The sequence below is a fragment of the Ailuropoda melanoleuca genome, chromosome 15 (genome assembly GCF_002007445.2).
Source record: "Ailuropoda melanoleuca isolate Jingjing chromosome 15, ASM200744v2, whole genome shotgun sequence".
NCBI lineage: Eukaryota > Metazoa > Chordata > Mammalia > Carnivora > Ursidae > Ailuropoda > Ailuropoda melanoleuca.
The window spans coordinates 67,284,197-67,421,599 of record NC_048232.1 but is presented as its reverse complement, the minus strand read 5'-3'; the positions used below and the strand labels follow the sequence as shown (position 1 = coordinate 67,421,599).

Below are 137,403 nucleotides of genomic sequence, written 5' to 3'. Positions count from 1 at the left end.
AAGTGATTTCTTCTCATTGGATTTCTTACATCTGTGGTCTGAAACCTGCTGAACATAGAACCATCCAGGGTGTACTTAAAAAATAACCAGATGCCAAATCAGTCAATTGAATCAAAGTTTCTAGGGGGAGGGCCTGGCATCAGTATTTTATAAAAACCACATTGAGGACCACTGACCTATAGCAACAGATCATACATGTGGCACTTAGTAGGTTCTCCCATTCAGTACAATAACTTGTCTACTTGTTATTTTATCTCCTTCACTGGACTTACGGTTGTAGATCTTTGCATCAAGGCTTTATACATCACAGATCTTCAATAAGTGTTATTAAATAGCTACTGAAAAGTCGAAAGGATTTCTGTAAGAGGAGTCATTGCATTTATATGTAATGAGTTCTGTGTGTCAATTACTGAGTCTGGTACTCAATACTTCCTGCATTCCTCACCGTGATCCTATGATGTGGATACGACTGTTATCCTCGTTTTCCTCGTGAGAAAATGGGTCCACTAATCAGTGACAGACTCAGGATTTAAATACATACTGAATTAATTGCAAAGCACCATGGTTATCACTATTATTCTGGAAACACAGCAGACGTTATTACTCACTATATTGGGTATTACCACAGTGCAGCCTGACCAGACGGGTCAGAGATTGATAAAACAAGACAGGAGAAAAACTTGCCCCTCTGTGACGAGAGTTTGGTGGTGGCAGAGTGGAGAGGGAAGTTGAGCTCAGACTGAATGTAGGAGCACACCAAGGCATAATCAGGAAGTATTGGGGTGTCACCATTTGCACACTACTCACCTGTGGGCTGCTCTCCAGAGGCAGGCTTCTCAAACCGGACCATGCACCCAGATCTCCTGGGGCCCTTATTACAACACAGATTATGACTCAATAAATGTGTGTGTTGTGTGCGTGGTGGTGGGGGGGTGGCGCTGAGATCCTGTATTTCTAACAAGCTCCCACATAATGCCAAAGTTCTTGGTCCTCAGACTACCTGAGTAGAAAGGCTGGTCTCCACAACCTGTCTGCACAGAACTTACACTCCCAGATTTGCTCACATTAGAGTAAAAATCTTTGAAGAGGAGCCAACTAGATCATATGTTGGGCTGAATTCAACTCCTTAAGCGTTCACTGAAGGTCTCCTATGTGCCAGGCGCTCTGCAAGGTCCTGACCATCCAGTGAATCGGTGCCTGACACAGAGGAGATACTCGGAATGCCGGGCACACTGTGGAGTTCCCGAATGTCTGAGTAGCCATTCATAAGACACGGTCCCCGCTCAAAAGGTTCTCACAGTCTAGTAAGGAAGAGAGTTAAGTAAAGAGACAATTGCAGCACAGTCTGCTATGAGTTATAAAAGAGAGAAGCCCACAGAGGAGGGTAGCATGAGAACATAAAAGGCCACCTAACAGAAGACTCCCTGTGGTGGAAAAGGCCACAGTCTGAAACCTCTTGCATAGAGAGGGAAGTTTCCAGCTAAGGAATACTCTGGATCACTTCTGCTTAAAATTTCCAGAATCCAGGTGCGTGTCCAGCTATTTTTAATTAGCACTACCAATAGGAAGCATGTGTTATCTCACGGAATGTAATGCCGTCCATGCAGGAGCCCAAGAAAGCTTTAAGCACTGTCCTCAACTCCGTTCCTCCTTCCCTGCCTGTGTTCAGTGGTTGCAAACTCCTGCCTAATACTCCTTCTAAGTAGCTTTCTCATCTGTCCCCTGTTGTCTCCTCCTCCATTGCTACCACACACTTTAGGTCCTGATAAACTCCCTACCGCTTCAGCCTCTTAATGGGTTTCCCTGCCTTTCCCTGCCCCTCATCTTATCTTTTCCTCCCACCGTTGCCTGAGAAGCAAAGCTGATCATAGTGTTTCCTGTCTCTGAATCTTAAGTGCCTCTCGATTGCATACAAAGATTACACAGAGTTCCATTTCCCACACACCCTTCACGTCTCTACTTGAACCACCTCTTCTATAGCTTGGGACATTCTGAGTTGGAATTGATGGTCGATCTTGAATCTTGTCATAGTGGAGGATGTTTCCACATTTAACATAGGTTGCTGCTTCATTCTGAATGCTGTACATTTCCCCCCACACCCCTCTTCATAGGCTTCCTCCTACTTATTCCTCAAATCTCGGCTGAGTTGTTACTTCCTTGACAAGTCTTCCCTGCTTGCCAAGTCTAGGTAGGGGATGGTTAAACCCTCCAATATAGCAGTCATTACACTGCATCAGAATTGCTTTGCCCACTTGAGTCTGAGTATGTTGTGCTAAAGGCAAGTCAGTGTCTGTTTCTAACACTACTGCAGCTCCTATCACTTAATAGGAACTCGGCGAATGCTTGTTTGGGGTAGCCTTTCTAGGCCATCAGCCCCATAACAAATATGCTCTCTCCTGGAAAAAGCACGACAGTCTAATTAAAGAGACTACCCTGGGGATCCTTACACAAGTCAGAAGCTGGAGGTAGGTTGTAAAGGAAGGTCTGTGGGTGTCCCAGTGAATAAGGGACGATAATGCAATATTTTTATAATCAGTACCAACTGAATAGACCAGAAAAAAATGAACTTGGAACAAAAAAGCCCTTCTCTGGCCAGTCTAGTCAATGTAAACACTGTCCAAACCATCATTTAACTGGCCACCTGGAAATACCTAGCTTCCCAAAGGATGCACTGGCAGCCAAAACCGAAGAAATTTTCCATCATCAGTGGGTTTTTTTTTAATTCCTCTGTACAATGAGAAGAATATAAAAGTCTGAATGTGATATGAAGTTCATATCTCATTATGCATTACATTTTAATTACAGAGAATGCTATCTAAGTTAATGATGTGAAATTTTTGTGTAGGAATTGCTACTATTATCAGTAAAACTACAACACTGAAATAAAATTATAGAAAAGGAAATATCACACCATTGTTTCTAAAGAATTTGCATTAAGCTCAGAGAGAGCAAATAATGAAGAATGAAAGGAGTCTTTGTTATTCAGCAATTTCTATGATCTGCCAAAATGTCAAATAATCCATTTAATCAATCAGAAAATTAAAGAATGTGGCAAACCTCAAGGTAGTTTGAGATTACAGCTGTGCAAAGTATTTCAACTATAGCATAAATCTATGTCACAATAGCAATTACTTAATGACTCGTTTTTCTATAACTTTGTTGATGTAAAAATGCAATTTAGGTTTCAAATTAATTGCAGCTGCGATCCTATTTGAATTCTGTATACTTGATTTGAGGATGTTTACACAAATTCTTTCAACTTCTGCTTTAATGAATCTCACAATTATAGGAAAACCACATCTATTAAAAAGGAACTCTCACTATGTTTTAGCCAAAAATTCACTTATAATCTTCAGGTCTTTTTTGGAATGTGGTTAGATCAAGCTCTGGAGAGGATTTGGGAGTTTTGAAAAGAAACATGAAATATTCTGATAATTTAAGCCAGGATGGGAAAATCATGCAATCTGCTATTCAACAAATGCTGAGTTCCTTCTATGTAACAGGACCTTCTATGTAAGTGCTGGGGAAAAACAGGGGCAAGACCAGAAATAGTCCATTCTATCATAGAGCCTAAATTATCTTTAGGAATAGGAGCATTAATTAATCATCTAATAAATAATTATAAACTGAGTCTAATCTTCTGAAAAAAAAAAAAAAGAAACACACTTAGATGGGAATATGTAACAGATGAAACTGACCTGGACTGGGAAGCTGGAAGAGTGGCATATGGGAGGAGAAGAATCTAAAGGCTGAATAGAAGTCCCTCCCTGGAAATGGGGAGGTGGAGTGGCAAGCTTGAAGAACCTTCCAGATGGAGATAGCTGCGACTGTAGAGGTGGGAGAGGACTAACATGTTTGAAGGACTGAGGGACACAAAAGTGAACAGAGTGCACAGAGCAATGGAGATAGAGAGGTGGGAGGGGTAGACAAGGTCCAGATGCCACAGTACCTTGGAAGGCATGGTGATTACTTTGGTCTTTATTCTAACAGCAAGGGGAAAACCCTTAAAAGGTTTTAAGCAGGAGAGCAAGTTGACACATCAGACTTTGATTTTGAAGAGCTACGTTTGGCCACAGTCTGAGGCTGGAGGCCCAGAGAGAGTACAGAACAGACTAAAAATGCTAAGCCGTAGGCTACTGCAGTCCTTCTGTCTATTGACCTTGAGTCTTGGCAGTAGGGACAAAGACAAGTGGAGGGATTCAAGAAATACATGTGAGATATAACTCGAAATTAGATTAAAAATGGGGTAAGAACTGAATCAAGGACTATTCCTGGATTTCTACTTCATGCAGTGGATGTAATTTGCTGAGATAGGAAATTAGAAGAGTCCCAGGTTTAGGGCAGAAGATAACTGATTTGTTTTGAACATATTGCAAGGGACATACCTTTGAAACATCCTAGCGGAGATGTCTAGAAGGTAGTTACATGTCTGAATTGGAACTCAGAAAAGAGAACTGGGAAGAAATTATTGAAGCCATGGCCTTGAAAAGACTTACTTAGGAGGAGAGGAGGCAAAGGGCCAGGGCTAGATCTTGAGTAACTTTATATTAAGTGTGTGGGCAGAGACGGAAAACCCAACAAAGGAAATGGAGCCATAGCCAGAGACATACGAGGAAAAGTAGGAAATTGTTGTCTCATAATGTCAACAGAAGAGAATATATGTTTTTAAAAGGCACTGATCAACAGGGCGGATTGCTATGGAGAACCCAGTAAATGAGCACTGAAATAGTTCTTCAGATCCAGCTACATAGAAGCTATTGGTGACCTTAACAAGAGCTGTTTATGGCTATGAGTCATGAAGTTTAAGCAAATTGGAGTAAACTGGGAGTAAGTAGGAGGCGAGGTAAAAGAAACGGTGATTGTAGTTGTAATAACATTAGCATCCACTCATAACATTTCCTGTGTTTCAGGCACTATTTTAAATCATAACCCATTTAGCCCTTACAACGACCCTATAAGAAACACCCGGTGGCTCTACTCTTCCTTCATGGAGAGGCTCAATACCTTGTCCAACATCACACACAAAGACACTTTTCTGAAAAAGTTTTGTGCACAGAGAGGAGAGATTTATCTAGGAAAGTAGCTGGAGGGGTTGACTTGTTTTTAACCCTCAGAGGGAACCCTTGATTTGTTTATGCAGTGATAGGAAAATGTGCTTTATCCCCTCAGAGAAGTGGGGATATGGCTCCCCTTTATACCTATCAGGAGAAATGGAGGTCATCTCCCAATCGTGGTTCAGGAGACACTGAGCCCTGTTCCACTCACCAAGGAGGTTCAGAATGGGAAATGCTTTGTGTAAAGTTATCTGTCGCCTAAGACTTTATTTTAATTTTATTTGTGTGTCTGTGTAAGAGTAAAAAGAATGACTGAATCTTTAGTTAAGGAGCAGAACTCAGGGTGGGCAACTATCAGCTTTGTGCACTCTAGTTTTATGATACTCGGGAAGTTGTGGCCTCCTACCTCTGAAACCAGGATTAAATGTTGCTTCTCTAAGAGGCCTTCTCGGATCCTCCCAAGGACATCTCCATGTACCCCCTGAACCCTGGGCAGCCCTTCTCATAACACTCATCCTACTGACTACCTGTTCAGTCTGTGTCTCCCACCCCCGTCCCTGCCAATAGGCCCCACAGAGGACTGTGCCTGCCTTGTTCTTGGCACTATCCCCAGCCCCTGGCGCGGGGCTTGGCACGTGAACCAGTGAGTGACCTTAAAACCTCCACATTAAGTTCAAGTGAAACTCTGTTTTTGCCATTTTGTGTTAATTTCCAACTTAACGACCCTGCAGATGTTACATTTCCAAAGTATGTAGTTACAAAGTATGAGCATTTCTGCTCATGCATAGCTTGAGCTGAGCTTCAAACCAACTTGAAATGAGAGAGCTGGAAATTATACCCAGGTTACAGATGAGGAATTTCAGCTTCAAGAGAGGAAGTGAATGTCTCGTGGGCACGCATCTAGCCAGGGTCTCGGCACTGGGCACTCTGCTACTGTCATGTTCACCAAATGTCATTGGACAGCGTGCTCTGTATTCTATTATTGAAAGCTCGAGTGGATTGCAAAGCGATGGCTGAGTCACTTTGAAATACCAACTCCTTCCTTCTCCTTTATTCTTGGTGTCACCTGCCCTAGTAGAATTAGGATACAGACCTCCCACGACCACACCGTTTGTGCAAGGAAGTGGGGAAGGTCTAGAAGTGTCCCTACAGGGGCCCAGTGACCCTCAACACTTTGTCTCCCTCATGGGAGGCAGGAAGCTTACCGCTCAGGTTTTGCCCTGATACGGCCATCCCTGTTTTTTCTAGCATCATTCTGACCTTTAGCAAGAATTATAGGAAAATGTTGGCAACAGAAGACAGAAAAAAATCAGCTATGGGGGCAGGGATTGGGGGTCCCAAGTTCCTCTCTTTCCTGGGCGGGTTAGCCATCAGAGGAAACAAGGGAAGGGGTGTGTGTGTGTAGAGGAGGCATGGTGGTGGTGTTGGGCACTCACTCCGATGTCAAACCTCTGAGAAGTAGGCGTGAAAGAATCATATTGTATCACTACATACAAAACACAGAAGGTGGGTTTGGAGCGGAGAGACAATATCTTAATAACTGGCACACCTAGGATGAGTCATGCCCTGGGTCTGAGGACTGACATTGGGGGGATAAAGAGAATTCTGTGAAAAGCAGCCTGGTGAATCACAGTTTCTCGGTCCCTCAGTTTCCAAACCTGAAAAATAAAAATGAGGATAAAAATCTTCCTGGTGAGGTGGTTGAGAGGATTAATCAAGATGATATATGTAAAAGACATGGTCCAGAGACAGGCTGTTGGTAGATTATTGTTTTCCAGCTCCTATGTACCTCGAAGGGGGGGAGAGTGCGGAAATGAAGTAAGAGGGGAAGAGGCTGTCAATATCTTAAGGGAAGGTTATTTCTAGACTTGAGAGGGTATAGGTGCTGACAGATGTTGGGGGTGTAGCTGGCTTTAAGGATTTGGATTTGATAAAACTGAGAAAAATATTTATTGGAATTATTTTCTACATCTCATAAGAAAGGGCCGCAACCAAGAAATACATATTTAAATTTAAAGAAAAAAATTGGAAAATCATGTTGTTTGTGCACAGCCTGGTTTCTTTCGGGTGAGCCTCACTATTTTTTGCCCTTTAACATTTTTGTTCTCCTGAAACAAACGGACTCATCCCATGTACACATCTACCCCGTACAACTATGGCGAACGACTACTAAATTCAGTCATTCTAGTTCCCTTGGGAGGTCTCCTGTCAATTGAGTTATTTATTTCACCTGGGCTCTTACATTTTCTTTAGAGTCATTAATGCCTATCAGTAAATAATAATGTATTCTCCATAAGTCGTTTGGAATTTCAGACTTCCTGAATTTAGAGTAGGCACCCAGGGTAAGGCATATATTTGCGTACTAATGCTTTTTATCAGGTCACAGTGTCCTATTTAAGCTATCAATTGATTCATCCCTCAAGAGCTGTCTGGAAATAAAGAGGGCTCTGTTAATTGTTCTTGTTTACCGTGGAGGTTAACCACTGTTTGATCTTTCGCGATGGCATTCTCATAACAATTCAATTTACGAATGAGGTATGAACACCTTATCTGAAAAGAAATCTTATGAAGGCCTATACACGTGAAGAAAAAATACATGGGGCCAGTTTTGAGGATTTCAAAGGAAAGGCAATATATAATTCCAAATTTTTCATTAGTGTACATTTCTCTACAGAGAAATGGGAGCTTATATGTGTTTATTCACGAAGATAGATGTCTTCAAAGGTGGATAGCATGTTACAAATGTATATGCTGATTTGAATCGTCATGCCCACAGAGTCTCCCAACGACAGTTCTGTGTTAGCTCTAGAGAGGCACAGGATCTTATTCTTTGGTGAAAAGACCAGCAATCTAATTGTTTAACTTGTATTCAAAGAAATGCAATGGATCCTACTAGTTTCTTTGTTGGCTTGTAATTCTATGAAATTCAGAAAGAAGACAAATGTGAAAGAGTCAGATTGTGCAAGAGAGACTAAAATAAACAAAAGGTTCTAGAACAAGTTAATACAGCAAGTGGAACAGGTAGTTCAACTTGGAAGTTACATCCTACGCACCATAAATATGGCTAATCTCTCAACATCAAGAGATACTCTTGCGGACATTCTGACATTCATTTTAATGAGGAACAGGTAGGCTCCGATAGGTAAGAGCATGGTGTACTCTGATTCCTATTAGTTGACTCATAGTTTTTAAATATTTTCAGGTGCTGACTTGAGAGCAGTGCTGAGACCCTTACTCCTAGCCTTGCTTGCAACCAGTAGAATGATCTTGGAACTTCATTTCCTATGTAGAACAGGGGAATAAAAGTATATGATTTTAGACTTCCATTTCTAAAATAATTTATTGCATCCTAGAATTCTAGAATCAACGTTGAAAAAGTAAATAAAGACAGTACAATTTGACACTCTCGGAAGAATAAGGCAAAAGAACCAAGAGAGCAAGGGAATCTGGTTAGCTTGGCAGAAATAGCATAATTCTGATTTTTAAAAGTCTAGCAATAAGTTTCTGACATCTCCTATCTGCTAGGAGTGTGGACTGGTACATCACACTCGGAAAGCAATTTGGGAATATATGCCCATAAACTTCTTATACAGCATTTCACAATAAAGAAATTTATCTTAAGCAAGAACTGGCATAAAAGTGATAGGCAAAAATGCACGTCGCAGTACTTTAGGAGGGGAAACTGGAAAAACCAAGCCGTATGTCTTACAAGAATATGATGCTTAAAGCATGGTTCACTCACATGGTGAGACACAGAAGTGATTCTTTGTTGTTATCTATATAACGCCAGGGTCTTGACATGTAGACACCAGGAAGCGCCAGGTAAGTATTACTGCACTCAACAAATATCTGGGTGTCTACTCTGCGCAGATACAATTCTAGGCTCTGGCGATAAAGCGGTCCTGGCCTCCTGGAGCTCATTTCCAACGAGGAAAGATCATCATCAATCATTACTTTAAAACCAGGTATACATTCAGCACATCAGATGACGGAAAGTGTCAGCTGTGGATAAAGATGAATAAGGATAAGGTGGTGGATGTCTGGAGGAGGAGGGGACTTATTATTTTATAGAGGATATAGAGTGGCAGGTCTCACTGACAAGGAGACTTTTGCGCAGAGACCTGAGGCGGTGAGAAGTAAGATATGTGAGTATCCCAGAAGAGTGTTCCGGGGAGAGGGAAGAGCAATTCCAAAGGCTCTGCAGTAGAAGCACGTTTGGTACATTCGCGGAATACCACAGTCAGTGGGACTGGACTGGATGAGCGACAGGCGACGAGGTTGGAGAGTGGGGGTGAACACAGGCCATGGGGGGCCTTGTGGGTGATTACAAAGACTTTGAACTTAATTAACCAAGCAATTAAGTCATGATAAGGACTGAAGGTAGAAAGAAAGGTAAGGGGGCCTGGCATCAGGGGCCTGTGTCTCTGGTTGGTCATATGTCTTGGATCCTGCTTCCAGTAAAATCATGAGAGATTTTCTTAAAGCTCATTCCACTCCACCCCTTGACCATCAGCATTTCAAAGCCAAGGGCAGTCTAATCTAGAAGAACAGGGTCTGGGCAGCCCCTTCTGGCATAGTTACCCTTGGGAGATCTGAGTCCCAGAATGGAGATGAGAAACCTGAAGCTCTTGACCAAGAGGGTCACATTATGTGGTGCTCATGGAGGTTCGGGGCTCTGTTCTCTTTTGTGGACCCCACTGTGACCCAGAGCTGATGGTGGGACCTCCCCCTTAGTCTCACCTTACATGCACATGAGAGTGACTCTGGTGATAAAGGCAGGCAAGTGAGTGTGTGGGCCCACCTGAGCCCATCCCACTCGGGTAAAGACACCAGGGGACATGCCTCCTTGGTGAGGTCCAAATTGTGACTAAAAAGATAAGGCTTTGATATTTGAACCATGGATTCAGAGTAGCTGGGACCATCCAAGAAATGAGAGAGGAATTCAGAACTCTTTATTTCACCTTCTCAGGGGGCCTCACAGTTCCAACAACTGCAACATTTTGGGATTGGGATGTGTAGGACAATTTGGCTTTTCTTAAACTGCCCAGTCCCAGATCCCACGAACGTTATCCTCTATCGATTAAGGTGATGTTGTTGGTGAAAGCTTGGGTCTCCTGCTTCTGCAGTGACCACAGGCAAGATGGAGATGGATTCACTCACTTGTGGGGTGAGATCCCTTTTTACCAGCAGCATTCTGTTCCACTGGCCAACATATTTATAGCACTTTACACTGGCTGGAAAGGCCAGTGGCAGACTCACTATCCAGAGCTGTTGGGGGATGCTGAGCCCTTCTCAAAAGCAACCACTATTGCACAAGTGGCCTCATAGTTCCAGCAAGTACTGGAGTTTCATTACAGTCACACAAAAATAAAGGAGGGGAAAAACTGAGCGAATACATGCCCATCCTTGAAATCACGGGCATGCCGGCAACTTAGACTCATCCTGTCCCACTTGGGTGATAGCTAATTGCAGCCCACTGAGACTCAGCAGTGATTAATTAATGTAAGCAAGTGTGTCCATTAAAATCTACTGTCTGCTTTTAATGGTACTTGGGAAGATATTTAGAAGTAAATATGTTCTCCCGGGTAGAATACTTTGTAGGATGGAGAATTTTCCAAGAACCACTCACTTGAGCTTTTCATAAATTCCTTGATAAATTAATATTTAAATCCTTGGCCCTTGCCTATGGAAATCTGGCTGCTGTTTTTAAATCCTCACACAGCTCTTATCCTGATTCTAGGGAACTTTCTCTGCTCTGGATCCCTATAGTAATTTCGTATACACCATTCATTACATGTTATTTTGACTGAGTAATGTTTAGCCACTACAGAATTAAACTCTCCTTGCAGTTCACCTTTAACTGTGTATGTGTGTTGGCTATTTTCTATTTCCCTAGCCATACAATATATTTCTTAAGGTGATATGGCCTTCTACTTCTCTATTTCCTTCCATCTACCTCCTTCTTCCCTTTCCCACTCATTTCTTCACAACTATCTGAATACCTACCTCACGTCCCTAAGCATCAGGGACATTACTAGATTCTGGGATATACAGAGGTAAGCATGGGGTTTAAAGAACAAATTTGGGGCACCTGGATGGCTCAGTCGGTTAAGCATGCAACCCTTGATTTCGCCTCAGGTCATGATCTCAGGGTCGTGAGATCAAGCTCTGAGTCGGGGCTTGTGCTGGGCATGGAGCCTGCTTAAGATTTTCTCTCTCCCTTTGCCCCTCCCTGCCTTTCTAAAAATAAATAAATAAATAGGAGCACCCAGGTGGCTCAGTGTGTTAAGCTGCTCACTCTTGGTTTCAGCTCAGGTTATGATCTCACGGGTCCTGAAACTGAGCCCCATGTAGGGCTCCCTGCTCAGCAGGGAGTCTGCTTGAGATTCTCTCCCTTTGCCCCTCCCCCCACTTGTACACTCACTCCCTCTCAAATAAATTGTAATAAATAGATTAATTCAATTATAATAAAATAATTCCAGATATAGATATGATGTCTTGGTTTTCATTATCTTCCATATTTTACAGCAATACACTGACACCATTCTGTAATTTTTTTAAAGTTTCAGCATTTGTGTACTTGTCAAGTCCTTTTCTTTATTCACATGTATTCTATAGACATTAGTGATAAAGTCAAATGATAACTTCTCCCTGTTTAGAAGTTAAACCAGCGTCAAAGTTATGACTGAACTGACAAATTTCCCCAAGCACATTGATATGCAAATGCATGGGGGCTGCAGCTCAGGCTTGCCCGTGGGCAGTTTCTGAGGAAAAGGCAGCATTTATCTTACTGGGGCAGCCCAGACATTTTCAGAGCACAAGCTAAAATCCCATTGTGTGGAGGAAATGGAGAGGCAAAAGATAACAAAAATAATCTTTATTAGAATTCTCATTGAAAAAAATACAGAAAACCAGTAAAAAGGAGTATAGGTCAACAGTCAATATTAAAACAGTTCAAGGAAATATATATATATACAGAAAAAAAGAACAGTGAAATAGATCAATCAACATTAAAACAGTTCATTAAAAAAAAAAAAAAGAAAAGAAAAGAAAAGGAAGCTATGAATCCAACCGAGGCATTTAACCCACATAAGGAAAGGAGGTACAACTACACATTCTAGAAGAACTGTTTTCTCTCTTAAAGGTACTGTTTTTAGACCAATGTCTGAAGGGAAGGGAAGACAGGAAATGGGGAGAGAGGGGAAGGGAAGAGGGAAGAAAGGGAGGCAAATAGAAACACTAATATCTCACAGGCTTTTTTTCCAACACGCTCAATCATTTGCTAGGTACTGTATGCATTACTTCATTTAATCCTTACAACAACCCTGCGAGGTGTATTACAGGAGGCTCACGAGGTTAAATCACTTGTCCCAGGGCTTGAAGTTGAAGTTGTAGAGAGAGGAGAACCCAGCTCCACCCCAAAGCCCTCTTCCTGCCCTCTCACAGCAGATGTTTCTTTCCCGAGCTACACCTGGACTCGGAACCGGAAGGCTTAGTGGATGGATGGGTCTGACGAGGTGTCGATCTAGCCCATGCTACGGATACCTTTTTGGAGCTTGGGAGTAGAGCAATCTGGACCACATTTCCAAGAGGGCAAGTCTGATTTGACTATTTCTTCTTTGTTTCAGAATAGAGACCACCACAGGAGAAAGAAGCCGTAGGAGGACTGACGGCCGCCTACCAGACTGGTGGGCTCCTAACAGTTCCCCTAGAGTGCACTGGTTAACCGAAGACGGAGAAAAATGTATGATAAACGGAAATGTGCAAACTCGAACGTGCATGTAAATCAATGATCACGAAGATGAATCAACTCTCATAACCTAGATTCCTTAGCTGTCAGACATCTAAGGATAAAGGAACTCAAACACCAAGCATGTAGCAGAGCTATCCGCTAAATCATTGCTCCGTCACGTTCACAGCCGCACAGGCAACGTTTTCTATCCTGATGGCCCCTTCTTAGTTGATGATTTTTCACAATGTATTTCATGGCTTCCATCCCTACATGAGACTTTATTACTATCACATAGGAATAAAAAGCCATAAAGCACTAGAGTGAATTTATCTTGGTCGGATGCAAAACTTATTTCTTCACATGACTTCACAACCATTTCAAAGCTAACCAATCATTTCATGCTACATTAAAGAACATTTTAAACTACACATAAGTGACGGGAAGCACACTTAAATTGTGACATCACAAATTAACAAGATGTTATCCTTCAACGACATTCTTAGCTACAAGGACCAAGAAACAAGACCAGAGACACTCAGCAACACTCAACCATTGGATTCACCGAAAACAAAGGACACTGGGAAGAATTCCTAGAGAAAATCTCATCACTTTGACATTGGACTTGGAAACACAGGAGGAAAGACGGAAGACAGACAAATCACTGACGTGAACTGAAACCAGGGGATTTCTTTCAAGCCTCTTGCTTCACCTTCTTCCCCAGGAAGCTTTGCTACATGGCCCACTGCCAGCTTTCAGACTGTTCGTTCTGGAGCAGGTGGACAGGGGGGACCTTAGCACCTGCTTACACTAAGTCAGCACTAAGCCTTCTACACCTAAATAACAAAAAAGAAAAAAGCGAGCGAGCGAGAGAAACCCTACAGCACGCTAAGAGACCACAAGTGCTAACAGCTCATCTGCAGACCCCCTCGGAGGCTGAAGCCATCCCCCCACCCACACCTGTAGAAACCAATATCCATGCCAGAAACAATACAGTGCGCTAAAGCTCTCAGTGATTGAAATGACTCAGGCCCAGAGCCCAAGAATATTCTTCATGCTGCATTAAAGTGACATTGCTCTTGGAATTACTAATGCACTAATAAGTGAGCACACTGAAACCAAGTCTCTGTGACCACTGATAACTCAATGCCATAAGTTCCCATGGGTTTTCTGGCCTTTCAAAAATAAACTTGGAATGCCTATTTACAAACTCCTAAAACGGGGCCCCAGACTAATAAGCACTGCCCTTTGCTTTTTTTTTTTTTTTTAAATACTGTATTATTCAAATTCAAATAAAAGAAACAAGAACTTGAGTTTCACATGAGGATTAAGGTCTAGGCAAGCTATTTCCACCTGGAGGTTACTCTAATGAAATCTTGGTTTATGTGAATCAGGGAGGAGACTGGAAATAGTTAAATGAAAGGAAGTGCATACATAAATTCAATTATCATGCATGAAACATGCAAATGATTTAAGCACTGCATCTGAAACTCTACTTTATATTCATTAATCTCAGGTTGCACTTTTGAAGGAGAAAGACATGCTAATTGGGTCCAGATTAATGCACTCCCAAACCTCTCCAATTTGTTTTTAGGTGAGGGTTAAATGATATGTATTAAAATAAACACAGCTGCTCCCCTGCCTCCACCTCCCACCTCCCCCACTCCACCTCTACCTCTGCCCCCAGCTGCCTCCCCTCCCTGCCAGCAGCCCACCCCAGCTGCCTTCCCTCCCCCCCAGTAGGCCATTCCCAGCAGGCTCTCCTTCCCTGCCACACCTCTCTTCCGGTAGTAGGGAAGGAATTAAAAAGCCCTAACATCTTCCTTTAGAAAAGACACTGGATGAACCAGCCTGTCTCTTAGCCTTTTCTATCTTTCCCTTTCCCGGCTAGCCACCCTACTGCAGAAAGAGCATCGAAAGGACATCGCATCCTGACGATGCCTAACTGTGGCGTTGAGAATGTGCACAGATGGGCAAGCTGCCTAGCGTTTCCATGGACAGTGGGTTCTTTCTACAAGCTTGGGCCTGCGCCCTTGGACCAGTATGTTCTGAAGGGTAGTTTCAGAGTGTCCCAGCATGTCCTTGCTTGAAGCCAAACTTGCTCAGGCTGACATGGCGATTCTGTGACTCAGTTATGTGGGAAACTAGAGTACCGAGAGAAAACCTGTGGTTTTTGGTTGCTGCTCTTGCCCTGTGGCTCACTGGGCTAGCAGAGACCGGCATAGAGCAAAGGGCCCTCAAAAGGTCTTTGGAAAGGATTCCCTGCTTTCCCTTTTCTTCCTCCTCCCTGGCAATATTTTCCTTAAAAGAAGAAACTTACATATTTACTTATTTATTTGTTTATTTTTATTTCTTGGAAACATTCGTTTGGGACACAAAGAAATAACATGTTTTGGGAGGAAATCGTAGCTTGTGAATAATGACGCTTTTAAAATAGCAAAACACCCAATATTTTTTTTCTTGGTTTCTTGGGCCTGATCTTTAGAAAAATAAGACAAAAGAAGAGGAACTACGGCCTCCTGGGAACAGACTTGGGCACAGAGGCGGGATGGAAGGGTCCTCTCTGAAGGAGCAAGGCATCAAGGAGTTAAACCAGGCACTGGGCGGGGAGGGGGGAAGAAGCCTTCAAACTAATTTCACACTGAAAGTGATGTTTAATTTGAATCATGCTCTTCCCAAAGGGAAAAGGTTAGTCTCATCACTGGGCTCGTATCCTCCTCCCCTTTCTCCTTTCATATGAATTGAAAATTCAGATTGACCATTAATCATGATGTGGCACATTCTTTTTTTCCTGTTCCAAAAATCAAATGAAAGCCTGGGACCACATCTGAGAACGCGCTGGCTTGGCCAAACCCCCCCAACCTACGTGCACAACGGAGAGATGACAAGAACAAGGGCACATACGTACACAGAGACAGAAAGTACTGGACAGGCACTCACAGCAAGACACAGAAACACATACGCGATCAACAGCCATCGGCTCAGGGAGCCTCTCTGCCTAAATTGATTTTTGCATATTTGCAAATGTAAAATTAGTCATAGTAAATAACAACAAGGATGAGGCCGATATTAAATCTGTCAACGTCCTGACAAATGCTCTGAGCACTCTTTAGTCAGGAAAGACACTCAGGATCATCAACACTCCTGAAAGAGAAAATGATTACATGCTAACCAAACCCTAAGTACGAGCTAAAGGTATTCACTTCATGAAGCCATTCCTCAACCAGCCCCTTGGCACTTGCTGGAATTATTCGCAGCACGAGCTCTACTTTCTCATTTTCTGCTGACTCCATGTGGGTAATTTCTTTCTCATGATTAAAAGTGAGCTTGGCACATCCTTCAAAGCGTGGCTTTAGGTGTGGTGGGGCCCCAGCGCATCCTTTGTCTAAGGCAGGCTGCTAATAACTCATCAGCGGACGGGCAGGCCAGGGGAATACTCACGCACCTAAAATGATTTTTTTTTAAAGGCAAACTTTATAGGTATCTTTATATAAACATATTTTTATATGGAAACATGCAGCCGACAGATGAAATGAACTGTTTACCTTGGAAAAGAATAGGCAGGCTTTTCTCTTCCAAATCATCACTCCGGCCTTTCTGAATGTCATCCAAAAGCGATTCTGCTTCCTTCGACTTATCCGGCATCTGAGGCTGTGAGATAACCCTCGTCGCACTGGCCTCCTTCCCCAGCCCTTCATTATTAGCCTCCTGGTGGGTGAGATAGAATACAGTGAATGTAATAACCGTACTTCACACAACAGGCTCGCTCTCTCTTTTAAATTGAAAATCCCCTTATTACAAAACAAGGGGTGTTCTTTTTCTTCTACCTTTAAGTAGGACTGCCACATTCATTGCTTTTTACAAAAACGCAGCTGCTTTTTAAGCTACAGATAAATAGAATCTGCTAGGCGGTAATTCGACTCAGTCTGAATGCATTATTTTCTAAGACACTTTGGCGAGGGGCTTTTTATTATAAACTGGAATGAACGAGGAAAATCCTTTTCTCTTCTAATTATGAATGTGTTTGTTCCCTACTATTAACCTACAATGTCAGATTCATCTTCTCCTTCTTCTTCCTCTTCTCCTCTTTCTGCAGCCAGTTCAATAAATCAACATATTTCTTTTTTTTTCTGGAAAATTAGAGGGCTGATGATTAAGTCTTCATGAACTCCAGTGACAAAAATAAAAATAGCACAAGGGACAAGCAAATGCCAAACCACAAATAAAGACAATGAAGGGGCCCTCTGATGTCCAAGGTGACGAATCCTGTTTTGGCACTGAAAGTTAAGATAAAGGGGATTTACTTGTTCATTTCATTTTAATTAATGTAATTTTAATAAAATTAAGCTTTCCAGGCATTTGCATAAAGCTGATCTTATTATACTCATTCACTTAAAAAGGAAGAAGATGTAATAAGAGGGTAACATTTCCACATAGAGTGCCCAAACCTTTTGTGTTTCTTGTTTATTTGTTCATTACGTGTGATAGTTGGTAATTTTATCAGTCATCCCTCGTTTCTGGAAGCAATGCAATGAAGAATTAAACAGAAGAGGAAACACTGTGATAAACCGTATTCAATTTGAATTTCTGCTGACACTGCTTTAACTCCAAAGATAAACACTGAAAAAATGGGGGAGTTCCTAATAATGTTAAAGGCAGTCTAGAAACCCCCTTAGCCTAGGTGTTGGTTTAATTTTGATCCCCATGTTGATATTTCTGACTATAATGTTACCATAGACCACGGTGGCTACGCTCTATGTCTATATGGATATATCGCCCAGCCAACGGGAAGATATCCCACGAGTTATCAGTAGGGTTCCAAATAAGGAAAAATAAATAGTGTTGCAACGTGGACAGTAAGTGGAGATTGCCACTATATCACAGAAGCACAGGCAGATGCCCACAACAGATCGACAGATTTAAAGCCGATGCCATCAGCTCCCTTTCTTCAGCAGTCATGGAAAGCAAAGTGTTGGAGATGAACTGCATATGGTAGATAGTTTTGGAACAATTTCTCCTTGTTTAGATTATTTTGAGTTTATTTCCAGTAAGGATGATAGCGGGAATCCAAGGGGACCTGTGCAAAATAAAGGCTTTCATGGAAGAATTCTGTTCTGGGATCACATGCATATTCGAGAGACTTCAGAGAGAGAGATAGAGAGAGAGAGAGAGATGAGAGGGAGGTACCTTGAAATCATCTTTCCATCTAAAGCCATGCGGCCTCTCCTGTGTAGTTCTGTTTGAAATTTTTAAAGGGGAATACTTATTACAAGTGAGATGCAGTCCAAATTTTGAAAGCACCCACTCTCGGAAGAGATATATTTGCAGTGAACGGTGGTGGTGGAACTTTTGAGAATCTACCACCTGCTGAAGATTTGAGTCTGTTTTCTGTCTTCTGATATGCCTGGGAACAAAGGAGGCCCCATCAGGATGCCAGCCTCTGTCTCAGTGACTACTTGATGCTGTGGCAACAGAAGCAGCCCAGTTTACCTAGAATAAATAACCAAGCCCCTTCACTGAGAGACAAACTGGAGTATATTAGTTATCGCTGTAAGAGTGAAATTGAATCCTCGGGCATTGATGTCTCCATTGAGCCAAAGCCACAATAGTAAGACGGCTCCGGCAATCAGGGATGTTTATTTTTGTAATATTGATATGGGAGGCAAATAGAAGAAGAAAAGAGACCTTAATTGAAGGAGTTCAGTCCTGATTTAGAAACATAATATTTGTAGAAATTGGTTTTGCTGGGTTACTCACAAAAATATCTTTGCGCCTCTGCTCCCCTCAAGCCGTTCCTTCTCCCTGGTAAATCATTAACTCAGCTGAGAGACGGATCAGGCCGGGCTGAATGTGAACTTGTCAGGACGGCATATAATCACCATCTTCTGCCGTCTGTTATGATTATTTTAGGGTAATTAAAATTACCTTGTGTGAAGATAATATAAGCCACTAGAGGCAGAATTCTTGGCCCTTATCGAACTTTGGAAATCATTAAGTAAGTAGCTCTACCAAAAAGCAACTCTATGGCTAAGGAGAGAAGAATGTCTGTCGGCCCTGTTGCCGGAAACAGTGGGAGGGGGCGTTAACAATTTCGCCTCCTTTGATTCTCTCTTTGAGAAAAGAAAAAGGAGGAGAAGCCAAGTGAGAAAGGAGGAGGTGACAGAGGAGGGAGAAAGAGGAAGAGGGAACGTCAAAAGGCCATTGGGTACAAGTGAGTTATTTCCTTCCTTTTCATGTAAAAACAATTCTCTTCACCGTGTCCCTACCACTTGGAAGCAGACTCAGTTTCAACCTTTTTAAGCATAACTTTGTGCCCCAGTAAACTGGTAAATTGAGAATAGCTGGGCCCGTCTTACTGGGCTCCTCGGAAGATAAAGTGTGTGGGGTTTTGAGTTATCTAAGACGCACTCAGTAAATAGCACTTACCCAAAAAGGAACAACCATCATATTCAAAGCACTGCTAATCAGGGTTCTCATTCCCCATGTGCCTCTTCACCTGGAAATTCCTGATTTCATTCTCCAATCATGCCCCAAACTCTCAGAATACCCAGCAAAACAAAATAACCCATGACAAATGGACCCCTGTTCCACCTCATTCCTTTCTTCCACCAAATTCAAATCACTTTACATTTGCAGTAGAAGGGCTGAACACTGATTTTGTTTTACCTCCAGGTCCTGCAGGGTAGGAAAGATCTGAGAAATGGGAAAAAGGAGGTGCTAAATGGGTAAAAATCCAAACCCATTGGCCAAGCCACCCCCTGGCTCTGAGAGGGTTCATGGGTATGGCCAAGTCTGCAATTCACTAAGACAGGAGGTCCCTAGGGACAACTTAGAATCCATTTGGTTTTGGAGTTGTTGTCTCCCAATCCCAAATTCAAGTTAGTGAGCACACCTTGCATGCTCCACCCATGGTTGAGCCCCACCCGTGGTTGAGCACATGTGCACAGGCATACATACACCTGCATGAACAACCTATCAGGATTACCACTTGTCAAGAATAGGAACAGACATGCCCTATTACCTCACCTGGAAGTCTTCATTCTGCCCCAGCTGGGGATAAAAACACTGCACCACATTGCAAATAGTGGGTAAATCTGATTTTGCAAAACTGCCCAAATACCTCGTCTTTACTAAACAAAATACCAGCTAACCACACCCGGGTTGTAGAGGGACATTAGGACAGTGGTCCCTTTCAAGGTCAACACCTATTATCAAGATGGGTTGAATTTCCTAAGACAAAATAGCAACTTCAAAAAATACTCATATCCTTTTTTCTTTCTTTTTTTTTTTCAGTAGGTTCCACACCCAGCGTGGATCCCAACACGGGGTTTGAACTCATGATTCTGAGATCAAGACCTGAGCTGAGACAGAGTCAGACACTTAACCATCTGAGCCACCCAAGCGCCCCAAAGACACTCATATTCTTAAACTTACTTTGCACAATTCCTTTTAACTCTCACCAAGTCCATTATTTTTTTAAATGAAAAAAAAATAGGCTATTACGAAGATGAACTTTTGCATAAGTATACTCACTTTCTTTTAAGAAAAAAATACATTGCTGTGAGTGGAAAAAATGCCTGCTCTTCTTCTCTTCCCTCTAAACCTATTTTCTAAATAGAGTTGTTTGAAATGATCTCATTTCTATAAAGCCAAATATCTTACGATGATCAAACTTGACAATTACTGTGCAAGCAAACACAGACTCTTAGAAGGGCAACTTCAAAAAGATTTCTTCCTGCCGATGGCTATTTGCCCGCGAACAGAGACGCTCCAGAAAGAGGCTCCAAGCTCCACTGACCACAGGAACTTCCAGCCAAGATTCTAATCACCACTGCACAAGGCAGTCTGAAGGCAATGGATGGGAGCAACGAGACACAGTATGTGTTGAATTTGGTGTGTCCTACAAATGAGGAAACACTGATATTGCCCCAGAATCACATTCAGCATGGAGATGCTCTCAATATGAAAAGTAAGACAAGCTTTTTAACTCCTTGTCAAGGCTTCCTGACATCCAACACTTTCATGAGGTCAAGAAAAGTGTCCCCAGCTTCTGTTTTCTGTTCTCCTTCAGGGAACACAGTGAAAAATGGGGCCGCCCAGCTGCCTTTTAGCATGTCACACTTGGATGACTCCCATCCTTACGGGGGTGGGGGTGGGGGGTGTTGGAGGAGAATGTATCCATTGCATTTGAACTCACAGAAGAAAAAAATCAAAATCAATTAACGCAAAAGAAATTCACATATTTTTGCCTCTTTAATATTCTACAGAGTGCTTGTGGTATAGTTAAGTTGAAAAAGTTTTACATAATGAAGATTACTGAGGCATAAATCGCATAGGTAAAAACTGAGATGTAAGACAGAGATGAAATCTACAAACTAATTAAATTCAACAAGGGCTTCTGAAAAGACAACATGCCCACTAACCTTCCCATGCCAATATTTTTTTTTTCAAGGGGCAATAAGTGCTGAGTTGTCACGGTTGTAGATTCCAGAGTGTGATCCTTTAGCAAAACCTGGGGGGGCGGGGGTTGGGAGAAAAGATTAGATGCATGGATTTCTGTGCTGAATGGATGCCAGAGCCAAGATGCAAAGAACAGATAAGTTAGAGATTCAGAGGAACTAAATTTGAAGCCAGCCAGTAAAACGGATTGAACCTTATTACCTCTAGTCACTGAGAAATTCCCGAGACAGTTGGATGCAATTTGAAAAGGTCAGAAAAATATTTCCTGCACAGCATTACTGCTTCATGGTTTAAGGGTGTACATTTGTGAGATGCCAGCTCTGATCATTTTTATTGACTTTGCTTTCCAGAGACAGACGGACAGTCTGGGAAGCAAGACCGCTAGATAAGAGAAAGGCAATCTTATAAATGAAAATCTCTCTTATTTTGCTCTCTCACTTGTGACTGTGAACAATCCCAAATCTTGCCCATTTGAGGAGAAATCACACCAACTTCACAGAAGAATGACAGAATGCAAAGAAAATCTGGAAGGTACTGCTGTAATTTTAGTAAGGCAATCTCTCTCAATTGTTTATTTAGCCTCTACTATACGCTAAGCGTTGAAAGGCAAAGGGTGCTGCACTTTAAGTGTGAAGGATTAAACAGAAACACCATAAAATACACCAGGCTGAGGGTGTTAATTTATTGTCGGCATTTCCTTTGAGGGACGGCTTCATGAAAGAGGGAAAGCCACAGGAAACAGTAATAAGTAATTGAAACATATAAATATATACTCGAGATATTGTTTTAATGAAGGCTCTGTGGGGATTAGAACCGTTCCAAATACAAAGAAAAAAAGATTTGTCATTTTACGTTAAAAGCGGCTTGTAAGCAGGAAGAACCTTTGTTAGCAAATACATTTGCAGGTCTTTTTTGGGGGGCATGCAATTAGAAGTCAAAACTGAGTTTTCAATACGTAATGGCATGATCCATTCTAACCCTGCAAAGGTTTAATTAACATCTGACTTTTCTGTCTGTGAGGAGCCATGTGTTTTGGAGGCAAACACAAGACTATTTACTCTTCTCTTGTTTAGCAGCAAGGCTGAAACTTTTTGATGGCCTACAGACCCAACTGCATGCTTTCTTACGATGTTCTGGCTCCGCGAAGATGGCCTGGCAGCTCACAAGGGCTTTTCAACCAGCAAGACGGCTTTTCTTACAGAAAGCCTTCGTTCTGATCCATGCCACGCCTCACGCGATTCAGGAGTTTCAAACGGGACCCTGTAATCAACAAGCCACCACTACCAGCAACCCATGAAGCCAATCACGAAACAGCTTTTCATAATCTCGAGTACCCCAAAGACAAGGGGAAAAGCCAGCTCATGAGCTGGGCATCTGAATTCTTGGCAGGGGGGATAAAATACCTCGCTTCCAAGTGACTTTTTTTTTTTCTTTTCTATCTTACTTGACTATATCTGGCATTGGTTAGATACAAGCAGTACAATTTGAGGAGACTAAAAAAATTTTTTTTTCACCTTGTGCGACACCGTAGATTGAACCACAGAACGTGTTTATGGATACTTTGTGATGGTTCAGAAGCTTCCAGGGAATCACACTTAAAACGAGTTTTTCCCATCTTCATTTCCTAGGCCCTGTGTTACTAACAGAAAAAGTATCTAATGTGTGCATCTTTTGATTTCCACTACCTAAGTTCTCCCTGAGGGAAAATTTTGAGCATTTCTCCCAACCATTAATATCATTAACCATGATGATAATAACAATCCTAAAAGTACTACCACTAGTAAAAATAATGATAATGGAAGTAGTGCCTATTAGTTGAGCATTTGCTAGGTGTGGGCGCCATGCAAATTTATTGTCTTGTTAATCATCACAGCTAACTTAAATAAAATAAATGTGATTTTTTTCCCTCTCCACGTATTAGCCATGAGGCTCAAGGAGATCAAGAAATTCATCTGGGTCAGAAAACTCAGCTCCAGGCTTATCTGATTGTAGTCCTTATTAGTCAAAGCGGTGTGCTTTGAATATTGTCCCCTGAGCATTACAGGACCCAGGAGGGCCGGTCCTCACAGATCACAGGATTTCTGGAGCTGCGCTGAACGAAATTTCATTGCTAAAATGGATTGAGTCATGCCCACCAAACATTGGCTGATAGTCCACACAATGCAGCCAGCTTCCACAGCTACCGGCTAACAGTTGATAGATATCCTTCCTGTCCTTATGGAAGTTAGTACCTGCAGGGAAGGATACCCTCAGAGCAGCGTCCTTCATCGGATGGCACAGTTCACCTACACCTAATAAATTCTGGAGCCTAATTGCACGCAAGGTGCTTTTCTATTTGAATTGTCTTTGAGTTATGTTCAGAGAAGAGCAAGAAGAGAAAGTTTCTTCTTAGCTGGGGCTGCATTAAGGTTGAATGTGTTAGTTCAACGAATCCTTCTTTGAACACAATTTTAAAAGGGAAGATGAAGATGATTTTGTTATAGTCCCAGGCCAATAAGTAGAATGAGAAGAAAAGAATGATGGGTCACAAAGGCTTAGCACATAAACTATTGCGGGTCTTCTATTGCAACAGAATGTATCAGATTTCAACAAACCGTTAGTGTGCCTTTAACTGACAGTCGTTATTCTAACCAATTTACCAAATGTATCCCCAGCCCTGATTCTACCTACGTGTGGAGAGGTGACGACTGAAGTGTTGAAATGCTGGTTGGCAGTCCCAGCACATGCTGTCCAGGCACCTGTCTACACCTGCCTGTAGTAGGTGCCCTCTGAGCCCCTCTTGTCTGGAGGAGAGCCTCGTTTACTTGTCAGGCTCCCTTTCAGAGGAGACCTTTCTTCCCACCCTGAAAGGAGACTCTCCTACCGACAATGCTGTCTTGGAGCTCGAGAGGCATTACCAGGAGCCAAGAGGAGAAACAGCAGCAGCTGGGCTGCGCCTCTCACAGAATGAAGTCGTTGTTGAGGTCCTCTGAGAGACAGCATTTAGGAACTAGAAATGAAATGAGGTGCGGCTACTGAGAGGCAGAGAGAGGAGCAGGTGACGAGGAGGCTGGTACAAAATGAACTGAAGTCTGAAGGATGAACCCCCCGGTGCTTCTGATTCTTTGCTTTCCATCAGTGCAGAGCGAGGCAGAGAACAATCCAGAGAAGTGTGAAGTGGGGGCCTTTTCTTTGCACCCCTGAAGTGCTCGGGGACAAAAAGCACCTACTTCTTAACCAAGGGAAAAATGTAAAACACCCTCCAAAGTGATCTGAGTTTTAATATCTCATGTCGAGAAGTCACTTTTTAAGCCTTGGTTATCTTCCAAAGAAGATGCCCGAAAAATCGTTTTCGAAACAGGTAAACTGGTTAATTGCTTATGGTTGTTTTGTTTTGTTTTTTTTAATTGCAATCTACTCTCAAAGTACAACAACAACAAAAATCTCTGTAAAGAAAAAGCTGGAAGGAAACATCAAGCTAGCTTATGATATGAAATTCTTCTTTTACCGGATTCTTCCTGTGAGCAGAAACTCAGCTTCAAGCATTCATATCATTAGAATTAACTTTCTAGCAGCGATGCTAAGAAATGATGACAATTAAAATATGGTATTTACAGCAGAAGCAGTTACACCTCAGACACCAGGAGAATGAAAGCAGCCTTTCCTTTCTCATCTCTGGATCAAACATAATAATTTAGCAATTTCTAAAAACCCATTATTAGACTTTTATTTTAATTATTCTTCCAACATTTCAATGTCACAATGTTAAATGCTTTGTGTACCTGACTGTCCTCAAGATGGTTTTGGTAGCATGAGAACCCAAACGTTATCCCAGTCCATTTTCTTTGAATTATAGGAACCTCCGGAGTATATTGTCTCCTACATTGGGAGATAGCACGGCTTAAATTTTTCAATAATTTCCAAAATCAAATTTGAAAGTTTTCATGAGAAATGATCCTCCCCGGTGGGTGATATGAAGCATAACCTAAGGGGAAAACATGAAAATAATTAGCATAAGATGTATTAGCATATAGATGCCTTTGAAATAATAAACAGCAGAAAACCAAAATGCTTATCCTCAAAAGAAAGTTATGAGAAAATATGAAATTAATATACACTTCTCGCATGACAACCTCAGCCTGAAAGCCAAACAGAATATTCTCATTCAGTGAAGGGTGGGATGGCCAGGGAGATGGAGAAGTAACCCCCAAACCACCTTTCCTATGCGCTGTTTTCTTCATCATCACTACGTCAATATTCTCTCTTTACCCTTACTTCATGTTACCCCTTTTGCATTTTAGACAGAAAAACAAACAACAGTAGGAAAACAAGTGTCTTCCTTTTACTTCTTCTAAGAGCAACCACTAAGTAGACAGACCCAATATTTTTTCTCATGTTTTTTTCCCTCCTTTGGCTAATCTTCCATCTTTCCCTAGATGGCATAGGAAATGCAGGCTTGGCAACTCAATTATCAACAGGACTGAGGAGTTTCAGATGAAAGGGGGACAGGACTTAGCGTTTGCTAACCGTGGACCATAAACACCACTGATTATTTTTAAATTTCGAGTTGGTACAGCCTCTCAAGGTAGTAAGCTTGCGTATGTGCTGTGAAAGGAAGAATATGGTCTTTAAAAGCAACCCTCACTTAAAAGTCTGATCTGGGCAATCCCGGAAAAATTCATTAAGCACAATTAGCTTCAGGGGCACCTGGGTGGCTCAGCTGGTTAAGCATCTGACTCTTGGCGTTGGCTCAGGTCATGATCTCAGGGTCCTGACACTGAGCCCCACATCGGGCTCCATGCTCAGCATGGAGTTTGCTTGTCCCTCTCCCTCTCTCTCTCATAAATAAATAAAATTTTACAAAAATTAAAAAAAAAAACCCAACCACAATTAACTTCATGTTTCCTTTCTACAAAATAGCGATAGTGTTGTTTAGTTTCCAGATAGTTGTGACAAGTAGAGGTTATGTAATAAAAACCTGGAATATAGTAGGGGCTTTATAAAGGTAGCCCCATTTCTTCCTCAATGGCTTTAGTGAAAACTCCATAAATTTTAAATACTGGGATTTGGTAAGCCTACTTTCCCACCCTCACTTTGCACGTATGTAGATGAATATATGGGCTAAAGACATTTATTAAGGAGATGCCACAAAATAATGATATTTTGTTCTGGGTCCATGGGATCAAACCACACTTTAAAGTATCTGATACAGGCAAAGTCCCTGAAGAAGCCCCATGTTGGACTGTCAAAATACAGCCAATGTCCCCTTATCTGGACACCATCTACATTATTTCAGTTCTTTTAATATTTAATTATTTTTAATGGCTGTCTATACAGCATTTAGAACACTACAAACGGGTCCTTTGCCAATAACACCATTTGATTTTCTCAATTTGCTTTCAACTTTGAACTTCTGAGTGATGCTAATTACTTAACAAACATTGTATGCGTTGGTCTCTTGGCATATAAAATGGGAGGGAAACCTTTACAAAGTACGGAATTCTGTAGAGATTTGAAACTCCAGCTTGGTTTAAGTCACTTCATTCTCTTTCTGTGGAGCACAGATCTTGAACTCACGCTTTACTATCTAATACCTGCTTCTGTGGCAACAGTACATGTCCAGCAAAAAATACCCATCGATTTCTTGAACGTTTATATTCCATCACCAATCCCTAGTACACCGCTGACACGCAGTAATGAGATTGGGATGGGGAAAACCCTCATGTATGTTGTTTTTGACAAATATGCTGCTGTGTTGAGTTTGTGATAAGCATTTTGCTGAGAATGTTTTGACTGCTTTACATGAGCACAGACTGTCCTCTGTTTACTTTTGCCTGCTTAGACTTACCTGACTGACTATACTTCTGCAGGCAGACACCATTTGCAGGACATTCCTGCTGAATGTCCTTTAATCCTTATCTTTTTTCTCCACTCAGGCCTAAGAGAGACCTAGCTTATTGCCCTTGAGGGGCAGTTTAAAAAAGAAAACGTTTAGAAAGACCCACCCCGGTAAATAAACCAAAAGCTAGTTTTCTTTGGCTTTCGGGATTTGAAAATATTTTGATTGCCTGCATGCTTTCTGAGAATGGCTCCTCTGGCTATGAAGGAAAAGGGCCTGTTTCACAAATCAAATAAATACATATGTATACAGAAGGTATTCTCAACGGTCTACCAGTCATACCCTGGGAAGATAAAACATGTTCTCTTCTGCAATTTGAAAAGGATTTGAGACTACCAATTTGTTCCCGAAGGATATTTTGACTTCTTATGGGCCTCGTTTTAATCTAATGATGTGCAGATATGTTTGTTCTATGTTGTTTTCAGAGTTTAAAACCATTCGAGGTGAGTAGCAGGAAACGGGCAGGCCAGTCTTCCTGCAAACTCTAAAATCTTTTTCCGTTTTGTCAATATTCTCTGATTATTCTTCCCAAAGTTTCTGCTTTCGGAACTCAGAGTTCTGTTAGGCCTTCATAACATAAAAATAAACCTTCCAAGTCAAACTCCACTGGCTATTTTTTAAAGTCAGGTGGTAGACTTTTCATTTGTTTCTTACATGGCCAAAATATTTTTTCCTCACTTCCACCACAGCAAAATAGTCAAAACCGCAAAAATGTACTTTGACACTAATATTTCCTTGACTAAAATCATAGGTGGGAAGATTAAATCTCCCGCCAACACACTGGCATATTCTTCGAATATTCTCAATGACTAGGAATACGAGTTGGCAGAAACAGCACTGTTCATCTACTACGGATATAAGCCCTTCAAGGATGAAGATTTGGTGGGGTATGTGATGGAAAAACAACAATGATTAGCTGATAGTAATAATGACTGAGGCGTTATCTTCTTCAGCTCTCCTTAAATCCTCCTCTTTCATTTCCTACTTTCTCTTGCCCAGCAGTGACTAAGCACTCACATGGCCCCACAGACAGTCCTTCCTGTTAGCTGGAATGTTTTGTCACCTGCTGAACTGGTGTTTCAGTAAGAAACTGGCATATTCCCATTTCTCATCCCATCCGACAACACAAATAATTTATAAAAATCCATGCCTCATTTATCCCTTCTTCAGCTCCTAAAGCTATTAGGCATATTTATGTGGAGTCATGGTAATACCACAGTATTAGACACATTAATGAACGGACCTGTTCATCCCTAGAATTTTTTCCTCATCAAACTCCATGCATCTGAGCAACCAAGATGTCTTTAAGTAGGTAAATGGATAAATAAATGTGGTACATCCAGATAATGGAATATTACTCCGTGCTAAAAAGAAATGTGCTACCTAGCCATGAAAAGACATGGAAGGACCTCCAATGCAGATTATTAAGTGAAAGAAACCAATCTGAAAGGCTATCTACTGTTTGATTCCAACTGTATGGTGTTGTGGAAAAGGCAAAACCACAGACACAGAAGCAAAATCGGTATTTGCCAAAGGTGGGGTGGGGAGGGGAAGAGGTGAGTAGGCAGAGCACAGAGGATTTACAGCACAATACAAATATTCTGTATGATGTTAGAATGATGGATATATGTAATTATATGTTGGTCCAAACCCACAGAATGTACATCACCAAGAGTGACCCCTAAGGTAAAGTATGGACTTAGGGTGATTATGATGTGTCAATGTAGGTTCATTCTTGGTAAAAAACCATGTACAATCCTAGTAAGTGTTGCTGATAATGGGAGACGCTGTGCATGTGTGGAGCAGGGGTATACGGTAAATCTCTGTACCTCCCTCTCAATTTTATTGTAAATCTATAAGTGCTCTAAAAAAATTAAGTCTTAAAAAAAAAGCCATGATCTGCTATATTTCTGGCCTTGTCATATTAGAGTCCTAATAAAAGAGCAAATATTCTTAGCTCTATACCCAGATTACCTGTTTGTTTTTCTGTCTGCTAGAAGGGCTTGGGAGCAACTGGAATCCAATGTCGGAGAACCCTTTCTACAGTCACCAACTGGAAAGATACAGGAGAGAATGTCTACATTCCTTAAGGTCAGGCTAATCATTGATTAGTTCAGAAATATTTTCTCCAAAATTTGTTCTCTGAAGGTGGGACATGCCTGGAGGTGTTATGAAATTCTCTGCAGTACCAATAATTTCACAGATCTCCCATTTATCACTGTGATGTGCAATCTGAGAATTGGGCTCTGAATCTTAGATCTGTCCCACACTAACAACATGATTTGTTTCCTCAGAACTTGCAATGTCAACCACAGAGGTTGTGGGAAAAAGAGAACGTATGAGGAGGTGCCTTATAAACTGGAAAGTACTCTGTAAATACTGTGTTTTTTTGAGATATGGTTATTGTGGTTTTGGCGATGATGATGATAACTGTTACATGAGGACATGATTTCATATTATATGAAAAGGAAGCTATGAGGAAGTACACTAGAGAGACTATGATGATAAAGTTCAAGAGTGTAATTTAATAGAAACACATGATTTTGTCTATCTGACCCAGAATGGGAAAAATCATTAGCTCATTCAAAAGTTCTTGTATAAGATGAATTTCTCCAAGTTTCTTCCAATGTATATGAATAGGTTTACAGGTAATAGATGCCTAATAATAGATGCCATTCATTGGGGTTTGTTATCATATGCTTATTATTGCTGAACATTTTGTGTGAATTATCTCACTCAGTTAGTAGGGGCAGGAACTGATCTTCTGCCATATTAGGTAATACCAAGAATGTATAACATATAAATGCATATTACATAAAAAGAATCAATAGAGTTATGTAAGCCCCAAATAAGGCTATTTCATTTTTGAATGAGATTTCACAGAACTGATAAATTCAAGAGAAGGGAGATTGGAAGACTGATTTGGCATCTGGACTGACTATTAGAAAAATGAAGTGGTAAAAATGATATGACTGTATGGATGGACAGTGGGAAAGGTTTCAGGGAAAGCTATAGGTCATGAACGAAATTTCCAACTTTTGTGAGGATATAGTCCCTCTTGCTATAGAACACTGCTCCCCCATTACACAAATTATCCCTGAAAACTGTGCCATTCTCCTGAAGATTTATTAGTCATTGCATTCTATACACTGTCCACTCCCCAATTACCTATGGGACTGGAGGTGATCTTCACCGATTTGTAGGGGATTTACAATTCTATTTTGGCTTCTCCTTTTCTTCTGGTGCTCACCTGGGACAAAGCCTGCACCACCCCGGGAAGCCTGTGCTGAGTGAGGTACAGAAACTAATCTTCAATATTAATTTAACCAACCCCAATTACGCAGGTACATTTCTTGCTGAAAGTTCTATATTTCAATTTCAGATCTAAATTTGAATATTCTGTCACCATCTGCATCAGTAAGAATGAAACTTGAGTAAGCATAAGTAAGCCAAGGTGCAATCCACAACACCAATTTTTCCATTCAGCTTGACAACATGCTTTGGAGCTTGTTAACACAATATTTTAACAAGCACAGAAACCCAGAGTATTTATTTACAGCATTTATCATCATTTTTCCCTTTCCGCAGAAGAGCGAGTAGGTGGGCAACTCAATGGAGAGAACAATACAAAATAAGAGAAGTGACGGCCTTTCCAGATTTCTACTTCTTAGAGTAAAACGGGAATACTTCTTGCACCACAGGGATGCGCTGAACAGCACACTTACGAATAGCACAGAACTAATAGACTGTGGCTGTGGGATGATTTTTTGCTAATTGAAAGGATGGACAGATTCCTGAGAAGACTTATTTTCAAACCCTGAAAGTAGCCTTGGATGACACAGGAGATCAGCCTGGTGGGTTTGAATCTTGGCTCTGTCTTGTCAGAGTCTTTGTGCTTCAGATTCTCCTTCCAGAAAATAGGGAGGGTAATAGCCTCCACACCAAAGATCTTTGTGAGTGCTCAGACCAGTACCCAGAGCCGAGCAGACACTGTGTGAGTGACAGACGGTGACCGTCAGCACCATTTATCACAATGATCTGTTCTTCATTTTAGAGACAAAAGATAACCTCCATGTCATGCTGGCTTTTAGCACAGGGGGAGATTAAATACCATTTCATTATCTCAGTGATAGCCAATTTATTCATTATCATATACAGAGTGCTTACTATGTGCCAAGCACTACAGTATTAAACAAGGCAGAAAAATTCCCTCTCTTTATGGAGTTTACATTGGGAGGGGGGAGGTAGACAACAAAGAAATTAAGAATATAATATCTATACTGATGAGTACTAAGGAGAAAACTAAAGGAAGGTAGAGAAACGCAGGGTGACCTTTACTCTGTCCCCATGTTCACCGTGTTTGACACAACAGCTCACTGCAGGCCTTGCTCTTCCTCGGAGAGGAATTCTCAGGCTGACATTCTAGGTAACTGCTTCGCTGAAATCTCAACCATTTGGCTGCAACAAAAATAATCCAGCATATGAACGCATCCAGATAGACATATGTACGCTGGTTTTCTGAAATGTAATGTGTATGTAATTTCCCGAATGGCTGGTTGTCACATCCATCTGGTCTTATTTCCATAGCACTTGAATGCACCACGAGGATATAAACCCTAAAAGCTAGAAAACAGAATTTAAATACCCAAACACATACGAGGTGTGTTTTCAGAAGCAGCAGACAAGCGAGCACTGTGGTATCTTCACTAACTTCTCTGCCACAGTTGAGAGTAGCTGAGACTCAGCACAAAGGCCACCGAACATAAAAGACATTCCACCGGCAGACCTCATTAAGTGGGCTTAAGACAAGCCTGATGAGCTAATGACAAAAATCTAATTTGGAATTTCTGGACATAAGAACCCTGAAAAAGTCCAAATACACCAACACTCTACCATGCCTCCTGTCTGAAAAGGCAACAACCCAGCGTCCGTTAGGCCTACATGGCTCATGACTCAAAGCACAGGGATGGATGTTGTCCTCTTCAACAACACTGAATAGGAAATCATGTTCTGTGTGTTTTTAGGTTTGGGCTCTGGTCCTATTTAAACTGCACAGATGTTGCAGGTTCCTAAATTAACAGTGGTCTCCAGGGAGATGCTCATCAGGCTGCACATAGTGAACAAAGGCACGGCTGGAATCTAGACACCACACTGTTCAGAAAACAGTTTTTGCTACCATTTCCCCTTTCTCTAAAAGACCTTTCCTATTTCTACATTCTGTTGGCACCTGCGGTGTCTGGCCCATGTTAGATTGTGGTTCCTTAAATGCCACGTAGAATTCTCCAGTTGCTCTTGGTGTGGGTGTCTGTCCACTCCAACTACTTTTACATCTCTTGGGTGGAGAAGTGCACCCTTTTGTGAAATGACAGCACCTGTGTGTGCCCCACACAGTGGGAAGTGCCTTACAAATACTGTTAACCCCCATAACCATCTTATTATGATCAACTTAATTTTAAAGACAAGCAAACTGAGGATTCAAGTAATTTGCCCCACCTCTAATTGGTGGAGTACCAGTGCTCTACACCCAGGCCATCTGATTTCCAGACCACATCTGTATCCCACCACCAATGCAGAGAGGAATAAATGCTTGTTGAATGACTACATGAATGAATGCATGCATTGCTTAATATCCTTAGAATTAAAGGAGGAAGAATCTGCCACTTAAACCTTATCCTGTTGCAATAGTAGGTATATAATGACAGGATAGTTATTCGAAGTCCTTGAAGGCGCCGTGTCTTATACTTTTTATATTCCGATAGTACCTTTTGGGATACCTCACAAACACAAGGTATCTGTAAAATATTTGTGGAACCAGTGTTTAGACCAACATAACAGATAACACATGAATGAAATGATTTCCTCGGGTCATTTTCCATTTCCTGTTACTAGCTCCTTATATGAAGGAAGAATAGATTTTTCTAAAATCTGGCTCCAGGTGCTAATTTCTTAAGAAATCCCTAGACATGCACCTGTGTTTCCACCTCTGGGCTTTTGGCCAGGCCTGAGGGACCTAAATTCCTGGTCCCAGCTTTTCAAAATACAGCTTACCTCATTTCTACAAATGTCCTAGTAGTAACGGTGGAAATGGTAATCATTAGCTATTGTGAACAAGGCAATGAGTCAGAATATCTTAACACATGTTTATCGAAGGGAAACAAGTTCCACTCTACCTGTCAAAACCTGGATAATGACCTGAATTTCACAATATACGCATCCCTGGGCCCTATACTTAAATGTAGTAATATTTACATAGGATGTTACTCTGTTAATGTTGCATGGAGAAACAGCATTACTAGCTTCCTTTCCCAACAGTCCAGAAAAATTCTCTGAGTGTATTCTCCTACCTTCATATCTTTCCTATCCCTCACTATAGCAAGTGATACTGGGTAAGTCCCTTAACATCTCTGCATATCTCATTTATAAAGAAGACTGTAATGTCACTTGCCCTATTCTCATTACTGTGAAGGTTACATATGATCGTGTGTACAGAATTGTTTTTGAGCCATGAAATGTTACATAGCTGCAAGACGTTATTAGAAAAGAAGGAAGGGATGTTCGTATATAACATGCCTTGAGAAGTCAGGTGTTTAATTTCATTCTTAGGCAAATGATATGTGTATGTGTATAAACACACATGCATATATATACACACCTGGGACAAAATGGGCTTGTATATGTACTGGTGGGAAATTTGAATCACTTTACTGCACAAGACTTTAAGAGTTAATGAATGCCACATTAAGAAAATTTTTCTAATTATCTCTGTTGGTTTTGATGCAGAGCTATTGTGTTTTTTAAAATAATTATGTCTACCATTTATTGTCAACTTGATGATAGGTATTGGGTTAAGGTGTTTATTTATATACATTGTGTGGTTTATTCATTGTAACACTATGTTAGGTAGGTATTATTATCTCTCTGTTGCATATGGGTAAACTAAGACCCAAAAGCATTAAGAAATGTCCCCCAAGGTCACACTGCTGGCAAATGACAGAGGCAAAATCTGCATTCAGGTCTGCCTATTTACAAAGCTTTGCTTATGAAGTCAAACCCTATTCATCTGAAATCTGCATTAATTCAAGTGTAGCATATGCCGTGCTTCTCTGACAGTAAATTCAAATGAATTCTGTCCTTTGTAAAATGTTAGGGTTCCTCTGACCAAACATAAACTGATCAAAAATACACAACTTTCTCAAAATAATCAAGAGCTTAAAAAATATTTTTTATGCACAAAAGTTTTTATTTTATTTTATTTTATTATTTTATTATTTTTAAATTTTTTTTATTATATCATGTTAGTCACCATACAGTACATCCCTGGTTTCTGATGTAAAGTTCGATGATTCATTAGTTGTGTATAACACCCAGTGCAACATGGACCGCACTGGAGGAGATAATGCTAAGTGAAAAGAAATTATTTTTAACATATCTTCAGAGGGTTTGCAACAGCTGGGTCAGGTAATACACAGTATCCTATAATTTAGGTTACTGAGTTATGAATGGGGTTAATGGCCATGATTTTGACTCACTGTACCCACAGCTCACTCAAGGCGCTCCTACTGTGTGCATATCACTTCCCAGTGCTAGAGCTATGTAAGGTACAGGGCGAGGTTTAACAAAGAAGTGAAAGAGATCCCTCAGGGAGTCTACAGTCTACCCTTTTGAAAAGAAACTAGCATACATGAAGCAAAGAGTCAAATTAATCTTAGAATACATTAGCAATACTTAGAAGTAATAAAACTAAATCAAAATTTCTTCAAAGGATTAAGTCTCTCAGCCTCTAACTCAGTCTGACCTGCTTCCCCCACATGCCAATTAGAGTTCAAAGAAAAGATTCATACACTTCATTTACAGATCTATTGACCCTTGGGCACAAGTGATAAATCCTTAATAAGTCAGAAAGATAGCTATATTTATTCTTAAAATTAACTAATTTGCACACTGAGGTTAAGTGATTTGCCTAAAGACAATTCATTGCAACGTCTGATAAAACTCCATAACTCCATTTTACATTTCACATCACTGACCTGGTTTCCCATTTTAAGATTACTGTGTAGAAATACTAACATGTGTCAACAAAGATTACAGAAAAGATTTTGACACAAAACAAGGTCACACCTACACAAAGAGACACAAACAAACAAACACAAACTTTCACTAAAATATCTAGGGAATCTCATGATGAGCAGAGTGCCCCAGACATCACTGAGAATAGAAGAGATGGTTGAACTTTGCAGGGAGAATTTTTCTTCTTTTCTCTTTGCTCTGAAAGTGGACTTAGGTTCATTCAGCAGTCGCTTTACTGAACGTAGCAGCATTAGAGTAAACATACCCAACAATCAAACTGTTGGGCAGACTCTAGTGTCTACATTCAACTCTTCATTGAGGTGATTTTATGAATGTGTACACACACACACACACACACACACATTTTGTTCTTTAACAATGAACTCCTTGAGAATACCCACAGAACATGTGGCAATCTAACTTTAGCCACCGGGAAACAAAATACTCCCAAGTTTTCAAAAATAAAGATATTTCCAGAATAAAGGAATTTTGCACTAGGCATTTTTGAAAAGACAAATGCTAAAATGATAATTGAAAACAAGACAGTTCTGAAGGTGACTTTTCAAAGCTTGCTATTAAATAACCATAATTATAATACACATAAATTTTAGTTTAAAAATACTGGTATGGGCTTCATTGATTAGATAGCAAATGGCAATCCTATGCTACAGTTGGTGTTGATATAGAATATGGAAGACCAATGGTCCAAGCAGGATTTATGTTCTTTTTTCGACTTTGATTTAGGCTATTTTGAGGACTTCATGCTTTCTGGGGCCAGTTCACTGTACTTTAAAATTTTTATAGCCAAAATATAACGAGAGCAGAGTAATTTCCACAAATTCCTTATGTTTAGTATCAGATTCCATTGTAATTTTGCTGGATCTAAACCTATCTTAGAGAACCCAAATGACACAAAACTTTGGGAATAGAAATTAGCATAATTGAAATAATTCAATTTTTGGTAATTATAATTCTCACTTAAACCTAAATTAAATATGCCAAACTATAATTATGTTCAAATTTGCATCATGAAAATTATCCCCATTTTGCTCATGGCATCTTAAAATACATAATAAGGGATCTTAAACTCTTAAGTTTGAGTCAAGAGGCCTTATTTTCACAGCCTTTGGGAAGAAGAGACTTATTATGTATTAAGCACAGTTATTCAGCCTCTTGGGGGAGGGAGGATGGGTCTATTATTCTTCGCAATATGATGTGGAGGATTTGTACTATAATCTTTGGGTACCTCTAAGTTACCTAGCCATTAATGAGCGCCGACTGCCACAGCAGACGGTAAAAGATTAACGCTTTCTTTGGAGAGAAACGTTAAGCAAAGCAGGTCATGCTTTAGGACACAGGTAATGGGAATCAAAGACACAGTGAAAGCTGTAATACTTCAAACCTGGGCACTTCAAAATAAGCATGACTTTATTACCCATTTTTTAAATGATTGAAGATGAGAGACAACATGAAGGCGCTGAGAACTTACCTTCCAGCACTGCAAATTGCTCATTGATTCCTAAGCAGCCTACGATCAAAATATTATTATTATTATTATTAGTTATTTGGGATGCAAAAAGAAAACACCCCTAAAATACTGCTCACTGGAAGCTGTCTGTTTAACTAACCTTTCTACTACTGGATTTCATTAAATTAACCAGTTGATGTGATTAAATTTGCAAGGTGGTTTATTTATCTTCATCTTTGGGACAGTGGGTGGATATAATCTGGCAATATATTGGTCAAGAAATAGATGAGTCTAGATGTGCAGGGCTGGCACACTGTCAAAGCACACGATGAGTTTCTTACAAAAAAACATATGAATATATCGCTGGTTGAGTAAAATATTCACATTAATACGGGAATAAGGCAGAAGAACCCTGGCTGACATCCCATCTGTTCTTATGAATTAAATTTAGAAATCATATGTAATATAGACATTTCTGTCTGAATATCATAAAACCCTGACACATCCAGGCTTTCATTAGAAAGCTCCACGATGTGACTTGAATAACAATCTGTCTTAGCTAATTAGTATTTTCAGTTTAGCATATTCACTTCCAGACATATTGCTGTTTGCACATGGTAATTTAGGTAAACAGATACCATCCACAGCTGCATCAATTAACACTGCTAATCAAAACTGAATTCAGGTAATTAGGCACATTTATGCAAAAAAAATGTGTAATTTTGGAGAAAAGCTAGATTCTTCAGTAATATGTCAATAAGTGAAAAATCTCCTTTTGCTTATGAAGATGAAGAATGAGGGGAGAGAAATCATCATTAATATATACATCATGCAGACAGAGTCAAAATTCCTAAATTAAATCTCAAACTTTAATTGGCCTGTATTTTCAGAAATTGGATCATATTTTTCATAAATGTTTCTCTCAATGTTTCCACATAGTGAGGTTGATTCACATCTGCCTAAGGGTTCAATCATCATCAAGCAGGACTCAAATGGTTAATGAATTCTCAAGTATTTATATACTTAGAAGAGATGTTGGTCAAACTTGCTCTTCCATCTCGCTTAGCATCTCTTAGGGAAGATTGTCTCAGTATGTCTTGTTTTCTTACACACTTTACTGTTCTCTGTGGCAAAGGACTTTCATTTACAGTTAAAATCACAAAAGTAATTTCTAATTATCCAGCAAATTCTCCTACACCCCCTCCCCAATTCTACACAATGTCCTCTAGTTGCCTTTTCATTCATTTTCAAAATGAATATTGTGACTTATTTTTATTTTCCTACAAACATAAACCCATCTGATAATTTTGTTTAGATATTCTAGTCAGTTCAGAAAAACTAGGTTAGCTGTTGGTAAGTTATGAGTAGCCAGTAACTAACAATTCAGAGTGGGAGGAAATTGGCAGGCCTAGACTCAAAGCCAAAGTAAAGGAAAAAATTGGGTCATTTTCAACAGAATTCTATAGTAGATACGGGAATCTATCTGTCATCTGTCTATCATCTATCTCAATTTCTCCTTTCTCTTTTCCGACTTTGAAGCTTAGATTTATTTCTTAGTGCAAACCCCAGGACTTTATAATGAAATACCGAGTTCAGTGTCCTTAACTTTATTTTGATGTTAATAATCACAATCTAGTTTAACAAGCACTTCCTTGGTACCTCCCATATCTTAGACACTCCCCTAGGCCCTTGTGGGCTGATACAGAGACCTATCACTCCTCTGAGCCAAGCTGAGGGTTCACAGACCACAAGAATGAACTTTTAAAAAGCAGACCAAGTCTCCAACTGAAAATTGATCTGTCAATTCCAAACTTTTGGAAACTCCCATGCTAATTTTGCAAAGGTTTACTTTTTGTCTAACCCATGCTAATTTTTTTGTTCTCACAATAAATCAGGAAATGAGGACCAAAATTGTTTTTGCTGCAGTAGCATGATGTCTTTCTCTCATATTACAGTAACCCCATACAACTTATATCTATTTTTATATATATTTATCAACAAGATTTTGTCCACGTATTCCCTTAAACTCATTTGGCATAAGCAACTGGACAATTCCCAATGGAACAGAAATCTAACAGACTCTGTGCTCATATGCAGTTTCAGGAGCAGGGATCATAAAACATGGAGGCACATTTATCAATGTGTTAAACTGCTCAACCAATGAAAGTGCATGAGGCAAGCTGAGGATAACTCTGACTTTGACTCTGCTACACAGAATTATTTACGAATTTCAAATGAAAGATACGTTAAGTACAAACATTTTAAAGACAATTTTTAAAAAGAGCCTAATGGCTGACTTTCCATGAACTAAATGATTAATATTTGGGGAGGACAATTTTTAGTCTCCATGAAATGAGCCAACTAAGTGACAATCATTGCATGGATGTGCCAGTGAATAATCTCTGTCGCCCTAAAGCACCTCGTCTCTTCCTTAGGAGTGAATCAGGGGAGAGTTAATTCTTTCCTTGTAATCCCAGCAATTGAGTGAATTCCTTTCTCTGAGGAGAGAGTTTACATTCACCTAAAACCTCCATGCCCACCATCACCAAGTTTTAGCCAACTGGGATGGTATGGATATGGCAGCACTGGCTCTGGTGAAGAAAGCCTTGAAATATGGCACCAGCTTCCAACCCAGGCAAATCACTCTCCACCCTCAGTCTCAGTTTCTGGTCCAGAAAACATGGCTCATGGACCCACCTGCCTGTGTTGTAGGGAATAGCTGGTACATACGAGGGGCCCAAATAATTCTTGTTGACACCAATATAGCTAAGTCAGTGATGGCTCCAGAAATACTACATTTTAGTCATACTTATTTTATCAAGCAGTTCTCCATATTCCAAAGTAATATGCAGAGGGGCTGCTAACAAGCAGTGTGGAATGCATCAGCAGGCCACACGTCACTACCCTATGTTATATCACCTTCCAATTCACCTGAAAACTAATGCTACGGAGCTTTCACAATTAGCTGGAAAGTCAGCATCAGAGCACTTATGGTGTCCAGAGTATCTTCATTTTTTTGTCAAACAAATTACAAGAAAAAATTCATTTGACCAACATCAACCAAATAATTTTATTCTAGAGGTACTGTCCACTAAGGAGAACAACATCTTGAAAAATTCAGACAACTTCTTAACCATTAGGCATTTTAAAAACCTTGAAAATCCTTGCATTTGCCACTTGTTGTCTCTCTTTGGTCTGGCACCATCAAATTGCTCATAGTAGGTCTACTTTAAATTTCTGTGGCATTAAATTGTTGACTCACAAACCATACAATATGGAATGAATAAAATGACACCACTGGTCAGTCTCTGAACAGTCTGGTTTTTAAACACAAGGACTCCAACTAAAATATGCGGCCCAAGAAAATATCAAATGGATTAATTTTGCTTGTTAATGGTAAAGAATGTTCTTCCACAGCCGTAAGAGAAAATGTCAGGTCTGGGACTGGGTGGATTAGAGGGGAACAGATTGCCAGAAACAAAGGCAACAAAGAAATAAAAATGTCTTCTAAATACACTGAACCAAAACAAATGATTGGATTTGGGATTTAACAAAATATAATCTTATTTGCCTCTGCTCTTTCAGCACGCCTTTTCTCTACGCTAAGACAATATGAATCTCGCCTTCTCACGCCATGATTTTCTTTTACGGGAAAGATTGCTGGTAACTGATGGCAACACACAGGATATATTATCAGTAGACTGGCATATTCGTTTTTTATGCTTAGAGGATGTGTTTACAATAAATTTTAATGCCCCTGATTATTTTCATCCAGTTCTGGTAAGAGGTAAAATGGGAATAATCAAATTAGAGGGGATTATTGAATTATAGCTGAAGAATGAATAGTGCTTACTTTAGAGATTTAGTTTAGAGTGGCATTTGTTTGTTTTTTAGTGAAAAGTGTCTCTAATAAGAAAACCAGTATTATCAGGGAAAAACTGGATTTTTAAAAAGTTGGACAATTTAATGGAGCCAAGCTAAAGCTGATAATCTACACTTTATCAGGCAAGGTACAGAACAACATATGTGTTTACAGTTTATGGTTGAATACTAACCCCATGATTAAGAATTAGGAAATTATCTTTATAGCAAACAGATTTTAGCTACACAGATTATTAATCTATGCTGCAAGGTATCATCCAGCTCTTTGGAGGATGTCAGAGTCACTTTGCCAGCTGCATTCTCTCTCACTCTATCACAGAATTTTCATCTTTGACTTTCTTCATAGGCCTGGAGGAGAAGCCTATCTTTCAGGAAAAAATGTTAAAAAAGGGTACATGAAAAGCTTGCACAAAAATAAACCACAGCACCTCAGGCTTCTTAATTTTTGCACTGTAATACTTGGGACTTTTGTCTCTTGACATGTTCAGAGTGAATGCTTTGATGAAAAGAGAGAGAAGTAAATTACGTATAGAATGAAGAGAACCCGTATTGTCATTTTAATGGTCTCCAGACACATAAAAGGAAGATGTGTTCACTATGTGGTGGGACTTAAAACTTAAACAACTCACTGACTTTGGAATAAAAAAAATTAACATGATATGAAAAACGGAAACAGTTTTTTGAAGTGACGTGAATATGTAACTTTTCACAAAGGTGTCTGAAAAATTTAACAAAGAAAAATAAAACCCAACCATTAAGTGACTTTGTAAGCAACGAGACTTTGCACCTCCTATAACATTTTTGGACTTACTGTAAGATACTGAATATATTTATAGACTCTCAGAGATCACGGGCAACGAAATTCTAGACATTGGAAATAATCAACTTTTACAAACATCTTCATAAGCAACCGTACCACAGAGCCCCCATTTTCAGGAGACACCACACAGATTTAACACAGATATAATATGCAGTTTAGGTGGCTGGCAGTGGATTAGAATAAAGATGTCACTGTTATTTATTCCTAACCTCTTCAGGACATTTCTAGATTGGTTTTTCTATTGAGAGCACGCATTTTTCAGTGTGTGGAGATTGCCTTCAGGCTCCCTGCTTTTTTTGAGGTGGTGGTTTTGATGTTTGGATGGGGGGGGAGTGATGCCTGGGACTCTTCCCACGTGCTCCCAATTATCTATACATTATTCCATATTCCTTGCCATTGGGATGCTCTCACCAGAGCTATGATCCTTCCAAAGCAGCATCCCATTCAGACGTGTAAAAATGAAAATTAAAATAGGAGGGTTTTTTATTATTATTTGAATGACATACGACCTGCTCAATGTTTGCATTTAAATTGGCCAGAATAATTCAGCTCTGGCTTTTAATTTCAGAAGGGTTAATCACCCTAACAAAGGTCAATCAAACTTTAATCTTCAATAAAATTGCTACAGCCCCAATCACCTGCAGGACATTTATTATATTCCTATTTCCATGCGAAAGAACGCACTGCTTTCATTATGCATCACTAATCTTCTAACTCTTTACATTAGCACATTTTACCAAAAATATTAATTCCTTTGAAACTCTGACAAGAGTTCATTTCTACACATCTCAGGAGATAATCCTGTTTAAAAGAACGGGTGCATCAGCTGTGAACCACTTTCCTGGCTTTTTCTAATCCTCATAGACCTTCACTACTCCAACTGAGTTCTTACAATAGGAAATCTCAATGACACAAAATGTTATGGAGGTTTAGGTTAAAACAACATTATATCATTTTAAGAACTTAATCCCCCCCTATTGTCTGTGATTATGCCATTCATCTCCTTGTTTCTATCCATAATGTTTACTGCGTTCAAAAGTTATTGATTTGGAGGAAGCAAATGTTAACCATATTTGAATAGCAGCAGAAAGACTTAAATTCATTAATTTGTTCACTCAATAAATATATATCAAGTGCCTATTACATGCCAGATACTAGAAGGGGAGAGATGCAAAGTCAAAGAAAAAAAAGTCTCTCTCATGAGAATCCGAAAATGACATCCAGAATATAATAAAATAATATCTTAAACCTTCACTTTCAGCTTTGCTTATCAATGTAATTAAATTTTAGTGAAGACTGGAAATGTGTTGAGTCAAATTTTAACCAAAATTTCAACAGACACTTTTTTTCTATTATTTGGACACTTAAAGACTTTAAAATTCACAATTCCATAAGTGGCCCATTTTTTAAATTTTGAGACTATGAAATTTGATTGTCATATTTTAAAATGAATATATTCAGAGTATCTAGTCTCCCATGACTAGGAATAAAGTCATGAGAAAGCTTAAATGGGCTTATTAAAAATATACATTGCTATGCATTCATTTGTTTACAAAATGTTATTTCATTATGTTTAACACACACAACAAATGGCATTGGTAAACAAACAAACACACACAGACACACACACACACACACACAAATTTTTGTTTTATTTTTGCCATGATATAGTGGTCTGGATGACCACAGAGGGAAGTAAAGAACCTCAGTGAAGTCCCAATTACACTGCAAACAGATTGCTTTGGTATTCTAGCGGTGGTGTGACACAGCATAAACAGCCCAAACTTCACCTTCTGCATAGTTTTTGAGAAACCTTCCTCCCTCTTTGTACTCCGAGGAAGCACACGGGCATATACACAGGGACACAGGCTCCTCCTCATCAATATGCAAGTCCATTAATTAGCAATATGTGATGGCTATAATTTGGGGAACTCCCCGGAGCCTGAATATCCAATCAAGCAAAGCAAAGCACAGTAAAAAGAAAATACAGGTATGACAGTCAATGGCCAGACGCATTGAGGAATAGCACGCAATTTTAAGACATGCTGGTCTTTCTAAATGTTGTAAAAAGCCCCAATTACTTTGACAAAAGTCAAGACCCCAGCCTGCCATCCCCCTGCTTTGAGCATTTCTTGAAACTGAAATAGCACCTCTATGTCCTCTATCACTATGCTTGCTTTTTTCACTCCCATAACTAGGTTGACACAACAGAATAAAACAGAGCAAGGGCTTTTATTGTTGAGCAAAATAAACCCAATGCTACGTGATATAAAATGTTCACCTGATATTTGTTAACAAACAGTTATTCTGAAAACTGATGAAGCTTAGACACAACGACAGGCAAAACATTGCTTTATATTCTATTCTCTGTATCAAAACCCATTTCATTATATTTCTGAATTTCCAGATTTGGGAAAAAACCCCAAAGCTTTCAGAGAATATGCTGTACATGATCAGGATGCATATGGATCTTTTTAGGAATCATTTGGGTCACAAAGCAAAAAGGAACCCACGAGCCATCAAACAAAAATCTTAATAAGAAAGCCCAGGTGTGGAATTATGAAAAAACGAACAAACATACCTTTGGTTGAACAAGTTCACGATTTCTCATCTTGCCTATACGGCTTTGCCATTCCACCTTGAGCAAAAGTCAACTCTGTGTCCCTTGTGATCTTTGTGGCAATGCCGTCATATCACTGGCAAATTTTTCGATTAAACTTTGCAGATGTAGTAGCAACTTTGTTAATTATGATATTAGCCAGCTGGCGGGTACAATCAGTCAACCGCTGTAAGAAAGCCAGACAAAGAGACATCTAATCATTGCAACCAGAGCAGATAAATTTTGTTCCTTTCTCACACGTGTCACAGATTCTATCCCTTCTGACCCTCTCCTCAGCCATCGACTGTCAAATTTAGATTCTGCGAGCTCCCAGCTTCCCTTTATCCCTGCCTTAGATCTGAAACTCCTGGCTATCAGGAAGACACGCGTCACCAGCTGTCTCGGAGCAGGAAAGCAATCAGGTGAATACTCCTTATTATCTTGCATTGCTTTCTGAGGAGTGACAAGATTGATTTGGGACCTAGAATACATTCAGATCTCAGACATGTAGTTCCTAGGGTTTTGAGTTCAAACAGTAGGCTATGTGTAAAGTTGCAACAGAGAGTACTTTAATCCCAGTGTTAAAGATATGGGATATTAGAAATTTAAGGAGAATTTTAAAAAATCTACCAGAGTTCCTTTTCTCGGATGTCTTTGTATTTTCTTTTCCACATCTGTGCTACCTTGGTAATGTCTATGGACGGACTGCTACCCAGCAGAGCCAGCTTCAGGGCTAAGTAGCCTTAAGTCTACCCGTGGAAACAGTATTCTGACATTATGAAGTCGTCTCCATCTATCCCCTTTTCATCAACAAGAATATTCTATAAATTCCCATTCCTGGAACTTACCCTCACATAAAAGTTTAAATAATACTTATAGAGAATAATGGGAGACACTAATTTGGGCATCGCAGCTAAGAATAACTTACACAACTTTAGACAAAGAGACAGACATCTTTACATCCTAATACAAATTTTCCCTTAAAAAAAAATCAGTCTACTCAAATCATATAGAAGTGTGATTGATCAATCGACTGGTAGATATACACACACATATATTAATGAAGTTACTGAAATGGAACTGTATATTGGTAACTCACATAATAACATTCCTATAAAATGACATTACAATGTTTTTTAAAGTGAAACATTCAGTTGACCAGTAAAGAGTTTGATCTGCATGGTAAGCCATTAAACCAATGTAATATTTACTAAATGATTATTTTTCCCCATTGAAATGTTTCAACATCAGTGAAGTAAAAACATTTACACTGCAGACTTTTAAAAAGAGAAATATACAATACAATAATAAAATTATATTTATCAACAAATTAGAGGTCTTTCTGGGATGGAAGAATTTGGTGAAAAGTTAAAATGCAATTTTGAATTACATTTTAAATAAGAATTCTATGTATTTCGCTCCCTAAAGGGACCAAAATGGTTCTCTACCTGTGAAAATTGCAGGTAGAAGGCACTGTATTAATAAATCACGGTATCCTAAATTTACATTTTATTTCCACATGAGGATGTTCCTGTAATGGAAGGTCCAAAGTCCCTGCACTTGGTTTATTTAGCATGAAGTGCTGAAAAGATAAATGTATTTAGATGCAATCTAAGCTATATACAACAGGGATAAGATGATGTAGGGATCCCCAAAACTACAGAACAAGATACTTTCATTCTAGGAAGATAAAAGTGTTTCTTAAATCCTACCAGAACAGAGATGGGAGGCAAAAAGCACGGTTTCAGGAATTCTCAGGAATTATATCTATGAATATGTGTTTCTGAAAGTAAAATATTCTTTATCCTTTGAGTCTGTGGCTGCATTTAAGAAATATGTGAGAGTCCGTGAAAGCAAAAGAACAAAGGATTCAGAAATATTAGAGGCTGAGGGTGTGTTGGGCAAAGTCTCAAGGACAAAACAAACAAACAAACAAAAAACCCCTTAGACATGACTTTAAGTAACACTCTGTTAGGAAATGAGCAGGCTGTCACCTTCACCATCACAGGCTTGGTGACCATCATGGGGCCTGGCACGTGGTAGTTTCTCAAGAAACGCATGTTGATGAAGAATGAATACTTTTGTTTGACATACAATCCTCCCCAAAGCCCAATTAATCCATCTTAGAAATTAAGTAATGCCAAAAAATCCTTCTTTAGGCCTTGTGTCAGTTACTATAAATGAATGATCATATATTCATTCAAAATTGTATCTTTAAAAATACCAAAAAACCAGTTCAGACCTACAAAGAGTTTGAGATAGAATTTTTCTTAAGATTCCAAAATAAGTGTTTCAAATGTTGCTCACTATTTACTCCTGTGAAAATAATTCTAACTCAGAAAGTTCACATGAGTCAAAAGCTTTTTTATTCTTTGACTAAAAGACTTTTTCCTAGGAAATCCAAAGAGGATAAAATATACCACTTATACTGAGTCTTTCATTGCAGTAGTATCTGTAAGAGAAAAATGAAAACAATCTAATATTCCCCAAAAAGGAAATTATTAAATAAATTATGGCAATTAGTTGTACACAGTCATTATGTGAGAAAGGGGATGACTGAGAAAATCAACTTCTTATGACTACAGTGAATGAAAAAAGCAGAGTACAGGATTACACATAGACTGATTACTGAGTCCATCTGGACAAAGATGGAAAGGAGAAATGCCCAAAGAGGAGATATGTTCTGTGGGATGAAAAAGTGTTTTCTTCTTGGGCAGGAGTTTGCTTTGACGCCATTATAACTGTTCATCTCAAGAAGTCTGAATAAAAGCCCCCATCTGTAAAATGGGAACAAGAATAATGCCCTCCTGGTAGAGCTCTGGTATTACATCGGATAACATACATAAAACCTTCTGCGTCTTCCCTGACCTGCAGTAAACTCTCGTTACATATCTTAGTTCTTATCTTTACTAAACCCCCCATGTAAAGAATCCTGATAAATTGACTTACACGGCATCTTTTATTTTTTCCTCTGAAACATCACCAAAGAGTCACTGAATTAAATGGTGCAATCTGAAACAAGGAAAACTCACCAGGCACAGAAATATAGTCTCAGTGCTAGAACTGATTTGGAAAATAATAATGATGATAATTTCAGGTGTACAACATACGGATTCCATAATTCTACATGTTACTGAGTTCTCACCATGGGTGCAGTCACCATCTGTCACCACACAAACGAATATAACATTGCATGTCAAATATACGTCAATAAAAAAATAATGGCAATAATAATAATGGATAGACAAACAAGACTTCAGCTACAAACTATACTTTGCATAAGACCTATAAGACCTTTATTATTTTATAAGACCTGCAGGTCTTAAGCAGCAGGCCCCAGCTCTGACTTGGAACGTGCCAGTAAAGGAGCAGGACTGCTGGAAAAACTTGAAGTGGAAACAGGAGAATCTGAGCTGGAGTGGTCGACACCTGGAATCTCAGTGCTCTTTTCTTTTCCGACGTGGTGCCTGCTGCTTTTTGCTCCCTGTGGGCACACGTTCCAACGCAGAGCAGAATCACCTAAGCTGATCTTTCTCTAGGGCATTCCAGTTTACTATATAAATGCAACACACGGGTGTGGACTTTTGCACGGGTGGAAACAGTCCATGAGAGCAAGGGAGTCTAGACTTGGAAACACTGTCCGTGGAGAAGCGTGGACAAGTGTCCACGGTGGATCCACACAGACCACCTACTTTCGCGTTTATCCGTGTACCACTAGCCAGCTTCCGCTGCCCTTGCAACAGCCCTTCCTGATCCCTCTGGTCACTTGAATATGTTTAATTAAATCTCCTACGTGTATTTATTTCATTTCTGCCTTCTGGCCCACTGGCTATGGAATCAAATGCCTCCTTTCCCTTCTCTGTTGTGCCGCGGTCTCAGGAGTCAGACAGCCTGTGTCCATCCCATGCCTGGCTCCTCACTTACCAGCTCTAGGACTTTGGGTAAGTTATCAAAACTCAATCAGACTCTGTTCAAAAAAATAACACCGCTTCATAATGCTATTGTGAAGATTAAATTATACATGTCAATTGCTTAGTACACAGCAGGTATTTAATAAATGCTCTGTCATTGCTGAAGTAGCAGTGGAATCACTGGGAAGCCACACAGCTCAGCAGCGGGGGCAAGAGATCCACACTCAAGCTTCTTGCGTGAATTTAGATCCTGGTTTTCTCACTTCAGTGATGAATAACAACAACGAAAACAGTAAGAGTAATAATAACTTCCTCACAGAGTTATGAATTAAATGACTACTACAAAGTACTTACCACATATTAAATAATGTTTGCAGGTATTATTATTCTGCCTACTATGTGTATTGGTTATTTCTTCCCCATTGCTTAACTACTGTATAGTAAAAACAAATCAGGACTTTGAATGTGAAGAACTGAGGATACATATATTCATACAGGTCCACACTCATGTTCGTTGCAGCACTATTTGCAACAGCAAAAGCCTGCAAATGATCCCAAAAGTAACTGGGTAAAGAAGGTTATATCCATAGTGTGGAATGCCAGGCAGCCATTAAAATGAATGAGGAAGTACTGATACGAAATTATTTCTATGATCCAACTTAAGGGAAAGAAGAATGGTGCAGAACAGAGCATTGCATGTTATCACTCTGTTTAATAAAGGTTTGTACATAATGTTTGTATATTTAGAGCATCTCTGAAAGATACACAAGAAAGGGCTGACAGTGGTGGCTTCAGTGGGGAACATGGCACTTGAGGGACAGGAATGGAAGTACACTCTTCACAGTACACATCTTCCTTGATTTACAATGGAATTACGTTTTGATAAACCCATCGAAAATTGAAAATATTATAAGTCTAAAATGCATCAAATACACTTCGTCTACCAAATACAGTTTAGCCTCGCCTACCTTAACCGTGCTCAAATCGCTTGTATTAGCCTACCATTGGGCAAAACCATCCAATGCAAAGCAGTTAGAACAAAGTTATAATAAACTGTTGAATATCTCATGTAATTTACTGAATACTGTACAGAAAGCGAAAAACGAAATGGTTGTATAGATACAGAACAGTTAAGTAGGTGTATGGGTTGTTCACCCCAGTAGCTGACTTGGAGCTGTTGCCCAGCATCAGGAGAGATGATTTTACCATATTTCTTTAGCCCAGGAAAAGATCAAAATTCAGAATTCAAAGTATGGTTTCTACTATATGTGTATCACTTTTGCACTATCATAAAATCAAAAAATTCTAAGTTGAACCATGCTAAGTCAGGGGCTGTCTATATATTCTTTGCTATTGTACGAATTTGTGTTATATATATGTAGCTCTTTTAAAAATGTTAACAAATTTAACAACTTAAAAAAGTCATTATCTCTACTTGAATATGAGGTCTGTTTCAGTTTCTTTATAACAAAGTAGAGACGCCCTCCACTTCCCATGCTAGTAGACGCGATTCACTAGCTTGTCTGCCCAGTTGATCTGCAGGACACACAGTGCTGGTTTTTTGTTTTTATTTTTGTTTTTTTAAGATTTTATTCTATTATTTATTTTTTAGAGGGAGAGTGTGTGTGTTAGCAGTGAGGCAGAGGGAGAGAGAATCTTAAGCAGGCTCTACAGCCAGCATGGAGCCTGACATGAGGCTCCTGAAATCAGGACCTGAACTGAAATCAAGAGTCGGACACTTAACTGATTGAGGCACCCAAGTGCCCCTAAAGATTTCTTTTTAAATAATCTCTATACCCAACGTGGGGCTAGAACTTAACAACACCAAGGTCAACAGTCACATCTACCGACTGAGTCAGCCAGGCGCCCCCATAGTGTTGTTTGTTTGTATATAGCATGACATTTTCCTTTCAACTCTCATTTCAATGCTATTTCAGTAGCATGTGTTGCATGAGTTAATTTTGCTCACCCAATAAATGCCAAAATGTTGATATTCCAGCAGCCTCTCCTTTCTCAAAGGATGTCTTTCTTATTAAGGGTCGAACCCAGTACATGAGAAACAAACTGTATTTCTACATTCTGGATGATTCCAGACTCATTTCAAATAAGGAGTCCTCTTCATGTTGCACATGGACAAATGTTTGTCTTCAGACAGGCAGTTGGCTCTCAAGGCTAGGTTGTCTAGTTGCCAGCAGAATGCCCAGAGCTAAGGGGGTCCAATAGGGCACAAGATGCAACTCCTTTTATAGCGTAAGCTCTACGCTGATAACCTGGAAGTCTGGTATGGGCTTCAAACAAAACTGCTCTTGTCTTTTCAAATATGCAGATTTGAGAACTCATTGCTAATTATAAATGTTATCTAAACAAATATCAATTGATACTTTCATAGGAACCTTTCATGTGTCATGTTTCCTTCTTATATGAAAGAGTCTCTCCTTTTAAAAGGTACAACTACCAATCACAGATGTTAGCCATCAGAACGCCTAGATTCACAACAGGTTGATAGGCAACCTGTGGCCTCTATTGTCTGTCTGTAAAACGGTATTGAACTCATAGGGAAAAGATGATGGTTAAACGGGCTTAGTGGATGTACTAGACACAACGGCCAGCACTTGGGAGCACTCAATAATGGGTGTTCTCATCAGCAGCAACATCATTGTCATCATCACTAATTTTAAACACCATTAGATGGTCAATTGCTGCACTAGAATATGAAAAACTGCTGGTACTTTCCACTTGCTAATTTTTCTTTTCCAGAGTAAATGCTATCCATGAAATGAATGCAAGTCCATACAGCAATGTAATACTCATCCTATATGCCAGTCCTCAGATTTTAAGATCATGCAAATCACTGAAGGATTTTGTTAAAATGCAGATTTTGATTCAGTAGGTCTGGGTGAGCCTGACATTCCATGTTTCTGACAGGCTTCGGAGGGACCCAAGGCCACTGCTGGCCTCAGAGTATCAAGGTTATGTACACTCTGGACTTTACATAGGGTAAGAATGACACACTTGTTAATAAATGCAATGGATATTAAACTATATATTTATGTGTGCAACCAAGTAATATTTTTTCTTCTCTCTCTCATGCTATCTCTCTGCATTTACATTTCTCAGTCTTCACATAAAGTGCAGGTGTGCAATAATACTACAACTAGTTTCCTCTCTATGTTGACTCCTGCTGGATACAAGGCAAGGGGAAAAAAATCAGTTATATCATTCGAAAAGGAAGGGTCACATTTACAAAAAGGGATTGTTAAGGGAAAAGGCAAAGATTTTAACCTTGAGGTATTGTTTTTCTTTAAGTAGTCTCCACGCCCGGAATAGAGCCCAACGTGGGGCGTGAACTCACGACCCTAAGATCAAGACCTGAGCTGAGATCAAGAGTTAGACACTTAATTGACTGAGCTATCCAGGTGCCCCTAACCTTAAGATATTTTAAAAGAGTGAGTGATAACTGCGATTTCCTTTCTTACCACAACCCAAGCCATTGTTTATATTCATTCTGTTGGACCCAACAACAAAATGAGATATTAACAAAATCCTTTTTCTGTGATCTGTATGCTTCTCTTGTGTAACTAAACGTTTACATCCATTCCTTAAAACAACTACTTAAAGCTAAATGGTTTAATCAGTAAGAATATTGTACCCTCAGTAAGCTGATATGACCTAACTCTTAACAATTCTGGGAGTACTGCTAAGCTTTCATTATCATTTCTATTGCTATGAGTTAGTTCTCTTGATTTGTTTGAGGATAACTGGTGAAAAAAAAATAACAGAATTTGAATATGGTAAATACTCTAAATTCTAAAACCTAGCATCTAAGCAAAAGCTAACTAGGGGTTATATGATCCAACTCAGGCTTGTTTTTTTTTTTTTCAGGTTTTTTTTTTTTTTTTTAACTGAGATCCATGGTAAGAAGATATTTACAATAGAGCTAAGTAGCACGCACACACTCAGTAAATTTTTGAAAAAAATGTGCTCATGAAACAATATTTATTATAGTCAGTATGCTCTGATAATTCTGTTCTTTCTCTTTATTTTAATATTATTAAATTATTAATTTTTAATGCTGGCTATGACTTATTCTGTTGATTTCACAGCCCACTGATGGGTCATTCAAACTTCCAACCTTGGAAAACTTCTGAGAGCTAAGGCTGATTCTCTGGAAGTTCATAGGTACAAGGGAAGTTCAAGAACTGAGGCCACATCGTGGCATTCACAGACCAAAGGCCTGGTCAGAGAGCGAGTACAAGGGCAATTCAGTGGCAGTTAACAGTTAGAAACCAATACATTTCCACCAATACATTCAGTATAAATGTTTTCTCCCCTCTCTTGTCTAGAGGATAATGTAAGAAAATCACCTTCACGATTAGGTAGAATAATGGTGTTTAAGTGAATCACCCAATTACTACTAGGAAGTAATAAGGTAGCAAGTGAAGGATGACTATGGGTCAGAATTGATAAATACAAGGGAACATGCAGGGAGCAATTTAGCATCTTTTAAATACATTTGAATATAGTAAGCTGCCTTGACCTGGGAGTCACATCAGTGAACCAAATGGACATTATTCTAACATAAGCTGGAACTATTAAGGACTAGTAAATCACAAAAAGAGCATGGAAATAGAATGAGATTTTGGTTTGTGTTGATCCCTTTTATGTGGGAAAGGCCGAATTGTACCTTTCAGTTCAAGCAGCACTGAATTGTTATCAACTGCGAGTATAGGCATTTTCGTTTCAATTTTATAGAAGGAAGACAGCAATCAAGTGTGTGAGATAAGAAACTGCAGCCAATGAAGTCATGGAAACTAAATGAAGTATATTGAAGCCCTATGTCAATGCCTGGGTACTGGCTAGAGCTTTTCTTGCCAGTTGAAACACAAGCAAGCAAACAAAGAGAAAGAACACCCCAGTTGGTAGCAAGACAGACAAACTGGTTGGAGGGGAGCATTGCTATCTTTAGTGGGTCTCAGAGTAGTTCTGTGTGAAGAAGGAATGGGTAACCTTTCATATTTCCTCCTGCACAGTTATTCTCAGATTCCATATGGGGAGTACAAAAATAGTGAAGAAAATCTCCCTAGTTCAGAGTTGGGTACCATGCGGAGGTTTAAGAGATACTTTTCAGTGGAAGAGAGTTAGCAGAATATTTTTAAAACAGCAATATTTTAGAGTGATGATCAGAGATCATATTCCCTATATATTTTATCCCTAAATGTTTCTAAGGAAGATGTTTATTCTGATGATTCACTAATCGTTATTAGTATATTTAGTGTATATATTTTGGGAAAGAGATATATAGAAGGCTATATCACAATATTCTTCCTCTCAGAGAAAGACCTTTTCATAACTCTCTCAAGGGCCTCTGGCTCTTATTAAACATCAGCTTTTTGCTCTCAGCTGAAATTATTCTGACAGCTTTGACATTACATTATCATTACAAGATAGTGGTATACTTAAAGATAAATGAGGATTCACGGAGAATTAAAAATAAAAAGAATACATACAAGTCTCCAAAATACCAGGTTAGAATATCAAAGGTTGCTCAGATAAAAATTTGATATTTTCTCGTTCAATTAATCCTACCTTTCTATGGGTAAGCAAACCACCCGTGCTGTTCCATCACCAGCCCTCCACTTGCACCTCACACAAAACATACACATCTCATTTCAAAGATTTGTTTAAAAGAAATTATGATATTTTAACATCCTAGAAAGATTTCTCAATGCGGATTAGTTCTAATTCCAACTGATTTTCTCTGAAACTCAGCCTCCCTCACTCTCATCAAAAAAAGAAATATTCCCAGCAGGATCCTTTAGTGACATGGTAGATTTTTCTAAGTAGATTGTAAGCCTCTTGCTCTTATACGGTCTATTAATAAGATATTGCGCTATACCATACAATTTGCTAAATTGCAAAGATCAGTCATTCTTACTTTCTATGCAAATCTAATCTGACAAAGCACGTGCACATTCATACACACATGGTTAAATACTCTCAAATCTGGTGGTCCCTTACCGAGTTACATAACTAAATCATTTTGGGGATTTTTTCCAAGGAAGTTTACTATGACCAAAAAAAAAAAAAAGTTCAAATAAAAAGTGAAGTTTGTATGTGAGTTTTAAATGGTGATTTTTATTTGTTTATTTGTATAATTATCCATTTATTTTAAGAGGACGGACCAGCTAGAACGGGAGTTTGAAAGACTACGTACTAAGAGGAAAGATGAAACAGATGCAATACACAGTTAAGATCAAAGAGCCCCATCAATTCATTCGGAGAGTCAAAATCCAGCTGAGCCTCAGAGCCCTGTCTGCATAATAAGAAAGGTTGACTAAAACATAAGGATTAAACAGATGAGCTGTCTCCTGCAGAGGCCTGGGAGGGAAGCCCCACTGAGACACTTGTAAAGACACTCTGGAAGTGCACACCTGCTCCTCTGCACTCAAACATACAGACCAGCCTGGCCGAAGACGGGCCACTAAAGTACTAAATTGCTAGTTTTAAGAAAAAGGAATGTATGTTCTAAGAATGCCTTTCTTTTATTTGTCAAGATACTTTCAGTCCAAGAAAATGACAAATTAATAAATCGCCTCCATTTTTCCAAGGTGACTTATCAAGTACTTGCTTTTCAAAATTGAGAAGAAACAGAGTGTGTATTTTCTTATGTCATGAAACAGTATTAGGGAGATGCCTACCTCATGATCAATTTCTTTCCAATAAATGGTGCTTTTCTTGAGACCATCTTGAGTAACACTAGTAACATATGCTAATTCTATTTTCCATTCTTGGGAAATTATCATTTTTAGTAGTACATCCCAATTTTTATGATCACCATGCCAGGTTATACTCAGAGCTATGCTAAATTACACAATTCAGTTCCATAGAGCAAGAATACAGCACAGAAATCAAATGCACTTAAGGTTCTGTGCCCGTGACAAATGGTACATTTATTCTAATGACTTCACCACAATGTTATGTTGTAGCTACTGATAAGAAATTATTCTGAACATAAATACAATTTTCTTTTAAGAAAGCTAAGCTAAGCACGCTGGGCCTTTAGACCCTACTGGGAAAAGATCGTATAGAGTTATAACGTTAGACTTCAAATAAAATTTAAAAACTTTACCTTTGGTATGGATTAACTTGCTCACGCACAGCATGCACGGTGATTTAAACATGCAGTTAATAGACCCAAATATATGGTAAGCATCAGCTTTTGTTTAATTCACCAAAACAAGCAATCCAATTCGTAGCGAGAGCAAGAGTCTCTCAGGAGTAGAAGGAGTCAGAAAATGTCAGGAAGTGGTTTCGTGGGGTTGAAGCACAGTCTTTGACCTGCTCTCTAGTAGTCTAATTGAACAATCATTCACTCAACCAGCCAACCAACCAACCAACCAACCAATCAACCAACCAACCAATGTTTTTGCAGTGCTGATTAAATTTAAGGCGCTATGAGGGATACAGAGAATTACACGTGAACCATAAGGAACGACACTAAACCGTAAGTGGGAAACGTGTGATGTACAGAAGTAGTGTAGAAACAGAGTGTTGTGCGATGACGAGCCGGAGGTCTTCTTCCGAGAGGTGGGATCTGACTTAGGACCTGAGGGATGAGGTGAAGAGGAGGAAACTGGTTTCTGGGGGAAGTACAGAGATAGAAGAATGAAGAATCCACTTGGAGAGAGAGAGAGAAAACATTCTGTTTGGCTGGGAGATATAGAAACATATGAATGAGGTTAAAAAGGAGAGAAAGGGGGGCACTTGGGTGGCTCAGTGGGTTAAGCCTCTGACTCTCGGCTTCGGCTCAGGTCATAATCTCAGGGTTCTGAGATTGAGCCCTGCGTGGGGGCTCCAGGCTCAGTTGGGAGTCTGCTTGAGATTCTCTCTCCCTCTCCCTCAGCCCCTCCCTGCCTCTTTCTAAAATAAATAAATAAATCTTTAAAAAAATAAAAAGGAAAGAAAGGTAATTATGAGGAACCTTTGCCGGCACACAAACCACTTTCCCCCAGTCTTCCCCTACGTGTTCTCTACATGTAATCTGGAGAATCACTTCGCATTTCTGTTAAAAACTCATGATCCGACCCACTCCGGACACTGTGGATCAGAATCTTCAGAGATGAGAAGTGAGAAACTGGATTTTTTTTTTAAAGATTTTATTTATTTATTTGACAGAAACAGCCAGCGAGAGGGGGAACACAAGCAGGGGGAGTGGGAGAGGAAGAAACAGGCTCCTAGCGGAGGAGCCCGATGTGGGGCTCGATCCCAGAACGCTGGGATCACGCCCTGAGCCGAAGGCAGACGCTTAATGACTGTGCCACCCAGGCGCCCCAGAGAAACTGGATTTTTGAACAAACTCACAAATTATATTATTTTTAATCTCTTAGAGGCAACAGGGAACCTTTAAAAGATTTGGGAAGAAGCCAACTGAAGGATATGTTATAAGGACTTTGGGAAGGGAGGATTGGGAGACAAGGAGAAACTCTGAACAGGAAGTCCAAATCAGAAGGTTTTTTTTTTCATTTTTAAAGATTTATTTATTTTGGAGAGAGAGTGCACATGAGCATAAGCAGAAATGGGGGAGCAGAGGGAGAGGATCTCAAGCAGACTCCACCTTGAACGTGGAGCTCACCTGGGGACCTGTGGCTGATCTCAGGACTCTGAGATCATGACCTTGAGCTGAAATCAAGAGTTGGATGCTTAACCAACTGAGCCACCCAGGCACCCCCAAATCAGAAGTTCTTATTTTAATCTAGATGTGTGGTAAGAATAATCTCCTTTGCTCCAAATAAACATGAACACTTCCATTTCTCTCAAAATCAGAAGCCCTTAATCCCAAATCTCATCTGAATTTACTACATATTAATATTCTAATGTTTTTAAAAATGACTTTTCTAAAAAGATTTTATTTATTTATTTGAGAGACAGAGAGCAAGAGCATGGGGGAGAGGGAGAGGGAGTGAGAATCTGAAGCCGACTCTGCACTGAGCACAGAGCCTGACGAGCGGCTTGATCCCACACCGGGAGATCATGACCTGAGCTGAAGCCAAGAGTCGGATGCTTAACCGACTCAGCCACCCAGGCGCCCCTAAAAATGACTTTGAAGTCCAACTTATTTCAGTAAGACATTACTGACAACTTTAAAAAACCTAACAAAAGGACACTAATCTGCTGATCACTCTACCCATTTTCAGAAGGTCTCACTCAAGTCTGACTCTTGAGATAAATCAGCATTTGTTTTGTTAATCTTAGAGAAGTCAGCAAATCATCTATAAATACTATCATATTGGTCAAAAATTAAGGCAATAAATAATATTCAGTGCTGCTGAAGGTACCGAGAAAAGAGGGTTATTAATATCTGTTTATGAGAGTTTAAATTTATACACCTATTCAAGGGGCAACTGGCAATGCCTAACAAAAATTTAAATGTCTACACTCTTTAAAAACAAAAGTACTTCTAGACGTCTAGCTTAGAAAAGTACCGACAGAAGTGTACAAGCATAGATAGTGTGCGCAAACACGCACACATGTGCTTATATAATCATTAATTTACAGAGAAAAGGTGGAAATAATTTACAAGAACTTCAGTAAGGGAATAATTACATCAAGGTACATATATATAACAGCAAATGGTATAGTTACAGTCACAAATTCTGAAAATCTATGTGTTGTAATGGAATAATGTTCAAGATAAATAATTTAAAAACCAAATTATAGAAAAATATGAATAGAATAATCCAATTTTTAATGAAAAAAGCAATGTGTGTTAGTAAGTGTATTTATGTATGTTTCTTTGTTTATAGAAAAAGCTCACGAGGCGCCCGGGTGGTTCAGTCTGTAAAGCGTCTGCCTTCGGCTCAGGTCATGATCCCAGTGTCCTGGGATTGAGCCCCCTGTCAGACTCCCTGCTCAGTGGGGAGTCTGCTTCTCCCTCTGCCCCTCCCCCGCTCGTGCTATCTCTCTCTTTCTCAGGCACCAGCTCTCTCTGAAATAAATAAATAAAATCATTTTTAAAAAAGTGCTCATTAACAGTAGTGGGATGGAGGAATAGTACAAGAAATAAAGGTTAGGGTTTTCACTCTTTAATTTATACATGTCTGTACCACTTATTTCCTTAAATAATAAGCAGAACTTTTCCTTTAACTTAGAAAAAATAACTTAAAATTTATCTTTGAAGTCACTATGGAAATGAACATAGTATTTGCAAAATCTATTAAATACTTGCCAAGGATTTTAAATAACTTCTGAAAATAAGTGACACTTCAGAAGTGTCACTTTTGAAGATGGTGTAGAGGGGAAACCAGCTTCCTTTCATTTTGATTAATTAATTCTCAAAATTTAATGGACTTGCAGCCTTTAAAAATCATTCAGAAACGTTAACGATTTACGTATTGACTTCTACTTTACAAAAGCCTTTCCATTTTAATTAATCTATCAATCTTCCCCTCTGATGGAGGAAAACTTTATATTTGCATCTTTAAGGAGGAGAGTCTGAAATAAATAGATACATATAATATTAGAGCGTTTAGGCTAAATTATTTAAGTATGCTACTTGATCATTCATTAGATACATCTCATGAGCCCACCTTCACTCATTCTCTGATTTAGCACTACTACCAGATACTTGGTTCCCACAAAATACTTGTAATATGTAAGAATGCTGAATATGAACACTAATTTTCATTTAAGTTTAATAGAAATCCGTTTTCAAAAATGCTTCCAAGTGACGCTGTTTAAATTACCAACTTCATTCTATATAAAAGATGGGTTTTTCCCACACCAACACAGCAATTTTTAAAAGGCTAATTTATGATTTTTCAAAAGTTAGAAAATGTCTTTTCACTCTTAAACATTAAATAAAATTCTTAAACATTATAGGAAGAAAACATAACTTCATCATGAAATTCTCTACAGTTGAGGAAGATTTATGCGTTTCCCAGATCTCATTTTTCAAGTTTTTAGCAATTGGTTTTAATTGGAATTCTAGCTCCTTCCAATTCCAAGATACATGAAAGGAAAAATAAAATATGCGATAGTTGTGGAGTAAATTATATCACATTTTCATATATTTAATAGCACCAGTGGAACATGTAGATCCTTTGCTGACTGCATATGTTACAGTGAAAGGAACGGCCTTACCAAGCCTATTCAGAGAGGAAACAAGGAGAAAACGATTTACTGCAAAGTTTCCTAGAGTTTGATGGCAATTAGCAAGTCTTACAGCTGTTATTTTAATTACTTTTAAAGTCATGTTTTACAAATGGGAAGAATACTTTCTGTAAACGTTAAGTTCTTAAGCAAAAGTACTCTTTTCCATAAATGTAAGATTAGGAAGTTCAATAAGATGACAAAAATAATATAAAATGTTCTCTCTAGATGTATGACCAAAGGACACAGTCAGCTATTGTTGGAATCGTTTCTTCATCATTTAAGCATAAATAAAATTGGAGGTCTCTGCACTGTCTGGATCAATGACCCAGGAATTTTAGAAACACTTTGAATCCAAAATTAAACTCGGGTTGATAGAGAATGTCTAGGAAAGACCAAAAATAATATACCAACAAGGAGCCCATAGAAGAGACAAAGTGTATACCTGTGAGACAATTAGAAAATAGGTTTCAAATGTCTGAGTGTAGGACAGTCATAGACTAAGAGGCTGAACTACAAAAACATCCATAATTTCTCTGGCATTCCTCAGATCCTCAGGTGTGGTCATTTTGCCTCCTGAGTATAACAAAGACGTAAGCACAGGCTGTAAAATATGCATTTATTTTCAGCTTCCCCAGTGCTAGGTTCCCTGCCTCAACCTCACCCCAGCACTTACCACCTCATAGCCATGCAAGAATTCCACAAATCAGAGGCAAAACTCATCCAGTTCCATGGCACAGATCAGTGTTGTTTGCTATGATGATTTTTACTTCTTTCTGCTATCAAGAAACCTTGTTTACTCATTTAACAACTACGGTTGAGCTCTCCTATATGCCAGATACTAGGTTTGGTACGGTGCTGGGTGATGGGGAAAAGAAGATGAACAAATGGATAAGGACCCTAAATAGGCAAGAACTGGGTTTTTTGTTTGGTTGTTTGTTAAAGACCCCTCTCCCCTCAAAAGTAATCCAATTATCTTTCCTAGCAATGTCTCCAGGTCCACCATAGCTTATTTCAACACCTTAAAATACTTATCCTTTGTTTCTAAAAATGATAACAGGTAGCCTTTGTATGTGCTAGGCTTATGACATGTGTGCATCGTTTTTTGTTTGTCTGTTTCCAAAACACTTTTTGGGTCCTAAGGTGAAAGCTACAGGACAGCAAGACAGAACAATACAAATGTATTAACGTTTGTTCTGGTTTAGGCCTACCTGTAAAAAGCTTAGAATGAAAAGGAAACTGGCTCAATTTTACATTTAGTCTCCATAGATCGTATCAGAAACATAAACTGCTCCCCACAGACTTCTTAGTATTTCCAGTTTAGTTGATGTTGATCAAGATTTACTTTTGTCCTGACTTAATTGAAAAGCGCCTTTCAATGTGACTACCATCAGGCAGCACCCCCAGGTGTGCCGGGGTTAATGTCATAGCTTTAGATTTGAAAATCATTACTGTTAACTTCTCTAAAGGTTTCACAAACCAGCACCTCCAAAGTATTGAAACTGGTCTCAATTCTCCACAGTGATTGTGCAGCTGTAGAACTTTTTGCTTTTTCTCAAAATACTTTGACTTCATCAGCAACAGATGAATTCATTAACTTCATTATTAATTCAAATGATTTTTTCATTTTTGTAAGCTCCAAGGTTGTCTCACTAAGATCAGCTCTCTCTGTGTTCTATAAAATGTAATCAATCTCTATTATAGTCATGAAAATGGTATTTGTCACTTAGCTGAGGAAAAAAAAAATCAATATATCATCCAAGGCTGAACAGGCATTTAATGCAATGAATTGGAGACTGTTAGAGAAATTTAGCTTGCCAGGAGTTTAGGACAAGATAATCGAAATCCAGAAAATTCACAGAAGGGTGGCCAATGAAGTATATAGATGTGCCATAGAAATTAATATTTGGGCAGTGGAATCACCTGTCATCTCCAATCCTGATAAGAAAATGGATTTAGACAGGCAAATCTCCAAGGGGTCACCATTTTAAAAAACAAAAGTGAAATCCATACACCAAGAAAGCATTTCTTGAATGTGGCTGGTAAATAGGAAAGGCTTCATTCTCATTTCCTATAAAATGTACCAGGTAGAGGGATGCTTTTAGACCTGCATAAAGGTAAAAAACCTTCAAGGTCAGAAACCTGTAGGGATATTGCCATTGGACATATTTTGGCTTTGAGCTGTTTGGGGCTGTTCTCCGTTGCAGTGGTTAACTACAGAGTGCAATGGTGTGAGAGAGTTAGAGAACACGAAGCACATCTTGCTGGTCTCCCGCTCGGAGAGGACCTCTGATCCTGTTCTTCCAGCTTCTGCTGTGTCACCTCCAGCAAAGAGGAAGCTTGCACCTTGACGGCCTCCTGTCTATAGAATAACTCTTCTAAACAGAAAATGCTCTGTCTTGAGCTGAAATCTACTTCTTACAAAACCTGCTGCTCTTTGGTTCTAGTCCTATAATTGGAACAACATAAGGTCATTCTGTTGCCTTTCCTTTGCAGCAGCCCCTTAGATGCTTGAGGTCAGCTATCATTTCCTCCGGCCCTTTTCTCATCTGAACATAGCCCATCTAGTTCCTTCACCCATTTCTCCTACTACACCACTTACTGTGCACATGGTTTCAGAAAATTCATAGTGAATTCAGAAAATTCTTCCCAAGATACTCCAATTTATCCATATCCCCTTTCATTTGTACCACCAAAAGTAAACATAAGAAAACAAGTATGTTCAATAAGCATAAAATCCATTAGAGCCCCAATTTACTGTGGTTGGCAGCTGTAATATAAAAGTGAATTCCTTCTTTCTTTCTCACAGTAGCTTCACTGGATCTGTTTTGGGTAGAATTTATGATCAATTACAGCAGAAGCTCTATGCAGGCAGGAGTTCTTGTCTGTTTTGTAAACTGCTCCATCTTCAGCACTGAGCACATGTATGCACTCAGTAAATATTTGGTGAATAAACAGAAGAATAAAAGAGTCATTTAAAGCTGCAAGATCTTTGCTTATTGCACTGTTAACAAGCCACATCCCTTCTATTCTATACTCATGAAACTGATTTTAAAAATCTAAATATAGGGCTTTGTATGTGCTGCATATTGTCTTGGATTAGATCAGGAGTTTGCAATGGCTAAAACTATATCCAAGTGTATGCGCATGAACAAAATGTGACTGTAAAGCAATGGCTTTCCTTAATTAGCCTATGAGACTTGATGGATTCAAAGTCATTTGGTCATTATCATACCCTATAGTTTTCAACTACAAAGTAAACATCTCTCTGTATGTTAATTTCACTTTTTAATCCTGCTGTAAGTCATCATTTCATTATTCTCCAAATGATAGTCATCATGTCCTACATGAGACAACTGAGGTATAGCAAAATTAATACCTTGCCTTGGCTCATACCAGAAGTATGTTCCAGGATCAGGTTTCAAATTCAGGTCTCTCAGGACCAAATCCTATGTTTTCCACCATTCCATGCTCCCTGTTTTATAAAACTGAAAGATGACGTGAAAGGGAAAATAATGGCAAGGAATTTCTAAAGAGAGGTACTCTGTAATAATCTCATCTTCCTGATAGGGAGAAGAAATACCATTCCAAAGAGTTTCTTATAAAAGTTCCCAGTGGAAAACCATTTTTTTGTGAAGATATTTTCCCTTCTCTGCTCTATAGTCTCTAACAATTAGAAATTAAAATGCTAAAAGAAATTTTTAACTGAAATTTACATCAAATTTTGAATTTTCATTCCTATGACTGAAAAAAGCTGGTATAGGTAGGAAACAATGAAAACTTTAGGAGAGGAGAAACAAGATCATGGACTCCATGTGAATAAACTGTGTTTGCACAATGGCAAATCAACTACTAAATGCAACTTTAGAAAATTGTGCATGAAAAAGAAATTAGCACTTCTACTTGTTTGATGAAATGAGCCAAAAGAAACTAGTGGTAAATTGAATTAAAAAAAAATGTTGACCATTTTGGTGGGTGTCACATAGAGTGTTTGTATCATCAGTTGTCCAGAAGTAACTCCTTGTGTGTTAAACGATCAAGGCAATTTTGACCAATGAATTCAAGCAACTGCCAATTTAACAGAAATATTCCCCTCAAATAGGCTAACTAACATTCTACTGAGACAAACTCGATAATCACTTGTTTGAATAATGGCATTATAACCATACAATGTACCAACATTCTTAACTATCTTGAAAATTCAATTTCTTATTAAATAAAAGCACATGATGGTTCATCTTCATTTGCAACAAATCTGTGGATGCTCAATTCATTTCATGACTTGCTCAATTCCAAAGTAAATAAGCGACTCATAGAAATCACTTATTAGGTGGCAACAATGAAAACCAAAGATCTTATTTTCTTTATGGGCTTAAACTGCCCCTCTCTAGTTTTCATGAATAGAATTTTTTAATGCTATCTATTGTTGGCATTTTCAGTAAATGTTCCTCATAGAAGTTTAGCTGTAACTTTCACCAAAATTACAAAGTTGCTTCATTTCTGAGGTCAGTGAATAAAGCAAGTTAATTAAAATTATTTCTTTGTATTTAACTTGACAGATCACAACATCTTAAGAGATAAGTTACACTAAGTCTGTAAATATGTCTCCTCCATTGTTAAGTCTCAGAATATAAATGTCCTCACACTAACTGATCTAACTGTGCTAATTAACTTACTCAATAAACCTTTATTGACCACCCACTATGTGTCAAACGCTATGCTACCTCAAGAGGATTTGAAGAAATAAGGCACAATTCCTTTTTTTCAGGTAGGTACAGTCTAGTAGGGAAGACATAAACATGAGCATAAAATTTCAACGTGGTGCATTGAGAGAATTGTTTAAGTTCACAGACGTCACCGGTACCCAGAAATGTGACTATCACACAGTGGGCACTCAACAGATATTTGTTGACTAGATGAACAACTGAATGAATCCCAGTTGCACTAGAAACAAACAGAAGAGGCACCTACATCAAGCTAGGGCACTTGTGCTACAGACTGGAGTGATGGAGAGGGAGGAGATGTTTGACTTTACTTGTATGTTTCCAGAATATTCTGATCGCATTTGGGGAAGAGAAAGGGAAAAGGAGCGAGAAAAGATAGAGCCATCTTAACTGTCCATCTAAGAGGATTTTATGATAAGATGGTTTCTCCTACATGGCGGGCTCTGAGCCTGAACCTTGGAAGAAAGCACAGTTATTTTCACGCTGATCACACTGAAGCCCTAAGTTATAAAGTGACATATTTGGATTTAAGTGGTTGAGAGCAGAACCGGGCCATCAAGTTCAGTATATAGTTCACTATGTCACACCCCAGAGAACATATTAATGAAAAAGCTTTTTATACTTGAAGGCAGACTTCAACACATTTCTGTGACAGTAAATTAAAGATCTGACTTAAGACAGCAACAGAATAGAGTAACTCTAGCGTCAGCCGTATGCCTACAATAGAGTTTTTACAAATAAATTTATAATTATCCCTTCTCAAAGGTCTATCTTTATTCTTTCCTACTAAGTAGAATGTCAGTGAGAATTCAAGCAATTACAAAGATAGCTGCTGAGACAAAGTAATAATGTTCTCCTGGTTAAGATCCTATTCAAAAGATGAACTTTGTAAGAACTCATTTTACTATAAAAACTCAAGAAAATTAAGCCAATGAGTCTAGGTTTCCTCCACTTACGCCACCTTACACAATGATGAATCTAGTAAAGAAGAGAAGCTGATTCCTGTCTAAATATTTGTCTTCTTTTAAAGCTGACTTAGAATACATTAAGTTTTTCTGCCTAAACTTCCAAGATTGTAGTAAAAAATAAAAGCAATGTTATAAGACTCGATTATGTACTGTCTGCCTCCCTACATCACTGCATTATCACTTTCAGACTTTTATATTTTGCCCCACTGTCCTTCTGCCATGTCCCTGGATTAATTTCTAACTCTGGGTAATTTAATTAATAGATTATCTCTGTTCCTGCTCCAAAGCTATTCAGTGATGCTGAAAAAACTTACCACCACTGGGCAGATTGATGCCATTACAAAGGGCTGCCTTCAGAAGCTCCTTCACTTGCACCAGTGCATCTCCCTGTCCTAGTCCTCAAGAGAGCTCTTACAAATCTTTACTACTCTGCTCTTGTCCACCCTGAGCTGACAAACTTGCCTCCTACTTCCTAAAGAATAAAAGAGCCCAAGAGGTGCAAATATCCTCATTTCACCAGCTGACAATCATCCTTAGCTTCTTTCTCTTCTCTTGGAGGAGAGAGGTATATGCATTATTCTTTTGCAGGTCTCTCCTCCAGGTGGATTAACTCCTTCTGCCTCCCCCAGGAATCGCTTCAGGAGATGATCAGCTTGGCTTCTGCTTCTCTCTTTCATTATAAACAACTTGCCCTACAAATGTACTCAATTCTTTTGCTTTTTCAAAAGTTTCCTTTGATCCTACTACTGCGTGTAGCTACCATCCTATTCCCCTCCTTTCCTTCAACACCCAATGTGTAGAAAACGTAGGCTGCCAGCTACTAACTACTCTTACCCTTCTCAAGTCATAGTCATTATTCCATCCACTGTAATATGGCCTAAATTCCCATTAATTCAGTATTTCTGAGATGACCATAAACTTCCTTATTTCCAACCAAAGGCTGGATGCTTCATCTTCATCCTGTTGGCAGCTTAGTGAAATTCGGCACCAGTAAGACTCCCTTCTGCTCAAAATCCACTTTTTTTCCTTTCTTTTTTTTTTGCCTTGGCTCCCGCGGTGTCACTCTTCCCTAAGGTTCTCTTGCTTCACCTGTCTCCTTTGATTGACTCTCCCACCCTATTCATCCTTTCAGTGTGAGCTAGTTTGCTAAGCTTCCCTCGCGGCGCTCTTCAATGCTTTCCCTCACTCTCCTAGACTAGAGGTTGAGGGGAAAGGTGTTCTATATAAAACACTACCTCTTCTATTCAGCCAGCATTCACCTGCCTCACGGGGTACTCAAAAGATGTTTCATTCATACAAATGAAACAATCACAACTTTTTTTTTACTAACTCAGAAATGTTTTTTGAACTAGCCTCTTTATTCTCATCGCCATGCATAAAATCAGCTCCTTGTTATTTGGAGGGCTAGAAAATTATGGAATCTTCCTCACCCTTCCCTTCTTGTTTCTCCTTATAACCACTATGTATTTCTTTCCATGACTGACAGAATTAGCCATCTCCAAAAAATAATAACAGGGCATTTCAAATCATAAGCCTGTTTAAAAAGTAAAAGCGCAATCATATACCTTGGTTGGCTATTTGTTATAAGATTAAAAATTCAGAATCCTTTCCTTTGTATTCAAAGCTCATCACCATCTGGCCTCATCACATCTTTCTAATTCATTGTTTACCTCTCCTCCTTCATATGTACATCTACCCAAACCGTCACCGTATTGATTTTCCACCGTAATTGTGGGCCAATTTGGCAGGTGTTCTGTTCTCTGTCTAGAATGATTTCCCCCATGTCTTCATTCTGCATCCTTTAATAATGAGCCTGAATATCATCTTTTTATTCAAAACCTTTCCCAGTTACCCCATAGAGCTACTGAAACTGACGAAATCTTCTTTAATTTTCTGTGTGGCAGTTTATTTTCCTGTCACTCGAACTTCACACTGAAGTCCTAAGGACAGAGAATTTATTTCACTTGTCTCTATCTCCAGAACCTGGCAGCATGCCTGGGAAATAGGGAGCAGTCAATACATACAAAGTTGATACTTTTGATACATACATGTTTTACATTAATCACTGAAAATTGATGATAGGCATTCAGATAGGGAAAGAACCTCACCAGTATTTTCATTTCAACATGTCTATCGTGTTAAACACAAAGGCTACCTTTACAAATTAGCTAAACAGGTCATAAAGGAAGTAGATTTTTAAGCCACTTTATAAAGCTATATTTATGGGATAAATTTGGACAGTTAATGAGATAGCCTGATAACTAATACATTCCTGTCAATCATAATATAAAATCTTATGTGGTCATGCATGTTTATTTTTTTCAGTCTATCTACCTGACAAATATTAAGAATATAGTGTATCATTAAATGCACTTGAAATAAATAGCTTAATGGCTACTTCTATTAAAATAAATGGTTTTTCAATAATAAAATGGCTTCATATATATATAGAGAGAAGTCAATAAATATTTTAAATGACTCACACCTTTGTGTCTTAAATATATTGTATATTTATCCTCTTGGCAATGTATAAGAAAATAAACTGCTTTTCAGATATTGAGACCTGACCATTTTATTTCCATCCTATTTGAAAATTTACAAATCAAATTTTGATTCGGTTTTTTTGTTTGTTTTTTGCAATAAGAATGATACAAGTAGAAGTTTTCCTAAATTCGTTTTAAATACTCTGTCATGGCAGTGATACCAAAAATTAAATCCAGCTCCAAAAATTTTCTTTGGATTATACTAAAAATACTAGAAGACTAAAAATAAAAGTGATTTTCGTAAAACAGAAACCACCCGTGTATTATCCACTCCGTTATCAATATGCATCTGCAATTACATACATCTCGTTAGTTAATGGAGAAGAAGAATGAGAGAGTTAGTAGTACAGGGCATTATCACCACCTATATTTATGGTTTTCATTAAGGAAACCATTTGCAATTCACAGTAAAAAGCCTGAAGTATTCATTACTGCAGAAGACAAGTGTTGCTCTCAGTGAGTTTTCGCTGTAAACCTTTTCAGTCTTTGTCGTCATATCCAAGCATCTGCTACCCTACAGTAGGAGAAGTTTAAACACAGCCCCATGCAGCTGTCAAGTTCTGTTTAAACTTTTGTCAAAACCCCAATTCTTTGCAAGCAGTCATTCATCTGAGATTTGTATTCCTCACTGGTTACCGAGGCATTCCTGACGGTTTCTATGTGCACTTGTCATCCCGTAGCATAATCATAGGAGTTAGGTATTAATATTTTTCTAATTGAGTACCTGAAGGGAAACCATCACATTGATTTTGCCTCAGACACCTCTGAATAATTTGCACGCATCTGACAACTAAATTTTACCTGTTTGAAAGTATACATCCCAGAAAGAAATTAGACCTAGCATTTTCCAGTTAAAATGCTTTCATAGGCTATCAACAGCAAAGTGAAATAAAAGTGAACATACCATGAAGATTAAAATGAGAGGCTCTCAAATGGGGGTGACCAAGGTTTCCAGGAAGGTAATCCCTCTTATATTACTTCCTTTAACACTTCCTTCCCCAATCATAGAGAACAAGTCTAAGGGTCATTTAGTCCATTTCCAAAGAGTAGAACTCAGTAGAGCAAGAAGAAAAGGAAATCACCCATTTTCCTTATCCTCATATCCTGGATATAAAACAAATTGAAGTCTGAAACCATATGTATTAGGATATCCAAGATACAGTGAAAATAAATATGAAAACAAATATAAGCGACCCATTTTAATGCATGTAATTTTTTCTAAGAACTTTTCTCTTCATGGTTCTAAAAAGGACCGTGGTACTCCGAGCCTCTTCTATTGGTAATACAAAAGCCAAAGATAAAAGCTCAGGTTTTATGGTATCACACCCATTACACACACAGGTTATTGTGCTAAGAATACTTTTAGGATGATATTTTAATATTATGATGAAAATGTGGAGATAAAATAAGAAGTGTATTTTAGGAAATGCAGTCATTAAAGTTTGGATTAAACCTAGTCATTAAAGTGTGTGTCTTTGCATTCTTAATCAGGTATTTACATCTTTCAGTTGGCTTGAGATTTAATATAGTTTAATAAGACAGAGCCATAATAATAAACGATTAACAAGACCCACATTTCTTGCTCAGATTAAGACAATTTCCGTAAGCCCATGCAAAAAGCCTGTAAGCTCTGCAACTGCGTAGTTGAGGTTTTACAGAACGCCGAGAGTGGACAGCCAATAAGGTGGGTTCAGAAGGCTTGATGTGCATGGAAAAAAGCATGGAGCTGGCTTTTAGTAGGATGTAGAGAACAAGGAGGAGAACAGAAAGAAGGAATTAGGTGCGGTGAGTGAAGAGAAGACGAAGCTAGAGAAGGCAGGCGAAGATCCACTTTGCATTGGATGTATGTGATGGGAGCCACCACTTGAAGTTCCTGGGCAAGGGAGTGGCATATGCAGTACAGAAGTCAGCAGGCAGGACTCCGAGGGCTGCCGTGGGTTTTACAGAAGGGACAAAAAGATGAAAGAGGAAGCAAAACATCTTAGCAGTCCATGACAAGGACCATGGAGACCGCCACGGACATCATGCAGAGTCCAGCCTAGTATCCCATCTTTGCGCACCAGAGAACATGGCTCGCTTATATGGCATTGATTATTTCAAATGATTGGGGATGTATTCACTCTCCGTTATTCATCTGAACCTGACATCACAGTCCCCGGGTCAGAATTCACAGCTCTTCGGGGCGTGTGTGGAGGGCGACACTGTTTCACACTGACCCACAAAATAGCATTGTTGAATATCCGAACTAGTCGTCAACTAGGTTCGCATAAACATTTGAATTTATAGATTTAAAATTAGAAGGTCTTTAAAAACTTAGAAGTTAATGGGGTGCCTGGGTGGCACAGCGGTTAAAGCGTCTGCCTTCGGCTCAGGGCGTGATCCCGGCGTTATGGGATCGAGCCCCACATCAGGCTCCTCTGCTGTGAGCCTGCTTCTTCCTCTCCCACTCCCCCTGCTTGTGTTCCCTCTCTCGCTGGCTGTCTCTATCTCTGCCAAATAAATAAATAAAATCTTAAAAAAAAAAAAAAACTTAGAAGTTAAAATTAGAAGACCTGGCATGGCTAGATCTGTACTCTTATATAACAATACATTATTTTGATTTTTGGACAGGACATGCCTTCTCCAGTTTGCCAGAGTCCCCACTCTTCCCTATCATTGCTCTGTTTGAGGCCCCTTCAATTTTACTGTGACTTTGCGTGGCTCATTTGAGCTCCCAATCTTGGATCTAGATCTTCCAAAACGGATTTGTATTTTGAGATACTTTTCCCCAATGGGTTCCCTAGCCATGTAAATTACCAATAAACAAATCTATCTTCATTTTTGGTTTATTGCTTACAAAGAACTTTCCTAATACAATCCACACATCACCCTATGAGGGAGGCAAGGTATATATCATTTCCACCATTTTACAGATGAAAGAAAGGAAGCTGTAACAGATAAAGAGACACATGTAAGCTGACCCGTGGCAAGTGTATGGGTTGGCACCGGGTCTCAGGTCTTTTGTGCCCTGGTAATTGGTCTTCCCACTCCTGTGAGCTCCCAGGGCTATACCCCAATTCTTATATCTTGGGTTTTAGCCAACAAGTCTATGTTATTATGACATCCAACCTTATCTCTACATTTGCCCAACATTTTTTCCCACTCCATCCTATCCTTGGATTCCAAACTCTGCCCAATCTCAGCCTCTATTCACTGCTGGCTAGCTTCAATGGATCCTCCAGTTCCCACCTGAAACCTCACTTTCTGAGGAAACCTCCCAGCCATATCCCACGACCTGGCTACCTCTCTCCTAGTTAGTTACATCCATTGTGCCTTCTACTTACCCTGTTGTCACATGCTTAACACGAGATGATTATCTGTGTCCCTGTCTGAGCCATAAGTGCTACAGGATTGGGAATAAGTGTTTCTCATTTTCTGCATTGTCTCCAGTCCCTAGAAGAACCGTGCTGGTACATGTGAAGGCGTGGTGTCAAGGTTTTGGTTTTGGTTTTAAAAATAGTGTTTTAATTGTGTCAGTCTATCTTAAATGAACAACAACTGATATTTATTGAGCACTTACTATCAACTTCTTTGGATGTCCAGATGTCTCTATTCATATCAGAGCTGCAGGATTCTGGATGGGGATAGAACGTATGTTTGTACAAAAAAAAGATACTGGGATTTACTCTTGTCACTTTTTTGTTGTATATGGGGATATGCTACCATCATCCTTTAGCTGACATTGACTATAGTGGTGGCACTCCTTGCCAATGACTCTTTAATTCTGTGTGGCCCCAACCAGTATTTAGTTTGTAACTAAACGTGGTCAGGTAGCCCATCTGGCTCACTTGGGCAATTTTTTCCTGCTGTTCAACACTATCTTTTCTCTTTTTTGGCTATACCTAGTTTGCCAGTTAGCAATGCATGGTTTCAATCTTTAATCTTTAAAGTGTTTTTTATTTTTAAATGTACCATTCTTTTTCCCTGGAATTCTACAAAAAATGAAGAAGAAAGAAGATAGAAGACAAAGATGAAGACGAAGATGAAGACGAAGAAGAAGAAGGTGTTTTTAAACATCTTCTAAGGGCACCTGGGTGGCTCAGTCGGTTAAGTGTCTGCCTTTAGCTCAGGTCATGATCCCAGGGTCCTGGGATGAAGCACCGCATTGGGCTCCCTGCTCAGCAGTGAGTCTGCTTCTCCCTCTCCTTCTGCCCTTCCACACTTGCTTGTGCTCTCTCTCTCTCAAATAAATAAATATATTTTAAAAAAAGAACATCTTTCAATCTCCCTGCAGATTACTTACTTACTTTCATTTTCTTTCTTCTTTTTTTTTTAAAGATTATTTATTTATTTATTTATTTGACAGAGATAGAGACAGACAGCAAGAGAGGGAACACAAGCAGGGGGAGTGGGAGAGGAAGAAGCAGCCTCATAGCACAGGAGCCTGATGTGGGGCTCGATCCCACAACGCCGGGATCACGCCCTGAGCCGAAGGCAGAAGCTTAACCGCTGTGCCACCCAGGCGCCCCTTCTTACTTTCATTTTCTAAAACAAAAACCCCCATTTTGTCAAGGCTCCCATAGCTAAAATTGAGTAGGCATAGCTTAGCTTTTTTAAAAAATCAAAGCTATCTTAAGTATGCCTTGTTGCATAGATCCTTGAGGCAAGGCTAAAGTCCTATTTAATAGTTAGGAGCTCATTAAATACTGATGAATTTTATCATAGGGAAAGAGGGAAATAAGACATCATCAAAAATGCTGAGTTTGTAAAACTAGAAGGAAGCTGTTGGCAGTATGGCAAAGACAGTAGGGAGACATTGCAAACATGAATAAAATTTTGCTTTTAAGCACTCTAACTTTTAGCTATTGTCCAAACACAAGAAATGTGATGTGGAGAAGCAGAGAAACAATATGAAATATTCCATAAAGACAGTTCCATCAAGTAAGAGTCCCCAGAACACAGGTCATGAATGAAAAGAGTTCAAGGAAAACCACACTGTACAAAAACGTATTTACTGTTACTAAATTTTTTTTAAAGTAGGCTCCATGCCCAGTGTGGGAGTTGAACTCACAACCCTGAGATCAAGAGTCACATGCTCTACTCACTGAGCCAGCCAGGTGCCCCACCATTACTAAATTTTAAACTCTTATTTCTTTCTCCAGCTCTATGCTGTATGCCACCTATTTTGTGAAGCGTTTTCTGATTCCATAGCTTGAGTTTGTCACTTTCTCTACATTGATAGGCCAATCGTTTCTTTGTTTATTATGGCAAGTGCTGCAATGTTCTAAATCTATTTCTGTATCCTGTGCCTCCCTAACCAGGCTGGAAACTCTTCCAAGGTAGAACCAAGTTGCCACAATTTTTCTCTCAGATCTAGCAATCTCAAGACCTGGCACTTAATGGGTACTCCATAAATGAATGATCAATGTATCAATGATCATATTAAATTTGAATAATGTATTAGATGCCGAGGCAGGGCATTGCTTAAGAACAAGAATGGAGTTCCATTTGAATTTCAGGGGACTAAGATCACCAGTGTAATGGTCAGCAAAAGGCTCCATTATAAGGGCAAACAAGAATCCTCTTTATTTTCTGCTGTCGTTTTTACCTTCACTGAATGAAGAGAAAATTTTATATGGACAAACTATTAACGCTAGTAACATGATGATTTCTGCAAACAGGTCCTCTAAGATTAACCATAACCAACACTTATGCCATGTAGACGCAGCATTCCAAACAGTAGGGATATGCTTGGAGGGCTGGGCCAGGAATCCGGCAAAAACAGTTTTCTCTTGAAATCTGAGACATGATGTTGCTAAATATAAATCAAAAATAGCAACTCTGACATTTTCTGTTTATTAAGCTTTTTTCTCTCATCTATTTCCTGCAGACACTTCTACAGATGGATATGGAGATAGGCACCTGCTATATCGATCCTGTTCTCCCTTAGGAAACACGCATGTGCTGTTTTTCACGGCCATTCTTTTTTAAAATTTATTTTCAGGAATGCTGAAAAGGGGAAGCCACTCAGCTACCTTGCTCTGCCCAGAAGAGCTCTAGCTACTGGGGGAACTAACCAGTTTGCTTTGCCGGCTCTGTGTTATCATGCTTCTTTTCATTTCTTTAACCCACTTGGATGCAGCAGGCGAGTGTATTATTAACCCAACAATGAGCCTGTCCCCTGGAGAGAGAGTGATATACCTGTAACACAGTGGTATCTCCATCATCAAATAAACTAATTGATAGTGGCCTACATTTCTTGGTTCTATAGGTTGTGAGATGATAGGCCTTCCAATAACAGACATATCCCATACAAAATTAATTCAGTTTGCGAGGGTATATTTTTAAGATATACTGTTGAACTTTGGTGAGGTTAAAAAAACACAAAACGGGGGATGCAACTTTTAATTTTAGTTTCAACCTGGGTAATTTCATGTTTGTTGAAGCTAAAAATAAATGAGTTTGTGTTTTGTATGTCTCTTTTAATTTTAATTTTCCAGTAATTCATTTTTATTATATTTTATAAAAATATCACCCCCCAACAGATGGTAAATTAAGAGGGGAGAAAAAAGGTCATTTTTGAGAATGAGAGCACTCGGGGTGGCAGTGTGGCACTGCGGGCAGGCTCAGGCTGGCCTGGAGCATGTGCAAGACGCGCCTAATGCTATCTCTACCGCAGGGTCCCTGGAGAAATCTAGAAAACCATCGTTGGGTGCCAGAGAGCTCTGTTTCCTCAACTGTAAAATGGACACATACCACTGCTGCAAAGTTGTTGTAAGGATTAGATAATTGGACAAGGTCTGCAACTCAGTGCCTATTTGGTGTCTAGCAAAAATCCAGAGTTAGCTGTTATTATTATTGAAAGTGTCTTGCATATAGTAGCTACTCAATAAATACTAGCTTTTATTTATTTCTCACTTGTGTAGAAGATTCTGAAAATGTTAATGTCTCCCATGGCCATAGTCCAAACTTCTGAGGGACCCGAGGGCATGGCAGCCTGACCATCCCACATACAGATAGTCTACAGAATGATCTGGATCCTTTGAGAAGTGGTTTTGGATCTAGCCCATCAGTGGGGGCCCCTTGTTTACCAGTGGACATTTCTCTTCTTATATTTTCATTGAGAACACTCTCCTCTGGGCCATCTCTGATTCGCTGACAGAAGGCAACAGACAGAGAAGAAGGCACAGAAGGAGCAATTTCAGGTAATGAGGGAACATATCAAAGAGAGGTCATTTGATCTCTTCTTTCACAAATTACTAAACATAATATGTCCCTGTATGCCCTCTATTAAAAAAATTGCTTGAGGAGGTAGTTACGATGTGTAAAAAAGAAGACGAAAAAGCTCTACACTACGTTTGACTTTAGAGAACACTCTGATTTGATCCCTCCAACCCTGTGGCAGAACCTGTTATTCCCACTTCACTGACAAACTGAGGCTGAGAAATTCAACGGTCTTCCAAGCATACCATGCTGGTGAAGACATACTTTACACCTGAACTCAGCCCTTCGAACTCTAAAATAGGAGCATGGAGAGGCTGGTGGAGTAGAGTGTTTAATATATAAAGAATATTGTAGGAGAACACCTCAGCATAACAGTGTGATGTGCGAACAACTTTAAATCATGAATGCAGGCCTTTGTGGAAGAAATACAATGGGCAACCGAGAAAGACTATATGGATGGGGGGTACACAGAGAAGAACAGATGTATATCTGAAAATAAAGAAGAGTGTTAGGAAAAATGCTCAAAGGACTTCAGCTTGTGGCCTAAAGCATAACTAGATTCAAAGCCCAGAGTCACAATTTAAAAAAAAAAAAAAAAGGAAAAGCTGACAGACACTTTTGAGTGGCCCCAGGCTTAGAGAGGCAGCCTTTGAGGATGTCAGACAACCCCCACAGGAGCCCCAGCAGGCACCTTCAGCGGCAGAACTAACCTCACCCCTTGGCCCAGTTAACCATTCCCACTCTGGGGAGATCTCCAGAAGGCAAGGGAGAGATCACACTGTCAAATAAATTTCTCCCGCTGCTGCTGGCTGCCTGCAATCTCATCAGCTCAGTATTTGATCTTTGATAAGAGGTTAGTGACCTTTACAAGGGCAACACCTCAAATGTTCTCCATCATCTAGACCTTTGTGTGTATAAATTTCAGGTCCTTGCTCGAAGAAGGTTTTACCAGTAAAGGGAAGAAGGGAGGCAGGGCGCTGGGCATTCAAAGGGAATAAGGACAGAATGTACCTTCTCAATCAAAGTTGGCAACGATGAAGGCAGATACTGCCTTTTCACGATGTTGTCTAAGATTAGCCATCATTTTTGGACTAATGCAGCACATAGGAAAATTGTGCATATGGGGTATGTGTCTATCTGCACAGACATGCAATAAGTAAGAGGAATACTAAAGATCACTGCTAACGTTGATTGACCTCCTACCATACGCCAAGCACTGTACTTTATACTCATTAGTCCATGTAATCGTTACAGCAACCCAATGGGGGTGGGTCTGATTACTTTCCTCATTTTATAGCTGAAGAAGCAAGGTTAGAAACTGCTGATCCAACAAGTAAGCAGTACAGCAAGAATTCAAACCAGTCAATCCAATTCCAGGTTAACTGCTACGTTTATGCACTAAACTTAAGCTGCAACGTTTTCGTGGTATGACGCAGACACACACACGCATGAAACAATACTGCAGACGCTGCAGCAGAGAAGTCAGCGCCCCCATCCACTGAGTCTTTAATCTCCCAGTTTAACACAGACCAAGTACGCAAAAATTAGACAAACAAGGAAAAAATGCAGCAGTTTATCTTCAGAAAAGATGGGAAACAAGGAGGGCAAGAGTGAACATGGAAGGGGGGGTTGAATCTTTAGGTAGAGAGAACGTGCCAAAGTAGAAATGGGAAATGAAGAACTTTCTACGTCTCTGAAAAACAGAAGGTAGAAAGGTAACCTTCTCAAGCATGAAGGAATTGCTTAAAGTTCAACAAAAATTTACAGATTTGATGGGGCTTTCTGCTAAATTCTGACAACGATCATCTAAAATCCCTTGGTGCAAAAGTGTGCCCAGTATCAAGGAGTTATGGTAATTTACAATTCATGTATCTATTGCCAATTCATCTGTTTCACACCCCTGTGTATCAGTATTCTGTGCTTTTCAGACTTGACTAGGAGTGTCTGGGGTATGCGGTGTGTTAGAGGGGAGGGGTGAAACAGTACCTGGCACATAGCAGGAGCTCAATAAATGTTCTTTGAAAGAATCACCAAAGGACAAACATGGCTCACTCATCCCAAATATCAGATGTACTCAACAGTAAGCAAATTACATCTTTTCTTTAATAAAACAATCATGATATATAATGAAACAATGTAAAATGTGAGTGAATTCCTTCAAATTAAAAATGGACTTGCTTTGGTGCCTGTTTAGGGTAACACCCACACCCCCAGACTCTTAGGGAGTCCTTGTGGTTTCCCCTCCACCATTTTTATCACTTGGCCGAAAAATGTGTACAAGAAGTATATGCATGCAAATATGCATGTGCACGTATTTAACCCGGACAATGGACCACTGGCTTTCATATTTAAAAATGACTCCACTTAAAAGAACTGCTATCTTTATGTGTGTTAGAGGGAAATGGTACATCATTCCTTTTAGCTTATTAAGATAGTATAGTAGGCCCCTGAGAACCATAGTTGCTGAAGGGTAACCGCCTCCTTCCCTCATCCCTCACCAGGACCATTACACTATGATTCACATCTCATGCAATTATTTGAACGATAAACAAAAGAAGGGCATTTTATTCTCCAGCATTTTTCCATTTTACAAATTAGAAAAGAAACACACACACGCACATTATCCCCTACCTTTTTCCCCTTTGCCTCCCACCATGACTATCCTGGGAAAGAGTGTGGAAACCAGAAATCACCAAGTAAACAAACGTGAGACCTCATGCTATTGGACATCCAGAAGGCCATTTAGTGCCCCAAAGTGCAGTGGAGGTTAGCTGTGCTGAGTGGCTGGAAGGATATGGCCGTATCCATGGCACCGTCACTTTCGCCAAGGAAAGTACATGGTAACTTTGAAATATTTTGAACTTAGTGGTCCTGAACACTTCATTACAAAATAAATTAGTATCTGAGATTCCTCATGGACCCCAAGAGACATTTATAAATAGGAAACTTTGTCAAGGTGAAGACAAATTGGCTAAAGAATTTGTCTAACTGCTAAACTCAAAGGGACCTTATACTCTTGAAAAGATTCCAGGTATGGTCATGGTGCAGGCATCCATGCCCTTTCATCATTCTTTTTCTGTTTTTCTTTTTTCTTTTTCTAAAACTTCAATGATAAAGTTATTTAATTTTTCCTCTGTACCTTTTATTAACTTCTGATAAGAAATATCCACAGGACAGTCATAGAACATAAAACAAACCAGGGTTCTCCTCCATGGTAAGATGGTGCACATACAGGCTCTAACTCCAGTGAAAGAGGCTCTGTAAGATTTAGTTCAATATACGGCACGTGGGCACCAGCTGGGGAGCATGCCGATTTATTCATAACATGAGCTACGATAGTACCACAATAATCTAACACATCTCAGAACTTGAGTCTTCCCGCCTTACATGTATATGGCGTCCATCCCTCCTAGACCACTCTTGTTTCGTCTCTACAGCTTCCTTAAGTATATATTCAGTATAAATGCAGACTGATGATATTCAGACCAATTTCACCACGCGCAAGGAAATCCCCTCCAATGAGACAACTCCAGTCCGCTGCCGCTTAGACAGAAGGCGGACGCCTCTCCTCACTCCGTCAGCTCCCTAAGCTCTCATCTGTGAGCACATGAGAAAAAGGCTACCGGTGTGGCAGAGCGACAGGTCAAAAGGTCAAGGGTCAATCCAGTGATGTGCTTTAGGGTATCTGCTTGATTAAGCGCGCTTCATAAAATATTTGAGGAGGTGTGTACTTACCACTTAGGAAATAGTAATCAAATTAACAGAACAAAGTAAAATCAATTCTCAAGTTCTTGTTCCTCTAGAAGCACACAATAACACGCAACATGAACCCTTTGAAAACTTCACATAGACCCATGTTTTATGGGAATTTTCACCCTGCACATTTAGTTTTTGCTAACCCAGGAGTTACTATTAAAGCTATTTGGAATTCTCCCACTGCATCATATTTAGGCAATGGTAGGGAGCAGCCCAATAACATACTGTATAGAGGGGGACACCCATTTGGGTGGACAAAATCCACCATAGTTAATCCTCGTAAGTGAAATTTCTGCATCCTATAATCAGGAATTGCTGGGCATTTGATTACATACCCCAGGCATTTGGTCCCCAATCTCCTTTTTGTCTCTCCCCCCAACTGGCAAACAAGAAAATTTAGACCAGAAGAGCCTAAAGAAACAAAGTGCGTACTTTACTACGGAAATGCTTTTACCTGCCTGGCCTGCTGTGAATGAAATGGGCTGGGCTTTCAAAATGTTAGTCAGTTTAACTCCCAGTTGGTGGCACTGGAAAAATGTAGCCATGCAGTCTTATTGCTCTGTTTCTGTTCTTTAACTGCCAACAGGAATACAATAGACAAGTTGAAGGGGAACAAAAGAGGGATGGATCCAGAAAGAACCCAAGAATGACAACAAAGCAAGCAAAGAAAATGATAATGAGTCAAAGACATTGTGCTTGCCAAAGTTAGCATCCCAGACTATTTTCATATTGAAGATAATTATGCTTCCATTAATTGCCACTTTTCCCCTGAAAAATTCATGATATTTTACAAACTACAAATTATCTAGTGGAAATTCATCTTTGCAACATTTTAGGAAAGTCATACCATGTGCTTAACCCAAAGAGAGAATGTCTATAGTCATGTTGCTCAGACGTGGATAAGATGCATGTTATGTATTGAAGGGGATTTTGGTATAAACAGAACGGGCAATGATGTTGAAAACACTAATATTTTTGAACTAGAAAGTGAGCACCTGGCCACTTTGATGGATTACAGGACAGGTACCAAGTAAAGAGGACCAGATATTTGTGTATCTACAGGCACCTGGAACTTTTCATATGTCCAGCTCCTCCATCATATCTCCATTGTCTTTTGTACTTTTTTCCTTCTGAGGCCGATGTTAAGGCATTACTACAGTAAACACAAGGCTGGCACTTACCACGAAATTTTTATTTCCCATTTTAGCTCCAGAATACTTCCAAGTATGCCATTGTCTTCAGTTTGTTCACATTTAAGAATTCACACATCAAAAGTTAAACCTCCCCAAAGGTTAGAAGATAGTATGCCTTTCCCCCCCAGAATGATAATATTCGTAATTTATTTTTATTTAAGTATGTCATCTGATATACTGAGTTACAATTTTCCAAGCTGAGAAGGATAGAAAAACAGTAACAATAATGTCATTCACACATAAATAAAATACCTTATTAAATAGCTTAGCTTTCAATGCTTCAAATTGGTCACAGTTTAGACAATGTATATAAGGCTTTATGTTACAGATTTCTCTGTCAAATTGACGAACGCAAACTTCCTTGGGGCCAGGATAATGCTAAATAAAATCAAATGTAATCTCATTTTATGGGACATGATAAACTCTTACCTTCTCGGATGGGACATCCAGAATGTCGCATTTCCCCTGCGATTTTATTAATAAAGCAGCAGCAGCCTTCTAATAGTTCTTCCTAAACAACCTTGTCTTTCTGGGTAGTCAGAGTCAGGCTATTAATTAGGTGATCCAAAGTCAGAATACAAACTACAAACAATTTTTCTTGTTGTTTCAGCCAGTCTGAAAGTTCAGGAAAAGGGAAAAAAAATGAAGAATTTTCTTCTGGACAACAGAACGAAACACTTCCTATTAAGGTAATTCTATACATTACCATGAACTTGCTAGCATTTTATATTTTAACTCTCTTATAATCAGTTTGTGATCCCACAAAGTATTAAAACTTAAATTATATCTACCCCCAGATGTAGTCAAGTGGTAATTTGGCAATTTTCTCCTTTAAGACCTGAATTATCTTCCTTGATCATCTACTCTCTAAATTCATTATAAAAATGACCAATTTACCACCCCACTTCACATGAGGAAAAGACAATACCATAGAATGTGGGTCCCAGGATACAGCAACCAAATGCTACCTGGGGACAGATGAGCATGATAAAGAGTGTATGAGTAGCCTAAATTTTCCAATTATTCTTCAGCTTATAAAATAATTGCTAGACTCGCCATTATGAGTTCCAAAAACATACACTTGGAAGCATGCATTAGCATATGTCATTTTCTACTGGTGGAAGCCAGCTCACAATAAATCTCTTACCTTGTAGAGAGATGGAACAGCACAGGGCTCATAATAGGATGAGTGATGCATGAAATGTTCTTCAGCTCACTTCCCCTGGGATTTATATTTCCAAACCTAGGAACACCGTCTGCCTGCATGGATGGAATGCTAAGCAATTCGGTAAAACAACCAATGTGTTATGTATAGCTTTTCAACTTTTCGAAATCTAGGAGAAACTGTGAAATAAGTAAACAAGTAAGCAAGTAAGTGTCTAAAAATTATAGCACAAATTAGCTGGAAAAATACACAGTTCAAATAAGGAAGATTAGCAATGAGCCCATATTTTTAAGTAAGACTGTGTAAATAATAGGCTTTTTTTTAGAAGCTGAAGGACTACGGCACGCATGCTTACGGGTTTAAGAGCGAGGCTGTTTTATATTGTACAAGGAAATCACTGTATTTTAATTACAGACAAAATGTTGGTTAAATAGATTGTTTTCAAAAGTTTACAATAGTCAGATTGTATTTCAAAAAATATCCCTTTATTCAAAGGAATAAAGAAAAAAAGTAAAGCTAAGAAAAATATATGAGAAAAATCTTATAGGCTCAATTTCTCATTCCATTTCCTCATTTTTTTTTTTTTGAGGAAAAAAATTGTCACTAACTTTTTTAAAGGCATAGTTTCAGATCAGACTTGTTTCCAATCTAAATTTAGCCTCCGTTCCTTGTGTCATATTTCTTCAGGCATGAGAAGGAAAATCAATGTCCCTACTCACCTTTGGAAGAATTTCACTGCCAAGTCTCCATGGTTCTATGGGATCCAATAATCCGTGGCTCAGTATTGATTTTTCTATGACACCTGTAGAAACAGCCTCTCCTTCCTTTTTAACAAAATATAGCAACAAGAATCGTGTAGTTTCTGAGTGAATTAAACAGAGGCTATTAAGCGCAAATTCATCCTGCAAGAAAACGTGGGTTGTATTTTCTAAAAAATGTTACATGTGCTTGATATTTCTGAGCCATTTAACAACTTTTTAAAGATAATGTGAGCACATACTTTTAAAGATAATTTGAATGTAATTTCTCAGGTATGTTGTAGCTAACTCGTGGATTACAAATACCGCTTATTTTTCTTCTAAGGAAATAGACAAATGGTAAAAGACAAATCGGTAAACTTCAATCCCCAATTTAAAAATATCTCCCAAATCAACACCCCTTTTGCTTATGAAAAACCACGTCATGCCTTTAAGACCTAAAGTTTTGACAAAATAGAGGATGACCCTTTCAAGCAGCAGAGTAGAGCAGATCAAACCCTAGGAGAAAGAGTATGTTAAACTTTTGGGTGTATTTTATGGCACGAAAAGAGTTGGAAGAACAGCCAAAAGCTACCAACCTTCCTACTTTCCTTGAAACGCATAAATGCAAAAGCCAAACCAAACCAAAACAAAATCCAATCCAAGAAGTCATGTTTCCAGCATTCTTCACACACCTGATTTAAACCTCAAAGGTATGTGTCTCCCCCTGGGCAGACTTCTCTGGTCATGTCTGAAAATAATCCCCGCAGCCATCCCGCACGCTGAGTGGAGTCACTAGAGTTGGCAACTCACTCCGTCACTCACTCCATCAGCCTGAGAATCTGCAAAATAAAAATGCAGTGTTAAAAAAAAAAAAATCCTTTTACATTTGCTTTTCCCAGTAAAATCCTACAGAAGAAAACACAAAGCAGGTTGTTTCTCACAATATATGTGACATCTTGGTTAAAAGTGACACGGCCATGTTGCACTCTGACAGGTTGAGTGTTAAGATCTGACAGATAGAAGCCCGCAAGAACCACCTTCCTGCCACATATATTTAAGCTCATGTTAAAACCTTGATTTGATAGTCCCTTGATTAGCTTGAGCCACAGTAAGTCCTACTGCCTTTCAAGTTCATTATAAATTATGCTATTCCTCACATTACTGTCAATTTAAGCTCCTGTTTTACTAAAATGCAGGCATTTAAATACTCATCAAACCTGTGCACATTTTTGAGTTAAGGAATTAGATCAATCCAAACTCCAGCTCAAGGGAGAAGTTCCATTGTTCATCAGGCCATGTCTACACTGGCTGAGCAAAGCGCTCTGTTCAGAAGGAGAAGCGCCTTTGGCAGCTAGAGTCTACATAGCTGACCCATGGACGCTCGGGGGGAGCTTCTTCACCTAATTACGCAAGTGCAATGAAATTACTAAGCATTTGATGAAAATGACCCATGATGACAAAAAAAGCACGGCATGATGGTTGTTCTAATTTATTTACGTGGTAGTCATTCAGCATATAACTCAAAGAACCTTTTAAAAAATAAGAATGCTCTACTTCTTAGGCATGATGAAGATGGGCATTGAAATAATTGATGACTCAATGTTTGGTTTGACCCAAGCTGCATTCTTCCCAAACAAGGCAGCGGTGGCATGATTTTAAAATGCAATACATTTTCCTAAGGGGTCTAGGTTAAGTTTTCACCTTTGATTTTGTATTTGTGGGGAAACGTTTTTAGACTTCAAGTAATTAAAAAGTTGATTTAGATCTTCCAGAAAAATGGGTCAAAATGGTAATTGATATTTTGCAGGAAATATTTTATTCTCTTCCAACCTGCACCACCGAGATTTAGTAACAACTGTGGGTGCATTCTATTCTCGGGACACTTCAGTGTCCTCCTATCATCTTGAATGTTGAGATCTTTTCACCAATTTTTAGAATAAAAAGAGATTTAGCAGAAATGTTCTATTAACAGCTATGAAATTATAGGTTTCCCTCTCCAGCCACCCAAACACACTCCACCCTGTGCAATAATAGATCCAATGCTAAGCACCTTTGGAATTTTGCCAGGCTTCCCCCACGGGTGAACTAGCAGAGTTGGACCCAACTGCCTTGAAGGAATGAAGCTTCTCTCACCCCCGCTGAAGCCTTCAAAGGCTGTCACAGACCACCCACTGCAACTCTTTGAAAAAAACGGGGGGGGGGAGGGGGGAGTGACAGGGGGAGATTTAAATGTGCGGGAGTCTATCCAAATTGTGATCTACGAACTCTACTCTTACCAATATCACCTCAAAGTAAATTTGCTACGGCAAAGTCCAAACCCCAGTTTCCCTAATCNAGGGGGGGGGGGGGGGAGGGGGGAGTGACAGGGGGAGATTTAAATGTGCGGGAGTCTATCCAAATTGTGATCTACGAACTCTACTCTTACCAATATCACCTCAAAGTAAATTTGCTACGGCAAAGTCCAAACCCCAGTTTCCCTAATCCCGGGTCTTTGCAGGCAGGATGATCTCCCATTTTTTGCTACCCCCATTTTCTGATTTTCAAGATCCTGGTCAGTCTGTTTGTTTCTGGTTGATCACTGTTCAATCTATATGCCAAAGCCTTTTTTGCTGGGAGCAAAATTCCACCTTCAGACTGCGTCATGGCAACAGGTTAGTTGATCAACTTTAAAATTATCATTCAAATTCTAAAATTAAAATAAATCTAGGTGATCTAAGAATCGCTTAATTTAGCCAAGCCCGTCTAAAAGAAATTGAATCCAGGATCTCCTTTTCCTATACAAAAGCCCGAAGAATGTCTAAATAAAAAACCACTGTCGATGTCTTGGTCACACAATGTTTGAGCACCTCATGAGGACGACATAAGCAAACGTCCTTATGGTGCTTACTGTATGCTAGGCATGCTTCTATATGCCTTATATACGTGATCTCACTGAATCCCCCTGGCAACCCTATAAGAAAACAGTCCAAGAGGCAATGAGGAAGTTGCCTTGGGTCACATGGGTAGGAAGTGGTGGCTAGGATTTGAATCCAGTTTGGCTCTGGAGTCCATGGTTTTATTGGCCTCTCTCCTTGCCCTGCTATGCTAACCACACTGCTGTCATTATGGACAGAGACTGATATCCAAAGGTGATTCCTTTAAATTGGTGTTTTCTTTCCTATAGGAGTGGAATTAATTTGCCTGGAAATAAAAGCTTTACTCTGTGAACTGTTCTGGCCCCTTGGCTCATTTTTCTGCTCCTTCCTCGTAGGCATTTTCTTCCATATTGAGCCAGCATCTCCTCCTCTCAGAATAAGCTGGATGGCCTCAGAAGCAAAATCGCTTCTCGCTGGTCATCACTTCAGGGTACCATTTACTCCTTTAAAACTTAAATCCTGGAAGATGCTTACTGACTGTGGAAGATATCAAATAAGGAAGAAAATGCATGGATGGATAAAAACTGAAAATTAAATAAGGCTGCTGAGTAGAGCGCGAACCTAATTGTCGCCTCATGAAATCGGGCCTCCTGAGGTCAGGTCCTGGTGCTACCTCTTAGAAGCTGCCCACGTTGTTTTTTCTCTGACTTAGTGTCCTCATCTATAAAATGGGAATAAAAATAGTACTATTGCTTAGGGTCGTAAGGATTAAATAAACTAATCCGTGTAAAATAATTCAACCTAGGGCACGGCTCATAGCAAGCCCTCAACAAATACATGTTGTTGCTATTATGACATTTAGTTTGTCGTTGCAACTAAGCCAAGCTTTCAGCTGCCACTAAGCACTAACAATCAAAAGTTTTTTTCATTTGGGTGTGAAAGTATTAATGCGGATTTTAGGAAAATCGGTTGTAGTCACAGGAAATCCTTTCAGCCCAGGGACAATTTGGCTTTAAAAAGTCACTGTGACAGATCTCCACAAATAATTTCATTCCCCTTTATTTTGCAAGAGCACAGGAAAATCACAGAATATGACAGAACTACTAAAAAAGTCATCAGAGCTTACAGTGTTGTCAGACATCTACCTCAAGAGCCAGGAGTAGATTTTTCTATATGGTGAGGTTTTAAGTAACTTAAAAGGACTGCTTGCTTGTTTTTTTTTTTTTTTTTTTAAAGATTTTATTTTTATTTATTCGACAGAGATAGAGACAGCCAGCGAGAGAGGGAACACAAGCAGGGGGAGTGAGAGAGGAAGAAGCAGGCTCATAGCAGAGGAGCCTGATGGGGCTCGATCCCATAACGCTGGGATCACGCCCTGAGCCGAAGGCAGACGCTTAACCGCTGTGCCACACAGGCGCCCCTGCTTGCTTGTTTTTTATACACAATCCAGATTTCTGCCCAGAGTTAACTGAAATGAAATTGACCTGGACAGTGGGGATGCGATTTTAACAATTGTGCAATTCAACAGTAGTAAACTGGCCAGGCGTTCAGCTTGTCTGTTTCTTTCTTTGCTCCTTTCCCTTCTCTGTATTCTAAAGGCTTAGGCTTATGCTTACGTCCCAATTCTTTGAGGCCACATGGGTGATTTAGAAATGGCTGCTTAGGAACCCGAGATAGAAATTTCCACTGCAAAGAGAGGGTCATGCAAGTACTAGAGGAAAAGGACTCGTTGAGTGCATGCTTGCACTGAGCTATTCGGTAAGTGTTATACAAAGAAAAAGGAACAGATTGAAACCTTTCTTCCTTTTGGTTCTAAAATGGACACCATCACGAGAGAGAGAGAGAGAGAGAGAGAGAGAGAGAGAAGAGAGAATGAGAAGCCCAGAGACCCAGCAGGAGAACCATGGAGAAGCTATTCTGGGTATTCCTAGGATGTTCCTAGGATGCACAGGACTGCCTTTTTGTGGTTCAGGTGCCATGGGACTTGGGAATCACTTTTTGGTCCCCAAGGGGCTAGTGGTGAGGAGAGTGCCTCATTCCTCAGTGCCTCAGAGATGGCATATTCCTTGGCGATCCAGAGGAGAAGGAAGTTTGGATGTATAAGGTAGCACCCTAGTCAAGAAGTAAATTTTTGAATAAAGAGGTCACTGTGCAGCCTCATCTGGCATAAAGAAAGTAGACAGAAAACAGAATAGTGAAAGAAAGCATACACAATCTCCATTTTTAATCCTACATCTGTGCCCATGAAAGCTTCCTGCTATCAACATTCATAAGGCATGGACTCATAAACGACCCAGGTCAGCCAACTTTCATTCTGAAATGAGATTTTAGCAATAATTAGCCTCCGGTTTTCTAGATGAGCATGGTGTGTCCCAGAAATATTCACCTGCCTAAAGTATCATCAAGTGAGGGACAATTCTAGGATTAGAACTTATGGAGGTAGAAGGTGGTCAAAATGTTAGAGAAGAAGTGAATTTCCTGATAGCGACTCAGTCATTAGAAGGGAAATGGAAAGGCCAGGAAATGCACAAGGACTTCTATTGGCAAGAGATGCCGCACCCTCCACTGGGAAAGATCTACACAGACAATAGGGGCATGAAGAGGAGATGCTCTCCTTGGCACTCTGCCACCAAGAGGATGTGGAGAATAGGGGACAATGAGGAGCCAAACTGCACAATCTGGTTTCTTACTTGAGATGACGAGCCATCCAAAGCAAAGGAAATAGACCATGTCAGCAATTTTGTGGGAAAGGTACTCCATGCTCGGACTTTCTATCTGCAAGCATTATTAAGTCAGGTGAGCACAGTACCAGGCAAAAAATTATCCTCAACGAGCAAAATTCATCTTTTCTTGTGGCAGCCTTATTTTTTATTGCCACATATTGGGGTCTTATTTAAGGCTGTTTAAATCCTTTAACCCGAGTGATTTTTAAAAGAATTCTACTTATTTTGTATCAAATACAAGTGCCAATAAATGATGTTGATTCCCCAATACCAAATAATCTCCAAACACCAAATGGAAAGTTAACGAAAGAAAAAGATCAGATTTATGAGTGGTCCTCACTGGCCACTCTGCAGACCTGCTGTCATTTCTCATTATCTTTTTGAAGACCCTGCACAAATTCAACCCAGGTGATTTGGTTCTTAACAAAATGAATGTGAATTAATTCTGATCATAAATTTTAATGAGACAACACTTCAGATGCTCTCAGACATTCCAAATGCAAAACTTCTCTTTTTCTGTGGTAAAACTGCAAATTCTTTTCTTAGGAAACCTTGATTGTTTCACCTCTGCTGTTTTGACATAATGAACCAATTTGCATATTGGTAAGGTCAGAGGGGACAGAACTGGAATCTCATGCTTCCCGAATCTTTACCTCCATTCCACCGTTACATATTTCTCATTTCCTTTTGTTCACAAGTTTTATAATTTCACAGAATTACAAGTCATACAGTCTGACACCAAACTTGATCTTGCCATTATGCTTGATTGTTCAAAATTACACTAGTCCCAGAATGTTGACAGAATTCCTTTCAATATTTTCTCTGCTGGTTTATTAAGTGGCAGTGTCATACTTAAAGAAACGATCATTTCTGGGGCCACTTGTTCAATTCTTTGAAGACTGACATCACATTAAAAAATGTTCCCCCCAATCTTCTACTATTCTCTCTACCCTCAATATATTTGATGTGTCAGAAATAATTATAAGTGGCTTACTAAATACGGGAGCCATTTCTCTTGAATGTTTCAGAACGGATGAGTGCAGGATGGCTTTGTTATCAGCTTCATTCTGCTTGGAAATCCAGCAGCAGCAACATCTCATGAGAAAGCAGAGGCCTGCCCTAATGTTTTAGATTTCTGTTTCTCTTACTCCAGCCCAGGCACTGTTTGTTCCTTACAGATAATTATTAATGGTAAAGGCCCTTCTTCCTTAGAGATGTCCCTCACCTTCTTTCACGCCACTTTTCATATACGCATGCTCAAGGCAGTGCCTTCGCTATGTCACTTATTAATATCAGTGTGGCTTGTTTAGAAACAGGTTTCTGATTAGAATGGGGGTGGGGAAGCAGGGGCTTTATTTCAGAGCTCTCTCTTGTTTCACACTCTCTCTTTAGAATGGGTTACTGCCTGTTCTTCTCATCAAAGGCAGAAAATCTGTTTTGTGTCCAAGGTAAATGGAAAATGCCCACACCTATACATCCTTTGAAAGCTTACTATTCTCACTATGGCTAAAAAAAAAAAAAATTAAGGAAAAAAAAGTTAACAGCCCCATCAATCTTGGTTGTACTGTTGGATAAATAAAGTCATCTCTCTACAAAATGATGCATCCCGTGCACCTCTTCAGGGGGATGAAGGGCAATCTAATACTGGGGACATCATCCCCTTTCACCAATAATCAGGATTACAGCAAATTTCCTGAATCTCTGATTTGTTGGTTGTTATTAGCTCCATTGATGGGCTCTCAAAAGAAACTCGACCAGATGGGCTTACAAGTGGAGAGGCCCATGGTCAGCTGAGACCTTCCGATGCAAATTCTGGGAGATGGGTTTCTGAGATGGCCGTGGACTGATGGACAATGTTCTTGACTTGGACCGATGGAACTGGGTTTCCTGTCTACCACTTATTATTAGCCATGTGGCTTTGAGCAAACCACCTAAGCTCCCTGAGGCTTATCTAACAAATTGGACAACGTATCTGACAGTGAAAGCATTGGTTCATAACAAAACATCATACAAATGCTTGGCATTATTTTGTCTCAAATAACTACCTAGGACTAATGAGGAAATAGGTTAAGACCATGGACATCAAACAGAAATCTAGGGGAAAATTCATATAGACCACAATCTTATTTATTTGGCACTAAGAACAGGGCTTTCTTCTAAAGAAATACTACCATTTCTTAAAATTTAGTCTTATGTATATATCATATATACAGGTGACCAATTTTCAAGGAATGATAAAGCAGTGAAATACTCGAACCCCCATACAGAGTAGCTAAAATGAACACTTCTTAGTAATTCGGTAGGCATTTCATTGTCTTATCACACCTAAGGTCATAATTATGATTATCAGTGGCTAATTGACTAGAGAAACGGATGGAATCCAAATGACTCTATGACTCATGACTCCATGCTATCCATTTTGAATACTATCATAGGTCTCTATTGCAAAAAAGTAGCATTACCTCAATAATTCTAAGCTATCTGCCCTGAGCTTATTAGTGATTTATATTCTCTCTAGGAGGATGTTAACCACAACAGAAATTTCCACATTCTAACGCATCACCAAGCATGTTGCCCCAACATAATGACTTTTGAGTGGCGCAGAAGGCTGGGAGCTTCACTTCTCTGAATCTAATGCACCAGGTTTGGAAGAACGGCAGGAAGTCACTGCAGGAAGTCACTGCAGGGGTGGGAAATATGGAGGAAACACTAAGCTCTGCCCTGACTCATGGATGGGACTGTCAGAAAGATGAAATGAGTTAAAACTTGAAGAAGACTTTGTAAGTTACATGGCACTAGACAAGTGTAAGATATAATTATTGCTCTTAATAGTCTTGCTCGGTTTACAACAGATGTTATATATAGCTTGAAAGGGAAGAGTTCTTTTTCAAACGATAGTATATTTATTCCACCAGCATCCAATTCTTGCTTTCTCAGCTCATCTCTCAGCCAACATGAGTGACATGTATAGTCTATTCTTGTTTTCTTCTGTTTTTGTCATAGTTCGACACAGTTGGAATAGATGGGAAGATCTTGCAGAGAACAGAGCTGCAAGTGAATTTGGAAATTTTAAAAATAGCTGTCTCTGAATAGTAAGGTGTAAAGGTTTCTGTATGTAGAACTTCTTGTTAATACAGCTAAAAGCATGTAGCCAATTATTGCAGGAGGGTAGAATATTCTGAAAGCTCAGCATTCGCACACTGTATCTGTTAGGATGCCATTGTCACAAATGATTTCCACTCTGAGCTTAGCGATCGGAATTGCATCCTTGAAATAAATAAATCTACATAGGTGCATGAGCATGCATGTGAAGGCATGGGTCCTTATGGTTGTATAATTATAAACACACATAGTTGTGCAAAAATATGCCACGGGAAGAACCCAGGACACATTTGGCCGAGTGCTATAAAACTCTACGAAGCTATTAACAGTCATCCATAAATCAATTGAAAGTAAAACTAGATTAATCAAAGTAGGTATTCGTTTCTTCACACAGAAAGGGCTGTTTTCGCCTCCTTAATTTCTAATACAAGTATCTTTGGAATACTGCTATAAGCACAGCACAGAGCTTAAGGGGAGAGGGGAAAAAGTATAATAGGGTTCTAGGGCAGTCCTTTCCTAAATAGAATGAGGGAGATTTACATTGGCTATTATGGAGTGATTACTAGGTAGGTAGTTAGGTAGATAGATAGCTAGATAGATACAGTGAGAAAGGACTAATAGAACATTAACCATAACATGCTGCGTTTCATAAACACAGACAAGCGTATGTATAGAAAAAGCGTAAAAAAGATGAAGATCGATCTGTTACCAGATGTTCTATCTGGGAAGGGAAGCAGAATTGGGGAGGGAGGAGCAGGGGGAGGAGACGGAGCTCCTTTCCCCTCTTTAAATTTCAGTGTGATTACTATTGTTTTTTATAATTAATTTTTAAAGAAACATAAGTTTAAAGAAATACAAGTCATGGTCCCTATACTCGAGGAATCCTGAATGTAATTACAGGTCTTTTGTAAGCGAGCCTACCACTTTTCATGTTGTTCACCAAGTTCTGCAGAGTAGATGTTCTTAATTGATGCAAATAGCATTTCTTCTGGCGGAGGACCACTTATCTGTTACCAGTACTTCCAAAGCTCCACCCAAGACGCTATATCCATGATAACCTCAAACGTAAGGAGTCGAAAACACTAATAAATCCATCATGCTCCTCAGCTCACCTTCACAGCTAAAAGGGTTCTCTTTCTTGCTTTTAATGGGACAGATATAAAGCACTAGAGGAAAAAAACTGTACCATACTTTAATTAAAGTCTTATCCGTACATTCTTACCATATCACCCTCTCCCAATCAGCTGTTTCAGAACATGGGCTCAGGTGGAAGCACACGGCACTTTCCCCACTGCCCACAGCATTGTTCTTTATACCATTATCAGTGCATTTAAGCTGGGACCCTTTGAAACAGCAGAGCACAAAGAACTAAGAGTCTTCAAGACTGGGTCTGATACGTTGTCTGCAACAGGATCAACCTGACTTATTGGTTGGCACACAGGACCCTAACCGCTCGTTCATTTGTTTGAAAATATGCCTGTACCAAGAAGCAGGAACTTTGGTCATGGTGACAGCATGACATAAATGATCATCTCTTCGCTCCCCTCAAGAAACTTGTAACTGTCCAAGGAATAACTTCAGATGTAGAAAAGATCTTGGAAGTTATCAATCTTTTCTAACCTTTGAAGAATTCATGTATTTGTCTTTGATTATAAAATTTTACCCATTAGAGAAGTCAGCATTAATTTTTATGTCCATGACTTTAAAAGTGAAAATAAGAGAGTTCCGAGTTACATGAGGAGTTGGCAATGCGTGCAGTGGGCCAAAGCCAGCCTGCCACCTGTTTGTGTAAATGGTTTCTTTGGAACACAGTCACGCTCATCTGTTTATGTATTATCTGTGGCTGCTTTTGAGCTACAACAGACGAGGTGAGCAGACATGACAGAGAATGTATTCATTGAAATAGGAAGGTATACTTAAAAAACATAAAGTGCTTATTTGTCCTCCATTTTGGCATGGTCTTTCTAGGAATCTGTTTCTGTAGGATATTCTAAGAGTGATTTCTTAAGGAATGCGTGTTCCCTCTCTGATACTAGGAAGAACAAAGAGAGATAGTGAATAAACAGTACTGTAAAGCATCGGGTAGAAGAAATACAAATTAGAAACGGAGGGACTTTACAAGCGATGTTTTTAACTCCGAGCTTGGCTACCACTTCATTCACACCCAGTTGGGCAAGTGCTGAAATCTGAATGTGTATGGTGGGGATAGGAAGAAAGACCTGGATTCAGTGATTAGGAAAATAATGGGGCTTATTTAACCAGTCTTCGAAAATGTTTATAATATTGTGACAACTGCCCCCAATTCCTGAATGTCTCTTCCTGAAGAGAATCTGTCCAAAAAAAAAAAAAAAAAAATTGCTTAAGCTAAATTTTTGCAAAACATTTGCATGGATGGAGCTACATAGTGTCCTGCCAAAGATGCTCCAATTTAATTATGCCCAGCGAGTTGGCTGGGTTTGTTTGGCACTTCATTAACAAAAAATAAACCTCACTCTTTTTCCTGAGAAAATAGCATTTATAGTATTTTTGGGGACGGCAAAGTTCAGTGTGCTGCTTCTTGGTATGAAAAAACGTACGTGGATAAATAAAGCTTAAAAATTTTTTCTCTGGCATGGTAACTGACTACCCCGGAAAAATCGATGTTTTAGACATGTGAGTGAATACAGGTCATATAAAATTTACCTTTTCAATGTTTAAAAAAAAAATCACAGAGAAGAAACACTGTAAAGCAAGAGAAAAGATCTGGAAATTGAGAAAATAGATTCTTGTGACACTTCTAAATTAGCGGGGGTGTTCTGCGCAAGCCAGTAACAGCCTTTTTTAATTTCAGCTTCTTTTGGTGGTAAAATGTAGGTAAAGTGTGGATGTTGGGAGAGAAAGTAAAATAAAGATAGTTGTGTATTTGTGACTCAGTTACCGCTCAGAAGGAAGGAAAGGTACAATTAAATTAAAGGTAAATTACATGCATAGAACTCCTTACATGAAGAGCTTCCTGACTCGATTATCAGCAGTGAAACAGAGATCTTTCCAGTCCTGTAGCACATTCTCATCCAAAGAAATCAGTCTGAATTTAGTTGAAAGGAATAAGCTGCTAACAGGTTGCTAACAGCTGTCAATGGACGGCAGAGCGCACAGCAACACGAACTCGAGAATGACACAGCTCACGCAGTGAGGGGAACACGCACAGGGCCTTGGTAAGGCCAAGGATAGTTGGGGCGGAGGGTGACAAGGCACACAAAAGACGGATTCTTAGAGGAAGTGACACATTTGTGTTCAGCAAAGGAGGCCTCGGAGTGGGCCAGGACAGCGGACACAGAAGTGACGCAGAGGCTAAGGAGACAGTCAAAGCCAAGAAATCACAGGGTTCATAAACAGCATTCCCAGCTGCTGTCTGTGTCTGGAAAGCAAAGTTTAAGACAGGAAATTGTTCGAGATAAGATGAGCAAGGCAGGATGCAGTGTATTTAAGGCTAGCATTCAAGCTGGGACTATTTTGGACTTTATCCAGCAGGGCAGGAGCTCATGGGTCTGTTTTAGGCCTGCGCCGGGCAGGTCTGCTTTGGGGCAGACACGTAAGGTGAGCTCGAAGGTGACAAAGCTGGTGGAGGAAAGGCCGTTTACTTGGTGCAGACGCCCACGGAAAAGAGAAATCACAGCCAGGAGGCAGCAGTTCTAAACCATGGCTGTGGCCGCTGTGATGAGCATTGCAGATAAATGCAAGGAGTATTGAGGCTGCGAAACGCGCCAGTCCTGGCAATGGGTTCGACATGGGAGACAACAGAAGTGGGAAAAGGAAACCGGAACTGAGTCTCCAGTGTCCAGTGCAGGCAGACGGAGGATGTGGTTCCACAGCATGCTACAAGAGCCCAGAACGAGTGACCCGGTTAAAGGGGATGGTGATGAGGTCCCTTTATGCATGTTGGGTTAGGAGGGTGCCTCATGGACAAGCAGGCAGTTGGATATTTGAGGAAACAGATCTGAGCTGCAAATAAAATTTGTGCGTCATTGTAAGTCCTGACAGTGGATGAGAGTATGGGAGGGGAGCAATGGGGGGAGGATGAACTTGCGGAAGAAGGAGGAAGAGAAGGCCATGAAAAGACAGGGAAGGAACAACCAGAGGACCAGGAGAGACTGATCGATGTGGCCAAACGCACGGAGAGATCCAATAGAGACTCTGAACATCCCCCAGGTTTAGCAATTTAGGAACCCTTAGTTCTTTGTGAACTGAGAGCAGGTGATGGATGCTGGTAACGGTAAGGTGGAGACAAGGAAAGGCACAAAATACACATATAGCAAATTTTCAAGGGGTCTGATTGAGATGGGGTGGGGAGATACTGGCATGAAGATGGACCAGAACCAGGACAAGGGGAGGAAATTTAAGACGCGAGAAACCCAGGATCCACTTGAACAGATGATCGTCTCTGTACTGAAGTGCCCGCCCCAGCACAGCAAACTGCTGTGGCTGCCTTGGTGGCTGTTCCACCCTCCTCTGCTCTTCCATTCGTCCTGTCTGTTCTACCACAGTCACATCTGAGAAACTTTCTGGGCAATGTGCCCTGCTTCCAGGATGGTAGGCTCTTTAGCAAGCAAAACATGAACTCAGATGGAGTCAGAGTCATAATTTTTGTACGAAATCTCCTAGGAAATCAGAGAAAAGATGATTGTTTTCTAAAATAACCACTATTAAAAAAAAATCTCTTTAATTCCCGTTTAAGCCCTGTCACTACCAGACTGCTTAGCTAGTACTTTATCGTAATGCTTTGGAGATAGATGTGCAGGTACGTTTTGAGACATCACACATGAGATCTGATTTGCTGGTGGATGACAGTTACAGGCGCAGTTAGTTTTCAACAGCACAGAAATTCCCACACTGGAAAGGGACAGCACAGCATAGTTAAGAGAAGGTCATCTGGATACGAACAGGTTTGGGCTTCCCCTGGCAGTCACTACCTCGCCCTGTGACCTTACCCAAGCTCCTTCTCCAAGTTCAGCCTCTACTGTAACTATGGAATGAGATGCTTCCACTTAATGGTTTCCTTTTCCAGAATTTCCAGCTAAAAGAAAACTATGGCTGACACTCCTGTTATATTTTCTAAGATTTAGGAAATTAAATCAAAATCTATTTTGTGGCTACTGAAGCAAATATCGAGCAGGACCAAGGTCCTAAAATTATGGCATCTATCTTGGGAGAGAAACACCTACTGGTAATAATTAGAAAAGAGAGCTAGGCACACAGCCTCTTCTTTTTCCAAATGAAAAGCTCATTTGAATCTCACAATATTTTCCTTCCCTTTCAAAGTCCAGTAACAAGTGTTTGATGACAAATCAAAGCAGGATTGTTCCAGTCACAGTACACATGCCAGTGTCTCCAAAAGCAAAGACAGAATGACAATTTCTGGAGACAAATGATTCATTTCTGTTTCTGCTCTGTTCAGTAGGACAACATAACTGCAGTCAAGATTCAATCTGAGGCTCAGTAATACAAAGTCTATGCCTTTGGTTACCACACAGACAACGTTTCTCTGGAGTATCTCCCCAGACGGTGTCAAATAAAGCGACCTCAAAGAACTCCAGTGGGTGGGGGCGAGGAAATTAGAAAGTGCTTTTAGTTTCATAGAAATTCAATAAATGCATATTTTGTGATCCTGGAGATAAAATGGAAGAAATCGTAGTGCAAAGAAATAATCTTCTTCTCTTTCTTCTTCATTCTGGAGACAGAAAATAAACAGCCGGTAAGAATGTTTGGTCCTTCTTCTAGGATTTTTCCAGGACCCTGTTTATCCTTGGGCTTGCTCTTAGCTGTAATTTCAGCATCAGAGAAGCAAGACCTTCCAACGTTTAATTCCTTCCTACCCTCTACTGTTTCTGAGCCCTCCTTCACTGACATTGGGTTTTGTTGATGAGGTTGGTATTTTGTTTATTTCCTTCACCACTTCATTTACCCCCTTTTTCACAGCCTATCTTCAGTCCAGGGCTTGGTGAGCGCCCATTTGGATTACTGTGGCCCCTTTCATCCGGCCCTCTGATTTCTGAACTTAAGACTCTTCGTCTGCCTTTGCGAGGTTTCCAAACATCATACATAAGCCGACGGTCAACACATAGCAAAACCGCTAGGGTTGTTTCCCACACCTTTCCAAGGACCTCATCACTTTCTCTTTTTCCTTAGGTTTCCACACTGACATTTTACCTGGTAGGTTTTCCTAGCCTCACAGTCCCCTGTGGGCACCCCGCCCTGCCCTTTCTACTTTGTCTCTCAACCCTCTCTGGTCTGCCATATTCTTCTCAGGCCAGTCATCTCGATGCCTATATCATCCAGCCACTCCTCTTCCATTTCTGGGCCTTCGCCCAAAGTGTGCCCTAAGTGTGGGAAGAGGTCTTCTCCACCCCACCTTCAGCAATGCCTGGCTCTGGCCTTCTGTCAGAACTCTACCTTTGCTGGCAATATCTGGAAAGCAAATGCGCCTCAGTTGCAATTTCTTAAGCACACACTATTCTTCAGGCCATTCCTTTTTTAATACCTAGAATTACCTTATTTGTGTATTTCATGCCTTCATGGTTTAGTAGTATTTTTTTCATGCCAAACTTATTATATTTCTATTTCCTCTATTAGACTTTAAACTCCCCAACCACGGGAATTATATAGCTATAAATCAATCTCTTCAGGGTTGTCCAGTCACCATTTTAAAAATGACTTTAATAGTGACCATAAAATAGAAAGTACTATATGAATGTACTTGTTTTTCCATGAGGACATAAATGAACAAATCTTCTTGGTAACCACATAGCTTGGCTCTATCCGCTCCCCAGTGGGCCTTGAAAGCACTAAGCCTCCTTCTTACCTTGCTTTCTGTCCTGTGGAGCTAATCCAACCACAGGCTTGCCTTTGAAGTCAACTGGAACGTCATGCATGGGTGAGCTCCAGAGAGCACACAAAAGCAAGAAAAGAAAACTGACATGTTATTCTTAACCAAAGGGACTGTGCTATTTCCGTGTTTCCGCACACACTTGGGCATCCCACAGACTTCAAGAGCCTGCAGATGACGGAGAAGAAGCTGAAGCCTGCGGTGGCTTGTGAGTGGGGACAATGGCAGCAGACGAGGCACAACAGAATAAAAGTTTTAGATTCCCAGTAAATAATTCCTGTGTTTTCTTACAAATCAAGAGCCATACAAATCACAAATATCAAAGTCTTCAAGGTTATAAAACCCTCCCTGAGAATGTCAAACTCTTCTGGAAATGGCATCCCCTCTTCATCTGAGACATCACAGTTGCCTTGCACACTAGTATTCAATCCCACGCAACAGCCATTTATCCAGAATCTTTACTGAAAAGGAGTTGTGCTCATCGAGATGACAGCATCATCACTATCTTCAAGAAGAAAGCATAAAGCAGCTCTCATAGCATATAGCTCTCCATGGCCACTTACAGAGCACACTCTCGAACGGTCTGCAATGCAGCAACACAGTGGACTCTAAATTACAGCTTTACTACCGCGTCTCGTAGTCAAGGGCTTAAAACCAAACGATGTTTGGAAACTAACTAAATTTATTATGTACAGACCTTTTGACCCTGCAAGTCCTTTCCTAAAATGAAATTCCACAGAAATAAAAGAACCAACAAGAGGCCCCACTACTTAACAACTATGTGTATTTTGGGATGGATTTTCCTTACCTCTCTAAGTCTCAGTGTGGTAATTTGTAAACCGTGGATAGTAATAGTACTTGCTTTAAAGCCCATGTGGGTATGATGCCTGGCATGTGGGAAATGGTCAAGAAATGTTAGTAAGGTGGGTATTATAATCCTTCCTTCACAGAGGAATAAAACAGTGTTTCAAAGATGCTGAACAATTGGTCCAAGGTATAGCATGTCTTGGATTTGAATTGAGTTTGGTTTGATTCCAAAGACTATCACCTTCCTGCCTCAAAGGCTGCTACTCAACTTAGGGCCCGAAAGTGAATAAGGACAGGAGATACCAACTGAGAAGATGATCCAAATGCCATTTGGATGATTACTCAAGGAAGTCTGAGTCCTCAGAACCCTCTCTTCAGCCTGTGTGCTCAAATATTAGAATACCGGACTTTCAAAAAACATCCAAGGCCCTCCAATCACAGGGTGCTGAGCTCAAACATAAAAATGACACAACCAGGTGATGTAGCCTGAAAAATGAACATGAACCTGGAAAGCTAACAGTCAATTACTGAGAAGACAAGGATTCAGCATAGGTGCAAGAAAAGAGCTCTGTGCTCCTGGACATTGATACAGGACTGTAATACTTATTTCACATTTAAATATTTTAAGATGGAGCATAAGCATTTGTATTTGCCATCATAAGCACTATTAATCAAAATACACTGGCTACTTTTCTGGGGTAAACACCTGGATGACAATGAGCAAGTTATGCCAAGGTTAAGTTGTCATGAATGAGCACCTGGAGGGGAACTAGAGAGTGTCACCCCAGAAACAGCAGACAAGGTGAGAATCTAATCTGAAAAAAGACTTACTCTTAGAGGTATGGCACTAAAATTAAATTTTAAGAAGACAATGGACTACATGATCTAGCAAGTGAAACTAAGAATAGATGAATCCATAATTCAACAAAAATTTGATATCTTTGTTTCTAAATATTGTCTTTGATCTCTTCTGATTCACAAATTTAGCCATATATCATATTCCCCACTGTAAAATGTTTTCACCTACTTGAGTTTTTTGTTTTTTTCATTTTTCTTCAAATGGTGTGAGTCTAAATGTGTAGTTTTCTTTTTAATGTGTCGTTTTAAAGGTAGAGATAAATAGTATGTATTTAAGTGTCTAAACTTCATGTTCCAAATTGTCTACTGGGCAGGGGCAGGGGTGGGGGGCACAGGGTAGGGAGAAATCCCACTGAAGAATTTCTCAACCATACCTTTTGCATTCCATGGAGTCTGGAAGTGCCTTCTGCAAATGGCTATGAAAAAATGAAATGTAGCCTAGAGTAGACAGCAGTGAAAGGAGTTGCTTATTTGGGGATACCAAAGGCATTCACAAGTCCCAGAGAGAAGATGTGTAGTGGCTTTGCTCTCTTTATCTGTTTAGACAGGTGGATGGTGAACCCTGCTTCCCAAAGACACTGAGAGCCAAGAGCTGCCACATCTTAGAGAGGAAGCTGCTCTCTGTTCTCTGAGTGGGGCTCACTACGTATCTTTCTGATTCTCCCTCTGATGCGTCTAGTATTAAGTCTATTCACATACCAGGATACTCAGGAGAATTAGTCCTTTGCTGCACCCTCCCCCTGTTCCTTTAATATTAGGGCACCTGTCCTCCTTGCTTCTTGAATGCCACACACTGTCCATAGGAGATATCTGGTGAGAATGGGGTACTCATTTGTCTCCAATTCTTCCCTTCCCTGAGTAGAGAAGGCAGAAATGGTCAAGGCTCTTCTCTCTATGTCTACAAAATACAAACTCCACAAGATAAAAGAAAGAATAATTAATCTATTTCTGGGCTTTTCAATACTGAGATCTTAACCTAACTAGGCACGAAAACTTAAAGGTTTTTTGATGAAAGCTTTAAAATTTTTTTGGCTAGCTAATCTTTGGCTTCTATGGTAAATGACAAGTATATAAATACAAAGTTCTCCTTAAAATCCTAAAATTTTATAATCATGATAAGAACGAAGATTGAACTAATCCCAAAGCTCTTTGCCTAATGTTGGTGTTGTTTGGAATAGTGTTTTTAGCTACGTGGGTGAATGGTGTAATATTTCCGTGAGAAAACAAAGCTCTGGGCAGGGCTTGACACACCTAGGGATGCTGTTAAAGACAGCTCTGAAAAGTTTTCCATTTCACAGAATATGTTAGTCTGTCTTTTCAAAACAGCAAGGAAGTTGAAGTATTTCAAAAAACTTGTCAATTTTCATTTGTGTCCAAATTTTAGAGAATATCATGAAGTACAATTAAGGCAACGGTAAACTCCACCCCCAGTTTATTATTGGTAAGTTTGGGGCAGTTAACTACTAACCATGTGACACAGTTAAGTTTTTTTTAAGTCTTCATGGAATGAAAATCTTCTTTTTGCTGAGGAAATAAATTGAAAATTGTAACAACCATTTTCAAGAGCTAGCCTTTATTCTGAATGTTCTCACTACTATTCTCACAACAAATGATCTGAAACAATACTCTGAGCCAAAAAGCTATATATTTGATTGTTAATACTGCTTTCTACTTGTGAGGGAATAGCTTCTCCCTTCACAGAACTGAAGTATGATTGCTAAAGTAATTTTATTATATTACCCAATTCGTTCTTTAAAGTTCTGTTTCTCTCCGCAATTATATGATAGTTGATGAGGGAACCATCGTATTTTCACCTTTTATAAAATCCTCCTCAGTGCCTTTAGCAACACTGGTCAGACAAGATAATTACAGGGGAAAAAGCCAATTGAATAATTAAGTAAATAGATTATTTGAAGTCTTCACAAATTTATGACAATAATCATGATTATTAAGCAAAAAAAAAAACCATTTTAGTTAGAAAGGTCATATACTGTACCAACTTTAACTCAACTTAGAATGGAAAAAATAAAGCCCCCAAACTACGTAGAAATTCTGAACTCTTTAAAATATTCTAGATCAGAACTTCTTTGCCCTATGTACTGACATTTCCTATTGTTTTTACCTAACCAAAAAAATAAATACTATCAAAGAGATAATTGACTGAAGGGAGGTTAAGGTACTCATAAATAATCAGAAAGCCAATGAGTAACAGTGAATTGAAGTAGGTGAGACTGGATCACATTGCACTGCACTGAATTAGCAGGATTAAAGTAAAATGAGGACTGAGCTCTGGATTCAAATCCTGCCAACACTTTGAAAGCACCAGGCTTAATTAAAATAGATCTTAATCTTAAGGATGATATGCTGTCTTTTTATATAGATAATCTTATTTTTATACCATTTTCCTACTTGTCAAAACTATTTCTCTGGACTTATTATAAGCACAACATCTGGTGGGAAGCAATGTGTATTTCCTGTCTCCATTACGTAAGTACACACTTCCTAGGTGACTTCGTTGTCACTTGAAAGTTGTACCATTTTCCTATTTATTTAAAAATTAAAATTAAAAGCTGCTAATGTGAAACTATTTTTGTAAATGTCACCAAATGGAATTTATTTTAAAGATCAACAGCCTCATCATACAGCATGCCTAAAAATGGAATGCTATTATCCATGCATCACGAATAGCCTTTTACATATCATAGCCACAGCGGGCCAACAAAACAGAGGACTCAAGGAACTTTAAAAAAAACTTTTGACCAAAACGAGTTATTAATTTAGCGTATTTTGAAATACCTTCTTTTTGCTTGTACATTCAAACTGATATGCCATGTCCCCCGATTTGCATGATATGAATTTGAGAGGGAGCCAAAGGTTTTCTTTTTGCAGTGACAAAACACACAGTTAATTCAGAGAAAACAGAATCTTCAACCAATTCAACTGATTGGGACTGCAGCATGGAAAAAACTGGCTGATTAAATATTTCCCTTTCCAACTGCATGTGGTGTGTTCTTACGGCAAATCACAGGGGCTAAATACTGTTCACCATTGTGCACCCAGGTGGCAGCGAGATATCAACAACAACACACTATAGCTAAGTGCCAAGGTTCATGCCTGAAATTAGCGTCAAAATGAAAGGACCATAGAAAGTTAGGGTTAAAGGGGAGACAGGCTCATCCTCCGCATTTTACTGACATCACGCAGCATGCGATAGGCACTTGGAGCACATTTTCATTTTTAGAACTCTCATGGGCTGTTCAACTGCTACTATTACAATACAGACTGCAGAAATATTTCTTGTTTCCTAAAAGCAGGATGTAGCTCGAAGCCTCAGGGCCAATGCTTCGTCCTCACTCATCTCAACTAGCGAGCAGGGATTCCCAAAGAATGGGGCTGCTCCAGCTGAGTACTCCCAGAGGAATCAGAGGGTACACAGTGGCTATCATGATCATTGGTTCAAGGTGCAAACTTTCTAGCTTGCTTTACCCAGGGAAATTAATACATATTACACATATATTATGTATTAGTAACACCTCCTTGAAGTAAGCCCTATAGTCATTGCTATGTATACAGTCAGTAAAACAGCTCCATAGCAGAGCTCAGGTATAGTAGTTGCTTTAAGAAATATCTACCTGATTTTCCTATGAAATAAAATTTCTACCTTAAGCACCTGATTTGAGAATCCACACAAAATACAGACATACGTATTTTTCTTGAGATGTCACAGCTACTTTTTTTTAATACGATTGAGTAAAAACATAAATGAAACAAACCACAAGAACCGCTTGTTGGTAGAGGAGAAGTTGCATCAAGATTTTGAATACTGAATTTAGCTTTTATTGGGAAAAAAAATCTGACATAAAGTAACCAATAAAACTTTACGACGGTTAAGAGATTGTCTCTTTTTGGGGGAGGGGCAGTCAGTAACTTCTGCGATACTAAATAATGTCCCAAAGGAGAGAGAAATAACCACACACAGCAAAAAACAATACGACCAGCTGAGAGTCTGCTGCACCCTGGGCCTGAACAGTGTTGATAAACATAGACAAACATAACACGATTGCCCTTTCTCTTAGAAACACCAGAAAGTTCATTCTATATTTAATGAATTGATCTTGTAAGAGTGACAGTTTATTCTCTGAAAAGGCAAAAGCTTATAAGAAAATAAAGATTATTGTGTATATCTATACATTCCTTAATGGGATCTCTGACACTGATGAAATATTTAAAGATCTTTGAAGGCCTGGGGCTATAAATTTAGGAATATTATATTCTCTTTCCCTGCTAACTTTCCTCCTGTTGTCAGTCTCTGCTTTCTTTGTGCCTCTCTTCTCCTCTTCTCATCCTCAAATGTGTATTAACTGCATATTCTATGCCAGGCACTGTGCTAGGCTGTGGGGCTCTTGCTTCCAAGATTTCCAGTTTTTTTCCTCTTCTACTTTCTTTTCTTATTTTACTACTGGTTCCCTGAACTCTTTGCCAACATATCATCTGGACGCACGTCCAAACACTAACACAGCCAGGACACTGGAAATATGTGAAATGTTACCTAGCCTCAAATCCCTTTAGTTGTTGCAAACGTCAAGGGTTGAGTGATCAATGCAGATGAAAGAACTTTTGGATTTCATTTCCAAGACAGACTTTGTTGGCACCATGGGCTTTGACCCAAACACAGAAGGATGGGAAGTGTTGAGAAAGCAGTCGCAAAAGTGTTTTGGGGCAGGAACGATCAGAGGAAACATAAGGCCAACTTTATGGGGGCAAGGAGCAGATCAGTTTTCTCATTTAGCAGATTCCTCTTTTGAAATAGATAATAATGCAGCTAGAAAGAAAGACTGAAGCCAAATAGTGAGAGGTCGAAAGAAGGTTTGAAATTCAAATGTTTTATCCTATTGGCTCTGGGGAATCCACAGATGCAAAGGGAAAGGGCTGAATGGAAGTATCAAGGTGGCTGCACGCTCCTACGCTAAGGGCAGAGGCTTGCCTGTTGTATCCACTGCTTTATTCTAAACATCTTGAGGAGGCCTAGGACCTCATAAAAGTTCAATAATACTTGTTGAATGACTGGAAGCATGAATAGAGCCTGAACCACTTGGGCTTTAAGTCATCTCAGCTGCTTGCTAGCTCTGTGACCTTGAGGGAGTTAACTTCTCAAAACCTCCATTTCCTCTTTACAAGCAAAGGTACTACCTTTCTCAGAAAGTAACTGAAAGGATTAAACAAGAAAACAAAGGTAGAGGGTTTAGTACATTGACTGGCAAATAGAATAAATGTGAACCATTAATAATTAGAACTAGAGGTCCCTTAAAATAGTTTAAGAAGCATTAGAAGGAAGCAAATGTAATAAAACCAATGTAGTATTAGCTGCATCGTGGGCCTACACAGTGAGGGGCAAAGGATGAATTTAGACCCCAGCTCTAAATAGACATCAATAAGATAACTTCTTAAAACACATTCTGACTGCTTTGCCACTATAGTCTTCTAAATTGGTATATATGCCTAGAATGTACTTTAAGCCCTGGAGAGGAGAGACAAGTGAAGTGCAAGTTCCAAAATGATATGGGTTGTGATGTGATTAGCTGGTTGTGTATGACTAACTGGCAAGACTCCTATAATCTGCAAAATCAGGCAAATAATGAATATTATATTAATGGTGAATATTAAATGAAGAGCTGCAAGAATAGTGTCTGGTACAGGGTAGGCACCAAATAAATGTCTGTGGAACGAATGAATGAATATTTTCTAAATCCTTATGGGAGAACATTTAAAAAATCATTTATTTGATTTCCATGTTTCAAATTTCTAGCAAATCAAATTCGTCTTCAAACATATCCTGAAAATCCAATATTTTCGAAGATGCCTGCAGTAAACTATGTTAAAACCCTTGAGATCGTGATAATTAACTGTACACCATATGTTCCTGACCATGGTGTGCTTGCTACCCTATATTTCTTTCTCTAAGGAAATTCCTAGCCTTCTGGTATATTTCAGGCTTTGCATTTAGACTGTGAATTCGATCATCAGAAAAATACAGGAATTTCAAAGATTTATAAATCACAAGTATGTTGTTCTTAAATAATGCCAAACGACATTATGAACATAAATTATGGCTCAGAGATGTTATTAAAAATATAAAACAGTTCTGCTCACCGTAGGGTGTAGGATCATAAAGTCTATCAACTTTAGTCTCAGGTCCATTATGATTCTATAGGAGCCATCTCTTGATTTATAAAGACCATTGAGCAAACTGCAACTCAATTTTAAAAATCTGAACAAAATTTTCAATGCTTCAGTTAATTATTAGTGAGTGACAGCGTGTGTAATCAAGGTTTTCAGCACAACTTTTATTTTCTGAAATCATTCTGGGATCCCTTAAACAAAAGTATCTGATTGATGGGAATGCAAATGAAAATCTGCTCTTGGGTCACAGAGGTGATTAAACACAAAACTCCAGTCGATAAAACGTTACAATGTATCCTTGCCAACAGGCTAGAAGAGTTAACCTGGAGTGACACCTTCGCCAGCTATCCAAGAGGGTCCCTCCCCTGTCCATTTTTCTTATAATAAGTTTTCTAGATGATGCTCAGTATAACTGTGAGGTTTGCCACTTGGTGGAAAATAAACTAAGGTAGCTTGAAGGAAAGATTTTATTGAATTATGCAAGTAACTTGTTACCATTGGGAAATGCTATATCCCAATATCAAGCCCTTGCACAACATCCCAAAGGCAACTCAAATCTTTCATCACTTTATACACAGTTTCTAATGAAATAAGTTTTCCACCCACCAACCACAGACAAACAGGTCACGCAAACAGCTTCAAAGTCAATGTAACTGTCTAGATGACAGATAAGAATAATGGCACACCAAAAAGACAAAAACTGAAATTATAGTAAGCAGAAAGAAACTAAGAGTAACCAATTACCCTGCAACACTGGTATTTGGAAGGGAGTATTAATGACAAAAAGAAAGTAAACTTGGGGAAATCTAGTAAACACGTTAGGAGAGGAGAATAAGCAGATACCAGAGTTTAATTGTACTTTTCTAAAAAAATTGCACCGATGGCATGTTAATTCAGAAATCATATAATATTCTGACTGGAAATATTCACGACAGTCAAGTTCAATTGCATACAAATTTTTCTAATTAGTGTTTAGAACAACGCAGTTTGGAAGCTAATGGCTTTGTGTAACTTGCTCAGAAAAGCTGATTTAAGATTTTCATTCTGACTTACATGAAAATTGATCTAATGTCACAACTCCAGTTCCCAAAAGATTTGATTCTTTAAAAGCTACGCGATTAACTTTACTTGTGTCTACATCTCCCGAAAGAATTGAGGTGCAAAGATGTTCCTGGTAACATTTGCTGCAATTACATTCAAGTTTCTATACATGCCTTTACCTTTCAGTACAGACAGATATACCAACTGCGTATTTACATGCACATATTTGATTTCTTAGTCCATTTTTAAATTTAAAAGGTACATGACATCTCAAAGCAAAGTCAGTGTTCTGATAGTGCATAATACTGATTCTTTCTGTTTTCTTAGCCTTCCCCTGATTTGCCTCTTCGTTTTCCCTCTTTACATCACAAACTATCATTTGTAATATTCCTCCCTTTTACATACACCTAATTCTTGTAAGGGAGTACCAAATTAAAATAGGAGGAATCTGGAAATACTCACTGGTTTATCTCAAGAGTTCAGTGCATTTGCTTCAGCTGAGATAAATGCATGAAGACTTTTCTGAAATAACTTTTATATAAGGATAAAATGATTTCTATGTCAGAAACAATTACCAGCCAACATGATTATCACCAGAAAATTGTAAGCTAGAATGAGCAATAAAAACATTGTATTTGGAATAAGATATTAGAGAATAGCTATTAAAATATTTTACTCAATTTCTATTATTCCTTAAAATGGAAGTCATCAAATTGTCATTACAGGCCTTCCCCCAGATTCTTCAGAGACTGAATTTAATCATTTCAGGAAATTGAGGACTATCCAACATTCACTTAAATCCTATGAAATTACAGCAACGCAAAACACAATGCAAAATTTATTAAGACATTTTATATTGAGATGTGTTCACATACACACATAGATACATACCACAGACTGGGAAATATTTGCCTTCGGAGACCTGGAATTAAACATTTCTTGTGAAATTAGCCACTTACATGAAGCATTACCTTCAAGGAGACCTGAAGGAAGAAACCCAAGTGAAGGAGCCACAATTTAGCTTTGCAAAACCCCCGTCTTCATCAAGCGCTAAAGTAGCAGTTAAAAAAATACCTTCAAAAATCAGTTTTTGGAAAATGACTTCCAGCCACAATTATGACCTGTATCACAGAGCACAGGACTTTTAACTGCTGCTCCACTAGAAAGAGCTAAACAGTCCAAGAAGCACATTAACACCAATAAAGGCATCCTTATGCCTTCTTTCCGAAAACGTGCTCTTTGAGGAATTGTCAGGCTGAAAGAAGACCTTCGACATCAGCCAATCCCCGCTCTTATTTACCAGTTCTGGGAATAAAATGTACATGAAATAAAGATCACTTTATTTCAAACGAAATAAACATCCTCTGAAAAAGACAAAAATCTGCTCATTTTCAAGGCTGGAAGGAAGCATATGAAGTACCTGGTTGTACTTTGTTAACAAAGGCTAGACAATCTTTAGAAAATTACTAACAATAAAATTCCCTAAGATAGTCTCTTCTTTAAACCTTCTATAGCTAGAGAGAATGGCTTAAATTTTAGCTGTATTCAGAAAGTGGTTTTCCAATGCTACTGGCAAGAAGTGCATGGAATGGTTTGACAATTGCACTTAAAAAAAAAATGTTGAGTTTTTACCTTTCCATTGGAGGACGATGCCACTTCTTATGGAGCCCATTTTTCCTGAAGAGACTCAGTTCTGGCCGATTTAGAATAAAAACCATTAGCATATTACTATTAAAAGAAAAAAAAAACTACACTACAAAGCTGCGGTCTCTGGGAAAGAAGCTGACGGCGCTTCTACGCAATAAATGCCTTTCCTGATACCTATTTTGTCAGCAGCATCTGATTAGCAGAATGTATGCTCCCTGCAGCAGCAATTAAGCACTTTTTAAGGGAACGGGTAATGTATGAGGGCTCATCTGCTAAGCCGGGCTGTATACTCCATAGCCTCTCAATCAGCGCGGCTCCTTTCTTAACAAGGTTCTAGAATGCAAGGTCGTCCAGGGACCATTAAGTAGCACACAAGCAGAACATCGCTGGGACTCGCCAATACTGGGTACAACTTTCCCTCAAAGAACCAGCGCGAGAGCCAAGGTGACAGAGCCGCAGCACATCTGCCCCTTTACGCCTCAGCACCGGGCACTGGCGAAGCGGAGGCCGACCCCAGCAGGGAAACTCCTCCTGACTTCCTCGTGCCCCCAGCAGCATCCAGGCATCCGGAGAGGGCCTGCCTCTCCTGCAGCCGCAACTAGAGAGAAAGTAAGGAAAGGGAAAGTTTACCCTCTCATCCTCGGTCCGCCTAAAGCGGCATCACCCGAATCACAAGTGAAACGCTAACGCACGAGAAAATACATGCCAATTTCCTCCACTTTGCTCCAAGTTTCAGAGGCCCCTCCGCAATAAAAGATAGCTGTTTGTGGAGGCTGCCTTGTTCCATACCATTAACTCAGAACAAAACATATTTTTAGTGGGACAGCGGTGTTTACTTGTAAGAACTGATGAATTGTTCGGCACCATTTATCACTTGCAGACAAAGACGTTCAGCCACAATTTTGGACATAAATCAAGGTACATGCTCCTCAATTAAAGAAAAAAAAAAAAAGAGACTGCTTAAGTCCCCAAAACCACAGAGATTGAGGTCAGACTGGCCATAGCAACCAAGAACAGGACTTGGGTCTCCAGAAGGACCTAGCAACCAATAAATGAGTTCAGATCTCTTTTCATCTCCACTGGTGTGAAAGCCAAAATTAAAAAGATTAGATCACCCTGCACCCATTACAAAAGGCGCCACAATGAAAAAGTCATTTCCAGCCTTTGAATCACATCAAATAAATAACATTCATCCCTGCTATAATGAACAACTTTCAAAGTAAATTGAATCTCCATAGTACTGCTTTCCCTGGCTGCACAGTATTTACATAACAATATATCACAGGAAGCTCAGAATGGGTCTTGTAAATGGGGAACTCGGGATAAAAAGCATCTTTAGCCCCGATTACTGTATACTCAGACTGCTTTTCAATCTCCTTCATTTAAACAATGTGTTGTATCAAGAACATAAACAATGTTTTTAAATTGTGGGAAATGAAAGTTTTCAGGACATTTTTAAATGTCTGGACTCACCCCTTCTGTGGGGCACTGAGAACGTAGGAATCACTTAACCTCCTAAATCCATGCCCTTGATTCATTTTTGTGACAAAGAATTCTCAACTGTGGGTACACTTGCTTCTTTGTTCATGCCAGCAGTTTTTCATCCTAAATATCTCCTGAATTTTTATATATTATTTAAGATGAAAGCACACTTGCAGATTTTTTTAGCATGTGGCTCATTCATTATTTGTCATTTCCTCGAAAGTATAAGGTACTCTCCACCGCCAGAACAATTATGCCTCTTAAGTTTCAGCAGTATCTCACACAATATGTTCATCTTCTGCAGGCTAGTTCTGACAAGACTTCTCCAGGTCATTATCAAAAATTTTTTTCAGGACTAATATCCCCCACTACTTAGGTTTCCATCAACTATCGTACAATTCATGCATTTCCAGGGGAGTATGTTCAATTAAGACAGTTAAGTCCATTTTAAAAATATACCAGCTCTATCTTATCTTTTTGTGTCAGCTCACGTACACAGTACTATTTGAACTCTACAGGGAATCTCATTAATTTTTAAAACTCTCTGACCTCAGTACAGTGGAGTATAAAAATAATTTCAAATTAAGAATGAAAGAGCATCACTTGAATTTTACCCGGCCATATGCTCTACGTTGCACAAAACATTGCTAACTATCATCAAACAGAATTTTTTCCAGACACGAATTTAAACAGCATGATAAATGTCACCAGGCAGACATAAAAAGCAGCTCACCGTTCCGCCCAGCCCTGCTCACACCTCACCTCCGAGGATTCTCGAACACAAAGCCCCGAGAACACAGGTTTGCAGGCAAGTGACAGCACAGATGATTCCCTCACACAAATATTTTCCTACTGAGACTCGCTCTCTGTCTCCGCGTCTCTCTCAGCCACAAGGATGCAAAAAGGCAGAATCGGGGCATACACATTTTCTTACCTAAAACTTGTCAGAAGGATGGTCCTTAGGTCCTTGTCATGGTTGTCACCTCCGGTGCCCCCTCTCACCATCGTGGAAACTGGCTTCACTGTGTGGATCGTTCTGTGCCTCAGGTACAGCTGTGGCAATCCTCTGCCTGCAGAGAACCTACGAGGGGAAATGAGGGAGGGAGAGAGAGAGGGAGAGAGTAAGGGAGAGGGAGGGAGTGGATGTGTGTGTGTGCTTGTGTGGGTGCGTGTGTGTGTGTGTGTGTGTGTGTGTGTGAGAGAGAGAGAGAGAGAGAGAGAGAGAGAGAGAGAGAGAGAGAGACTGCTGACTTGAGACTAAGAACCTAAAACCTCCGGCCAAGACAAGCCTGAATAAAAATGATCAAAGCTCTGTCCTTCATCAAGAGAGTAGACAGATATTTTTTTCTCCTCCACTGAAAAGTGGAGCTGTCATTGGGGATTCTCACCAAGAAAGCGCAGACAGAGGCAGACCTTCTCCAGAGTGTCAGCGCTGCCCAGCAGTCCGTGCAGAATACAGGTACCTATTGTTCCAGAGACAGATATGTAGCCAGCCAGTCAGACTCTGACAGATCTCAGCAAACCAGTGAGCCTGCCTTCATTTTAACTCCTTATTTACTAGTGCTTTTTGGTCAAATGCAAAGGTCTTCTCATCACCCAGGAGAAATACATGGAGATGATGCAGATGAACTCCGGGCAGGAACTAATCCTGTGTCTTTTACAAAGAGGGACTTTTCACTACTGTTATGGAAATGCTGGATTTAATGCAAATATCTTATTTTTCTGGGAGGAAATGAAACATTAGATTAAACCGGGAAAGACTTAGCGAGTAAAAGAAAATCTTGACATCCGAGATGAACAGCACAGCCCATTTTAAAAGGAAGGCAGAAACTGGGGTTCAAAGCACCCTGAATATAAATATATATACTTCTGAGCATGAATGGGGTTACCTTAGCCAAAGGGGTTCCAGTCTTTTGCATAGGGGTGTGGCACATAGAACATATTCCGCTCAAAAAGCTACCCTGGTAGACCTCTATTTTCCTAGGGGCTGGAATCCTTTGAACTCTCTCTTTCTAGACTCATTGCTTTCTCAAGCACCCCCTACCTGCCCCCCAAAAAATTCTGCCTTCCCCCAAACCTCACCATTATTTAAATTATCAGTATTTAAATTATGTCTAAGGCAGTAATACAAAATTAAGGGAGCTCAGGGAAAAATAACTTGTTCTATATTTTCCCTGATGGATTCTGAGATCCGGAGGGTATATCTGATTGTTTAAATTCTTGGACCTTTCTGGACTACAGTGGGTTTCTAACTTTCATCTTTGTATATTAATTAATTTTCTTCTCAGGAGTGGAAGAAGGCAAAATGCCTTGCATTTGATTGTTTGGCACTGTTAGAAGGCAGAACACAGAAAAACAAGAGAAAAAGAAAAAAAAAAAGAAAAAGTAGTTTCTGATTGAGTTAAAATAAGAGATGGACTTATACTCCGCCAGAAGACTTAATATACAAACACTTCAGACTTTTTCCCAGAATGAACACCAAATGCATTAATTGTTACCATATACCTAAGAAACGCTGTGCATATTCTGATGTCGTAGGTGTGCTGCAGTCTCTAAAATGGTTGTGAAATTCCTCTGTAAAACCCACACTCAAGCATCTCTTTACAAAGCCAGAGGGTAAATACTCAGCGCAATAGGGGGAGGTTTAACCATGCGTGGCCGTTAACAGTAATGAGATATGCAGTACATATCTACGCACTGCCCAACTGCTTCTTCTAAATAGCTAGGGTTTATTTTATTTAATTAACAAAAATCCTAATAAAAGGTTTCTTCACGATGTTTCCAAACTCCACTTTAAACAAGAAAGAGAAAAGACTTAGAAAAGACAGTTCCCTCCTTTTTCTCGTCCTAAATCCCAGAATTTTGAAAGCAATTCAAGTCATGCTAATTTAAAAAAAAAAAAAACCTCTGTGCAATTCATAAAGGCTTTAGAAACTCTTGTAGAAGTTAAAATGGCTGGATTCGGTGACTTCTGAAAGTCCACCTTGTGTTTTGGACTTAGGGAGAGCTTCTGCGATGCTCAGAAGGGAAAGGATGTCAGAGACTTTACCTGAACAGGGAGAAAAGTATGCAAGGTTTCTTACTAAGCTCACCTTCACCTACGGGCAGCAACGACACAAGAGAATCTTGTAGCTTATTTTCTCTAAGTGGGATAGGCTATTTTTTTTTTCAAACCTGTTTTAAAGAACACACATATCTTTGTAAGCTTCAGGGATAACCTAATTTATCATGACTATCTTAATAGCAAAATAGCAGAAGCCCATTCAATGAAAGAAAGGAGGATAGATTATAGGTCCACGTATAGAACGAGCTGGATCACAGCAGAGGTGACAGCTCCCATGCAAGGCTCCCATGACTGCCTCTACCACTGCAGTTTAAAAGGGGCATCTAAGCTCTCACTCCTGAGCATGTGATAAGACTTAGGTGTAAGTACATTTAATTAGAGCATTACCCAGGCCCCATCCAGATGTCATTATCTTTTACGGTGTTTTTTTTCCCTTTGATCTTTCTGTCCAACTTCTGTTGTCTTCAGAAAACCAAGCTTAGTGTGCCAAACAGATTTTAAATATTCAGCTCTTAATATGTCTGAAAATAGACAGTTCTCACAGTCGGGGTCCATTATTTTCTGGAGACATGTGCAGAGGGTATCAACATTAATGAGACTCATGTGCACATGTAAACAAAAAATAGAGGATACACTCCTGCAAAGTGTGTGTGTGTGTATGTGTTATAAATGGATATCAGTATTTATGCAAGGTATATATTTTTTGTTGTTGTTTCATGAGTAGAAGAAAAGATCACTTTTCCCCCCGCAATAACGTTTCTTTGTGACATCCCTAGATGTTTTTGTCCCTAGAACACCCCTGAAGCCTATTACACAGTCCCAAGTTTATAATTCACACTTCAGTCCCCAATTTGCCAAATAATTCATGTCAAGCAGTAGTTCAACATAAAGTGCCAACTATTTCTTGAAAGGAAAAAAAAAAAACTGTTTCATGTGCTGGGTTTTTAAGAAATAAACACATGAGGGTAGGGGCACCACTCATTAATAGTAACAAGGGGTAGGCTAATTCCCCTGGTATTCTGCTGGGCACTTATCTCTTTTCATCGACATAGCTTGAACTGAGAGACGTGAAGTCAGATTTTCCAGAAGGAATGTGGAAGGAAAACAGAATATTTTCTTTGTATTAAAGAATATTCCAATTTTTATAAATCCCCCCCCCCCCAGGACTTGCTACAGACACCTTCAGTTACTCATTCACACAATAAACCTCACGCTGATAAAACTTCTAAGAGACTCTCCGGGAACATTGCAGGAAACCCGACTCCAGCAAAGTTAAGAATAGTCTCTGCACCAAATTAAACATTATCTAAGTTCTCCACACAGTTATTAAATACATAGAAGATCACCTGTGTGCATGACCTATAAATGGCTTGGATTACATATTAAAATTCTAATTAAAAGTTTTTGTCTTATCTCAGCTGGCCGAATCGAGATTAGAGAGTAAATGCTGGTTCAGAGTGAAAGCTCATAAGGAATCAAGATTTCTCATGGTTGCCAGTTGTAAATGAATGGCAGTGTTACAAAATATTTCTAATAGAAAGAAAAGAATACAGAACTATGAGCAACTTAAAGACCCCCTTTAGGTGATGGGTATTTAGCACCATGAAGACATTGAACTTGACTTTCTTGAGAGTTGGAGAGAGACATGAGAGGTGCGGTTTCTGCGGGGTGTGAGGAACGTCTTAGCATGATTACATTCCAACCTGAAAGCTTAAAAATCTGATCATGAAAATACATTAGAAAATGAAAATAATTAGAAAATACATCACGAAATATGAAAGCTAAAGCTTTCAATATTTAAGACCCAGGATGGAGTAAATGCTACTTACATTTCCATTTAACCCACCGAATGAAACACTACTTCTGAGAGCCTTGTTTGGAAAAGTCAGTGAAAATCTAACAGAAACTATGAAGGGCTACTCTACATCAGCCAAACACCGGCAATGTTTAATATTCAGCCATTGGATGATGAAGAGAAGGAAAGTAAGCACCGGCCCCCGAGGACCCCCTCCCTGCAACGCTGTAATGTATGTTCCACAGAGTGTACCTGAGCAACCTCCTGACATACGGTTTAAACTAAAGATTTGGTTTCAGAAAAACTCAATGCCACATTTCACTCACCCGTTAGTGAGCCATCAGATGTTCTGAGGTGACAGTGGAGAGCATTCTGCCTTCCTTCTTCTACAATAGCTGCTGGAAGTCAACTCTGAGAACCCACAAAGGGAGGACAGAATGTTAATATTTTGAATAGTCACAAAGAGCAAGAATTTGCATTGTTGCACGTGTAAATGAAACAATATGTTTTCCATTTTTCTATAAATGTCCTCTTGAGTGGTCTCAGACTCACAGCAAAATGAAAAAAAAAAAAGTAACATGGAGCTGATTGATGAGAGTTGATATTCAACACAAAAGCATTTCATAAAAGTTGGGAAACTCCCAGGAGGGAATTAGGCAAAAGAGTTGGTAAAGATTTCCCTGTACAGCATTAAAAAAACAAAAACAAAAACAAAAAAACACAGACTATTCTAGAACATGAGTATTTTCTCCAAGAATTATAATTTGGAAGTCTTTGTTAACAGACATATGTTATCCTGTATCCCATTCTTTGAGTGAACTAGGACCTACCTGACTTCTCCAGCAGCTGTTTCCAGAGCTTCACAGGGATTGGGAGAGTGGCCTGATTCATGCCAAGCTTCAGCTGCAAGGGCTCTTCTCTCTGCTTTCTGTCATGTGCAGTCTTCCCCATCCAAATCTTTTGATAAAAGTCAGGATAAAACATGATTTATTAATATAGCAAAGTCATTACAATCCTGAGCTAAAATGTTATTGGAGCTTTCCCTAGCTACTGCTGTTTAAGAAAGTCTTTAAAAACCAATTTAATTTCCTTCCACCCAGTCAAGTTTTCTCCACAGATAATTGGTTTTCATTATATGCACAAAAAGCATCAGTGTAGTCAATATGTATGAGGCATTTAAATATTTTCAAATGAAAGTATGCATGTATTTATGTTGGGGTGCCCAAACACATACTTCCATTTGCTTCTGTATCACTGACCATTAACACTCTTCCAACATGAGAGAAAGCACCATGGAAATCGTAAAGGCAGCACAAACAGCTGAGTTAGTCATTACTGGGAGAAGCAGCTCAGTCAAGTTAGTAGGGTGGAGGTCCTCTTCCCTCTTTTTAAACAAGTAGCTCACTATAAAGCAATGTCTTCTCCCTGTTAATTGTGCTGAATTGGAGCATGCTCCCAAGCAGAATTCTTGTGTTTTTATTTTCAAAGCCTTCATCATTTCAGTGGGAAAAACAAACAAACAAACAAACAAAACTCTATTTTTTTTTCTAATCATCATTTACACAACAGCCCTATTAGGGTTTATAGAACGTATCTCAGTGTATTATTATCATCAAAAGTGTGTTTCAGATGCTAGTGCAGAATCACTAATTGTTCATAAGTACCTTGAAACATTAGATTAGCAATGTTTATAATTGTCTAAATACAGCACGGCGATAGGAAATCAATTACCACGCACATCAATCTTTGACATTTCAATGCATTATAACTGCAGTAAAGTTGCCATGAACTTAAAAAAAAAAAAAAAAGCCACGGTTTCTCTTGCCCGAAAAACCTAACACATGAAGTAATATTCAGTTGTAAACACTGAAGAAATCAGCATAGTTGCATATGCGATGCTGAAACTGGTCTACTTACTTGAATATTCCTCTTCTTCTCAAGACTATTACTGAATTTGCAGACGTCCACGTTTGAGAATTTTTCAGTGTCCTCTTGGTCCCACAGTCCCTCCTCCACAGGTGAAGTGTTATCAAATGAAAAGCTCCCTATTTCAACAACCACACGACTATCTTTGAAGATTCCCTGAACTTCTGAGAACTGAGGAGATGCTCTGCAACTTCCTCGGGGACACAGGTGACTGTTGCTGCCTGTGGTCCGATCAGGCTCACCAGTTGCCTGGGTAGCCAGGATTTCCTGCATTTTTTTTTCCTCCTGGGGGTTCAGGGTGCTGAAGTGAGAACAGCTTCTCCCTGATATTTATTTGCTTTTGGATTGGAAGGAGAAGGTTAGCTTTTTGTTTTGTTTTCAATTCAAAATCAAAGACAGAGTTTTCTGAGTTGAATTTGGGTTTGAGATTTGCTCCATTTCTGAATGAAAAACAAATCAAAATAAAACAGAGTAGAACAATTCGGTGTGCCTGATTCCATCAAATCACTGTGATTTAAAAGAATAAGACAATCAAATAAGAAAAGAAAGGAAACATTCTAAGCAAATTAGTTTCTTCGCTCAGTCCCACACTACCCCCTTGAGCCCCTGACCTCTCCGCAGACCACGTCTTCCTCCTGTTGAATAGTAACTATTCCTGAAGAGCCGGCACTTAATGAAGCTAAGGTCAGGCTGCTTCGAGTTGGCATTTGCAGTGATAACAAATCAGAAATGATAGCATCATACAGATTTATGAATTTTTTACCCCTGCAGTCACAAACATCAGACGTTTACTTTCTAAAGAGAGCTTTTAGATCCTTCCTGCAGTTTCCATAGTGATTTCATTTTTTTCCTTTTATCACAGATTGGCTGAAGAGCTGCTACCCTTTGTGCGTTAAAAGGCTTGTGCTACCAACTGTCGATATAAAAGGTAGCTGAGGCAGAGACGCAATATATACTGCCAAAAATAATTGAAACAGAGACATGTTGGTGAAAGGTTCCAGAAGAATTTTTTTTTCTTCTGTATCAATGTGAAAGTACAGGGGAAAATAATTTTGCCTGAATTCTCGTAATTACTTCGAGTTAAATGTAGTAGTATTTTACGCCGTGTACCACACTTATATTAAAACACTCATCATACAAAACATAATCCTCTCATAAAGGGTTTAATATAGCTTACGCTGTTCCAAGCGTCTGGGCTTGTTAAACACCAAAGTTCATTTACGAAAACATTTTCACTTTAGTTACTTTACTTTCGGCTGCAATGTTTACGTCAGTGTTTAGTCTTATCTCTCAGCCGATTCAAAAAAATTTTTTTTTCTGTTAGGAAAAAGTACACTGCATTTTTCAATTAATCCAGACTGTCCATAGCAAAATAGCCAAAACATGTGGAAGAAACCCATGCATGTCTACCTAGCACTTCATAAAGCGAGGGTTCCGTCCTTAAGTTAGTTCTCCCTTGTTTTATGTACTTCTTTTCCCTATGAACATTGAGCATTTAAATGAATGTTAACCGTTATCCTGACTTCTCTTTCAACTCTCATGTTAGTTAATAATCTTGGCACCTGAGTAATCCTAGTCATAGGTTCCTATAATCCTAAGAGAAATGTCTGTGCTCTACTTATTAAATATATTGAATTCTTGTCACGATGCTGTAGATGTTTTACAAGCAAACTTTTAGCTCTGAATGTGTTTTTTAAGATTGTGACAAAAATAACACCATTGCCAATTACCACTAAAGTTCATGCTCTATTTATATATAATAAGCTATTAAAATGGCACTAAATGTAAAAATAGTTGTCATTTTAGAAAAAGAAAGACATTTCTATAAAAGTACTTAGGATATAATATATTCTTTTATATTTCATAATAAAATCTTTGAATTTCTAGAAGATATATAGATCTATGGGCTCTACCCTATGGTTATTACAACACGTATTTTATTCCATCCTCATGCTTTTTTTTCTTTTTAATTTCCAAAGAACATATAGCCTAAATAGGCTAGCTATTTCTGAATTTTTATTCAGTGTGAACAAAATTATGTGCCATAATAAGATTTCTTCTTCTCCTTTTCATCTCACTTTCATCAGAGAAAATAAGCTGTAAAGTGGATTTCGAAAGAGAAAAATATAAGTTGATATATATGGTAAAAACTTCCAAGAGATGGTGGGGTAGGAAGACATGGTAAACAAACACTATTTTAGTTAAGCTCTTTGAGGGTCAAGGAGTAGAAATTCTCTTGACTTATCTTGGTTAAGGTCACGGTTAAGTTTAAGAAGACACAAAGTAATGATTAACATAGAACTGGCATACCAATCTTCAGACTCATACTTCTGAACTTCACAGAGACTAAAAGGAGAGTCAGAGAAGCGCCAGAGACCTTGTCAACTAGAATTTACAATGACATTCAGTCATCGAACAAATACTTTTTTTTTTTAAGTGTAGTTGTCACACAATGTTGTGTGAGTTCCAGGTGTACAACATCTCCCTACCTTCTGCTGTGCTCACAAGTAGAGCTGCCATCTGTTACCATGTAACACTGCTACAGTACCACTGACTACGTTCTCTATGCCGTGCCCTCATTCCTGTGACTTACTCATTCCACAACTGGAAGCCTGTATCTCCCGCTCCCCTGCACCCACTTGGCCCTTCCCCCACCTTCCTCTCTTCCTGCAACCAACAGTTTGATCTCTGTATTTGTGGGTCTGTTTCTGGTTTTCGTTTGTTTGTTAAACAAATTCTTACTAAACACATCGCATGCCAGACACTTTGATAGATATTGGCTGTATCTCCACTTGTGAACAAGAGACATTTTCCTTGCCTTCGTGGAGCTTCTAGTCTGCAGAGGAGTTAGGGAGACAAAAAAGAAGTAGAGAGCAAATAGAATATAAAATTGTATTAAAGAAAATGACAGTACCTCTGAGAAAGACCTCTGTAATTTAAAACCTGAAGAATGAAGCTACCACACACAGGCAATGCGAGAGGAGTGATCCAGACACAGCAAGATCTTTCCATGTTTGAGAAAGTAAAAGAAGCCCATTGAGAATGCAGCAAGGTGAGTGAAGGAGGTGGCGGCTTACCAGTTGTTTAGATGGGGCACAGCCTGTGGTCAGAAGTTCATTTAGTTCTAAGAATAAAGGAGTACCATTCAAGGGTTTTAAACAAATGAATGACTTTATCAGATTTTATACTTTAAGATCATTCTGGATGCCATGGGGAAAATAGACTGGAACAACATAAATGTAGAAAGAAGGAAATAAATTAGGAGATTACTGTAGAGACCCACTAAAGAGATGCTGATGGGCTGGACTAGGGAGTGCTGTCAAGATGAGCCGATGAAGATAGATTTGAGTAAGGAGTGGAGGTACAGTTGTCAGCATGTGATGATAGATTGGCTGTGGGTGGTGAGTCAGAGGACGAGCCAACAATTCCCAGGTTGCTGTGAATGAGGAATACAAAGGAAGATAAATATATGATGGGGTGGGAAGAGCAAAAGTTCAGGTCTAGCCATGTGAGATTTTAGACATCTATAGATGCCATGAAGATATGGTCTCGGTTAGGAACATACATTTGTGAGTTGTTGGATTATAGGCAGTATTTAAAGATATTTCCTTCTTTTCTGGCGGGGGGGGGGATCACCTCAGAAAAGTCTGTACATAAAGAAGAAAACGAGTCCTAAGCTAGATCTGAGAGATGTCAGCATATAAAGGTATGACAAAAGGAGGAATTGAAAAACAACCGAAGAGGTTGGGGGAAAACCAAAGAGACTGTGGCAACTCAGAAGCTAAGAAAAGAGGCTATTTCAGAAAGAAGAGTATGGTCAACTGTGCAGAATATTGCTAAGAGGTCAGGTGAGACAAGAATATAAAAGAGTATTTAGGACCAAGTGTTCACTGGTGACATTATGGATTGTTCAGGCAGAAGCTACACTGGAATGGACTGAGGGATGAATGGGAGGTAAGAAAGTGGAGATCTCATGTTTAGACAAATCTCTGAGAACTTGGGTCATAAAAGAAAGTATATGGTACAGTAGCTGTCAGGGAGGAGATGAAGTCAAGGGAGATTTCCTTCTTTTTTTCAATATGGAAGATTCTTGAGCATGTTAACAGTAATGAGATTAATCCATTCAATAAAGAAGTGTTTATTGATTGAGGAGAAAAAAATGAGGGAAGAACTTAAGTCTTTGACAAAGCAAGAAGAGATGGGGTTTAGAGCACCAATGGAAGGATTGCCCTTTTCTAGGAAAAGGGACATTTCCACCCTTAAGAGAGAAGAAAGAGAAGATGGGTGAAGAAGCAGATAGGTGTGTAGATTTGGTGGTAAGGAGCAGAGGTAGCTCTTGACTGCCCGAGAGCTTCTCTGTTCTAAGTGAAGTGTGAATCAAGGTGAACAGCTAAGAGCAAAGGGAGAAGAGATGATGTGGAAAGTTAAAAAGAAAGTAAAAAATATGTCATCTTATGTTAAAAATTTATTCATAACACTTGTTAAAGACAGTAAGGAAGACTTTCTTTGGGAGGGACTACTGCAATGAGTTTTTGCAGTGGGGGAAAGACATCAGCTCACCTCAGAATACAAAAAGGACAAGTGGGGATTTACAGCCAAGGAGCAGAGGGGTGGTCAATGGATGGAAAATTACTAAGAGGAAACATCAAAGGTAAAGAGGATTCTGGCTAAACCACCTTGACAGGATTTTTGCTGAATGCAGGCCAAGGTGATAAGATATCAAGAGTGGCTGGTGGGTTGAGGGATTTGATCAGATATCGAGGATGATCAAGATCAAATACTGAGGGTGGTAGATTTTCACTGAATGACTCAGTAGGATTCTTGATAAAACTGGACTAAGTGAGCGAAGGACAAAGTCCAAGGTTGAGGCCTAGTCACAAAAGGGCTCAGAGGAGCCTGCTCAGAGTTTGGTCATAGAGACAGTCTTTGTCATTGATGGGGTAAAAAGATGATCTTACTAGATAAATATAGAAAGGTTGTCAGGCAGGTCTGAGGTTTATGATCTTGAATTTAAAATGAAGCAAAATTCTGAATGCATATTTGATTTTTTTCCCCCAGTGAACTTGATCTGCTTCATTTGAGAAGGTAGCAGCCTGGGTCTTTGCCAAGAAAAACGCCCAAGAGAATTAGATACGATGAACTGGGAGCATTTATGAGGCCATGGTTACATTAATGGACTATGGAATCCTATTTTGGAAAGTAGGGAGGAGAAGCCTTCTCTTCTCAGGAATGAGGATGTTTAGCGTACATGAATTATAGGTCTAGACAAGGCTGAAGATTGAGTGAAGATCTGAGATGAAAAGATGTGAGACAGAAGTGTGAAAATGAGATATTTGAAGTTGAGATTATCACAGGTAGTATAGTTTCCATCAAGATCAAGGGTAATGACCATTAAGAGTATTTAACTGAAACTGAGTGGACAAATAGGCCACTGGCAACAAGGAAATTTAAGAACCTGGGAGGTATACCGGGTCAAGGACTGGGTTGCTTTTTGGGAACATGGTAAACATTTCCTGAATAAAAGACTCTTGGTAGAGAATAATGTGTTCTGGAAAAGAATGTGCTTAGCAGAGACTTTCCAACCAGATCATAGGGTTGATAAAATGGCACTTAGGACAAAAGAAAAAGGCCCCAAAATGTAGAGAAGAAGCTATGTAGGCTTAATAGTGGCAAGAAAGAGGTACTTGAGTTCTTAAGGAACGGGGAACATGTCACAAATAATAAATGTTCCTTCCAATACACAGATATCAATGAGCAATATTTGGATAATAAATTGAAATAGAACATTCAACAAAAAAAGCAAGTATGATTCTGAAGTATTTCTGATAATCGACATGATAGCAATCCTGATTAGACTATGATGATGAAAACGTATAATTTGCTCAAAATACATACATACAATGGAAGGGGTGGAAGTAACATACTGTATGTCAAGACAGAGGATACCAGTAGAGAACCGCATGAACCTGCAGGTAGAATGGACCTGGATAGAAATGGAAGAGGAAAGGAACAGGAGAAATAATGCCATTGGGGTGTTCTGTAGATTTCCCTGCTGGAAAAGACAATTTGTAAAATAAATAACTACAGAGGAAAGACATGATGATGATGAGTAACTCTGATGATCTGAATGTGTTTGGAAAGTCCCATTCTATTCAGAGCAGAACAATCTGATAACTTCTAGTCAATCTTCATAACAATTTCACTTCTCAGATGATACAATAAGCAGTGATCAGGGCAGATTCCTTAAGCTTCATTCTGACCCATAAGGAAACACCACATTCTTTAAAAACAAAATGTATTGAGATGTTATTATTACATGTTTTGCTGGAAAGTGAAAATGAACCCTGAGTACCAAAGAAAATATTTTGGGGTTTAAAATGATGGGACCCTGGGAAAGACCATTCCTATTTCTTTTGGTTGGTAATAGACACAGAAGAGAAATGTGTACTATATGTTTGCAGATTTCAGAAAGCTCCAAGGAAATACAGAGGGGACTCTGTGCTCTAGAAGGAGCACCAGAGGGAAGATGTCTCCAGGATGATGAGTAATTCTTAGAACCTCAATTTTGAAGAATAATGAAGAGGAGGAGAGGATGGGAAGAGGAGGAAGAAGAGGAGGAGGGAGAAGGACAAGAAGGAAGAGGAGAAGAGGAAGAAGAAAAAGGAGAAGAGGGAAGGGGAGGGAAATCAAGGAAAATTTGAAGAAAGCAGTATTGCTTGACAGTATACATTTTAAAAGTACATGATTGGGACACCTGGGTGGCTCAGTCAGTTAGGCATCTGACTCTGGATTTCAGCTCAGGTCTTGATCTCATGGTCTTGAGTTCAAGCCCCACACTGGGCTCCACACTGGGAGCTTACTTAAAAAAAATGTGTGTGATTGAGTAAAGGCACATATAAAAGATAGGAAAGCATATATCCAAGGATGGAACGAATGGGAAGGCCAAGAGCTATAAGACACTGTCAGGAAGAAAAAGGACAGATTGAGTTGAGGTGTGTGAAAAGTATAAAAAATGAAACAGGCTTTTAAACCTGTTTAACTTGTTTTTGCTCAGAAAAACAAGAAAGGGATCAACTCACTACTTGGTGCAAAGGGAGTCATTAATTCATGCAGTTACCCACCAAGATCTGATGGAGTCCCCACTGTGCACGAGGTCAAGGATAAAGCTGGGAAGCACACACACCTTGCCCTCAAATAAAAACAATAAAAATTTTAAAATAATAGTTAACAATAAATACGTGCTTACCAGGAGACAGACACTGTTGTAAGCAATTTCCAGGCATTTGTTGTAGAGTCTGTTAGCTATTCTAGGTACAGAAATTAAACCATTTTATAGATGAGGATTCTGAATTAAAGAGAGGTTGACTAAACTGATCAATATCATACATTTTACATAGCAGGGATGAGGTTTAAATCCAATGTATCAGCCTGAGAATTCATAAATCTTACCAGAGAATCTTGGAGCCAGATATGTTTTAGGATTCAGAATTTTTTTGGACTTCAGAAATATCAATGTGTACAATTTTATTTCATAATATCCCCAATATAGTCTGAGGCAGCGTTTATGATAAATTTATTCATAGTTTTATAGCAAAACATATTAACTTAATACTAAATAGGGTAACAAAGATTGCAAACTCCATACATCAGTTCAGGTTAAGATTTATGGTCAAATGAATTTTAGTATAAGTTTATTGAAAGAAAGAAAGGAAGGGAGGGAAGGAAGAAGAGAAAGAAAAACTGGTTTTTAGTTCTTTTCTAATTTTGGAATTATGGATAAAGGACTGTGAACCTATATACTATATAAATTGCAGAGGGATAAAACAGGGGTGAAATTAAAAATATTTAACAGCTGGGGCACTGGCCAATCAGAACGAGAGACTGGAAACTAGTTTTGGGGTGGGATTCTAAAGACCCCAGGCTGTGTCAAGAATTAACCTTTTAGTTGCTACATTTAGGAAAGTCCAAAGAATACTGGAGATGGAGTTTGGGGCTGCCAAGAAGACAGTGAGTGAGAACTCTAGGTGAAAAGGTGACCTTGAAAAATCACTTTTTAAAACAAACAAGAGGAAAGATTTCAACTTATTACCAGCCAGTACCTTGGAGAGAGACCATTACATCATATCATTTCAGCACTGGCTGTTTATATATATACTCTAGAATAGTATAGCAAACAGAAGGAATATCTAATACATGGGAGTGGTTATAGGGGACAGAAGGGGGGGTCATAGAAGTTCTTCTTACTACACTTATACTATAATAATAATAATAATAATAAATGATAGCAAACACCGATTGAGATTTTATAGGTGCCAGGTACTATTTTAAATATTTTATAAGCATTAACTCATTTGATCCTCACAGCAATTCTATAAGGGAGACTACTATCATCCTCAGTTCTCAGATGAAGAAACTGAGGCACAGAGCAGTTAAAAAACTTTTGGCAAGCTAAATGCTCACCAGGTATTGGGACCAGGATTTGAACCTCGGTAGTGTGTCTCCTGAGATCACGTGCCAAACCACCGCAGTACCCACCATGTTGTAAGTACAGCCTTACACGTCACTTCCTCACTCTGCACCAGGGGTTTGCGCCTGGGGCCAGGTCTCGTCCATGTCCATATCCCCTGCACAGTGCCTATGTCATAGCAGGCACACGATCAACAGTTGGTGCTATTACTGCTATCATAGGAGATCATGCTGGAAAGATTCTGACCACTTAGGAGAAGTGGAGAAGAGGATTCTAGACAGAGAGCACAGTGTGAGCAAAGGTAGGGAATCTTTGACAACAACTCCTTTGGTGCATTCTTCTTCACTGCCAAGGAAAATAATCTTCAAGTTGACAGAGGTAGAACTCACAGAGGTTGTAGGCGCCAAACGTTTCGCGGACCGGCCTGGAAGCACAGACGCATAAAAACGCGAGGTTACTGAAACAGAACGCTTGGTAGAGACTGCGTGGGCCAGAGAGCGGATGCCCCACCCAAGGGCATTCTCGTTCCCACTTTCTGGGCAGATGTTCTGTAGCTTCTGGTTTAGAGGGATTGAGAAGTGAGATGATGAAAAATGAGAATTTGTGGATTTTAAAGAAAATTCAAGTCAAGAAAATGATGGACAGATAGGACTATTTTAGGTCCTTTTAGTGTAACTAGACAAATGGGAAATAATCCAGGCTATGGAACATTGGGTAAATGTAGTCCTACCCACGAAAAAGGAGAAACGTTAGATTCCCAAGTCTACAAATCAATGAGTCTGACATCCATCTCTGAATAAAATTCCATTGAGATGATTGAATAGATAGGTTATGAGCAATTAGCAAAGGAAACGGAAATAATTGGAAAGCCCCCTGGATTCTTTAAAAAAATAAGTTCTCCTGAATGAAATATATATATTTTTTTCTTTGGTAAGAGCTTTCCAGGGTAACAGGTCATCGTCTTAAGACCTCTTGTGGACAAGATGCAGAACGCGGAGATAGATTTTTAGCTAAGAAACTGTAGCCTGCCCTCTGCCCTGGGCAAGTTCTATAATGAGTACTATGTTGAAGCCAAGGAATCTAACCTATAAGGGGACCATGAGCGCTGGGAGCTTGTTCAGAGGACACAACCAGGTCCGTAAAATAACTTGAAAGCACACCAGCATGTAGAGTAATAAAGGTATTTGGCCTAGGAAAGACAGAAATGGGGAGGGGGGACAAAATACTGTCTTTAAAAGCTTTAAGCATGTCACGTGGAAGAAGAATAAGGTGGAAACAAATGTATTATAGACTACCTTATAGGACAATGAGATACAGGTGCTGGGCGCCGATGGCTGTTGGAAAGATATCTTTCTAGTAAGTGAGGCAGACTCAAAATTTTATTCCTTTAGTGAGAGTCTACTCCAGGTTTATGACTTTACTAATAAGGAGACTGAGAATGGAAAGAGGTAGGTAATTTTGTTCAGTGCCATATAGTGCTAGGAGAAAACCCAAGATTCTGACTTTCTACTTCAATGGTTTTTCAACAACACTATGACATCTGGAAGCTAATTTAGCTTCTTCTTCATGGTTCTGGGAACAAGAGAAAGATAGTGTTAATTATCCCACTAAATTCTATTGCCTTACCCCAAGGATATAGGGTTCTAAGCAGAAAAGGCCAGAACCCGCAGGTTTGAACCAATATTTCAGCTTGAAGTGGTATATTCTTCAAGTGTCATGTAGAAATTGCCTCCTTCTGAAGAATTTAATCTGCTTCATGAAGCAGACTGGATTTGACTTGCTGGTTTATATTAAAAATCTGTTATTTTCTGGTTGATAGTCAAATCTATTAAACTGAAAGAACTTTAAACCAAGTATGCAAATACCCTCCATCAATACATTAACAGAAGTTTGGTGTGCCAGTAAGCAGCAATTTTCAGTCACAAAGGCGCGTGCATTTTCCTGTCATTTACAACGTCAACCACCATAGGGGTCATTCTATAAACCACTTAAATACTCAGTAGGAAAAAAAAATTCTCCATACACGTTCCATGTCAGGTAACGCTGCCGTGAAATATTTCCAATGGGGCCTTTTCTATGAGATCTCAAAGAGCCTGCCTCGGAAGGATGAAAAGCAAAACTTTGGCTCCACTCGTCTTAGAAAAGGAAGGAAATTAAGACCTTTTATGTGACAGGCACCGACATATTGTCTATTCCTCAAAGCCATCTGTAAAGTTATTTTGTTTATTTTTTTCTATTTATTTATTTATTTATTTATTTTTAATAATAATATTTTTATTATATTATGTTTATTAAATACATATTTATCTGCATGTGGACTGATCAAAAAATATTTAGGCAGTCTATGAAACAGGTATTCCTACTTTAATTTTGCAGATAAAGACACCAAGTTTCTAAGTGTAGTTTCCCCAGCATTTCAGCTAGCAGGGGGAAGCGCCAGAAAGTGAACGTAGATATGTTTATGCCAAAGCTCTGTGTGTTCTTTCTGCTGCAGAGGCAGCATATGGATCAAAGCGGTATTTTCTATATGATAGAAAAAAATCACATTTAAGGAAAACAGACCTGAAAGTTAAAATACTTTTATGTTATTATTATAGTGTCTATATAAAGTCCATGTATTTTACAGATGTGATTTTTTTTCACCATTCTATCATTAAGCCAAGTCAATGAGAAACAAGTTTCAATATACAAGGCTCAACATGGGGTCTAACCCTTGTCTTCTCTATGACCAGCTGTGGTTGGCAATGGACTTTGGGAAGGAGGTGTGGAAACCAGAGTTCTCACCGCGGTTTCAGTACATAGGCTCCCTGGGTAGCAGTTTCTTCATCTGCAAAATGAAAGGCATTGAACAGATAATTCCTATAGCCCCTCTGGCTCTAACCTTCTATAATTTTTAATGTCTGCACTTTCCTCTCTCAAAATTCAAAGTAGCTCTATGTGGGGCCATCTCCAGCAGGCACTGCAAAGTGGAATAAACAAGAGAAATTAAAAATCAAAACCCAGAGTGAACTTCTCATTAGGTTCCAGAAGACAGAGGCCCAGATTACAATACATTAAAAAAATGTATTTCCCCCTCGCTACCTCAGGCGTTCTGATTTAGTATAGGATCAAGGGTAGAAATAAGAAATGTGTGGGAAATTTTGATCTGCTTGTAATTCTAATCCCATTATAAGCAGAAAATGCCAAATATATCTTCTAAAACCCATCATTAGATTCCCTGCTCATTTTTATAAGTTTAAGAGTTTATATAGTTTTGATGCAAATTCTAGACTCCTGGGTACCTTTCATATTCAACCAAAGTAAGAAGTAAATATGCAGAACTTTATAAGATCAAAAATTCTTCCTTGAGGACACTTAATTAGATTCCTTTTTTTTCTTCCTTTTTTTCCCTTTGCTTTACTTCTTATTTTCTAAAAGGATGATCAGCTTTTCCTATGGTAAGATAACACAGATACCTGACACAAACTTAGCACTCAATAGATGCTAGGTAACATTATTACTTCTTTTAACAGATATTTATAAATTGCCCACTATGTAACCAGCACTGTTATAAGCACTGGGAATAGAACCCTCTACAAAAACAGCCACACCTGTGGACCAGACATGAAAATGACCAATTGGGCCATTGGAGAAGACATGAAAACTGTAAAGAAAAGGTATAGATTCTATAAGAAAATATAACAGGTCAGCTAGTAGAGGAGGCCAAGGAAAAGTTCCTTGAAGAGGAAACACTTGAATTGAGATCTTACAGATGAGTATTAGCTAAATAAGCAAAATAAGGAGCAAGTTTCTGCAGACAGAGGGAAAACCAGGTGCCAAGGCCCTGAGGTGAGAAAGCACACGCCAAGTAGAGGGAAGTAAAGATTTTCTGCTCCAAAAAAAGCAATGTAGAGGCATGATGTAAGACAGAATTAGAGATGTAGGTAAGAGCCAAGCCACAGAAAGCATGGTTGGCTATGTTAAGAAGTTTTGATTTTTGTTCTAAGACGAATGGGGAACAATTCAAGGGTTTTAAGAAATAAGCTGGGTGGAAGAAGGAATGTGATAGATTGTCCTTTCTGAATTTATTATTATAATTTTGATATTATTCCTGAAAATCTCATTAAGGATTTTTTCCTCTTATTTCCAATTCACATAATTTAGGGCAAGTTTTCTATTAATGTCTCCAATTAGACATGGCTCTCCAAACAAAATTAATCATATGGTGGGCTTGGATTTAATTCCATACATTGATGGTGCTGATTGAACCATATGCTCATATCCACAAACACTTTTTAACTCACAGACTCAGAAACCAGGTAGGGCTGTCAAACACTGAGTTTTAAGGTACTATAATTCTAGTTGTGTTACTACGTTTACTAAGAAAAGAAAAACAATTTAAAACTAAATGTTAGTCGTATAGATCTTAGGGACCATTAGTTCCTATTTTTTCTTTTAAAATAAAGGCCGAGGGCCACTTGGGTGGCTCAGTCAGTTAAGCATCTGCCTTCAGCTCAGGTCATGACTCCAGGGTCCTGGGATCAAGTCCCACATCAGGCTTCTTGCTTGGCGAGGAGCCTGCTTCTCCCTCTGCCTGCCACTCGCCTTGCTTGTGCTCTCTCTCTCTCTGATAAATAAATAAAAATCTTTAAAAAAATTAAATAAGGGGCACCTGGGTGGCTCAGCTGGTTAAGCATCTGCCTTCGGTTCAGGTCACAATTCCAGGGTTCTGGGATCGAGCCCCACATTGGGCTCCCCGCTGGGAGGGGAACCTGCTTATCCCTCTCCCTCTGGCTGCAGCTACCCCTGCTTGTGCTCTCCCTCCCTCTCTCTGTCAAATACATAAATAAAGTCTTTAAAAAATAAAATAAAATAAAGGCTAAAATGTGAATTTTATAAGGTAAAAACTGGCTTTATTTATTTAATCATTTTTGAAAAGAATCACTAGTAATATATTGATCATTAAAATTGACTGAAAGAAAAGAAATCATTTATCATATGCATTACATATGGCTATATTAATATGTAACATAACATTAATAATTATAAATAATTATTAATAAATATATTCATTATTAATAACGATATGCTCTATATTATACATTATATTACATTACAATATATTACGACAAATTATAGTTCATTTTGTTAAATGAAAACACTGTTGCCAACTTGGGTTATGTGAGATGTGGTTATTTCTGATCAAAACAAAAAGGCATGGCTGGAATACTTTAAACAAGGTTTGGGATAAAACTATTGAAACAAATATTTCTAGTTCTAATATGGTGGTATAAAGTTAGTATTTTCACTTTACCCTGTTGGAAATTCCCTTCCCTCAAAGAAATTGGGTGAATATGAATAAGAAATTTAAGCTCTATTTCTTATAAAATTAGGAGACAGGGCACCTTAAATCAGAAAAAGGATGGAGTGGATGCCAACAGCAGTATAGATCATATGGAGGTACTTCCAGGAGAATGAAGAGGGGAGGTCCTTCAGTGGCAGGCATCAAAAAACTCTTTTTTTTTTTTAAGATTTTATTCATTTATTTGGGGAGGGGGGAGAGTACAGAGGAAGAGTGGGAGGGGGAAGCAGACTCCCCACTGAGCAGAGAGCCTGACGTGGGGCTCAATTTCAGGACCCTGAGCTGAAGGCAGATGCTTAACCAATTGAGCCAACCCAGGCACCCATCAGAAGTAACTCTTAAATTATTCTTTCCTGAACATAAGGTTAAAACCTAAATACTTGCCTGCTACCACAGAGTGATGTGTACCAGCCAGAGGCAGGAGATTCCCTGGATCTGATTTGGTTCCAAAAAGCAAAGGAAGAATAACAGAAAAGCCAACTTTTGCAAGAAACAGGCTCTGACAATGGGGAGAAAAAAGAGTTTACATCATGAACCACCTTCAGAGTTGGCTTTCTCTATTCACTGGGGAGGCTTAAAGGCTAAATAGAGTCCTACACAACCAGCTGGGTCCAAAAAAAAAAAAAAAGAAATTCTTACTCAACTAAAGCATGGTCTTGCGTCTTCCCTGCCCACACAGAGAAACCTTCTACAAATCACGGATTCAGAAAAAAAAAAAAATTTTTTTTTCTGCTTCAAGATGATCAATCAAAAAAGAACAGATAAGGATATGATACAGAGATACTACAATCAAGAAAATAAGAAAAGGAGTCACAACACAATGATAGGTGAAGAACACTCACCAGAAACCATACTGAAAATTTCAATGGAGCAAATGAAAACTTTGACTAATATTTGACTCTGTCTCAAGTACTACCACCACAGCCACCACTACTAATATGGCAGTTGTTTCTATGGAGCAAGGACACAACTTGGAATACATGACCCAAGGGATGAAGAGGTTAGGAAACAGGAGACAGAACATGAGCTCACAGAGATCTAAAAAAAAAAAGAAAAAAAAAAGGTGAAAGAAAAATAAAACCAAGCCGTGAAAGTGAAATTAGAAGGAGCATTAGAGTATAGACACTGCTGAAACATAGTAAGAGACACAAAGAGCAGAAATAAGAAAAGTGAAAAAAATAAAATGGAAGAAAGTGGAGGAAAAGGAAGGGTGCAAAGGAGGAGAGGGGAGAGAAGGAAGGGAAAAAGAGAAGGAGGAAAGAGAGAAGAGAAGGAACACAAGAGTAGTTATGAACAGGCAAAAAAATCCAACATACACATAATTGGAGTCTCGGGAAAAAAAAAAAGCCAAAGAAATGAAATAGAACAAAATTTAAAATACATAAAGACATGGGCCCCTGGGTGGATCAGAGGTTAAATGCCTGACTCTTGATTTTGGCTCCAGTCATGATCTCAGGGCTATGAGACTGAGCCCCACATCCGGCTCTGCACTGGGTGTGGAGCCTGCTTTAGATTCTCTTGATCCCTCTCCCTCTGCCCCTCCACCCCCACTTGTGCTCTCTTTCTCTAAAAAACAAAAAACCATAAAGACAAATTTCCAAAAGCAACAAAAGAATTTACTCTTCCTACTGGGATGGTATGCTATCCCCAGAAAAAAAATAACTCCACATGTTTAATACTAATAAGTTATTAGAATACAAAGATGAACACTTTGTTTCTCCAGTCAAAATAATAAAATGACTTAAAATAAAATTTAAAAATCTGGTTACCTTGAACTTCTCTGAAGCAACACACAATCTACAAAATCTTTTTTTTTTTTTAAAGATTTTATTTATTTATTTATTTATTTATTTATTCGACAGAGATAGAGGAGCCAGTGAGAGAGGGAACACAAGCAGGGGAGTGGGAGAGGAAGAAGCAGGCTCATAGCGGAGGAGCCTGATGTGGCGCTCGATCCCACAACGCTGGGACCATGCCCTGAGCCGAAGGCAGACGCCCAACCGCTGTGCCACCCAGGCGCCCCACAATCTACAAAATCTTAAACAGACAATATCACCCTATAACCTAAAGCTAGACAAAATAACATTCAAGTATAAAGAAAACAACAGATTAAAATGTTAAAGAATCCAGAGAATATTTCACATGAGAACATTGTGAAGAATTTACTAGAAAATAAACTTAAGGAAACTCATAAATAAATGGAAAAAAACTTTGGCAAAAGACCACTAGTGAAAACTGACTCTATTGAACTGCAGGATTCAGATGAACACAAGTATGTTTATATAAGGGAATATAATGATACAAACATGGGAAATTGGAAATGTTATAACTAACAGAAGTTCAGAGAATAGGATAGAACGTGAAAAGTTTAAGCACAGTGATTTTCTCATATTTAATAGATGGAGGTCAAGAAAAATCAGTTAAAGCTGACCCATTTTGGAAAAGAAGTAAAAGGTTACAAAGGCAGTCATAAAAAGATCTAAATGATGATCGAAAAGTAGGTAGTGAGAGAGAAGGAGGAAAAAAGAGGATGAAGAAGTATTAAAATGTTTCTCTGTCACTCATGGTAAGAAATTCACAGAAAATGCCAAAAAAAAAAAAATAGAGGATCCAGGAAATTATGAGAAGCTGTTATAATGATAAGCAAGTACAAAAAAATATATAAACCTTCAAAACTACCTTAGACGAAACATACAAACATAAAGCAATCAAAACAAGTATATTAAAATAATAAAGTATTTAAAAGTAATAAAGAGAGATGCTAAACATAAAGGAACAAACCTTAGTCCAAACATATCTATCATATTGTTAAATGCAAATGGCCTAGTTTCACCAATTAAGAGCAAAAAAGATTTGTAGATAGTACCACAGAGAAAACTTCACTGTGTGCTATATAAAAGACAGAGGTAAAGCAAAGCAACTCAGAATGGTAAAAATACAAAGATGGGCACATACATAGCAAGTAAGTCTGAACAAAAAGAAATCAGAGTTGTGATCTTAATCTCAGACAAAGGTTAGTTCAGCACACAAAATATTAACTTAGACAAAAATCATACTTTATAATACTTAAAAGGAATAATCCACAAAGAAGTTCTTGATATCTTTTTACAAATAATAGACTAACATGCCTGAAGCAACAACTACGAGGGACATAATAAAAAATAGACCCATGTTAGCAAGTGGAGACTTATTTCATCTTAGTCCATAATATATCAAAAGTACAAAAAATATATATAAGGATATAGAAGTCCTAAAAAACAAATCAATATGATTGCTCTAATGGATACATACTAAGATACAGAGAATAGCTCTATTTTCAGGTATCCAATTAAAAGTCATCAAAAAAGACAAATTTAGGACACAAAGAAACATAAAAAAAAAAAAACACCCAAAAGTAGAAATAGCAGTAAAAACCGTACCTGATCCCCATGGAACATAACAAAGCCAGAAAACAAAATCATCCACAACCCCAGAAAATCAGAAGTTCTCTGTCAAACACCTGTTGGGGAAAAGAGGATATTCATAAATCAAAATTGCAAAATACCTAAAAACTGAAAAAAAAAGCCCTACATAAAAGAACCTGTATGATTCAATTACAATAGTAATCATCAGTGAAATCATAAATACTTATATTAATAAACAAAAATAAAATAAATGAATTGACATGAAAATAGAAACAGATCAATAGGATAAACATGAGAAATCAGAAAATGACCATATATTAAAGCAAAAGTTAGCAAATTAGACTACAGAAAGTATGGAGATCTAACAAATAAATACAAAGGATGGTCTTAAAAATGCAACAAAACATAGCCACATACAATAATACGCAATATCAACTAATACAATCAAGAAAAGGATATAAACCCAAAAACTAAGAAAAAATTACAAAGAAAGAGAAAATTTAAGTAACCATATCAGATAATGCTGATCAACAACTTTACAAATTAATTTGAAAATCTACTTGAGGGGGATAACTTCCTTAGAAAGTGTAGCTTGCCAAAACTGACTTCAGAAGAGAGAGAAAAGCTAAACTATCAATAATTATAGAATACATAAAAACATTTGTTAATTAGCTTCAACTTCCTACCTACTCCAAGAAAAGCCCTAGGCTCACTCGGTTCACAAGAGAAGTTCTAACAAACCTTTAAAGGATAGCTAATTCTCATACTATTTCAGATTGTTCCAGCCCACAGAAGAGAGAAGAAAGCTTCCAATATTTTTATGCAGTAATAAAAACACTGATGCAAAACCACACAAAAGTTTGCACAGAAAGAAAACTACAAACTAATAAGATGAATATAAATTAAGAAATCTCATATAAAATACTTGTATACAGAATCATAAGCACATGAAAAACAAGTGGGATTTATTTTAGGAATGCAGGATTGATTCTTTCTTTGGAAATCTATTACTATAATTCACCTTATTAATCAGATCTAAGGATAAAAAAATAATCATTAACAAACGTGTTAAATTAAGTGTATGATAAAATTTAACATCTGTTCTTGAGATACTCGATAAAACAGAAACACTCGGAAAAATATAGTCATACAGTCTCCTTGTTTCCATCTTTGCCCCTCCCTGCTGATAGTCTGTTCTTCATAAGTTGACCACAGTGATGGTTTTAAATGGAAGTAAAATCACATTATTCTTCTGCCGAGGACCCTCTACTGTTTTTCATCTCGTGGAGAGGACAAGCCAAGTCATCACAATTGCCACAGGCCTTGCCTGACCTGGCCCACTGCCTCTCCAGCATTTCCTGTTACTCTCCTGCTCACTGTTCAGGCCATACTGGTCTCTGTTTTTTTTTTTTTTCCCCTTGGACATACCAGGTATATCTCTTCTTCGGGCCCTTTGTACCTGTTACTTCCTCTACCTGGGAAATTCTTAGCACACATAACTGTAGGATTCTCTCCCTGTCTTCAACTTCTTTTTCTCTTTTTTCTCAAATGTCACCTTAGTGAGGCCTTTCCTGATCTGAACATTTGATCTCTCACACTATATCCCTCTTGCTTGCTTTTTCTCCATAGCATTTATCATATTCCATCAACCCTATATAACTGGCTTATTTTCTTTCTTTTTTATTGTCTGCTCCCATTAGAATGTTCTAGAAATACCCATTAGTTATTTTTGCCTGTTCTGTTTTCTGTTTTGTTCACTAAAGTCTGGCATATAATAAAAACCTACTGTGTATCTGTCAAATCAATAAATTGATAGTATTTAATATGAAAGTACAAAAATGTCCTTTAGATACAGTTATGGATAAATGTCTAAGGATATATTTTAAGTGAAAAATATAAGATGAAGTAGGGTATGTAAAATATGCTATTATTTTGTGTAGAAGCAGAAGGAAGAGTGGGAGAGAAGAAGGAGGGGGGCACTGAGGAAGGGAAGGGGAGATTAAACAGGTCCCTATTTATATAGGCAAAAACTATTTCTAGTAGTCTACACAAGACACTGGTAAGACTTGATGCCTTTGGCAAGGACAACCAGGTGGGCAAGGAACAGAGATGGGGGGGCACTATTCATAATAGAATCTTTTGTTTCTTTTAAATGTAACATATGAGATTATTTCAAAAATACCTTTTTCAGAAAGAAATAATTTAAATGACCAAATATTATAGAGAGGAAGAGTTTAATGCTCATTAAACACACACACATTCACACACACACAGTATACAAAAATATACTAAAATGAGTGAAATCACATCTTGCCTTTTCCCAATTCTGGAGTAGGAAGAAACTATTGCCCCAGAAAAGTAGCTGAGTATTATATAATTTAATATATATTTAAATATTTCAAGGTAGCTTTAGTGGACTTACAAGTTTTAGGTTATTTTGTTCTGTTTTTATTTATTTATTTATTTATTTATTTATTTATTTATTTATTTTTATTCTGTCTTATTTCTCTGCTCAGCATCCAGTCCCCTTCTTATGGTATACCTTTGATTTTAACTTTGAGAAACCACTCTTCACCATGTGCCTCAGGCTGAGAGATGAGCATGTGATGTAGGCTAAACCAGTTAGTGTATTCCAACCCTCTCACCGGAGTAACTGGTTCCGATGTGGACTCTTAACCAACTGGGGATAAACAATGACAGCAAGACTCAACCCTAGAACTTCTGGTTGATCTATTTAGGAAGCTCTGTCTCACACTAGGCAGGTGTTGGAAGACTGAAGTGGACAGGGGTTACTAAATGGACCTGAGAATATACTCAACCAAAGAAAGCACAGTGAGACCCAGATCAAACCCTGCCTAAAGGGAGATAGCTCTACTCATGGACTTTTCAGTTCATATTATCTAACAAATTTCCTTTTTTCTTATGCCAGCTTGAGTAAGGTTATATGCCACTCCTGACTGAGGAATCTTGGCCAATAGAATAGCCATTATTCTCCTGGCCCCTAAACTCTAGAATACTGAAATACTAAGAAATGAGAAATCATGCTCAATGTTACTCTGCTAAAATTGTTCAAACCAAGATTTGAACTCAGGATTACCTGGCTCCAAAGCTTTCCTTCTTCCTACAACACGTTGATGGTGAGGTCTCAGGTACAGTGAGAGAAAGAGAAAGACAAAGAGAGAGAGAGACAGAAGCAGAGAAACAGGAAGACAGAAGCTGAAGAAAAGACTTGAGAGAGAAGAGACAGTATTGTAGGAAAACAATAACACATATGAGAAAAAACGTCATTAGATAAAGGGGCAAAAAAATCTCTGAACAAAGCTGACACAAGCATGAAATGGAAGAGCCACACAAGGTGAAAGACCTACAGGTGATTTCATGCACCTGGTAACACTCTAATTGTTGAATGTATTTAAAGCACCTTTTAGGTTTTCCTTATAGAATATGACCAAAGACTTTTGATTATTGGGGAAAAGGGTGATTTCACTGACTGTCTCCTTCATGCTTTTCGCTAAGCCCCTGCAGAATAAGAACATAAGAGATAAATTAATGAAATATAGTGAATAATTTAAGTTATGACTTGTTCTTTACAGCCAGTATTTCTTTTGACATTTTCTAAAAAGAAAAAAAAAAGTGAACAAAAAACTTGCCCTAGGATTCTAAGCTGCAGGTGGCATCAAAGGAACTAAAACCAAGAGGAAAGTTCCATCCATCAGCTTCCCGCTGGCCAACAATTTCAACTGATAAGAACTTGCGGAAGATCGCTGTAAGACACGGTCATCCACTTTTTCATACTGTTTTCCCTGGTGGCAATAAAATTGATTTTCTGAAACATATTCTTCGGGCTTTGCATGCTCTGAAGCGCTGGACAAACAAAGGTGTCATACTAATAATTGCTCTCGTTATTAGAAACGTGGTTTAGAGCAATGATTCTCAACCAGGGGTGATTTTTGCCCTCTGGGACACATTTGGCAACGTCTGGAGACATTTTTGGTTGTCCCAGTTGGGGGTGGTGGTAGCGTTACTGGCATCTCGTGGACAGAGGCCAAGGAAGTTGCTGAACATCTTACAAATGCATAAGACAGTCTCCCACAACAAAGAACTTCCAGCTCAAAATGTCAACAGTGCTGAGGTTGAGAAACTGATTTAGAAGCGGTGCAGCGTTAGTTTTGTGTAGCTATAGTGATACGACGTCACTGTGTGTGGGGGGCGGGAGGGGAACTTGTAGAGTCGGGGTCCTCTCTTCTACCCCTCAGGCACCTACTGAGCATCCAGCCTGCCCTCATCGGTGCATGTGACGTCAGCATTTTGCCAATCATGTCATCATCACCCAATGGCAATTTCAGGCTGCCCTTCTGGAAAGCACAGCAGATGTTTATGTAGGAAAGACGGTTTCAATAGTACATATAAAATTGGCCTCAAATCTGAGTCATTAAAATATTTCCAGGTGGGCTTTTTGTTGCTGTAGTGTGGAGCAACCCCTTGTCATCACTTTGGAAGTATCTGTCGCATCTCTGGGATATGTTTTTGTCCGATCCCCA

General features: G+C 39.1%; 1 long non-coding RNA gene across 1 annotated transcript; it reads right to left on the bottom strand.

Annotated features, from left to right (window-relative positions):
• Nucleotides 1-16,013: 16,013 nt before the first annotated feature.
• Nucleotides 16,014-81,823, bottom strand: LOC109491303. The gene is made up of 7 exons (XR_002144647.1): nucleotides 81,288-81,823; nucleotides 80,551-80,747; nucleotides 79,833-80,018; nucleotides 43,940-44,144; nucleotides 25,005-25,207; nucleotides 16,329-16,491; nucleotides 16,014-16,228 (listed from the first exon to the last, which is right to left on the bottom strand). It is a non-coding gene; the product is annotated as an uncharacterized LOC109491303 (long non-coding RNA).
• Between the last annotated feature and the right edge of the window lie 55,580 nt (nucleotides 81,824-137,403).